General features: G+C 42.6%; 6 protein-coding genes across 9 annotated transcripts in view; 3 read left to right on the top strand and 3 right to left on the bottom strand.

The window, feature by feature from the left end:
• Positions 1-27,381: 27,381 nt before the first annotated feature.
• LOC139330732 (alpha-2-HS-glycoprotein) lies at positions 27,382-32,635 on the top strand. Its single transcript, XM_070961816.1, has 7 exons — positions 27,382-27,615; positions 28,684-28,794; positions 29,012-29,099; positions 30,027-30,193; positions 30,692-30,799; positions 31,306-31,392; positions 32,150-32,635. Exons 1-7 carry the CDS (start codon positions 27,382-27,384, stop codon positions 32,633-32,635), a joined length of 1,281 nt encoding a protein of 426 aa, XP_070817917.1.
• A 2,899-nt stretch (positions 32,636-35,534) lies between these two features.
• LOC139330337 (G-protein-signaling modulator 2-like) lies at positions 35,535-54,132 on the top strand. Of its 3 annotated transcripts, none has more exons than XM_070961186.1 (15): positions 35,535-35,672; positions 42,591-42,812; positions 43,140-43,275; positions 43,658-43,797; positions 44,831-44,954; positions 45,202-45,317; positions 46,107-46,262; positions 47,767-47,875; positions 48,143-48,308; positions 48,581-48,678; positions 49,153-49,332; positions 50,093-50,255; positions 51,267-51,452; positions 51,538-51,653; positions 52,955-54,132. In XM_070961186.1, the coding sequence occupies exons 2-15, from the start codon at positions 42,592-42,594 to the stop codon at positions 53,117-53,119; spliced, it is 2,076 nt and encodes a 691-aa protein (XP_070817287.1). In that variant the 5' UTR covers positions 35,535-35,672; position 42,591; the 3' UTR covers positions 53,120-54,132. The 3 variants fall into 3 exon arrangements, with proteins under 3 accessions (XP_070817287.1, XP_070817286.1, XP_070817288.1); XM_070961185.1 differs by lacking the exon at positions 35,535-35,672 and adding an exon at positions 40,508-40,757; XM_070961187.1 differs by lacking the exon at positions 35,535-35,672 and adding an exon at positions 40,508-40,757 and having other exon boundaries at positions 50,093-50,175; positions 52,955-53,050.
• mcoln3b (mucolipin TRP cation channel 3b) lies at positions 54,030-59,614 on the bottom strand. 2 transcript variants are annotated; one of them, XM_070961190.1, is made up of 14 exons: positions 59,417-59,614; positions 58,597-58,817; positions 58,341-58,508; positions 57,928-58,081; positions 57,765-57,840; positions 57,585-57,681; positions 57,192-57,291; positions 56,959-57,071; positions 55,871-56,020; positions 55,645-55,746; positions 55,242-55,364; positions 54,878-55,084; positions 54,612-54,745; positions 54,030-54,415 (listed from the first exon to the last, which is right to left on the bottom strand). In XM_070961190.1, the coding sequence occupies exons 2-14, from the start codon at positions 58,813-58,815 to the stop codon at positions 54,376-54,378; spliced, it is 1,683 nt and encodes a 560-aa protein (XP_070817291.1). In that variant the 5' UTR covers positions 58,816-58,817; positions 59,417-59,614; the 3' UTR covers positions 54,030-54,375. The 2 variants fall into 2 exon arrangements, with proteins under 2 accessions (XP_070817291.1, XP_070817290.1); XM_070961189.1 differs by lacking the exon at positions 59,417-59,614 and adding an exon at positions 59,243-59,307 and having other exon boundaries at positions 54,346-54,415.
• Positions 59,615-60,663: 1,049 nt separating this feature from the next.
• Positions 60,664-92,410, top strand: dnai3 (dynein axonemal intermediate chain 3). The gene is given in 23 exon segments (XM_070960844.1): positions 60,664-60,724; positions 63,895-64,079; positions 64,843-64,947; positions 65,156-65,284; positions 65,398-65,597; positions 65,932-66,048; positions 66,451-66,647; positions 67,242-67,357; positions 68,072-68,161; positions 68,419-68,508; positions 70,021-70,140; positions 71,517-71,590; positions 73,355-73,508; positions 73,741-73,828; positions 74,039-74,047; positions 75,762-75,880; positions 76,246-76,306; positions 76,671-76,801; positions 76,992-77,202; positions 77,584-77,675; positions 77,827-77,943; positions 79,350-79,527; positions 92,355-92,410. Coding segments are annotated over 23 exon segments (2,700 nt in total).
• On the bottom strand, positions 89,543-133,403 carry syde2 (synapse defective 1, Rho GTPase, homolog 2 (C. elegans)). Its single transcript, XM_070961101.1, has 8 exons — positions 131,166-133,403; positions 122,824-123,125; positions 121,936-122,335; positions 111,635-112,770; positions 106,387-106,513; positions 97,417-97,598; positions 96,693-96,924; positions 89,543-93,236 (listed from the first exon to the last, which is right to left on the bottom strand). The coding sequence occupies exons 1-8, from the start codon at positions 133,240-133,242 to the stop codon at positions 92,527-92,529; spliced, it is 5,166 nt and encodes a 1,721-aa protein (XP_070817202.1). The 5' UTR covers positions 133,243-133,403; the 3' UTR covers positions 89,543-92,526.
• Positions 133,404-142,620: 9,217 nt separating this feature from the next.
• Positions 142,621-144,179, bottom strand: part of c4h1orf52 (chromosome 4 C1orf52 homolog) — a 3,515-nt gene continuing 1,956 nt past the window's right edge. Inside the window, exon 3 of the mRNA XM_070961806.1 lies at positions 142,621-143,979. Coding sequence (XP_070817907.1) covers positions 143,825-143,979 — 155 coding nt within the window. The 3' untranslated portion in view covers positions 142,621-143,824. The remainder of the gene's footprint in view (positions 143,980-144,179) is intronic.

Genomic DNA, 144,179 nt, shown 5'->3' with positions numbered 1-144,179 from the left:
TGTCAATGGAGTCTGGAGTCTTTGAGAAGAGCCCTATAATGACTGTTTCTGTTCAAACAAAAAGGACCTTTCTCTTCAACAAAAAGGCCTCTCTCTGCACGGGTTCTTTCCATAATGTTGCCAGACACTTAGAATAACCATCAGTGGCAAAAACAAACACTTTTAGCGGTCGTACTTTGACAGGCAAATTCGTCTCCAAGGATTATATTGCAGCCATTGCAGCCTGTTTTGTGACTGCAGGTTGAGGTGATCTTCTAGACCTCTTCCAAAACCTTTTGCACCTATTCCTCATAAATTCCCAAATGTATAAAAATTAGTGCTGTCAGGCGATTAAAAAAATTAATCTAATTAATTACAGGATTTGTAATTAATTAATCTAATTAATCGCATTTTAATCTCATATCTGCTAAAGGTCCCCAAATAAAGAATTTTAATTCTAGGACATTACAATTCACCGACATTCACATTACAGCTGGTGAATTCTTTTCATCACTGTAGTTCTCGACGGTAGCTGGAAATTAGAGTCAGATGACGCTATCTGAAACGCCTCTTTTAGGCCCTCGTCTTCCACGATTGAAATCGGCCTGCAATCAGCAGCAACCCACTTTGTGATTGAGTTTGTCAGTTTTTCTGTCGTGGCTTTGCTCATTCGTTTTCCTAACTCAGCAAGTATGGGTTGGCGGAGTGAGCTCACGGTAGCACTAGCAGCACTAGCAGCAACTACATGTTTACATGTAGCGTTTAAATGATAATTCAGGCTGGAGCTACAACGGTGATAGGAAAATTCTTTTTTACAGAAGGTACAAATCACTGCGTTCTTGTTAATAGTCCCGTCTTTGTTCTTTTTATAAATAAACTTGCCGTTCAAAGGTCCAAGTAGGCTTGCCTCGCTCTCCGGTGTCGCATCCATGTCTGTTGTCACCCTGCGTTTGACTAGTGGCGCAGGTAGGATGCGACCTGCCACTGCAGCCTACGGGTCACTCAAAGGGCCAAATTTAAAATGCTTGCGCATTGACTTGCCACTCATGATTAATTGCGTTAATTTTTATAGCGCGTTAATTTGCAGCGTAATTAATTAATCTAATTAACGCATTAAACTGACAGCCCTAATAAAAATAAAGCCCACGGCTAAAGAATAAGGACCTCATAAGTATATAAAAAGTCTTATTTGATTGGTATGAAAACAAATGTTTCATCTACGTAGATGGAGAATCAACAGCTTTCTGACTGATTAATGCAAAAACGGGGGATGCTTTTCATGTGATTTCCAGAGCAGATGTTGTAAGAGAAAAAACATGTAAATGAATTTCTGTTGGACTTTAAAGTGTTAAAGCTACTGTAACACATGTTGCTGCAATAGCACACCCAGGTAGCCAAAAATGTCCAGCAGCAGCTTAAATCCTGTATGTCTGTTGCCAGACTCAAGACCTATTACATGCCAGAAACGTCCCAGGTTCATTGGTTCTCTTCCAGGTGTTGACACCAGACTGAGTGCTGCTAACTGGAGCTGTTTCTCAGCCCATCTCTACACCCAAACATCTTAGCCAAATCTGGCATCCGAATGTGGGCCAGAGCTAGCTAACATTTGGTCCTCAATGCCAGAACACAGATGAGTGCACCAACATTCAGCCGCAAATGTTCTGAATCTGGCTGGCCACCTGAGTTATTTACCGTAAATGACTGAGGAAAATGTTCAAGAAGATTGGCAGCCTCCGTCGAACTCTACATTTCACGTTTTGTGCCACAGAGTCTAATTTGACTAGAGATGTACTGGGTTGCTTTGTGACACAAACCAGGAAGAAACTAATGTTCCTCCAGCATAAACAAAACTCATGCTCAAGAGTTTCTCACAAAGGCAGATGGTGTTAGGAGTGAAAGACAGATGGAAAACCATTTTCAAGCTGTTTGTCCTCATCAGTAAAGTAGAGGAGAAAATGTTTGTCTGAAGAGGCAACAACCTCAGTTGAGAGGACATATTGCTTGCTGTTAAAAAGATTTAAAGTTTACTGTTTTGGGGGGAAATATGGTCTCAATTTAGAGAAACATTAGCAGTGACAGCATCACGGCTGCAAGGCTCAGATTACCCATCATTTCTACCATGGTGTGTTTGCAGATTATAAATACTTCCACAATGACTGATGTTTAAACAGCACCCAGATTTTCAAGTATATCTAGAAGAGTATCTACCTTTTCATGAAACAATTTCATATTTTTGAACACTGAATTAAGGCCCAATGGGGTGTGCATACTGTCACGAGGAGGGGCGGGGGGGTGAAACACAGCAATGCACTTAGAAAGCTGGATCACATTTAATATAGACAGTTATTCTCAACTCTGCTCTTTCACCACAGCATAATGAAGCCTCCAGGGATAATGTGACCTCATGGGTAGAAATATAGGTCAAAGGTCATACAAGACAAGTGGCTCATAATAATCATCTCAGTATTGCATTGCTGTGATTGACACATACCTCTCTTTTTGACCGTATCTTATCATTATTACTATTATTATCATTATGTGTCAAAGTTGGCCCTGGAGGCTGTGGAGCTTTCACTCCATCCTGAAATTCTTTTCTTGTGACGTTAAAACTGAAAAACTGTTTGATAGGACAAAAAGTATGTAAGTTAATGGGGTTAAACTGGATTGCTTTTTATGCTTATAGTGACAGAGCTAACTAGCTGCAGCGTTACATGTCTGTCACAAATCATCATCTGTTGTGGGTTTTTTTCCAGGAACATGTGTCTTAAACACTATTCTGAATTTATTGAGCTTACACATATTTTAAAAAGTCCTTTTACAGGATTCCTGTTTAAAAACAAGTCCACTGAAAACATTAGAAATGAAACAGCATTTTCAACTAATTCGTGTAGCTAAAATTAGCTTAATTAGCTTGTCAGAAAACGAGTCAGCTGCAAAACATTGAAAAGTTAGCTGGAGAATGTGTTTTCGGGCATTTCATAGAGGTAACTTTAGCTTAATCAGCTAGCTAGCTACAGCAGATCAAATCTGCTAGTAGCAATTGTCAGCAGGTAAATTGATGGTCGTCATCTGAAAATGTTGTCTCTCTCTGTCTGAATTCAATTTCAGTTTTTAAAAGTTTTATGAACATCAGTCATGATTCTGCCACCGTTATCACTGGTATCATTGGTGATTTGTTATTTTTTAACAGGGGGGTGGCCGTAACGCTAACCAAATTTAATGCTAATATCACCCTAACCCTACAAACTACATACCTTTCTTAGAGAGGTGGTTCAGTCTGAGGGGTATGTTCAGCAACATAGATGCTACTGACTGATCATAGAATTATCTTAGGAATATAGTAGGAATATGGCAGTAGGGCGTCTCTATGATCTGCTTACTCCTCCACAAAGGCACATTGCCACTTGTTACTTTGATAATGAAGGTAACACTACGCTGTGGAGTATATAAGCTACAACATATCATAGAATCAAGTATTCATAGTGTGTAGTTCACATTATAGATCCAAGAGGAAACAACAGACAGCAACACCATGAAAGACAGAAGGTCAGAGAGAAAGAGAGAGAAGATGCAATAACAAATCCGTCTGGAGCTTCAGCACTACGGACAGCACCATGGATATTTCAGAAAGGATCAATGAGTCTGGAAACATATTCAACTAACAACCCCTCTGCCCCTGCACCCTCTCTGACACTAGGGGATGGAGAGGGGGGATGGCAGGTTAAACAAGGGGGATGCATTTTGATCATTTTGCCAACACAGGGGAATGACATCCCTCCTCATTCCCCCTTTAAGTCGACCACTGGCCAGACCTGCATAATAATTCACATTATACCTTTTAAATATATTATTTCATCAGGTAAGATGGAATTTTGACGGAAGTTTTTTCAGGTCAGACACTCATTTTGATTTCAATGTGACCTCTTGTTCGTTATTATATTGAATCAACAACACACCCACAAAGCAATGATGGCTCCATTGATTTGATTATGTTACTGAGATTAATACACTATTGTTGTGAACACACACATTAACCACTGCAAAAATAATCAGCTGTCACCAGAAATATGGCAGAAATGTATGTGGATTTGTGGAGGATTTATGGCGGTCATTTAGGGAGAGGCTCACAGTTGCAGGAGCTGGGGAGGAAACGCATGGCTGATGAAAAATAGTCTGTCAATCTGTCTGCCCTGGGTAGAATCTCAAACCCGGGAATCTGACGGTAAGAATGAAATATTATGTGAAACGTGAAATATTCCAGTGGTGAAATATTCCGCTCTGTCTGTCCTCATTATCCATCTCTCTGTTTCTGCCTCTCTCCTTCTCTTTTGTCTCACTTTTCCACCTTTCTCTCCACTGACTGCTCTCTTCATCTCTCTGTCCTCCCACTGTCTCTTTGTCTATCTGTCTCAGTGCTGCGGGGAGTTATCCAGCATCAAATTAGTCAGTTTCCACAACAAGGGAGGGGAGAACAGACAGATAAGGTGAGAAATAAGGAGAGGGCGAAACAGCATTAGCCATCTATATGTTTCTTGTATCCTGATGATTAGGATTTATCCAGATAGAGAGCAAAGTGATATGATAACTTCTGTGCTACATTACATCACATCATCATCGCCCCAGGGAATAAAAGGTGACGTGGAGCACTATATAAAAACCTTAACAGCTCATTGATTAATGGATGTGTCTTAATAGAACAAGCTCGGCGCCCGCCCTCTCATAAACATTAAGAAGGCTGTGAATAGCAGGGAACCTCCTTCATTTGATTTGACTTTAACTGAAATAAAAGCAGAGCCATTGAGGTTAATTTCGTTTAATTGGTGTGTCAGAGAGCGACAATGATTCTTTGCACAAACTATGACGCTAGCAGGGCTGAGATACAAATGCTGACTCAAATAAAAGTGAACAGAATGGGCAGAGCATAGTGCATTCGGTAAAATTTGGGTGTATTTGCGCCAAATTTGATTTGCTGTTGCCAAAATCCGGTAACCAGGACAGATAGCTGAAAGTGATCATTTTTATACAGCGCGTCTACAGGTGTTGAAAAGCACTGAATTCCTCAATAAAAGGCCTTGAAAGGTAAAAAATACAGTAAAATAAAAAAGGAAAATATTTCCTCTTGCCAGCTTTAGGCAGTAATGATAGCAGGCTGCCGAGAGGCATTCTGCACCTATAAACTAAACGACAGGTGGAGAAGGATTGTTTCTACAGTGGATTGTTTCAGAGTTTCAGTCAGCACCATCAGGCCTGTAGCAAACACTGACACTACTGTTCGCCACAATAGCTGGGAAGCTCATCCACTCATAATGAGCAATGGTCAATTTCAGCAAAAACTTAAATGAACTTAATAATTTTTCACTGGTTAATGCATCAGTCCATTTTCTGCTGCTTATCTGGGGCCAGGTTAATTAAAATCATGTTGATTTAATTCATTATATCTTTAAAGTTGAGAAATACTGGAAATAAATAAATAAATGATGAATAATTCTAGGTCATAACGTCCCCACTGGTTTTCCAGAATACTTTCATGCTTTGGATGATGTGATTGTGAAACAGTTATTTATGTTATCCAACCCTGATAAACCAGGCGTTCAACAATCTGAAAATCAAAGCAAAAAAAAAGAAAAGAAAGAGTCCTATATTGTGTAAGAATCACAGATAAAATGTGACAATGCCAAACCTTCTCCATGTGATGCAGAGGTATTGTGAGTTTCATGAATGATTTGTTGATTTGTGCATGTGAGGAATGACTGACGTGTTGATGATGCACTGACAGACCTTATCGAAAGAAAGAAGTTGCTGTTCTGAATCATTCTAAACATCCATTAAAAATAAATTAAAATCAATAAGAGAATAACTGAAACACAAGTTCAAAATGAAGTTTTTTGTTCCTTGTCTGCAGAAACGGCCATAAAATAGGGCATTTTTAATCTAAAAATTTCAATTAAGCTGTACAACAGTTTAAGACATTTTAATATAAAAATGTTGCACATTTTCAAAAGTCCATTCCAGTGTTGGAAGAACTCGGCACATTGCAGCTGGACTCAGCGAGGGTTGACTCATTGTTGCAGTCTTTCCACTCGCGACATTTCTAGCCTTATAAATGACAATCCCCTGAGTTTCCTCCACCTGTCAGATTTACTTCATGTGAGCTTCAGGAGCGGCAGTTCTGCGCCAGCCTGGGTCCAGTTTGGACGTTCATTTGCCTGTGAAGACTTCAGATTCATTCATGAAACGTCTCTTCAATTAATCTACATGCACTTGTTGGTCAAAAAATGGGATGAATGTCAGCGATCAGAGCTGAAGTCATGGTGCAGTGAGCAGGGTGCTGTCCGTGGTGCTGACAGCCACACAGCAACGCTTGGCTGCCTTTATCCAGGTGCAGCGCTCACAAAACACTTTTTAGCACCGTCTGCAAGCTTTTTGCTGATGTAATTGATCGTGTCATCTCTTCTTCTCAGGGTGAATCCCATCCTGTTCTCCAGCACATGAGCCCAGCGCCTGCCAGCCTGAAACACAGTCACGCCACATACAGAGTTAATTCAAAAGCTCGCTCCTGAACGAGATGAAAGATTGTATTTGTGCCAGTGACTTGAACCGATTCCCTCGACACTGTGACACTTGATGCATCGTAGCTTCTTTGTTGGAGAAATTTTAGCAGGAAATGAGATTTTCCGTGCTTTTCAGCTAACCAGAAAGCACGAGAAAGTGTCTGGAACTTTTTGAGAGACAAACATTTTGGGAAGCACACACCCACACTCGAACGCACAGAAAATCATGCTTGCCTCCCTCCCTCCCTCCCTGCACCACACACACTCATCCACATGTGCATGCGCATGCACAGCCACACACACACACCACACAACACAGACAGAATAATAAAAATACCTCCGCACTCATGCTGAGATGAGAGCTTGAAAGTGGAAAATAATGACATCTATTGGGAGTCAAGCATCCCTCTGTGCAACACACACATATACACACAAGAATGCACATGTGCACACAGAAGTTGATAAATACACTAATTCCCCTGCGCACATTATGCATATTGGATTGAAACAGTCTTCTCAGTTCAAGTTGATTCAGCGTGTGTTTGGCTGGCATATAACTGTCGCCGCTGTGGAAATTAACATGACGTCTCTGTGTCACCTGTGGTACCTGATGTGCTGCCATGGCAGAGACATTTCTTGGCTCAGGAATCCAGTGCTGGCTGTGTTGTGCCAGATTTCCAAGTCATGGGATGTGACTACAAAAGAAATAAATCTGCCGACCGTTATTGCAGCTAACTTGCATGTACAGGAGAGTAATTCGATAAAATAGAGTTCCAGAAGGTGTCGGGGTCTATCTTTTAATTTGACGGGTTGAGCTTTCATTACATCACCAAGTCTTCTCTCGTACTGCCTCCAAAACACCAAGCAAAATAATCCCAACTGCAACGTAAAGATAAGGATTCACTGTATGCCAGGGGATAATCTCCTGATACTGTGTTGTGTAGCAGCGGGGTGTGCAGTACAGGTAGCATGTGTGATAGTCATTTAAAAGTCCCATTACCTGGCAAGGAGACAGTCTTGGTACTGTGGGATTTTCCAAATTACTGCACCAGAGAGAGAGAGCAACAGAGAGGGTACCAGCAACGGTGCAACAGGGGAAAGCTCTTCCCTGAGGGAGTCAGAGTGAGATCTGGAAGCAGAAACAGATCAGAGTCATGAGCTGCAAAGGTTATGTTCTGACAGGTTTCATTCCAGCTGGTCAACCACAAGTGAAATTATCTGCTGTGGTGTTGAGGGTGAAATGCATCTCATTGATACGGACACCACTGGCTTATACTTGTTTTCTGGCAAGTGGACTTTGCACAGATACTACAGACTACTACTATCAGAGGTCAATCATGAAATGTTTGAAACAAATGGAAATGACGTGAACGTCTACAAGTCATGATAAGCAGACAAATCTTAGTAAAAAGCTACTAAATGTACCTTGAGGTGGGATTGTTTTCTTAACTATTATCACAGTTTTGTCAGACCACAAGTTGAAATATTTTGAAAGAAGTTCCAGAGAGATGATTCATATTAATATGCTCATGAGACAAAAAGGGAAGTTTTACTTGCTTTTTGTTTCACTGATTTCTAAGGTCAAGATTAAAGCAGCGCAGACAGCTGTGTCCGGGGTTTTAGGCCTTAGTACGGGTCATCCTCCAGAAATCTTGGATCCAACCTTTCTCAAGATGCAACAGATTGCACGTTTTCATTAGACTTACCCAGTATGTGCCCACATCTTTCAAACCTCCAGCTTTTAACACTAACAGGGTGAGATATCAATATGACTGCACTACAAACACGTTAAAGAATCCTCCTCATTCGTTTGACTGTCATAACTATCCAAAGTCGTAAAATCATGTCTCTGAGCATGATACATTTCTATGCAGTGTCTTGGCATCTCATACTCCTTTAAAGCCATGGATCTGTGTCTGTTAACTGGGACTTCCTGAATTGTATTTCATCTTCTCACTTCATCATCGCTCACACAATACGCCAATGTAGCCCCTTCCATTTCATTGGTCTGATCACCCGCTTACTTTGCCAGACTTGACAAAACTCCTGCAGAGCCACAGAAGACATTATAGCCTACAACTGTTTCATCAGGCTGTTAACATACCCTATGATGAGTAAACTGACCTTTAAGTGTAAAAACAGACTTCCCTTTGGTTTGAATAGCTTCTGGTCACTGTGTGTTAAGTATGTTGACCTTACAGTGAAGCCAAAGCAAGAGATTTACTGTGTACAATTACAGTTACACCACCTACTTCAGACTTCATTACAGTGTTTATTTGAATATATTAATCTGATGAAACGACTAAGGAAATGGGAAGATATCTCAAAATGTGATACAGACTACACACTGGAACATGATGCAGAGCTGGAGGACAAAACAGGAAATGAGAAAAGTGTTCAATCATGTTTGAGGTGTCCTTTAACATCCTCCAGCACCATTTTACTCCTGTTGCCTTTCCAATCAAAGTAGTAGAGAACTGGGAAGCGTTGAATGGTTATAATCAGCTTCTCATCCATTTTGCACTCGCCATTGTTCATGAGACAAAGTATGAGTGATGCGGGTACAAAGAAATGCGAGAATGTGATTGGCTGCTGATGACCCGTTGATTCAGAGAAGTTAGGTTGTGGCCAACTGTTTGTTTGGCTTTTCACAACTTTATTTAGAATTGGCATCCTGGCAAAGTGTGGTTACCCGTCTCTAAAGGAAATGAATAGCTTTCCAGTGGACTGCTGATCATGTTGCTTGCAGTGTGAATGCAGCATTTTTCACAGCAGTATTAGGCAGCAAGTGTGTGTACACATGTATGAATACTTAAATCTGAGCCACAAGCCAGCAACACAATGAATGAAGCAAACAAAATGAACAAACCTCCATTACTTTCTCTACATCTATAGCTCTCTTTATCACTCCTAATCAGTCTATTAGTCAGCTTTTACCGTTCCATTAAGGGTTTTCAAACCTTGTTAATGTCCCACTGTGGTGCATGTTGGGTGTGTTTTAGAGTAGCAGAGTACAGACTGTGCTCTGAGTCAGCAGACAAGAGTGGAACTGAATGTTAAAATGACTAAATGCTAAATGCCAGCTCAGTAATGAGAAACTGTCTGAAGCTGTCAGAAGCAGCCCGGACCAAATGCTCCAGTTTGATTAAGACACCTATCGTGTGCGTCCGACAAGCAGAAAACAGACCGTGCTCTAAAAAGGTCAAGTTTTCAGAAAGTGAGAAACATTTGTTCATTTACCCGGCGACATCTCGGCTTTCCACAAAGCCTTTTAATGTGTTAAACAAGTTTAAGTTTGCAGAAGTTAGACTGCGTGTGAGGACTTTTCTGAACATTACGCTGCCTCATTATGCAGAGGACGATGAGAATGAGTTTCCCTGCATGTACTACAGTTGTCAGATAAACATTAAGGTGTCTCATCAGTCTTTATCAAACTCTTCAAGTCTTTTTAATGTCGCCAATCTGTGACCGCAGCAATTAGAGAGCTGTTTTTTTTTTTTAGTGTGGCATGCTGCCATTTTAAGTCTAATCTTTGAACACATTGACATTATACTCCTTCATACTTCAGTCCAGGTTAATTTTGAAATACCTGTGATAAAAGAAAGTGAGGTTTACAACAACAACCCCCCCTTCAGCAGCTGCTTTGTCAGAAATACAAAAACAGAGCAACTGGTGTATCTGTTTGCAGTGCAGCCAAACAAACTCATGGAGTTTTAATAAAGAAGTCAGTCAATAATTGGCCTTTCTGCATCATGCATGAGCAACCATGACCTGATTTCGTGCCGTGGAAGTGGTTTTCCACACGGCAGCGCAGAGGAGTTTGTTAGTGCGCTGAGGAGCTGGGAGTGTGCAGCCTGTCACCTGCAGCTTTTAACGTAACAGCTCGCTGCTCCTTCTCGATCCAGTACTTCCTGCAATATTTAAAACCGATCCGCTGTCAGAGAAAGCCAGAAATTAATGTTGTCTTGTTTTGTAGATGCACTTTTAATGAACCAGATTCTGGTGAATCAAAATAAAATGATATTTTACAGTCACCTGATCAAGATATTCAAAAGGAAAAGAAAGGAAACGTGCAGAGGAGAGATTTAACACCTGAGCGTCCCTCTCCTCATTCACTCTTTCTGATTTGTCCATTCACTAATCACTCTTTTCTAAACTAGTCTTCACAAGATTCAGCATCACTGATCACACTAAATTTCAGGTCATTTCAAGCCCCTGTCCTCTTTTCCATCTAGGTTAAAACAGCTAAATAAATGAGCTGATACAGCAGTCTCAAGATAACAATGTCAGGACAGATGAAACAGACTGTGTTCTGTGTCTGTATGGAACATAATGTGGAGTGTTTTTACCCTCTGCTGAGGAATTTAATTTGATTTACAGTATATTTATGTTGCTTTTGTCATATGCTTTACTTAAAAATAAAGCTCCAGCCTGATATTTTCTAGTGTGTTCCTGATGAGCCCCTAAAAAGGTTCCTGGGTTCGTGGAAAGGTTCCTTCAGCTAAAAAGGATCATCAAAGCCCAACTTTTTACAGTTTTTACAGTTTTTACAGGGAATGTTTTTGTAGACATTTTCCATTTCACACACTGGTTGTTTGAGGAAGGCTCGGCTTGTTATGTCTCCAGACTGTCCTCTGAGGAGAAAGGTGTTTTGGCAAACAACATATATTTACGTTCAAGTGAAAAAACCCTCTGGAGGCCATAGTAATTTAGGTGGGAGCACAGGAGGTATTATTATATTATTATTATTGATCGACCGAGCCCACAGAAGTATGAGGTCATGGTGGATGGACGGGTAAACAAAACATTGAATTTTAACATGGGGGACCACCATCTGTCTCTCATTTCCAAACGTCAATGCTGATGTTTCTTAAAGGCAAAAGCAAATTTATATATATAACACAATTCATACACCAGGCAATTCAAAGTGCTTTACAGAAGCATAAAAATACATTAAAATCATAAATAGAAAATACATTTCAAAGAAAGAAAGAAAGAAATTAGAAGAGAATAGAAAAATAAAAATAAAATACATTTAAAGGAAAATTAAAAACAGAAGCCAGTAAAAGACAATAATTTAGCATTTAGAATGATTAAAATCATTGAGTGAATATATTTACTTTACTTTAAGTAAAAGCTGTAGCAAATAATAATGTTTTCAACCCTGATTTAAATGAGCTGACACTTGGTGCAGACCTCAGGTGTGCAGGGAGAATGTTCCACAGGTGAGGAGCATAATAACTGAAAGCTGCTTCACTTTGTTTGGTTCTCGTTCTGGGAACACACAATAGACCTGTCCCTGATGACCTGAGAGGTCTGGATACTACTATTTTGGTCCTAGACCATTTAATGCTTTGTAGACCAACAGTAAGATTTTAAAGTCTATTCTTTGACTCAGAGGAAGCTAGTGTAGTGATCTGAGGACTGGTGTGATATGGTCCATTTTTCTGGTGTTTGTAAGGACTCGTGCAGCAGCATTTTGAATCAGCTGTAGTTGCCTGATTGTTTTTTGTTTAGGCCAGTAAAGACTCCATTACAATAGTCCAACCTACTGAAAATAAATGCATGAACAAGTTTTTCCATGTCTTCTTTGGACAGACATCCCCCAATTCTGCTTATATTTTTCAGGTGGTAGTAGGCTGATTTGGTAACGAGCTTTAAATGGTTATTAACCCTAAAGCATGAGCACAATCGTCCTGCTAACCTTAACCACATGTTTATTATTGGAACTGTGATGATGAAGGCTTCAGGGCTAGATAGGACTAGAGCTGTCCTGTCTAGTCTGATGCACATGAACTGATGAAGCCTGCTCAGATGAGAGGCGAAACGTCTTCCAAGACAAACTGACAAAGTCCAGTTGCGAACGACTGAATGCCCTGAAGCCTTCATCATCACAGTTCCAATAATAAACATGTGGTTAAGGTTAGCAGGACGATTGACCTGAAGCTTACAATGACCTGGATGAATGAGAATATTCACAGGCATGTGATGATGAAGGCCCCGAACCTCATCGTCAGTCACACATCATGATCCATCCAAGTCTAACCAGGTCGGTTTTGAGCCTTCCTCATAAAACATTTACAAAGCTGTTTTTTATACCCATGTTCCTTCTTTGCACTGTTCTGATTTATTTTTCTACAGTGATTTTGGAAGACGTAGACAAATGATGTCAACCTGCCAACAGGGACATCAGATCATACTTAGTCTTGTGCCCCCTGGTGTTTTTGCATATAGTATTGCATCATTTTGTCCTGTGATTGATTATTGATTAGTTACAACTCCTTTGTTTCTCTCTACACTGTGGGCTTTATAAATAAATTACACTGAACTTGAACTAGTTATGTTCTGTTCAGTTACACTATACAGTCATATTTTATTCGGTTTGATGGTATTGTACAGAATACTTCCAACCTTACTGTATTCTGTTTGATTTTGCTTTATTTATCATCTGGCTTCAGCAGGTCAGACCAGCTCTGTAATTTCCATGCTGACCACATAGAGCCTTTTCCTATATTTCATGGTATTTTCTGGTCTTTTTTGTTTAATTTCAGCCAGAGCAGAATATAGACACATCTTGGCTCATCACTGAACGATTCTCATCTGGGTAACCCAGCAGCAAACTCCCACCCTGGTCGACACTACACTCTTTTATCAAAGCCGGGGAAGCTACTTTGATTTAGCAGACAACACAGAGTCGGTAATGATGTTCTCAGTGGAGCACCCCCTCCAGAGTGATTGCAGGCCATGTTTGTTGGTGTTGTTGAGATGCATCAATCTCACCGCTGAATGGAGTGGATTCCTGCTGCCACTGTTCAGTATCCAAATTATCTTCCAGTCAATTAGTCAGAAAGTGTAGAAAAAAACGGATGCAAGCTCTTTTTCTGCATTTTCAGAATGACCTAAATCTGTTTTTCAAAGAAGCGACTTGCAGCCTGTGACCAAAAAGCAGCGAGTCACCAGAGCAGACAGAGATAACCCCCACCACCACTACCACCACTGTTTTGAAGAGAATTGGAGTTTACTTTTCATTTCAGATGGGGGTTATTTTAGGGAACTTTTTTTTTTTTCTTAAGAAACTATGAACACACACCCACACATGTGCACGCCCCCTCTCGCATGTATATACACATCCCCTCACTCACTGATGAGTGCAGAAAAAACCTCATTAAGATCAAAGACTTGTTTCTCTTAATTACACTGTCGCTGCAGTCCCATCCTGCCCTCACACACACACACGCACACACACACACAAACGCACACACCAAAAGCAAAGCAGAAAACTAATTAGACTGTGGTTATTTTTAAACCAGGATTGCTGTTTTTGTGTGTTTTCTCTGTGTGTGTTCGGGATCAGGGCTACCCTGCAACCCCATAGCACTATTATATAAGGTTATTTCCAAGTCATTGCTTGTCATATGAGCTAAAGCTGCATGGGAGGTAACTAATGTACTCAAGTTTTGCGCATAATTATAACATTACCTCAACTTTACTGTATGTAACTTTATCACAGCTCAGTAATCTGGTAGTAAGTAATCCAAGACCAACACTATGAGCTGTTTGCTCAACTCCAGAACCTGCAATAGACGACAGAAGATAAGATTAGATAGACTATATTTATCCCACAATGGGAGGAAATTCACAGAACAGAAACAGAAAAAAGCTACTTAGGCACAGGGACTTGTGGTAATGTACTTTTACGTAAGTATTTGAGCTGAGTGCTACATCCTCCACTGGTCATATGACAGTTAAAAGCCTTCAACATAATTTTATAGAGGCTCTTTTTCAAAGTCTGCTGTGTTATTTTGTTGACAATGTAAAATAAACTGGGGATTAAAACACGTCACATGCTGTTGCAAAAATCTACATATTAGCCTGTAAAATCTTTGTGGGTATCGCATTTATGCATCCCCAGAGAGGGAGAAAAAAATTCTGTTTAGCCTAGTAGTTTTGTCAAACTTTTCAGTTCATTGCAACCTCCAAACCAAGACGCGCATGTGATGTTTGTGAGCCTGTGTGGAATAGCGATGCCAGACAAGTGACAATGACTTTTCCGTAATTCTTTGACTTACTCTACTGTGACTTTGGCTCACCTGCACATAATTTCAAGGCACTTTTGCATGTGTGTGGGTGTTGGCGCATGTGTGTAAATCCCATCTTTTTTCATGTGAAATACAATTCCGCCGTGCCGCTGGGAGGGGAAATCGTGTTAGATCAGGTCTTTCACACATGAGTGGAAACTCAAGTCAAGTCAATGCTCATCCCTGATGACTTACGCCAGACAACCCTGTGGGTTTAAAGCCTGTTTTCTTTTGTTCATTAAAGCCTCTGTAACCTAAGATGTGTGAATCTGATTATGCTGTATCAAAAACAGTCCCTGAACACCAAAACGACAATGTGTATGTTCTTTGTACTTGCCAACAAAAGCCTATGTCTCTCTCTCATCTGCCAACATGGTGGCTGTGTAAATATGTGTGTGTGTGTGTGTGTGTGTGTGTGTGTGTGTGTGTGTGTGTGTGTGTGTGTGTGTGTGTGTGTGTGTGTGTGGCATGTAGATGGCACACCTGCCACTTCAAAGCTCCAGCCAGATGTGAAAGCACAGGGACTGGCTACACAGGGACCCACAGTGGGAGGTACCCTCATAGTTCAGCAGCATTATTCACACATGATAATTATACATGCAGAAACATAATGGCTGGAGCTCATTGCAATGCCAGAGCTCATGCACCAGCCCCGTGTCTTCACCTGTGGTCACACATTCATGGTCAGACCTGCAGCAGCCGTTTTGCATCTCTCCTCAAATAAGCATGTTTGTGACACAGAGGCATTTGAACTGGCAGGTAAATGAATGGTGCACAATGGGTTTCTTTGAGGCTGCTTCTTTAGGGAATGTGTGAAGAAGTTTAGGTCATATTTCACTATAGGAGATCAATACCTGACCTCTTGTACCTGTAGTCAGAGTAAATTATTCTTCATCCAGTTTGAGCCTGTTTTCTTTACAGATTTGTGAAGTTTTTCCCACAGACTCTTGTGACTCACTGCTTGGATGAGCAGGAAACTCTCACAGATGAATCATTCATTCAACAGATTAACAAATGCTTCAGAAAATACCTGGTTCTTTGATAAAAAGTCAAAGGCACAACAAGGCTGAGTACATAAAAATGTAAAGGGAGAAGTTTATCATGACTTCCAAGGTGGATTTTGTCAAGACACATCCAGTCACAGAGCTTTAAATTCTCATGTTTCATGTCTCAGTCACATGCACTGATAATGATGCATGGTTCCAACAACTTCATCTTCAGCAACATCTCCTAAGAACAGTTCTGGCAAGAGACGTCCAATTGTCAAGTTGAAAATTATGTGTGCATGCAACAAAATGTGCTGTGCAGCTGAAGCTGACGACGCTCTGATAATTCATTAGGCAATTTACATCAGTTGGAGATATTTGGGACAAATTTAAATGAATTCAGCAACTGCCTAATACCAATTAATTAAAACTAATGGCCATAACATAAACCAATATTATCACTTAATTATCCAGGAGATTCAGACTTTCACAGCTCAGACCTCCTCCAACTTTGAAACTTGTTTATTGATGTCAGCTTAAGCTACAGGTGCCGATATCTGGTTGGCCTGTATATAAACCACACTGGTATGTGGATTAAGTCTCTTGGATGTAGGGAAGTTGTCTTCAGAAGCAGATTTATTATTTGGGGAGTCTGAGGCACTTGATTTATTCTCTGAATTCAAAGTATATTGAAACAGTCCTCTGGTTTGCTTGTGTAAATTCTGTTTATTGCTTGTGTTTCCTCTTTCAGTGAAATGTCCAGCAGTCATCCCACTCCTTTCTCCATTTTCATCCAATGGAGGCTCGTCTGTGGTCCACAATCGTACATGGGAGGGTTAATTAGGATTACAGAGACCCTGTTTGCGCACTGGACCATCCTTTCCTCCATCTTCCTCCTGACCAACACCCCACCCCCCTCCACTTGCTCGCCACAGTCACGTATTCCTTTTTAATACCACAAACCACTTCCCATTTCAGGGTTGATAAAGCTCCAGAACCGTTCCTCTCAGAAGCCGCTGAAGTGTGTGTGAGAGAGAGTGTGTGAGTGTGGTGTGTGGAGTGTTTTTCTTATCCATTAATGCTTAATATCATTCACAGAGGGCAAAGCTCTCCATTTCCTCTCCTACAACATTTAAGTGTTGAAACATCTATGATTAAAGTATTGAAATGAGTACATCATCATGTTCCTTGCATGCCACTCATGTGCATCCTTACCTGGGACAGCCACTTCAGTGATATCATGGCAGGTGTGCACACACGTCTTTAAAATGGATTTCATGTTTGGCTCTCAACTGTTACACTTAAAGGTAAATGTGATATATATTTGGAGTGTGCGTGTCTGTGGTTGTACATTTTGATGGAAGTTGCAGCATATTTATAGAAGTCCCACTTTGTCTAAAACAACAAGGTTTTGATATTCCATAGTTCATGCCATGCATTATAACACTGTCAGGCCATTCAGGTGAAGAGAATCAGACAGGCAGAAAAACTGGTGAGAGAGGGGAATGACACATAACACACACACACACACACACACACACACACACACGCACACACGCACACACACACGCACATGCATACCTTCAACTTCTCACACACACACACACACAGACACACACACACACACACACACACACACACACACACACACACACACACACACAATCAGCCAAGCACACATGCACTGACACACTTTCCTTGTTTCAGTCATTCTTTGGCTGGCATTTCCTGGGGTTGCTCTCTCTGCATGAGCTTTTCACACCTCCCCTCTCCCTGGCTGTGAGCAACACTGATCTGATGGGCAGAGAGAGAGAGAGAGAGAGAGAGAGAGAGAGAGAGAGAGAGAGAGTGCAATCAGGCAGATAGTTGGTCAGAGGCAGCCAAGCGAAGAGTGGGAGCCAGAGAAGGAGACAGACTGTGTGGGAGTGGTCCTGAATTTTTATTTTACCCTAACCAGCCATCTTCATTCAAATATCAAACCAAAATCAATCCAGCTGAAGTGAGGGAAAGGTTAAGTTCAACTGAAGAGAGTCAGCGTTCTTGAATGCTAGTGACATGTTAGATGTTTGGTTTATTATCTAAACTGGACATGCTCTTCAACTCACCAGGTTCCTTTTTTTTTTTTTTTTTTTTTTTTACAATTTAAAGAGCAATTTATCACCAGAGCACCAGCCGACTTTCTGTTTTTGATGATTTCAGATGGTTGAACTTCTCACCTTGCTGCAGTGATGTACAAGTTTTGTTTAGCTCTAGTTTAGGAGACTTTGCTGTTCTCTGAGAGGCAATTTGTTACAACCTGTTACACAATAGGCTACAGGCAGGTAGACACGGAACCACGTCATGAAAACAAATATGTACAAAAAAAAATAATAACAACGAAACACTGCACCATCCCTCAGTCAAGGCAATTCAAATCATGAATAAAAAGATCCATAAAGTCCACCTCCTGCAACATGCTGAATATTGTGAATAAAAAAAAACATCTAAATTGCACCCTGCACATATGCTAAAATCATGAATACATGCATATATTGAACCTCAACAATAAGGCGACCAAACCTTATTTAACTGTATTGTTGAATAAATAAATAAAAGAGTCTTTTGCACTGTTGGTCCTTATTTTGTGGTTTCTGTACCAGACGGCGGTGGCTTAAAAGCTACTGCTCGTGGAATGATCCTGGCACACCTTGTAAGCCTTCACAGTCAGCCTGGTCAGGTACAGGTGATACAGGTCCGTCTGCTGAAACCCCATGATTTTTCCTCAGATCTAAGCAATTTTCCATAGCTTGCTCCTGTGAATTGCTTTTGAGGCTCCATACTGGCAAATAATGCAATAAGAAATCACTATTGGGTGTTGAGCCGAGGATGAGCAGATCTGATCCAGCATATGCAGTCAACCCAGAGACAGAACCTCTCTGGTATCTAGAAAACAATGCACCAAAAGCCTTCTTGGATTGCCCCTATGGTAGATAAATCAAGATAAACTGCTCTCTAGAGTGACCTAATGTGCAAGAAAATGTGATGAAGTGCCATCTCAGATGCCTTTCCAATGGACAAAATGTGATAAATGGCCATGGGGTGTCCTTCCAGTGGGCAAAATGTGATAAAGTGTCATCTCAGATGCCTTTCCAGTGAAGAAAATATGATGAAGTTCCTTCAAGGGTGCCATTGCAGTGGACAAAATGTGATAACTTGCCCCCTAGAATTCCTTTCCAGTGGAGAAAATGTGATAAAGTGCCCTCTCAGGTGTCTTTCCAATGGACAAAACAGAATAAAGTGCACTGTCAGGTGGCCTTTTTAGTGTTTTCACCCATGCCCTTTAGACTGCCAGAGTTCGCCACTGTTAACTATCACTGTTCACTGCCAAGTGTTAGGAGAGCCTGATTATTCCAGAGAAATGGAAATGTGCAATATATCACTTCTAGTTAGTACGAGTTGGTTTAATACTGTTTTAGCTGATTTCAAGAAAATCCCTCTCAGACAAGAAGTGCTTAGAAGAGAAGACGTACAGGCTCGAGTAATGAATAAGCAGAATCAGGGTTGTGTCATATCAATCAGAGATGCTGAACAGCAAAATTGTCACTTTTTAAATGAAGATGTCACAGATTATCACTACAAAGCATGCAACAGGCTTCTGCACACTACTAGGCAGCTGCAAGACACAGATCAAAAACAGAAAAAATGAGTAATATTTGATGGACATTAAAGATAGAAAAAAAATTGCTAAGTGATTTTGAAAGACTGGGCTGAGACTTAGGTGGATCGCAGTAAGATTAAAAGATTACTCTGGAGAAAGTGAAAGCAAAAGATAATTGAAATGGCCTGCAGCCAAAGACATCCATGTCTGTGGTATATGAGGCAGTCTGAGAAATACAATGTGTAGGCTCGCAGATCGGTGGCTTGTTGACAGAAAAGACACAGGTACAGTATATCCAGTCAACAATGTGAAACATTACAGCACAGGATTAGACTTAAACAGAACAGGAGCTATTATAAAAAATGAGATGGGAGAATTTAAATGTGTGAAAGCTTATTAAAACATCTCACCCCAAAACAAAGACTGTACCTCAGACGTTGGAGCAGATGGACATAAAAGGGATGAGAGGTGTAAAGTCTAGAAATATGAAAGTTAAAAAATGGTTAGTCATCATGAAGCTGAAATCGGGTGGCGAGCACACACATGCATGCATGCACGTACACATGCGTGCGTTCTCACACATACTCAGATCTACACACACACGTGCGCGTGCGTACACGTACTCACACAGGCTGAGACATCCAGAGCATCCTCTGTGTGCCAGGCTCTTCCTCCAGGGTGAGTTAGTGGTGCTTTTAAGTGCCGACATCAAAGAGGCCTGTATGGGTGTATAAATAGGCTTTAGGGCTGGAAAAGTTTTAGTTGTCATGAGTTTGATACCCAGTCGGTTAGACAAGGTCATGCATTGACTCAGTGACTTCTCCCTAACCCCTCTCACACATAAAAACACATGAGCACACACACACAGAAGAGTACATGGACACACAAGAGTCAGACAACCAGCTGCACACAGGCTTTCAGCTGCCATACACACATATCTAAACCCTTTTGAGTATGCACATATAAGCAAGTGCACGCCAGACAGACAAATAGCAAGAAGAGGTTAAGACATTTTCCCAAAAAGCCACAATATTACTGGCAAGTAATTATTTTTTGGTGTGGCAGGTGACTGGTCGTGATACATCTTTCAGTTTGGAGGTGAAATGAGGAGTGGGCACTGCATCACGAGGGCCGGAGTTTAGAGTACCACACATGGCACTTCAATCACAGTCAGTGATTGAGCCAGTCTCTCATACAGCGCGTCATCATCCCAGCTCTGGGCTTCTATATTACAACCTGGCATGACTATGTTCCTCTGCATGCGCTCTCTGTGACTTGAACTGATGCGCTGTGTTTACACTATCATTCACTGTTAATGGCCACTCAGCTTATCTGTGTCTCTCACTCACATTAATTTGCATGACAGACAATTCTGTGAATGACAAGCCAAAAGTCGTGTAAAAATACCATAGCTTCATCAGTTCATGTTTTTCTATTTGAACAATGTGTGTGTGTGTGTGTGTGTGTGTGTGTGTGTGTGTGTGTGTGTGTGTGTGTGTGTGTGTGTGTGTGTGTGTGAAAAATGTTGTGTGGTTGAGTCTCTTTGCTCTCAATAACAGTTTCCTTGTTCACAGCAAACAAGCTCTGATAAGAAAATCTCACATCTAGCTGCTAAATACAGTCCAGTATCAGTAGGAATTACTTCCATATTGGGTGATTCTACACTTTATAGTTTGCATCCTGTGCCAGCGCTGGGTGGCAATACAGGAAGAAGTGAGCCCTATATGTAGCCAGACGTGTGGATGTGCAGGTTGCAGTTGTGGAAGATGGAGAAACAAGCCTGACTTTCAGGCAGGAGGCCGAGGATCGTCTCCTGTTTCATACCTGCAATTAAAATAACCATGATTTTTATGTGTGAGTGTTTTAATTGTCCAACTATAACTTAACTGTTGGTTATTTACTTTAACAACAATCTTTCCCTAACATATCGTAGTTGTCAGAAAAGTGAGAATTTAAAAAAAAACATTTGCATGGATGTTAACAAATGCTGCTATTGAACTGATTTTTTTCCATTGGTGGAGACCCAAACAGTGATAAAACATGGATTAAAAAATATCCAGCTTGTCATTCATTAGGTGGCACGTAACATGACTTCAACAGGATTTAGAATAAAAAATCACATTGCTCTGTTTCTGCTACATGTTGAAGCAACTCTTTGTCAACACATTAATCATTACAGCTTTATGATGTGGTATGTATGTCCTCCTCGTGACCGGTAGTCCAAGTCCCAAGTAGAGTCTCGAACTGTAACGGGAAGGTTTGGGACCCACTTGCAGTACCACCAATACACGGAAATCGCTTTCACTGACTTCAATCACAAACGTGTGACAGACAGATAAACTGTAATACAGATCAATGTCCCAATGAACTATTGAGAGTCTCTTGAAATGTTTGGCAAGCCAACTGGAGAACAGAAGATCAGGCGAAGTCAAAGGCAGACACGTCCAGTAACAAGAGATCAGTCCAATAAAGAACAATCTGGCCCTGTTGTGAGTGTGGGAGAGAAGCTTAAATACTGGACTGATTGGGAATGAATCTCAGGTGTGTGGGCAGGTGGGCGTGGCTGGCAGAGGAGTGAGAGTGGAAAAGCACTGACTGAGCAGGTGAACAGATGAAAGGAAATGGCAGCTGGAAAGAGACTCGATGTGCTGTGACAGGAATAATGGCTGGTAAAAAAGCAAGGGTAGATGAACTCCCAGTGGTTGTTATATGATGGTCATGCCAACTAAGCCTAATGTATACTTTGATCACTTTAATTTAATAAATTAAACAGTTTAGTCAAAAAAGAGAAATAATTGAGCTAATACACTAAACGCATTAAAATACAGAGATATCGCAACTAATTACAAAGAAAATATCAGCTTATGGTAAACTGTACATCAAAGTGCCAGAGGTTTACATCGCCACGATGGGCATGAAAACATGAAACTTCTCATATTAAAACTAATGTTTCTGTGCAGGTGTCCTATACTCATTTACTTCCTGCGGCTGCAGCAAGAGAAGCTGAATACACGATGAGGAAATCAAGAGTCCTAAGATGACTGCATTATACAAGTAAAATGACAGGGTTTTGTGACAACTGCTGCAGAGGACGCCAGTCAGCAGAGAAAGCTCTTTTAACACTCACACATTGACCAATTACAGTTCAATTTCATTTGTTCAGCATCATTTTTGTGACCAGAGCAGTGTGGGAAGCAGGTCTTTGAGGGGAGAAAGAGTTTGAAACCAATTAAATGAGGACATTATCCTTCCTCCTGCTCTCTCTCCATCCTAATGTCTTCCCTTCTCTGTGCAGACTGTGACCAATAAGATAAGAAAGAAATCCCAGCAGCATCTTGTGAAAGAAAGAAAACAGTGAACACAGAAGGAGAGAGAAGACGAAAGCAAAGATTGTGTTCATGTGAGTGTAAGCATGTGAGATATAGATAAGGGGGATGATGTGCAAAAGATAAAGGCTAGCTGCCATCATGTAATTTTGTTCTATCCATTCACATGTATCAGTGAGATATGGGCAAAGCAGTGATGAAAGACAAAATGTAAATACTTTGACTGTGACACACAAATCCCAGGTAGAATGTGGTTATAAAGGGAAAGAGGAGAAACGGCATTGGCCTTATTTTTTCTTAAATGTGCCGTGCAGTGAAGAAACCAATTCTTTTCCTCCTCTACTGGCAGGCGATGTGACACAGGAGGAGATTTCTGCCAGTATTTCCCCCAGAAATGTGTTCTTGGCAAGGTGGAACAGTCTGTGAAACAGCATTTAGACCATGCTATACTGAAATTTTCTGTTGAAAACAATACTAATGAACTTCCCCGAAACAGCATTTAGACCGTGGCAGAGCAAAACTTTCCACTGCAAGTAACTCCAATGAAACCTTTCAAAACAGTATTTAGACCACATCAAACTGAGATTCTCTTCTCTTCCCTTCTCCTCTTACCCCCAGCCCATCACTGTACAAAGTGAACAGCAGGAGCCCCAGTGGCAGCAGCCCCATCGTATCAGGGCCTGGGCATCACTACAGCGTGGCATCTCTCCGCAGCGAGCACAAGGGGAGATTACTCTGTGCTCACATCAAAGGAGGTTTGTCTAACTTGGGTCTGGTGTTGTGCTGGTAGAGCGAGTCCTTGGAGCAGCCTTGCCGTTCTTATCTCTCCCCCACAGACTCTTTCTGCTTTCTGCTGCAACACAACTAGCTGCCGGTAACACTGACGCATGCAATCATGGCTCTGCACGGTCAAATGTGCACACAGGCAAACACTAGAGCACATTCTCTTGTATGAAAACGCGCGCACAAATGCACATGCGTTCACAAAGACAGACACAACATTGAGGCAGCTTTTTTTTTCCCCCCTCTGATATTGGCAGAATTTGTTCTGCTGAGTGAGTCGCTCTCCCTCGCTCTCCCTCCTCCAGCCTCTGTTGAGAGATGAACCTGGTTCAGTGAATATTTGAAATAGGTTAAATGATTATCCCCAGACAGATGCTTGCAAAAAGGAACCCAATACACTTGATTAATGTTAAATATTTTAAGCACTCAAAGTGTACCGACCAGCAAAGTGAACAAAGCACTTAGATGAAACATATAAACAAACTGTGTTTTCACTGATAATCCTGACTTTTATGCAAATTGATTGCTCAAATGATTTAAACCTGAAAATGACTTTGGAACAGTTAAAATAAGAAGAGTCTACAACCATGCTAGCAGCTCTGTGAAGCTGGAATTAGGCACAGAGGTGCTATGAGCTAACCACTAACATCAGCATGCTAACATTTTCCAAATGACAATGCCAGTGTCACATGCTTACATTCACATGAACACAATGTTTGCATGAATTTCATCACAGCAACTCATAGTGTGACTCAGCAGTGTGTATGGCCCCCGCGTGCCCGTATGCACTCGCGACATCGTCTGGGCATGCTCCTGATGAGTCGACGGATGGTATCCTGGGGGATCTCCACCCAGACCTGGATCAGGGCATCGGTGAGCTCCTGGACAGTCTGTGGTAGTACCTGGTGGCGTCAGATGCTGGATGATGTTACAGGCAGCATAACGTTCACCACAGCGTCTCCAGACTCTTTGAAGCCTGTCACATGTGCTCAGTGTGAAACTGTTCTCATCTATGAAGAGAACAGGGCACCAGTGGCAGTCCTGACAATTCTGGGTTGGTGAATGCCAATGCACGGTGCATGAGCACAGGTCCCACTAGAGGAGACTCATGGAGCCTGTTTCTGACAGTTTGGTCAGAAACATGCACACCAGTGGCCTGCTGGAGATGATTTTGTAGGACTCTGGCAGTGCTCCTCCTGTTCCTCCTCACACAAATGAGCAGATACCGGTCCTGCTGCTTGGTTCGTGCCATTCTACAGCCCTGGCCAGCTCTCCTTGTGTCACTGCCGGTCTCCTGGTATCTCCTCCATGCTCTTGAGACTGTACTGGGAGACACTGCAAACCTTCTTGCAAACCTCACGTATGGATGTGCCATCCTGGAGGAGCTGGACTAACTGTGCAACCTGACTGGGCTGCAGGTACTGCCTCATGCCACCAGTAGTGACCAGGACACTAACAGAACTCAAAACTAGAGAAGAATCAGTCAGAAAGGATAAGGAGAGAGCAATTGTCTGTGGCCACCACATGCAAAACCATTCTTTTGGGGGGTTTGCAACAAAGCAGGTGTAACTGAGGCTACGTTTACACGGAAATGATCTGAACAGAAAACGCAAAAGTGGCGTTGTGTTCTCACTTTTTATTCCGTGTTTAGACGGGAGTTTTTTGGGGGGGAAATCTGCATGCATACAGTGACGCAAAAGTGGAATCAGAGAACGTCAGGGACGGGCTCTAGCAGATCGAAACACACTTTTGCGTTTTTACTTTTTAGACGGGAACGCGACGGTGGAGCGTTTTTAAGATCTCCACTCTAGAGGGGGGTTTCACTTTTTTGCATTTTTAAGCCCCAAAAATGCTGTCGCCATCTAAACGAAAGGCCCATCCGATAAAATATTTTATTGTTTTCACCCACAAGCGTTGTCGTGTAAACGGGGCCTGAGTCACAATCACTTGTGGTTCCTTAATGGACAGATGGATATCCCTGAAAAATAACTGACTGGTTTTATGATGATTAAGTGTTCCCTTAATCGTAAACGTGTATATACATGTACCTCAAATATGTCCTTAGGTATTCCACCACTGGTGGTGGTGTTAGAGGAAAAGTCAGAGGAAAGTCATTGGGACACATCGTCTGGCAGCCATGAATGTTTGTACAAAATGTGGTGCTATCCGTCTGTAACAGGGGTGTTTAGGACCCAAATGCAGTACCACCAGTGCACAAGATAGCTTTTACTAACTTTAATCTCAGACTTGGCAAAGACAGATAAACAGCCACACAGTTCAAAGTTCAGCTTGGTAATAAAGTCTCTCAGAATATCATCAGTTGCAAAGCACCAAGTGAGCAGAGGATACTCACTCAGTTCAGTACTTTTGGGAGATTACAAAGTCCCTTGAAATGTTTGGAGAGGCAACCCCAAACAAGCACAGGCAGACAGAAAAACCAGGAGGTGCAGGGCAAAACTCTTAATCAGAGACACAAGATTGATATATTTAGCAGTGAATAGGAGAACAGACATGGTCAAAGGCAGGCAGGCTCAGTTACAAGAGGTCAGTCTGATTGTGAATGCTGATGCTCATTGGGAATGAGGATCAGGTGAGGATCAGGTGAGCGCAGCTGGCAAAGGGAGTGAGAGTGGAAAAGTACTGGCTGAGCAGGTGAACAGATGAAAGGAAATGGCAGCATGTCAGAAAGTGAAGGCATCCATCCATTAGATCCTGAAATGTTTCATTGAAAACTTGCTGGTGGCACAAGACAAAAATAAAATCACAACCAGGGTCATTAAAATGCACCATGTAGGTAAGTGATGGACCGACTGAGTGACCAGCCAACACTGTGATCCCTGGAGCCACACCGCTAACACGGCTAATAAAAATTACATTTTCTTATTTCTTTCAAGTGTCCACAGACAAGATAGCTGAATTATCCATGCATTTTGTTTCGCACTTGAAAATCTGTGTAAAATAGATCAAATGTGCGTTAGGCAGACAGAGGCATAGTGTGTGTCCTTGTGTGTGTGCGCACACACACGGACACATGTGTGTGTCTTGCTCTTTACTTGACTGCAGACATTAATCGATCTTGTTGTGAACAATGGAAACTAATCTGACTGCTCCAAAAGTGTGAACCCCACCTATATCACACAGCGTAGCTTGATTACACTTTTTACTGCTTAGAAAAAAAAAAAAAAAATATATATATATATATATATATATATATATATATATATATATATATATATATATATATATATATATATATATATATATATATATATATATATATATATATATATATATATATATATAAGTATAGAAATTAATTTTTGTACATAGCCCAATGATCTGGAACCACTGACATAATTACCATTGCTTATTCACCATAATGAAGTAAATTCACTCAAATTACAGGACAGTTCAGTAAAATAAAGACAGGAAACATAAATATCAAAGTTACGAGGTTCTAATAGAACAGCATGTCTAATTAACTGGGTATCAGTGAATCATTAACCCAGTTCTGCCTGCTGGACCGCTGGACAGTTTAACCAGTTTCCCTGCAGTAGAGCATACCAGACTCACAGTGACCCCCCATGGTGAGATACTTGCATTACAACTGCAAAATGTGACACAATGAATTGGCCTTGGTACAACTTATAATGTAAATGTTTATTGCGCTAAATTAGTTCTCTTAACTACACTGCATACATCATTCAACCAGGATTAAAACAGCCCATGCATTGAGAATAAAATAGCATAAAATCATATTCATGCATGCCTATTCATGTATTATTATGTACATTATGGATAAAATGTTTGACATTTGCTCTTTTTGTCTTATAGGAAAGAGTTTTCTGCAGGTTAAACAAAGCATTTATTCACAAATATCAGCCCTCTCACAATCAAACAAACTTTGTCCTTGGCATCATGCCAACATCTGCCTCCTGTTTTGATTCCAAAAGTCACTCCAGAGACTGAACGCAAACACAAGAGAACAAACTTCACTTCAAACCTGCTCTGTCTTTAGCTCCTGCCTGAACCTCTGCCACCATGGACAAATCCATCTGCACGTTATTACCGCTATTATCCTTGCTTTCCATTCACACAGTGTGTGTGTACGGTGAGGGTTTTGCTCTGGCGCCCATTGAACTTGCTCCCATCCCCTGTAATGACAAAGCAGTGGAGAAGCTGTCTCGTCTGGCTGTCACTTACATCAATGAGGATCGCACTGATGGCTATAAGTTTGCACTCAACCGCATTGCAAATGTTCACCTGCATGCTCAGGTCAGTACAGAGACAAATGCAAAGTGGGGAAGGATGATTGGGGTTGTTATAATACTCTGTCAGTGGGTGATTTGTTCATGTTTAACAAGGGCAGAGGGGTGGAAATGTTATTTTCCCTTCTGCTGTCGCCGAAATATCAAAACATCCCTGTGATAAAATGAAGTCGCTCATTGATAGATTTAACCAGCCGTGGCCAATCTTCATGTCAGTGGGATCCCATTTGAGAAGATTTGTGTGTTGTTGTCAGGAATGGCTGTGCACAGTCAAACTTCTAATCAGAAATCATCCTCTGACTTTGTCACAATGTGCTGACACTCCTCTGGGGAAATTATAATGAAATTAAACTCTGACTTCTCAGGGAATTGCTGTGGTCCCCAGACCCTAGTTTGGGAACCAATGTGCTATATCAAAGACGTGAAAAATATCCACTATTAAATGTGTAACCACTCGCTCGCACTTTGTTGTGAATGACCGCCATCAGTGCATGTTGCTTGTAATAAATGAAACATTAAAATAGAAGTACAGTCTTTTATGTCATGAAATGAGATGCCATCCCCTTTCACGGCTCATGAAAAAAGGCCTTTAGGACTGAAGTGACTGTTAATAAAGTCCAGGTCATTTCAGTCCAGGACCACTGGGACAGACCTTACTCAACAGGCCTTATGAACTTCATGCTGTCAGCTGCTCAAGGCTATTGTGGCAAGGTAATGGGATTGATCAGGTCTTAAGAGGCTCAGTTCAACTTCATGACCTGAAAAGGCTGCCGTTACACCTGCTCAATGTGTTGACATTTGTTTTCAGTGCTCTCGCTCAAATCAATATTGTCCAAAGTGGGGAAGGTGAAAGTGGAAGGGAAGTACAAAGAGCACCTCCTAAATGGTTCCTTAAAGATGTAACTGAACAAATGAAGGGCCTTAACAGAAGGCTTCTCGTACATTCCTTGAACAATTTGTGTTGATGCTTTATTTTTTCCACAACAAAAATACTGGTGCTGTTGGAAAGTCTGAGCTCTCACAATTGTTTGCGTCTCTTCTTTCCTATTACGTGTGTTTGCACTGTGCGTGTCAGGGCCCTGCGGGCAATGTGTATTACCTGGACCTGGATGTCCTGGAGACCAAGTGTCACATAGGCAGCCCAAAACCATGGAAACGCTGTGACATCAGACCATTCATGGAAACAGTAAGACACACAAACACGTGCACGTGCGCACACACGCAGTGGTGTTTCTATCATGTTTGGGGACATTACATAGACTTACATTAATTCCCTGGAGACTTACCCAAACTATAACCATAACCACTCTTTGCCTAACCCAACTTAAACTTAATCTCAAGTCTACTCATAATGTATTCCCTAAGAAAGTCTCAATAGTTTCTTTCTCTTTTATTCTTTTCAGCAAATCTCCGGTAACTGTAGCACCACCATTCTGCACACACCAGAGGGATACTCCTACCTGTACAGCTACGAATGCACTCTCGTCCCAGGTACCACTAACATATCAGTAGATTAGCAGTTTAGCATTTAGTCTTACATGACTGTGTGTTGCACAGAATGGCACAAAGTGTACACATTGGTGTGCTCAAGAAGCTCTTTGTGTCCATTTCCCTGTCATAATTGTGTACTGATTTATTACTGTACATGAAGAGAACTGACTGTAAATCTCCCCTAAACCTTGGACCTTAAACATATCAAGAAAAATTCTACATCACGATATCACAGAGACGATGTGATGCAAAAAAAAAGAAGGATTTTACTATATTGTGTTGTATGACATACTGTGTGGTTTTGTATCTTCAAAGATTAACTAAGCAGCTCATGTTTCTCATAAAGTCAATAACGTCGCTCAGTATACAAGGCTCATCAGGAGGAAAAGGAGAGAAAAGAAAGGAAGGTCCCTCTCAGAAAAGACTTTCTCTATGTAGATGTTTTAATATGTCACAACCAGGTGTAACTAATTACTGGAACGCCATAATGGAACTGAGCCATAATTAATGTAATTAGTTACACCTGTGCATTATCCACGATGACAAATCAAAATGTCGGCCATGAAAAATTGGTTTCACTCTAATTCAAACTGAGATTTGTTTGTTTATTTGTTTCTTTGATCACTTAAGGACCTTTAAGGGCCAAACTCTGCTCAAAATATAATTTATTCATCTTTAAGGAATCTTGAAGCTCTTGAAGTGAAACACCTGTGTCGGGGTACTGCAGGGGATTTATCAAATTATTTACCAGAGATGTTCCAAAACATTATTTTATTAATGATTCTGCTGTTACTTAAAACTGCTAATTATTGCTTTCACTTATTGTGAATGTGTTTCTGCCCTCCATATTCTGCATACAATATTTTGTTAGCTGTAATTTCAACACATGTTTACTTAATCAATATTATCCCTGTCTGGTCCTTGCAGATCCCCCAGAGAAGCTCCAGTTGACCTGTCCAACCTGCCCCCTCCTGCTGCATGTAGACAGCCAACAGGCCGTGAATGCTGCTCAGGCCACTCTGATGTCCTATAAGAGACAGTCCACACTGGGTGCAGGGCTCGGAGTGAAGAAGATCACCAGAGCTTCAGCGCAGGTACAACTGGATACACAGTTATTAACTTTGATAGGTGAAACAAAGCTGCAAGGCTGGTTTCATTGCACAGCAATGTGTTAAATGTTACATTTATTGGGAAATTACACTTAAGAAGAATCTCTGGGTGTGCATGAACAGACGGTGCAGTGCACCTTTGAGCTTCTGCGTGCCAGATGAGTACCGTTACTGCTTCACAATAACCATAATGACACAATAGCCTGGCAAGGTTGCAAAGGATTACTGAAGGCACTTTAGCCCTTACTGTCTGGCCAGGCGTTTGTTTGGAGAGCAAATGAGAGACTGAGTGGGACGCTTGGGGATGAAAGTTCAGTGTACTGCTCCTCTTTGCAAATGATAATTCACCTAAGGTAATATTTTTTGCGCTGTAAAACCAAGATGATAGTCATTACATTGCAGCAACCATGTATCTGTATCTGCCTGTAAATCTGTGTTTTTTTGTGCAATTTGCCCTTTTTTCACATAATTTCCATATTTGAGACTGTGCCAGTGAAAGCCACCTTTGTGGAGTACACGGTCCAAGAGTGTCCAGAGGGAGTGACGGAAAGAGGCACCTGCCAGCGGCTGACACTCGACTCTGACACAGAGGTACTCAGCACAGACAGTCCAGAGACTCAAGAGTCAAAATTAGGCATTGAAATGCTAAATCAGTGGAATACAGTCCTTTAATATTTGAAGAAGATCAGCTGCATGTATACCCTTGTTGATCTACTCACAAAAGAGGGATGTCATCGAACAACATTGTTTGAAGGAGCTCCATTAATTTATAGAAATGGATTCCTACATTGACAATCTGCCACTGTTATGGCACAAATTAATGTTGTTGTAAAAACTTAAATAAACATCAATCAGCCAGCATCTTGTTTACTATCACTGAAGCAGTTAGTTGAAGTGTTACTTGATGACATGACAGATTCATTTCTGGCACCACTGAAAGGCTGCTGCAATTGATTCTTTTATGACCGAAGCCCGACAGGTCCTGTCCTCCTTTTTCATTTATTATTTTATTATTCATTTATATGTTGTTGTTGTTTTCTTGCAGTGACCTCGTATCCTAAAAGAAATTAACAAAACCTTTCATCTCCTCTTCTCAGACTGCGGGTTTCTGTACAGGATCTGTGTATGGAGACTTGAATGGCCATTCTGATGCTCGGGTGTCCTGTGAGATGTTCAAAGTGCAGGTACAGAAAGCAGTTAAGAAATTGCATCAGAATCAGATACAGGTTTATATCCAAGACGGCTTCCATTTACAAGGATTTTGCTTTGGTGTTGTGGTGCAGAACAATCATAGCAGTCAAAAATATGTTATGCACCAATACACACTCCGTTTCCCGAACATATTATTACAGTTGTCAGAGTTCTCTTTCATGTTTTTTCTTGACAAACACAAGAGATAAATGAGATTTGACTCAAAGCCTATTTTGAGCCTCTTCTGTGATAATCTGTGAATCATGACAATATGTGAAATACTGCCGCAAAAACTTGTACACATCCAAAAAAAGAGCAGCACATTGGATTAAAATGTCAGTCAGAAAGAAAGTTCAACTTGAACCAAATGTGACATGAAGTGTCAATCGACAGTGTGGGACAGCAGTGGGAATGTAATGACCCACTGCCTGGTCGAGATGTCATCTATGTTTTATGCTCTGCTTTGTTTCCGAATTTGATAAAGCAACCTTTAAAATGCTAATGCAACTGTCTGAATGAATGCCACTGGCCATATAATTTTACTGTCATATCATTTGTGTTGTGTCTTCAAATGCATGTTTTCCTTGTGTGTGTTTAAACGTATGTGTGAGATTTGAAAGTGTATGGTTCTGTGCTATAATTATATTGTCTTGTCACTCCTTCTCAGAGCTGTGGTGTATCACGCTATCTTGCATGACTGAGGTTCTTTATGCAGGCAGCGAGTGAGTTTGATCGTGTCTCTGTCTGCAGAACGTGGACATCCTCAGACCAGTGCAGCCTCAGGTTCACAACCTCCCTCAGGACCCTGACATCCCAACCTTCCCGTCCCAGGTCGATGACCCGGGAAACGATCTTCAGCCTGTTCCCTCTGACCCCACACTGCCCCCTGCTGTTCAGCCACCACCATTTGACCCCACGCCCATTCACCCTGTGCCCTTTGACCCCTCTGTTGTGCTTAACCCCCCTCAGCCCTTCAGTTCATCTTCCAGTGAGTCTGCTGAAGGTCTAGTTAGAGGACCAGGTGCTGGTCCTTTTGATTCATCCTCTGAAGAGATCGGAGGCCCCATCGCACTGCGACCACCCTTAAACTTCCGCTACCAGAGGCGTGACCGCAAGAAACGACAGGCCTTGTTGGAGACCTCGCCCGCTCACAACCCTGTCTTCCTTTCTGATTTCCCCAGTGGGGTCTCTCCTTTCCGGTCCTGTCCTGGTCCCTCTCGATTCACCACAGTTTGACTGGTGTTGCACCGGAGTCCATTTGTTCATGTGTGATTCATCCAGTGAGGTGGTGGACCAACAAACTGCTCTGCTCCCCATCACTGGAGGCTTGTAATAATTTCTGTTAATGAGAGAAATGATATCTCCTCTCTCTGGCCTTGAAATGACATCTCTGTTGCTACTGTAACACCGCTGCCAAAAGCAGGCAAAGCTTAAAACAAATGTATTTGAAAATGGCTCCAAATAGTTGAACAATTTGAATAAATCTCAGTTTGAATTTCCTGTCAACTATTTGAAGAACTTGTATGCTTATCAGTCTGACAATACTTAACGTGACAGTTTTGGTCTAATAAAGCAATTCAAATTTGATTTTAGAGCTTGATTTATGGATTAGTTGATGGGAAATTTAAAGAACAAGACAAATCTGGAAATTCAAATGTGATTTTCATGTCATTTCATATCCTTCTAAGTTGAATATTTGGATTTTGGTCAGACAAAACAGAACATGAATGAAAGCTCTTGGGAAATGTGACAGTCATTTTTAATTAATTTGTGACATTTTGTAGTATAACTCCGTCACTTAATGAAAAAATGTTAGTTGCAGCCATAGAATATTTAGCTGCAGTGTTTTCTTACAACCCACACACTGAATTCCCATGTAGCACATTGAGCTAAAACATGATAATGGATCAATTAAATTAAACTTTCTTCGAAGTTGCCATGAAAGGTTTTACGGAAACTGACTGAACACTAAATATTACAAAAGATCACTTTGCAAGTTTTAGAGAAAAATACTGTGAGATAAGCAAAAAGTACTGCAATAGCATGCAATAGAATTGTGAGGGAGTACAAACACAGTTAAGTGGTCATTGAGCGTGGCCACTTAACTGGCGACAGCTTTACAGAGACGCGCAGTGAAGCAGAGGAAACGTCAAGCTTTATTATTAGGACACTTCACCACGGGGCCGAATAGCACTGAGGCGAAAGACAAGTGCAAGCATCTCAGGAAAGCTTTAAAAGCATGCAACTAGCTAAAGTGGGTCTTTGTCAACACAGAAAATAGAGCTTTTAGAAGGAGTGGACCGTCCATAGTGGAGATGTGACATGAAGTCATCTCATAGATGACTGGAGTGTCACTCAGTCTGACCTTCAATAAACACAGCATCCCCATGTTTTTCAAAGCCACCAAGTCAGGAACTTACCCTCTATAACAACAACTCACCAAACATAAGTGATGTGAAGTACAGCAATGACAACCACAGAGACCTATACATCAGGAGATGAAACAACTAAGACAGGGCACAGCCCACGGGTCAGGACGCAGCAGTCTGTCTTCATTTAAAGGACAGTGGAAACTCCTCTGAGGACAGCAAAGTACACGTTTTTGATAGAGAGGACAGGTGGTTTGAAATATGAGTGAAAAAAGGTGAAAACAGCCTTCCTAAGACAAAGTGGGAGAGGCTGTGACACTGCTGTTGTGTGGCTTAGTGAGATCAAGGAGACCAACATAGGTGTAAATGCCTATGAAATTCTGGCTTGGAAGAAAGACATTTTGCCTATGTATATTTCTGAATAGCATACTTTTATTCCAGACCCCTGTTGGGTTCATGTTGAGTATTCATAAAACCCCAGTGACACATAACAAGACTGAAAGGTCATTATTTTTTGTGATGTTTTGTTTTTGGTGTAGACATCCCCGGACATGTCATATAAAGAATGAAATTATAAAATCAAAACAAATATATTGCATATAAGAAGTCCAGTCCATCAGAAAAAAGAAGAGTGTGCTGCATTTAGTCTCTGGTTCCAGAGTTTTTTTTATCAGTTTTTGTGTAGTTCCAGAAAGATACCCAAGTGCTCATCCCGTCCTCCATGTTGCCTTTCAGTCTATAGAGCATAGACTCATAGGGAGCCGTCTCCACCAATGCTTCCATCCAGTCCCTCAGATTAGGACACACAACAGTTTTCCAATGTCTTAGAATAACTCTGGAAGCTGTAACCAAACCCACCATGATAACAGAAAATGTTCTTTTAGATACATTTGGTATTTGAGACCTGTCCCCTAGTAGACACATGGGATCGTTGACCCAGATCATTCACTCAGGAAGTCCACAACTTTCATCCAGAATGGAGCCACTAGTGTACACTTCCATATACAATGAAAGAAAGTTCCTAATCCTGTTTTACATCTCCAACATTTATTGTCATTCAGCAGCTTCATTCTATGTAACCTCACAGGAGTATGGTAATATCTGTGTATAATCTTATACAGCGTGAACTTCCCTCGTGCCTCCCTTACATACTTCCCACATGTTCAGCCAACCATGTCTCCTGTTGAAAGGTCATTATTGAACGTGAAAATGTTAGTTGACTCACTTTGTTAGATGCTTTTGGAGATTAGACCATTAGCAAAAGGCAATTTACACATAAAGTGTTTTATTTTGAAATCTTAGAATATTAGATAAACCTCTTGCTGCTTCCAGTTTAAGTTTCGCGGAATTTCTCCCTCTTGAAGTTCAAAACTTCTAAACATATTTGTAAATATAAATTACCTACCTTACTTTCAGTTGCTTGGTTTTGGAGCTGTTGTTTTAGAAGTCGAGCAGCACATAGCCACTTTACGCGACAGGGGGCGGGAGAGATCTTCAAATTACAGGCATCGTGAGCGTTTGCACCATGTTGCTGTAACAAAAAAAACAAAACATCACTTCAACTTTCCTCCGCCCCTAAAACATCACACTGAAAGTGTTTTACATATCCAGTCTACAGATTTGATTGGTTGATCAATTGCGCTTTCCTATCGATGTCAAAATTTCCGATGGGACGCGAAGGCACCAACCGTGGAATCCTAATTGGAGGCAGATTTTCAGCGCGAGGAGTGGCTTCTTCAACTTCTGCTTCCCGAGACAGCGGAGTCATCTTCCTCCCAGATGGAAGTGTCGGTACTTTAGTAAACAACTGGGTGGGAAGATTAGTTTAGAGGATTTTAAGTTGGTGTTAATATTTCCTGAAGCTGAAGCCATGTTCGTGGTGTGTTCGGCCACTTCAGTTTGAGGTAGGTGAAATAACTGCCTGAAAAGTTTTGGTGTTAGTCCTGTTTTCGTGCTCCACTTCTACAGTAATGCTAGCCAACTCAGTGAAAGCGACCCTGCGTTACCTTTGGTGGTAACGTTATTTTCCTCTCTCGTGTAGCCTTTTTAAGCTTAAACCTGGTTTTGACTCCGTCTTTACATTGACAGACTGAAATGTCTCGCCACTTAATGATGTGTTGTTCCGTCAGACAGCGAGCATGTGATGGCATGTTCATGATAAACTGACTCACTCTCTGCTCTGCACTAACGTAGATTTCCCAAACAGTCATCACCACCAAGTCCTCATGAGACCTCACTGGTAATAATTGAAAGGATAACTTGCAGCTTCCCTGGTTTTCCTTAAAAACAGACCTACAGGAACAACAAAAAAAACCCCCCATCATTAATTAAAAGTATGAAATCTGTCCTCGTTAGCTTTACTACACATTTACATTTTACGTGTATTCTTATTGGTAGTGCTCCTTGACTAGTTCAGAGAGGCCATGATTACAGAGTGGCCTGCAGTGATGGTGTTGCAGCCCAGTTTTCCATTTAAATTTGACCTCTTTTCCCATGCAAGGCTGGGGTTGAGTCTTTAATGATGGTTTCTCATCTTTCTTCAAAAGAAAAAGGTTGTCACTTTACAGAGAATCATTTAATTGGAGAGGGATCTGCTGGGCGTATTCATATTGAAATAGTTATGGTTTAGGATTCCACATTTGGGTCTTTTACCATGAGCATGTGTGACTAACAACTGTTCGTCAGAGCAAAGAGAGGTTTATACTTATGATACTTTTTATTTGTGGTTTTCCACACACATAATCATCCTTCTATTAAAGAAAGTACTGAAGAAAGTCAAATAAGAGCATTTATAGTGTTGCAGGTGCTGGTAAGGAAACTTTTGTTGAGCGATTTTCTTACACCTGGCTCGTTCGTGCTGTGCCAGCTTCAGTACTTCCTGCATGATTTCAAACTTTCATGACAAGCATACACACGCTCCTGTTTGCTGGTCATAGGTCTGTCATTGCTATGTTGATGCAGGGCTGTTATTTAGATCCATAGGAATTATGAATCACAGCTAATTGCTCTCACTTTACTTTCAAAGGGACCAAACATGCATTCCTCTTCACAGTTCAGAGGTCTAAACTGGTGATAGTTAAAACATTATATTTCCATAACATTTTGAGTTATAGATGAAATCAAAAGTGAAACGCAAAGCATTTGGTAGTTTTTGTTTTGTTTTTACATGGCCATCCATCTCAGTTCCTGCTCAGCATGTCCTTCAGTGTTCATTTATTGATAATATTATGTATATTATTAATAAGCGTGTACATGGTCAGAGGGAGTGAAAACGAGCTGTAAAAATGTAACTGCAAAGTTAAATGTTTGTCCCAATTTTGTTGCTTTCCCTTTGTCCGTGTTTTTTTTTTTCCAGTGGGCTGCAATCTGCAGCGTTTTATTGTCATTTTTGCACCATATTTCGTAACGTGCCAGCACGTACTGCTTTTCTTTTTCTTTACTTAGATAGCTACATGTTACAAACACCACTAGAAAAGTGATGTAAAACACGTAGACAGGTCAAGAAGTGAAGTTACCATTTGACAAATATTACAGAGAGCTGAAGTGACTTTGATGATGGTGTGATTGCTGCCAGACATTGTGGTCCCTGCATCAGAAACCGCTGCACCCTTGGGATTTTTGCACACTGCACTGTCTAGAGTTTAGAAAGGTGATGCAATCAACAAAAAATCATGCAGTCAGCTGGAGCTCTTTGGGTGAAAACACTTCAACCAGTGAATGAGGTCAAAGCATAAGCCAGCAGGGAGGCAAACGTCCAGCACAGCTCATTGCAGCGATATGTACAAAACATATGAAAACAAAAAGCTCACAGCACGTGCATGATCACCGAAATGTGAAGAGAGGATAAAATGTTGCACGGTGTGGTTAATGTCAGGTTTCTGTTTTGACATGGTTGGTGAGGCGGGTGTGGGTTTTCTTGGCACACAGTCTACTCCGTATAGCAGGTGAACATCGTCTTAATGCCGCAGTGGTCGGAATGAGTCACAGTCTACCCTTTTTCAAACAGATACTTCCAGCAAACCAGCCACATTTTAAGTCACTAAATTGCCAGTATTTTCTTGAACAAAATTGGGAAGTGACTAGTCTGAGTCGCCATGTTCAGTGACCACTTACTTAAGATTAGTCTGCCAGTTATGTTCTTGATTAACCTTTTGTTTCTATGAAATGTCACATGTTTTATTAAAAAAAAAAACAGTGAAATGTTGGTCTTTGAAATAGGGTGTTTGAAGGTCCAGTGTGTAGGATTTAGGCCCTCACCCATCCCTTTCCAAACATGTAGGAGAACCTACGGTGGCTCTCTCTAGAACCAGAATGTGGTCTGTCTAGAACACAGGTCTCAAACTCATTCCACAAAGGGCCGAGTGGCTGAAGGTTTTCTTTCCAACCAAGCAGCAGCACACCAGACTTGACTCATTTCATTAGCTGATCTCAGTCTTCAGACAGCTGATTGGTCAGACTGCATGCTCTTGATTGGTTGGAGGAAAAACCTGCAGCCACACGGCCCTTTGTGGAATGAGTTTGAGATGCCTGGTCTAGAAACATGGCAGTGCAACATGGCGGACTCCGTGGAAGAGGCCTCACCCACTCTGTAGATATAAAGAGCTCATGCTAAGGTAACGAAAACACGATTGTTATTTAGGGGTGATGATAATGAAAACATAATTCTGAATATCATATTCCATTTCTGTTAGTAGAGCTCCATAAATCTCACATACTGGTCCTGTAAAAGTCTTTTTTTTTGGACCAACAATCCAAAATCCAAAAAGATGAATATCATAAGAAAACTTGTAAATGAAATAAAATGTTGCTGGTGTGGGACAGAGATGGTATGACAATGAAATCTTGCGTTGTCCAATGGAAACCAATCATGGCAGTATTCAGTCTTTGCCAAGGATTTTCACATAGTATGGAGGTTCCGTGTCAGTTTTCCTTATTTTCCCTTTAGCTTGGCAGCTGACAGGGATCTGTCGTGTGGTTCAGTCTCTGGCTGTGCTCTCCCAGGAGGACTGCGAGGCTGACTGTCATGTATGGCAGCATTTCTCTGCACTGTGTGCAGGCCAGGGAACATTTACTTCATGTCCGTCAAAGCAAGGCTGGATGTCGGAGCACAGACAGTCAACTAATTGACTAGTCCATCGACAAAAAATTTAATGGAAGCAATTTTGATAATTATTTAATAGTCAAATCAGCTTTTTAAGCAAAAGTGTCAAAATTCTGTGGTTACAACAACTTAAATGTGTGAATGTCTGCTGGTTTCCTGAGTCTTCTGTGATGGTTTGTTGTGATTGTGTTAATTCTGTTGTGTTAATCAGACAATACCATTGAAATGTTCAAATATCATCCTGCATTTTATTATTCAAATTTAGTTTTAGTAAAACCTGCCTGTACTTTAATTTAATGGTATATTTATATTATTATTACATTTTTGCATCCATGTTAATGTGAAGATAAGCACCAACAGTTCAAAGTTTTTATGTGTCTGTAACATGACACCGTATTGGCTAATGGATGCAGAGAAGATGACAGGAGGTCCTTAATAACCGCAATGTAAATGTTTCATTGCATGATTGAAACAGTTGTGAGAATATGCACCTGATTGCAGGCTGTGTTGTCATTGTAGTGTAGAGTTGGCATGCATTGCATCACTTCATTGTAGTGTTAGGTATTAGATACAAGCCTCGTCAAGTCCCCTCGGCACATGTTGCTCTGAATGAATTCCTCTCTCTGCATTCAGGCAACAGACTGGCCTGCAGGTTAGTGACACAATCTGATAACCAGATACTTGCTGGTTTCTTGCTTAAGCAGTAACGGCAATACCTTTTACAGACAGGAGATAGTGGAAAGATGTCAGGTGTGTTTTAAAATGTTGGTGCCCACCCACAAGCAAAGAAAATAAACTGCATGAGAGCAGCTGCACTAAAGTTGACTCTGTGCTCCTAGTTGCTGTTAGAGACAAGGCATTTAGAAAGCAGCATTATCCGATTTTTTTCCAGTCCGAAACAGTTCTTCATGCACCAAGGTCGGGTTATTCCCAAAATTTACCCTGATGATTGAGCTGGCTTTTTGTCAACTGAGATGGCAGGTTTAATGTCACATGGCTTGTGAGGCAGCACATTGTTTCTTCCCCTAGAGGGCACATCGGACCAGACTTCCTAGTTAATTTAGACAAGCGGATTTCTCCAGATTGACCACAGCTGAGTTGTTAGAAGCTTTGCAGAAAGGAGGGATCATGATGTGGTGTAAATTTATGTCTGGCTTTTTTCCCCCTAATACATTATTCTGTTGTCTCTGTGGGATTTGCTCCAATAAATCATTGAGAATTATGGAAATCCAATGATGAATAAACCATCTTATTAAAATGTATCATTCAGGTAAATTATTTTTGAGGGGTCAATATAAGAAGTCCTACCACCCAGACAGCCTGCTGCTGAATGATTATTTCATGGAGTGTTGAGCAAATAGCCTTAGGGTTCACTGGAGCCACTTAAAGTGGCTATAATTACCACTGAGGTCTGGCCTAATTGGAAGTGACAGACACCATCAGGTGGCTTAGAAATGCAGGTTACCATTGGCAAAGTGCTAGAGAAATACGACATGACAACCGAGGTGACCACTCTCTCTGCGTTCATTTCCGCTTGTTAACAACCTGGTGTTAATCTGTACTTGCTTAAACAAAAGGTTTCTCACCCCAGCACCTGACTGTTCAGGTCAGTGTGAACTCTGAGCGGATTAAGTCCTTTGTTGTGCTGTTAGCTCAAGTTAGCAAAGCGCTGAGACAAACGGCAGCAGATCAAGGGAGACGTGTTTTCTTTATTTCCATGTAATTCGGACACTGTGGCTGTGTGCGTTATGTGTATGCACATGAAGGAAGAGAATGTAAAGGGTGTTGTGCTGGAAGAGCTGCGTTTGCTCCAGAAAGTGATTGAGAAGCTTGAAATGTCCGTCGTGTCAAACTGCCTCGAGTGCATCAGAAGGGGGAGAGGCAACAGGTATGTGAGCCCAGTCACTTCACATTGACTCGAGGTAATGATTCTGTTAGATGTCAGGAAGCCTGATTCTTCATTTTTTTATCTTTAAATATTACTCATGGGAAATTCACAACATGCCTGAGTATACCATCATATAAAGCCAATCCAAGGAGCGACCATGTCGGTACTTTGTAGTTGTGTAAAGCTATAAAAAAGTAGCAGCAGTGAATGGAGATGAGGAAGCTTCTTAGTTTAAAAAGCGCTAAGTTAAGGCAGCACAGTGTGCAGGGAGCGGTAGGCCTTAACCCCAACCTTCACCATCAGTAACCTGAAGCATTTTTAGAGTTTGCTCGGGGGTAAGGAGACAGACTGGTAGGAGGTGCTGTCTGTCTCGGAGCCCTAATACTGGGTCTCTCAGGGGGTGCTCAAAAGTCAGGTTAGAACCAAGTGCTCACTCAGCCTTTGAGAGCTACATGCCTAACCACTGCTTGCTTTGATGGGTGACAGTGACAGAGATCAGAAGACAAGTCTTGAATCATAAGCCTGTCATCATTAAAATAGAAATTCATGCTGGCAAACTATAAATCATGACAATTCAAATGATATCTTAGGAGCCAGGTTAGCATTTTTAATTTCTGCATTTTTTGAAGAAAAGCACTTGAATTCAGTCTATGAACAAAACCTCTTTCTAGGTCTGAATGCTGTTCAAATTGTTCAAATTTAGGATCAGTCAACTGGAAGAAAGAATATTCAGCTTTTGAAATGACATCTGAAGACATTAAACTGCATGCTACAAATGAAGTGAATGGTGGCTGTCCTTACTCACAGTCATGTAGACTGTGCACCCATGCATGACTGGATTTGTTTTACAATGTTATGATGTAATCCCATGCATGCATTCAAGTTTCTTGTCTTTTTTTTTTTTTTTTCTCATTACTGGCGGTTTGACGTTGCCGCAAAGGGATGGTCTTATTTTGTAGGAAGGGTGTGGAGGTTTATAAAATTGTAGTCCTCACCACAGACACATCTGAGTTTACTTTGTGTTCATGGTTAAATCTAAGGCTCATATTTTCATTCCAGGGTAATTTTGGAGTTCTCGGGCTCACGATAGACAGGAAATGCTCTGTCCTATTTTGGATTTTCAGCTCTTGTCCCCGACTTCACGTGGTCTGGACTTCTCTCTGCTTGACATTTGCTGTCACTGCATCTGAATGTGAATGCTAGCAGAGTGAGAAAGACATTCAGGCTGAAGAGGAGCTTGTGCAACCACTCATTCAAGTGATCTAAGCATCAGGCTGATAGGCTTAATGCTACACACAGAAGGCAGCCTTACGTTACAGATGGACTGATTTTGGACATGAAAAAAATCAGATTTTGGACATGAAAGTTTCTGGGATAAGTATATGATTGTTCAAAATTGTAGCCATTACAAGTACATTCATTGAACAGTTCATCAGCAGAACATCAATTGACAAATCTGCAGATTAGTCAGAACCAGAACCAGAATCAGAATCAGAATCAGAATCAGAATTGGCTTTATTGGCCAAGTATGTGTGCGCATACAAGGAATTTGCACTCAATGGAAAAAAGACATACAGCTCAACAAGAACAATGATATTGATGAATATAAAGTGGTACAAAAATATAAAATAATATTGACAAAGAATTATGTTTTTTTTTTAATGTATCAATCGCATTTCAATGTTTGATTGTACTTTGCGTGGGTGTTTAAAGCCTTTGTTAAACAAATCTGGAGTGAGGAAACTTTGGAATCCTCCTGCTGTGGTGAAGTATTTGGACAATATCATGACTTTTGGTCAAAGAGTTGGACTTACCGTCGTCACCTCCTTGCAGGATGGAGTCATCTTGTCTGGACCTGGCTCTGGAAGGTGAGCGGCTCTGTAAGGCTGGAGACTACCGTACTGGTGTGTCCTTCTTTGAGTCTGCCATCCAGGTTGGAACAGAGGACCTCCAAATCCTTAGCGCCATCTACAGCCAGCTGGGCAATGCCTACTTTCATCTTCAAGAGTATAACAAAGCCTTGGAGTACCATCGGCATGACCTCACACTTACCAGGTACAGGACAGTTTCACAGCCTTAATATTAATTTGTTCTAAAACCGTATCCACCTGTGTTTCCTGATGGTGAGAGTTTTGGTGACTGTGCACTCTAGTTTTATGCAGGTCCAAAGCAAATAATCTAAGACTAAACAATATATCCTGAACAAATGCTAATACTTTTTTATCACAATGATGAAATTGCTACTCGACTCGACTGCTGCTGCTTGCAGCTGTAAATTACTTTCTTGCCTCTTGTGTTTTCGTGCTAATACACTTCAGTAATCCAATAATATTCCAGTCTAATTATTTCTTAATGTTTTTTTTTTCTCCTTTGAAATCCCAGAACAATTGGTGATGAGCCTGGCGAGGCAAAAGCCAGTGGCAACCTTGGGAATACATTAAAGCTTTTGGGACGGTATGATGAAGCAGTGATTTGTTGCCAAAGACATTTGGATATCACCAGAGCCATTTATGATAAGGTGGGTCGTAATTTAGAACCACAACAAGAGAGTTATTTAGGTCTAGGTGAAACATTCCTTCAGCCCTTTTATTTAAGCCACATGAAAATGGATGACTTTGCACTGTTATGTAAATACAAAGTTCGGTCAATGACTAAAAGGCCCTTTTGATTAAAATAAATGGATCCAAATTAGTTTTCAATCAGGCCACATGACATGCTCTGCAACCACAGAATGATTGTAGTTTCCACGATGACTGCGGAGCATCGGTGTACCAGCATCTAGAATAGTTTGCCAGCCCGCATGCAAACAGGCAGCTCTGGTGTCAGTGTATTTTAAGTTTGTAATTACAGCACTGGTCACTCTGGTTTCCGTCTGTGAAAATCTGCTGTGCGTGCTGTAGGTTGGGCAGGCTCGAGCGCTGTATAATTTCGGGAATGTTTACCACGCCAAGGCTAAGGGCATCTGCTGGACTGGAGCCGAGCCAGGAGAGTTCTCGGAGGAGGCCAGGATAGCCCTGCGGAAGGCTGCGCAGTACTATGAGTAAGTTGATATCTCAGTTTACTACAAAACATTGACATTGTTTTGCCCCGAGGAAGTGACTTGATTGTTAAATTGCCAGTACAGTAGAGTGACAGGTTTGAACCCCACAATAACCCTGTTAGTGTAATGAGTTGTTTTTGTTTTCCTGTGCAAACCAACATGTGATTACAAGTCTCTTTACAAAACATGCATATACTGGCAATACATGTACACAAACAAAAGTGAAAGAAAAAGAAATCTGTTTATGCAAGAGAAATCCAAATGAACTGTACACTGAAAATAAATGCTACAAGCATACAGTTTACCCTGTCAAAGAGCTTTTCTTAATCTTCTCCCTAATTTAAACGTGTGAAAAGCCAACTCATTCTTTGTGCATCATCCATATTTTATTGATAAAATCAGTATAAATCAATCATTTAGACAATCTGCTTGTCTTCGTTCAGACTGACATGTCATTCAGTTTCAGCAGTAGAATACTGGATCTCAGCTGGCCAAATAAACCTTTTTACATGAATTCTATTCAGTGTCATTCTCAGTACCATATTCATATTCTATCATCCTAAATCTATGCAGTTCATCAGCTTACCTGCTGTATTACTCCTTGAGTAAGATGCTGGTAAGCTGTTACGTGGTTACTTTTCTTAAATTTGCCATCCAGATGCCTCAGATATCAAATGTAACATACTGTATGTTGGTTGAACACTGCGAAACATTTGCAACAAAATAGTTTTCTTCAAAGTCCTCAAAGCACATCATGGATGCATCAACTTGAACCTAAATATGAAACTTTGTCAGTCACTAACAGGCATTGCTACTTTAATCACTGACTCCTGAAATCAAAGTCAAAGTATATGTAATATTCAGCCCAGTTTGTTCATCACAGGGAAAGGATTGATTCTGTCTACTATCCTGGGCTCTTACATTGTCTGAAAATCCTGAAAACACAAAAAAGTGAAAAAGTGTCCATGTGTACATGCACCATAACATATGTGAATGTGTTGTCCTTTTTTCTTTCTTTTTTTCCTTTTTAAAGAGCTAATCTGTGCGTGGTGAAGGAGTTAGGCGATAAGGCAGCCCAGGGTCGTACCTATGGCAACCTTGGCAACACTTATTATCTGTTGGGAGACTTTGAAACTGCAATAGCGGCACATGAAAAGGTAAGAGCCAAACTTGCACTGAAGGTCAAAAATACCCAATCAGTGTCTGCTACACATGACCTGCTTCAAACTGATGCACAAGATGCATTCTTACATTTTGCTGAACATTTTTATCCACATAAACTTTCATTTTGTCTGATCCTGTGATCATGAAGGCTGTCTTTGACTTGATTACCTCAAAAAGTTTCCTGTTAATCCTGACCTTAATGGTAGTGATATGTACACTACTGTTTGTCCTGTTTGTCAGCGGCTGCTCATCGCTAAAGAGTTTGGGGATAAATCTGCTGAGAGGAGGGCTCACTGTAACCTTGGCAACGCTCACATATTCCTCAGCCAGTTTGAAGTGGCGGCTGGTCATTACAAGTGAGTAAACAAGTGAGGCTTGATGCCTTTCTCACGTCCTGATGGTCACTGGCAGATATCTGTTTGTCATCATTGTAACTAACATCAAAACTAGCATGCTGCTGTTATTTTTCATTTTAGCACAGTTTTAACACTGATCCTGAAATGCTTTTTTCCTATTTTCGTCTTTTAAAAGTTTAAGAGACAGAATCGAGAAGATGTAATTTCACTTATGAATACACAACCATGAGTCCGTAAGATAATGAAAAATCTCATCATACTGAAATGATCCCCTCTGGGTAAATGGTCCATCAAACCAGCAATCACCAATCAGTTTTTGTTGGCACTTCACTTTATGACCCCCATTTAGCATTTATAAGCTGCATATAACCATTTAGTAATTGGTTTGTGGCACAATTGCTGTTTTGCAACTACTGTACATTAATAAAAACTTAAAATATGCTTAAATCTGTGCACAACTATATTATATATGTTAGTGTATTATAAACTGTTTATTAGATGTATGACTAGTGCACAAAGGGGAATTGAAGTAAAGTGTTGGATATGTAAAGAAGACAAAGTTCTGAATACAATACAGCCATTTATCACAACGACAGATGAGTAGTTGCTCAGGAGCAGAAGTTGATTAAATTCAAAAGTTTAAATCCTTTTCCCTTCCCAGCATTTTTAGATACTGAAGTCCTTGGAAAATGGCAACAAAGAAAGAAAAGAAAGGAGCAGATAGCTTCCATTCTCCTGCTCCCACCCTCGACATTCTTTGACCTTCCTCCTCTTCTGTTTCGCCCTCAGGAGGACTCTGCAGCTGGCCAGGCTTCTGAAAGACAAAGCAGTGGAGGCTCAGGCCTGTTACAGCCTGGGCAACACCTACACACTACTTCAGGACTATGAGAGAGCCATTGATTACCACCTCAAACATCTGGTCATTGCTCAGGACCTCAATGACAGGTATCAGCCATAAAAGCCATTTGTTGTCAGCTTTTCACCAAACTGTCTTTGAAGTATGAGCAGTTTGAATGTGGGTGGCCCCTGAACTGATCACCTGCTGACATCCATGAAGCTACAGTTAACTGCAAAAACACTGAAAAGCAGACAAAATCTCAAGGAAACAGCATTTGGGCTTTTGTTTGTGGGATTTAATGTCATTAACACACAGTACCAGCTATGAGATGCTATTGCTTTACCAACTGGCTCCACTGGTAGCGCTCTCCTACTAAATCATATGGTTCATTGATGTGATTGGTTGAAGTTAGCCCTTGTTGCTGCAATCCATTGTACTGTGGAATTGCAAAAGTCCTCCAATGCAGAACAGAGCAACGGACATTCATGCAGGAAACTCGGGCAAGATCCATCTAGCCCCTTTGCCGACATAAACGCACCTGACATCACAGCAGTATGATGGCACACACAGTGAGCAGTAAGCAGAATTATCTTTTCATCAGTTTTTACTTTATGTAGTGTTTGTGCTGTGAAATACGCTGTAAAAACTATGCAGCTGCCGTTCCCATTCAGCTGATATGTGCTCGATAGAAGTCCTTGCAAGAATGTGGTACTAGCCCACTCCTCCTGTCTCCTTTAAAGTGTGATAATATGTTTGTGAAGGTTAGAGACTTTCCGTACAAACATCAGTTTGTATGAGAGTCCAGGTTTTCCTGAGCAGATGCACTGGGACGCATTTAGATTTGAAGTCAGAGATACTGACTCAACTATTGACTTTTAACTTGCAATAGATCGCAGCGATAGACGGTGATGAAAAGATAAACAGATGATTCATCCAATCACCTGCCAAGTTATTGTTTGAAAGTGTTTTACCTTATCCAAACATTTTCCAAGCCTGCCCACATAATTCTGTGGAACAAACCATCTGGCATGTCTGGTCAACCAACTATAAAAGTAGGCTGATCAGTTGATTTGTTAGCCTGAAAACTTTAAACATTAAACCTTTTTTCACTTTACAGATAAAGTCCGTGTATGTAGGCATCTCCTCCTCATCTCTGCCAACAAGGCAATCCTGTAATTCCTAGTGGTCCTACCTCTCCACTTTTATAGTCTCGGGAAAAGGAACCGAGATTTCTGGTGGAATAAACTTGCACAGCCACATTGTCATTTAAGTTATTTAAAAGGTGTGAATGGGCTGTGAAAGGAGGGACAGAGAGAGTGTGATTATTGGTTTTGAAAATGTCTCTTTACGCACTACAACTGTTCTTATAGGACCCTGTGATGTTCTTCTGTACACTTGAACACTGTCTACACAGATGTGAGATTGGTTTTAGGGCTGTAATAAGTATGGAATGGCTGAATACCAGCTGTTGTTGTGAAATGAGTATAAGCTCTTGTGAGGTCATCAGGTCTTTGTGATTGTTCTGTGTGATAGTCAGATGAATGCCCCTCCCATTCTTGCATTATCTCATTTGAACTTGCTCAGCCTGTTTCCCTCTGTGTCTGGCTGCAGAGTTGGTGAAGGAAGAGCATACTGGAGTCTAGGAAATGCCCACACCGCCCTGGGGAATCATCAGCAAGCCATGTACTTCGCTGAGAAACATCTGGAAATTGCCAAAGAGGTGACTGTTTATGGTTCACCTCCTCCCTCAGAATCCATTCAGTAGCCGCCATCAGGCCACACCCCCCTCTACTGGTTGTGTGAGGAACAGCAGGAAATAATAGCTTCCTGGTATCTATCCATATATGCATTGAGTATTTTTATGGATATACACACTACAATGAGTAAAAAGGAATCCCACTTGGCAGTCCTGTGTTTTGTCTGTTTTGGAGTCATAATCTCACACTAAGCGTTTTTTACATTAACATTGATGTCGGTGATGTTGCAGACAGGAGACAAAAGCGGTGAGGTGACAGCCAGGATGAACTTGTCGGACCTACGGCTGGTCGTAGGTCTGAAATCCAACTCCAACCTCCACCCCAGCATCTTCCGCAACACCAGCACCAACAGCTCTGCTCTGACATCAAGCTTCCACGGTTACCCCAGCCTCTCAGGTAGATCTGCCTTTTTAAAATTGCCTTTGCTCTTTATGCACACATTTAGAGATGTAAAATTCTGTCCTATGAAGGAAGGAAATACATTCGGCATGTTTGTCAGACCTAAGGATGCAAACATTGAGTTACACTGAATGTAAACATAACTTTTAGTTATGTATAAGGAAACTCCATAGGGTACTTTTTAAATCACTTTTGTCCTGTAGTTGTGAAAGTGCTTTATAAATATTAGAACATGTGACCACACTGTTGAATTCATATTTTTGTTTCAGGGGCCAAATCTCCACTAAGGAGAGGAGGCAGCGCAGAGAACCAGGAACTGAACACAAGTCCTGACAAAAATCAAACTGGAGATTCATCAACACATCCAGTATGTATAAGAATAGTTCACAAGGCACAATCCAGTGGAAGTTGCTGACACTGATTTATAAATTTAAGCGCTACTCTGGTTATGTAAGCATGAGAAAATAACATAATTCTTAATAAGTAATTCATGTGGCAAATGATATGGTTAATTTCTTTTCATAAACTGCATTGAAAGTGCAAGTTCCAACTAATAAATACTCATTCAAAGTGATGCATAATAACTTGTAGCTAAATTTGAGGCATAGCAAATGTTTACATTTTGATAATGTAAAGTTAATTAAATCAGCCATGGGTTACAGCTTCAGGAACATGTAGGCCACAGTAAGCAGAAACCTTCAGACATTTAGAACTTGAAGTGTACTGGAACTATGATACCTTTCGTTTTACCCCAGGATACTGTTCACCCAGCCTCAAGTGTTAACATTAGTCAGTAATGTTCAGTGAAAATGATCTGTCTGAATGCATCTTGAATGCACAGGACTGGGACGAGGAAGTATTCCCTGGGTCTTCAAAAAATAACACGATGAAGGCCTCAACTAAGCTCTTCCTCTTCCACCGGCTGAAAAGCAAGAAGCAGAAGAACAACAAATCATCTCCTAAAGACCAGCATGAAATCCAGCACCCTGCTCCTGAGCATGACGCACCAGTGTCTCCTAAGGTATTTCCAAATGCAGTACTGCCCACTCATAACATCACTGGAACCCACAAGAGAGTCATGTGCGGTGATGATTCACCCTCAAAGAAAATTTTAAAGTGAAACATGTATCCTAGAATGCAGCCTCGCTCCTAAAGATTTGTTTCACATGCAGTATAACGCCTGTAGGAGGAAATGTGTTTGTGTGCATGTGAGACGAGCGTTTTGACTCATGTGTTCCAAAACAATCTCACACTCAGCTAAGGCAATACAAAAAAGTTCATTTTTCTGAAATCTAAACGCTTTTGTAAACCATTTTGCTTTACAAACTGTACAGCGGCGTCAAAGACGTTTTGCCCTCAGGGTATCTTAAAGGTGTATGCACAAGAACAAAGCAGCAGCAGCACTTCACAAACTCTGCAGCCAAGTTCAGCTTTCACTCTTTGGAAGTGATTTTGATTCCAGTTAAAAAAAATAAATAAATAACTACAACTAACAGTTATTTTAATGACTGATTAATCTGTTGAGTATTCTTTGGACCCATCTATTGACTGTTCGTAGAAAATGCTCATCACAGTGTCCCTGTGTGAGGTAACAGCTCCTGATTCTCCAGAATAGTTGTTGTTTAGGTTTTTCAACTGACAGCATATCGTTTTAGTTTGCTTTCCCTTTCCTGTATTTTGAACGTCTTCATTGAAAGCCTGTCAGCTATCCTGATTACCTTAATTATCTGAAGCCCTTTCCTAACGTTCTATTAAGTGTATTTGTTTTTTCAACGCTGTAGCCAGGATCACGGGACACGATTGGAGAGGATGGCTTTTTCGACCTCCTCTCTCGTTTCCAGGGCAACAGAATGGACGACCAAAGGTGCTCCCTCCTGGATGGCCAGAGCCATATCCCTACTCATTCCTCTCCCTCCTCCACCCCACCTGTAGCTGAAAGGAAATGTGAGTCAGCCCCTTGTGTTCTAATCTGTGTTCTCACCATGTGTACCAATAGTACCATCTTCTGAGGAGGAAATCATATAAAAGAAAGTTGTACTTGATGAAGGTCTTGTTAAGGTCCATGGTGTGAATGCAGCATGTCCACAAATGTGTCCTCTACATATAAAACATTGTGTAGTTAATCCTTTGTGTCGTGATGCACCATCCAGTATTAAACACACTGCTTCTAGCCTGGAAAGGTTAAAGCTGGACTGTTATATTAATGAACATCTGTTACATTCGAGCCCTCGTCAGAAGAGTTCACACTACGTTGATTAAACCTATCCCCACTGGGTAAATCTCTGTATTTCACAGTATGCAGGTTTTTAAAATCTGGTGTCTGTGGTGACTTTGCTGCTCTGCTGCACTGGGAATGATGCATTTTACATCAGCCAACAATGATTGGTTTGCCAGAGCTGAATGGGGCAGAAGCCACAGCCGGCGAGCAGGCTACAGCACCAAGGAGTGTGGCAGAGCCTGTGATGGGTCATAAGTTCGTCGACAGTGTTTGTGTAATTAATTTCACTGCCAGAAGGGGGAGACAGAAGTTCCACAGTGCAGCTTTAATGTAAAATGTTTTGGTTTCACCCTTCATTCGCTGAGCAAAGCAGCTTCTATGGACCCTTTTTTGCCCATCCTGAAAACTTGTTGCTGTAGCTCTCCTCTGTAGTGGTCATGAATCTAAGCTTACAGCTTTCGTCCCCCATGAAGGATGACACTGCATTTTATTTTATGTTTTTTATAGCAACCTTTCAAGTCTATGGGGAGTGTTTGATGTTCAGAAGAGTTTGAGTGGTGTGTTGCTTTAAATTTCATAGAATAACTGACCTGGGAACATCCCTCTCAAACTCTTGTGCTCTCTTTCCTGCATGTCCTGTACCTTGTATATAGAACAAAAACTGGGTAGAGGAGTAAATGCACCACTATCATCCTCCATTTGTTACAAGTCACCCACGGATAACTGTCTGTTTATAGCTATTTTGGAGTGCGAAACACCGTTCCAGGATCCTGGTCATTTCCTGGAGCTGCTGGCCAGCTCCCAGGCCCGTCGTCTGGACGACCAACGAGCCAGCCTCAGCCATTTTCCTGGCTTACGTCTCAGCACCTCCAACCCGCCTCATACACCCTCCACCTCCAGCACAGATCAAATCCAAGCACAAGGTAATGAAATACAAACTGCTGCACATTTGTCATCTCCCCCTGTATCACTGCTCACATTGTGACAAATACCAACTTCTCCTTCCAGCCCCCACCTCCAGTACAGATACCCCTCACACACCCTCCCTGTACAGTCGTCTCGAGGCAAGCGCTGAGCAGCCTGAGGGAGATGAGGTCTTCTTCGACATGCTAGTGAAGTGCCAGGTGAGAAAAGGAAATCCAGTATACTGCCATATCTCAGATTCTAGTAACATATTATTTCACCAGCATGTCATTTCTGAATAATTACCTATAGTATACCTATACCTATATTTCAAGGTTTCTGGAAAGAACTACATCACTTCTTACTAATTATGAGGAGAACAACTTTCTTTCAAAGAGCTGATCCATTAAAAGCCAATAAATATTTGTCCAGTATTCATGTAGTATGATTAGAAACTTAATTCTTTGAAGTGTATGCTTTTGCATGTTGACGTGATCTGCTGTGCCCCGACTAAAAGACACTAGCAATTATTTGGATTTGTTTCAGTGGAAGTGCACCAATGGAACAACTCTCTAGCTTTCATATGAGTACAATATTACATGGTTCTTTCTAGGAAACCTGTTGGAGGATATTTTGAAAATACAGACTTGTTAAAGCTTGACCTACATCCTTTTCAGCCACTTTGACTGTCATAGATAGTGTTTTGTTGAGTGTTCAATCCACTTACTGTAATTATTATTGTTTACACAGTGGGGAGGTGTAGAGATGTAATTGCAGGGTTCAATTCATGGCAATTTGTAAATTCCACAGGCTGGAAATAACTCTCATGGCGCATTATTTTATTTCTGACCTGAGCCAGACTTTTCTTTTGTGTGTGTTTTGACTCAGTCCTGAGTGGTTGCAAGGAGATCACTGAAAATAACAGCTTAAAAACACACAGTGTGTCATTGTTATATTACTACAAAGCAGTTGGGCGGTTTGAGATAAGCAAGGCCTGTGCCTTAGTGTGTGAAGCCTGGCTCAGTGTAATACATGACTTGCTGAAGTGTCTCTTCGACGCAGCAGTGATAATCTCATGAGATCAAGCGGCTGCAGTTTACAGAGCCAGGCGCTGCAGCTGCTCCTCCCATACTACAGAGGCTCAGTGCATGATGGGAAACAATTGGCTTTACCCTGAGCCAAGTGCTCATTTGCTCTGAGGTTTGATCTATAAGGCTCTCTTTCACAGTGATTCATGGATTGTAGCATTAATTAAATGCATTTTGATTTAATCATTTTTCTGGCAGTAATTTAAACTGAGTGTTTATTCTCCAAACAGAAACACTGACTTAATCACACCCAAATAAGTACAATTATCTCCTTCTACAGATCTCAAGTGCTCGTACAAAATGTAAAATACTTAACAGACTTCATTTAATTTCCTTCTGTGGCAGTGTTGCGTACTGTATACAGCTACTTGTGCCAAATTGCTCTTGATAAGCATCAACTAATATTACTGTACCTTCTCTTCTCAATGTTTCAGGGCTCCCGGCTGAACGATCAGAGATGTGCTGCTCCACCATCTGCAAGTAAGGGACCAACTGTTCCAGATGAAGATTTTTTCAGTCTCATCCTGCGTTCCCAGTCCAATAGAATGGAGGAGCAGCGAGTCCTGCCGCCTGGTGTCACACAATCCAAACCAGACTGACTCCACAAGTGACTTTTTCTTATTGTCTCAGGATAACAGATGAAGTAACTGAGCTTCTTTTTTTTGTCATGAAGATTGTTTTTTTGTAACCCACAGTACTGTTGATTCCTACCTTTTTGGATTGTCTTGACAACATTCCTGTGAGACTATAAGGAATCGAGGTATCAAATGATACAAAACTGATCATTGTGACTGCAAAATCACGGGAAATGTAGCTTTTTAGGATTCATGGACCTGTTTTTAGATATCTGGCCGTGTCTCTGAGTTGTCACCTTTTTTTTTTTTTGCGGTGCCATTGCTGCTCGTTTTCATCAGAGACCTCTGTGCCAGCACTGACATCTGCCAACTCCGGAGGCTTGCATCAAGCTACTCAAACTGTGGGTTGAGGTATTATGTGTTCGGACGAAAAGTACTGTAAACCAAACCGAAGGGATTTCTACTTTATGGTGGACAAAAGAGACATTATATTAACCATCTCAGAGCCTATTAAGACAACTGGAACACTGCACAGCCTGTTCTGCCCATCTACAATTACACTAAGTCTTTCAAAGTGGTACATCTTGATTTAAATTGATCTCAGACCACTTCAACAATAACTCAGAGAGTCAACGGACAAATCCTCTCTGGGGAAATAAAGGTCCACAATCACCTTTAGTACTGCACTGGTGATGAGTGGAGCCATTTATAGAATCTGCTTCTTGATATTGCTTTTGAAGACTTAAAGACTGCCCGTCTCACATTGTAAAAGGTATGTGTGGAGTTATTATTGCCATGAAATAGACTTTTTGTTTTTGTTGTAACAAGATTTAACAGGGAATTAACTAGTGTGAGGGGAAAAAAAGACATGTTTTAGCTTTTATATTCATACCTATCCAGACAATGGAGAAATAAAATCTCATGAATTTACATTCAAACTTATTTATTTAACCCTGATTTCATTATCCTCAATGTACAACATAGGGTTCTCCTTCCAAGTGACCTGCTTTGGGAAAAACAATACAATTTTTAAATTTCAGTGTCAAACTCTTTTATCTGCATATCAATATAAATACGTGTATTTACAGTGTTCTCTGCATCAGTGCATCTTTTTAGCACTGAAAAGCTCCTTCACTTTAAAATCAGTCAGCTGAACAAATCTGGGGCCAATTATTAAGGGAAAAAAGGATCTTGTGACTATAATAGTACAACATACACATTAATTGTTAGGTTATAGTTTACACAGTATAGCCTGTCAGCGTCTCCTCAGTAAAGGCCTGCTATGCCTCTGAAGTCAGCCTCTCCTCATGCCTCCTCAACCTGAAAGAAAAAATGGCTCAGCTTAGATTCTATTAGATGTTCTGTCTAACTACATAGGGTATTAAAAAGTGCTTGATACACTGTTCTTGCATCCCCAGTTTCATTAGTGCTAATAAGGGCCGCCCGAGTGGGTTATGATATTCGACTCCCAGCAGGATGAAATGACCAGTTAGCACTGGAGCTGCAGTTGACCTACCTGGTGATGCAGCTGTTGAAGCAGCAGCTGTTGTTGTTCTCGTTGAGTCTGTACACCCCAGAGTTTGGCAGATCTTTACACACAGACAAGAAGTTTTGCAGCTCTGATGTCGGGATTCCGCTCTGCTGCTGCTGCTAAAGGATGCAAGTCAGAAAAGTGACCGTTTGCACAGAGTCAACGACAACATCCACTAGTCAAACATTACTCTGCTCAGTGGTGGAAAGTAACTATGTACATTTAGCCCAGTACTGTACTTTAAACATCACCTTGATGGTGTCGTAGGTGTCTGTGATGATTGTGATGAAGAGGCTGAGGATCATGTAGATGAATAGTGAGACAAAGGTATAGAGGTAGACTCTGCTGAAAATCCATATCAGGCTGCTTTTCTGCTTCATGTTCTTGAAGGTAGGAAACATGTCATCTCCGTTGATCAGGGAGAACAGACACTCCGACACTGTGTTCAAGGTCCGAAACTGAAAAAAGTCAAAGACACAAAAGCTTATTCTCATCTGTCCTTTGTGATTAACCACTGAAAGTAACAGATCCTGAGTAGAACTGATTTCTTTTTTCTGTTCAGGCTCTTGTAAAAATCCAGCAGACTCTTCTTTGTATCATGTAAACACTCCTTACCTTCTCATGATACGGGCCAAGGACGATCCAGCCACAAAAACAGTAACTCAGGTAGATTATTCCAGCACAGCAGATGAAACGGATAACATTTGGGAAAGCTGCCCTGAGTGTCAGGATGAGAATCTGAAAACAGCCACAGAACATTTTGGAAAAGACCTGAGAAAAGTGCAGTGAAGACAACATCTGGAAACCCACGCACAAAGAGGAGCTTATCCTTTCAACACATCCCACGTCATACACTCATCCCTAATCACAGCTGCAGACTTCAGAAATATGAACACAAAAAACAATGAGTGCTACTCTTGGATTTGTATTGTACAGGATTTTTAAATTGCACAGCATGTGACACTCATATTAGAAACTAATGAGCATGCACTGTATTTAATGGATGATTTAGTCTTACATTATACTTCCTAAAGTAGCCCATGTAGCGGATGACCCCAATCCAGACAAACATGGTGCCTGTCCCAAGAAAGATGCTGCACACGTCATAACTCGTGAGGACCTAAAAGAAACAGATCTTAAAATTGGGACTTAATGGACTGAAGGAATACCTCTGAGTATGAATTCCGTGGATCAATGAACCCTGCTCGACCTCAATTCTTGCTGAAACAGAAAACCCCCGTTACCTTAGTCTGGATCTGAATCTTGAGAATGGAGCCAGTGATGGTCAGTGTGTCACTAACAATGATCAGGATATACCAGCCATTCACAAACTGCAGCTTGTCTGACCATGGGACTTCTTTACCACAGTGGTTCCTGCAGTACAGTGTGTACTCCTGTTTACAATGGAGGGAAATGCAGGGGAGTTTTACATTAAACTCTGTAAGGAAATAGTTTATTTTTTAGTTAGTTAAACATATCCAGTGGGGATACATAGCGATGCACTGACTACAGAGGCCCATGTAAGCACTCCACGCAGCAAGCAAAGGAAAAGTAAAGTAACAAGAAAGGGTACAGGCCCCGGAATAAGCCCAGTCCCAATAATGGAGATCACAAAGTATTACATAACACTTCCACAAAATTCTGTATTGACTTTAAAGGGGGTGTAAAAGGTTTTTGACATTAATAATAATAATAATGCATTTTATTTATAGGCGCCTTTCTTGACACTCAAGGTCACCTTACACCATCAATCATAAAAACAGACACAATATTAAAAGAAACAATAAAGATAAAATGCAAAATACAATTTAAACTAGGCAATGCAGCTGTGATCAGAGGGAGTAAGCTAGTTTAAACAGATGAGTTTTGAGTTTGGATTTGAAATGTGGTAGTGAGTCTGTGTTACGGAGGTCAGGTGGGAGTGAGTTCCAGAGCTGGTAACAAGACAGGCAGGGGGGACAGTGAGATGGATGGAGGAAGAGGATCTGAGAGTGCGGGCAGGTGTAGCAATGTGGAGGAGGTCAGAAAGATATGGAGGGGCGAGATCGTGGACAGCTTTGAAGGTAAGAAGCAGTATTTTGTAGTTGATGCGATATGTGATGGGGAGCCAATGGAGCTGTTGTAAAATAGTGTGATGTGATGGATTGAAGGGGTGCGTGTGATGATACGGGCGGCTGAGTTTTGGACCAGTTGTAATTTATGGAGGGTTTTATGTGGAAGGCCAAATTTACCTCCACTTTATGAATAGAGAACCATAATAAACAGATATTACACAATCAAACATTTTCTTACACCTAAGGTAACAAAAGTGTTTTCTTATCAGTTTACTTACAAACTGCAGCCGAATCCCATTGATCACTGAGCGTGTGCAGAGGGTGAAAGAGGTGATGCACGTGATAATGATGAGGCAGTCGAACAGCAGAGTCAAGTATATGTTTCGAGCAGCTGAGGGAACAGATAAATTAAACTTACTCTCATCTGATAAAGGCCGAACATCTTCAAATAGATTTTATGGACGTGGGCTGATTCCTTTGTACATACTGAAACGCAACTAAGAAAACTTACACGCTCCAGTTACTCTCCAGTCTCTGCATTCATTGATGTCCACGTCAGTTTCCAGGTCAACCTTTATCCTGCCACTGTGAGCTTGATTGTTGAAAGTGATCTGTTAACCAGACAATTGTGTTTGAGAGAGGAAAATCCAATAGCTAATAAATATTCACTAGCCAGGCAATAAAGGCACTGTGTGCAAACAGCCTGACAGGCTGCTCAGATCTGTGTCCTCACTGTGGCTTCATTAATAAACCCTGACGGCTGACTTCATTTTTCAGTTTGCCTGAGCTGTGTGAACCGGTGCGGTGTCACACAGAATCTCTGCCACCGTTACAGCAGCGATCAGATGTGTCACATCACCGCTTTTAGAAGACAAAGTCTGATGGGATGAGACGAGTGACATACAATGACAGTGAAGTCGTAGCAGTCTGGCAGCTCTCGATGTCTCACTGTCTGTAAATTTATGGCCTTGAGAACAAAAGCGATCCTGACAGAGAGCATCCTGGAAGACAGAGCAGGTACTTTAAAAGAGGGGTTTTCACAGCATTTACAAAACCAAGAGAGGAAAATGATTAACGTGCAAACCTTTTAAAATGCAATTCAAAATGTGGAAGTACTTCCCGCAGTGATGTCTGATGAACCGGATAAACTTGAAGGCACTCTGTTGGATAGAAGCCACAAGATGTAAAACAGGTTATGTCAAATGTTAAGAATTCTGTGTTTAACTCAAACACCCATTCATACGCACCAGTGTCCACTTGGGCATCAATTTCAAAAGTCTCATTTCCAGGGAAGATGCAACCACTTCTGTAGAAGTCCTGACACATTGACAGGGGGGTGTACCAAGTGCCATTTTTCTCATATTCGTGGTTGCCCACTGTGATGTTGTGCAGACGTTCATACTAGAAATGAAAAATCAGGTATAAAACAGTCTGGTTTGGGGTGGAGAAGGAACAGTAGCAGTACAAGACAACTGTCCTCTTTCAGCAGATTTCTGCAGTCAGTGTACACAAAACAGACAGATTCAAATGACATGAACAAAGTCCAATCCCATGACATGCTGCATCTCACCATGGGAGCTGTTAAGCTTTTTTGCTGTGTAAGCATGTACAGTTATAAAATTCCAACAATCATTTGCAGTCAACAACAGCATTCAACTACCTGTCCGATGATGTAATCGATGTGATCGTAAACATCATCCTGTCTGTAAACAGCATATGTATCCATGCCTCCATCGACGTAATCTTTCAAGAAGAGGTGCTTGAATGTCATCAGATTTTCCTCCTTGAATGCAACAACCATCTGGTTACTCAGCCCAAAAGACACTAACTGGGATGATGGGAAAAGGAGGCATTTGTTAGCAGAGAGGCCAAACAACACGATTAACAGCTGTTCAGGTCTTGTCTGAGATCGCTACCTGGATGGTAATAATGGCAATTTTGATGATCTGCAGCATGAGTTTCCATGGTTTTCGCCCACGAGCGTGATACTTCTCACAGGGGTTCATGAAGAAATATTTGATCTTCCTTCTGAGATACTCCCCATTGTCCAAATCCTCACAGTGATGCTGGTGGTCTGCCCAGAGAGGGGGGCTATTTGTCTCATACGCATCATACAAGTCACTGGACTCCTCCATATCTACAATTAATTAAACATGTGTGACTGACAGGCAATAAAGAAATGCAATACATTATTGATCACTTTTTCTTAAAAATAAGTGCATATACATACTGTGACAAAATGTTTGAGACCATAATGTGCTATTTACATACACGAAGGGAACAAAAATGAGGTAGAACAGAAACACTTCTCACTTTCATGAAAACCAACAAGTCAACACTTAACTGCATTAACAAAAACTGAATATTAAAAGCTTCAAAGTTATTTATTGCACGACTGTTTAACTGAATTGCTTTCGACCGTAAATGTGTGCCTGACAAAGTACTACCGAGATATGTTCTAGGTTCCTCGTTTTATGAAGGATCACAACATGACATTTGGCACACAAAGCAAATACTTGAGTAACCAGTTAGTCTGTGAGGAGGAAATGAAGTCAGGTGTACCTGAGCATTGTTGAATAATGCACAGCAGCTCACAGTCGGAGACCTGATCAGCTTCCATTGCAGCAAACTATTAAATATTCATTGTTCGTCGCATAAGACTTAAAATCATATACTGTCGAATCGATCCAGTGAACAGTGATGAAATGAAACAGAATTAGACAGTGGTCTGCTTACCAATGGGGGTTAATCAACTTCTAATTGCGTCCACCTGTCGTCTGCGGCACGCGCGTCGTGCTCTTGTTCTAATTAAATTTCATAACTTAATTAAATTGTAGTTTCACTGTCAGAGTCATGGCTAAAATAAACTAATTACACTCGACTGAACTTCCGGAGTTTGTTGTCTTGTGTCTCGCGGCCTCCTCAAACTGTATACCAGGATACTTTAACGATCATCAACGTCATCTCATTGCTGGGACATGATTGGCTCTTGGTTCTGTCAGACAATGTTTTTTTCTATTCACTCCTGTAACCCCTAGCAACCAAACAGTCCCTCTGATGAGCGAGGGGTAGAAGTGTTGAGAGGATTTCGAGCTGACTGCTGTGGTTTAACTACCGGTAAACTTTATTTATCCATCAGTAAATTGCAGCCGTAACGTTTAGTAGCCGAAGCTCGAGCGTGACTTATGTTACCGTTAACTCAGAATCAAGACACCTTCGATTAAACTGGCTTTTGACACATTTGCAGCGCTTTAACCACAGTGTCTTTTCATTGTTATCCCTGCTAGCTAGCTAGCAAGTTTGCTAATTTCTGCGACATTGACAGTAGCTAACGTTAAGGTTTCTCTCGTTCAAAGCCGATAAAAGACTAATGTAATGCATCTGTGACTTATCTAAGCTTGATAATAGCAAACAAACAGCTGAATGAGTTTACCTAACAGTATATAAAGCATATCAAATTAGCTGTATGTCGAGCAAGTACAACATAAATTTGCTGCACACGTTAATGCGTCAGCAATAATAAGTAGTGTAACGTCATATTGTGAGTGGAGCCTTTCTGCATGACTGTGACTTTTTTTAGGCTTTAAAGACAATAAAAGAAAATAGAAAATAAATTGAAATGGTAGAAAGAGAAGTAAAAAAAAGTCTGCTGTGAATATGTGTGTACTTGATGCATTCATTGCTGGGCTTTATTGTGATATCGCTGCTTTACAGATAAGTAGAAAGGCTCTATTACTCTGGAGTCCTGACAGGACAATTCTCTTATCATCCACAAGATGTCGCCACTTGCATTGATAATGATTTCTCGTGCACTATTGCAAGACACGGCTCTGCCGCTGTGTGTAGCATAAAAGGGAGTGTATAAATAATACTAAAAGAAATAGATTGTGTGATTTTTGCAAAGAGGAATGTGAGGCTGTTTGTTGTTGAATTTGTGCGTAATCTCTCTCCCTCTCATTAGTGAAGCTGTCTTAAAAGCAAGAATGCCACCTAAGAGACTGAAAAGTGCGAGAAGCAGTGCAGACAGTAAGGGGAAAGATAAAAGTGAGTGTCTGAATACTAGTAAATTGTTGATGTAGGTAAATTCATGCACCTCTGTCTCAGGATGATCAAATAGAGTAAATAAAATGGTTATCTGAATGTTTACTGATTTCCCCTTTAGGCAAAAGGATTCAGTCGCCTGTACATGTGGAAAAGCCTGGTAAGAGAAGATTATTCCCTTCTTTACTTATGTGTTTACCCACCCTATGCTGTAGAAGAGACAATGAAAATAAACTTCTCCTTACTTTAGTATTTACTCTGAGCTTAGCAAATTCCCATTCATGCCATCTTGTAGAAACAGGTGAACAATTTCAGTAAAACTGGTGGATAAACTGAGCGTAGACTTGTTCTCAGGTGGTTTGTATTAGGTAATCTGCAGGTCAGCAAACTGAAATAATCTCAAATTATAAGAACAGGAGGTTTCCTAAATCTTACATGGCCTTAGAATGCAGGTTAAGCCTTAAATTTAGTTTCATAAATTTCTCATTTCTAACTTGATGACAGAGTTCATTTGTATTTGATTACCTCCTTTTAATGAAATGGAAGTTCTTCAGATTCATCTTGGATGTTGGACCCCTAAATCACACAAACTGTCTTACTTTGAAGTAGGGATGTAGCAAGTGTGACTGAAACTAATAATCAGAGGTGTCTGTGAGGGGCTGGAGAAACATTATGCATTCTTCTGATGTGATCTTGAGTGTACTGTTGCATAGCCTTTGGACATGCTCTCCAGTCAGCTGTGGGTCTCCATTGTCATGGTCAGGTTTACTGTCAACATACCAGCCCTGAATGCACGCTTTTGGTCAAATGCAGGTCACCGACACTGTATCATTTTACCATAGATTAGGCAATTTGCTCTTGTAGGAATTAAAAGTAAAAGGTGTTAAGAGTCCTCATATTCACACTGGCTCTATTTTGTACATTTATTCATTAGTTTCACCAATTTCCAGCTTTTACACGCAGGACATAAGTGCTAGATTTACCAAACTTTAACCTAGCCCTGATATTAAATTTAACCTGAAATCAAGTTTTACGTGTAATGGTTAACCTTGTGGGGACAAGCTTTTAGTTAGTCCTCACGGTTTGGCAATGACTATACTGTATAATGGCCCACTGACAGAAATGCAGCGTAAATGCCACTATTGAACAGAAGGTCTCTCAAGGACATTGGTGATATAAGTGATAGCTAATCTTATCAAATGAAAGACACCTATTGTTCAGGCTTAAATTCTTAACCAGTATCAAGAGAGATGAAAACAAACAGCCATAATTGTACAATGTACTGTGGTACAGTATAAATACTGTATCTTACAGTATCAAACACGAGCCTTGAGTGGATTATGCAAGAGGAAGGAGGCCTGACAAATTAAAAATATCTCCTCAGTGCAGCCTACAAATGCCGTTTTATTGCATTCTTTAGGGTTATGGAACATTGCACATCACACTCTCTTTGTCTCTCAAGCAAATATTTCCCATGAATACAAATGCCATAGTTGACACATAACTATGTGAAATGAGGGGTGTGAGTTTCCACTACAATGATTTGGCATGAGGCCTAAGTGGTGTGAGTGGGAAAGGTTGACACACCCAGCTGGGAAGTGGTTACTTAAGCTGTACTTGAGCATTCCCTGCGTCCCCTCAGCAACCTTGTGGAAAGACTTTGAAGAGAGAGACCGCAAGCAGGATGAAAACTGTCATTATGCAGAGCCCTGTTTACTGTAGTGTGCCCTGGACTGAGCCTGGCCTTAGATATGGAGGAGTCTGCATAGATTGTTTATTAAGAAAAACTTTGTAGTGGTGGTGGTGCAGCACCGGGGTTTTATATAGCAACAGTCCTTGTTACATGTCTGTAACTGAGCAATTGATGTCTTGAATTCATGCATTATTGATCTGCTTCTCACATACCAGTGTAGTAGAAAATACAGCAACATTCCCCCTACAAACATTTGAACATTGCATCCAGGCTATTCACAAGGATTGTGTTTCATCCTGTGATATTGAAGAGTGGTCCACCCTGCAGGGAGGGGAAGGTGAAAGATCAGAGGCGTTGTTGTGCGTTTGATCCAAAGCGAAGGAGCACGAATCTATGTCAAAATCTGTGACTTTAAAGCCTATATTGTTTGAATATCTTCTAGACAAGTGAGGTTTAGGCTCTTCTCTACTCATCATGCCCATCTCTCTGTTTTCAGCACTGTTTCATCTGTTTCTACAACCATTCTGTTTTCTCTGTTGCACTCCTGTCAGTCTCGTCTCACTCTCTGATCCCTGTAATACATATAACTCATTTTAGTCTGTATAATGTTCAGCGCCTGACCTGCAAACCAACTAGTAGCACTGTGTGTTGTTGAAGCCTGTTTTAAACCTCTTGGTTTTTCTCCATTCCCATAAAACTGTTGAAGACAGGTAAAACACAGAATGTATATGCAGGACATAATTAGAAATAAAGTATTTAGATTTTTGTTTTAACAGCTCCGTCTTGCCACCTCCAGCCTCAACAACGGCAACAACAGCAAACAATTATTTCAGTGACTTAAATACATGATAGTTGCACAGTTCATTTCAGATGGATGGGTTTTTTTTGGGTGTACAGGTGATGACAGCAATTTGTTTTGTACAGTCTGTGGGATAGACAGAACACATAGATGTGACAATTAAACACTTTGTTCATTATTATTGTTATCAGCACCATATCAATCTTCTGTTATCTGACAAAAACACCTTGACTTATGGTTTCTCATTGATTCTTAGGACTGACTCTTTATGAGGCCTTATACCTGCATTGTATTTAGTTGACAAGAGAAGAGTAAGGGAATGTGAATACACAGTGTTTCTGTGTAAATTCATTATTTATTCTTTTAGATGAATGTGTAATTATTGATGTGGGAGACTTCATTTGTTGATTTTGTGGTTGGTTTCAAAAGAAGTACAAAAAAAAATCAAAACAGTAGCCCTGTAGCCCTCATGATAAAAAACAAGTGATGCTATTATTGAGTTATTTGCTGAAGCACTAATAAGATCCAAAAACAGGTGGTTAGATCTAACATCCATTGGTCTTACTGTGTAAGTACTGTGTACTCACAAAGATGGGAGGTGTATATCTAGCTGATTTTCAGTGTATAATTTCTTCTGTCTACCATCTTGCTTGTCTTTATTGATTGTCATCTCTCACCAAGGTCACCCTGATGATATCTTTCCCATGGTCCTGACATCAGCCACCCAGGAGCTCTTTGGTTGCCTTGCTGATGAGGACGTCACAGCGGAGAGCCCTTACAAGCTGCTGAAAAAAGACGACATCATACAGGACATTAAAACAAGAGCCGCAGTGTCCGATTTCAGCCCTGTGAAGCAGTTTGTGCTGGTGAGGCTGATCCATTGTCACACAGATCCCTCAGACAATACCCCCAAGACACTGTGATGATACACAGACCCTAAGTTAAGGGCTGTGGGAACAGACCAGTAACCAATTTAACCTCATTTCTTTTTCTTTTTGTTATTATTATTATTTTATTATCATTACACAAGGTCAAAGGGGACATTCACACACACTGACACGCAAAGGTACAGAATAAACGTACCACCAGTTGAAAGCAACAGCATATTTAAAGAGTGAGAGAGAAAATAGGACAAAAGGTTTAATATTCACATAGATACAAACACATCAATCCATCCATACACACACGCACACACACACACACAGACAGACACACACACATACATACGCACATACATTTACATACACATACATATATAGTATATACATACACATACACATACACATACACATACACATATACATATACATATACACATAAACACCACTCTTACTTGATGCATTCATGCTCCTTCTACCACAACACATTACTCTGATGAGACCAGAGAGTGCCCTAAGGGACCCTTACACACTCATCTGTCCTATGTCCTAAGTAATGTCAGCTTTCTTATTTGTGCCGTCCACTATGTGGAGTAATGATAATAGTGAATAATAGTAAGTGATATTGATGAATGATACCAAATTACTGCTGTATCAAGTTTCCTGCCAGAATCTGTTCAAATACAGCAGATTAATTGTCTAAACAAGCTTTGTCTGAATGTTGTGAATTCCTAATTTCTTTATCTGACAGGATTACCCAGAGGATGAGATGTTGCTGGTCTTTGACAGGGACTTCACTTACGATCAGAGCTTCTACCTGGTTCTCACACCAGAAGCTAAGGACAGAATCCTCACTGTAAGCAGACGGTAGTTTTGGTTATGGTAACAAGGTTCATTTTGTCCTTAATAGACTGTCTGCTAGATTTTAGCATGAATCAGCACCATCTTGCTCTAGTTCAAACATTTTATCACTGTGACTGTGTGGGGAAATTTCAGGTTTAACTGTAAAAAAGAAACTATAAACTATATTTATACATTCTTGTAATTCTCTGTGTGTTCTGCAGCCCCCAGAGCCTGAGACACCAGAAGTGTTTGAGAAAGAAGTCAGTGAAACCCCAGAACCAAAGCAATGGATACCTCTTGGCAGTGAGCAGGAAATAGATAAAGAATCCATCAAAGAGACCAGAAAAAAGGTACTGCAGTATATGAAAATATATCAAATATTCAAATATTAAATTCAATGTTTTTCTCATTCTCTCTCGTCCATCCATTGCACCTCTTTGTTCTGTCTCCTTTTCATCGTCAGCTGTGGTACAAGTTCTCCAGAGTGCGGAGGAAGTTTGGGTTGCCAGTCTGTTTTTCCGACCGCAACACTGCAGATGCTAAGGATGGTTACCTAGTGTGTTCTTCCTATCAAGACAGCAGATTCAGCATCAAGCAGATGCAGAGGGACTGCGGGATGCAGGCTGTTCCCAGGCTGCAGAGCAGCAGTGCTCAGACACAATGGTATGCCAGGAAATCAGTACACAGAAAATGAATTTGCTCTACTCGGGGGAAACACTGGAAAGCACATGTGCCAGTCTGGTGGAATGCTTTCACCTGTTTTAATCTATTAAGAAAATAAGACTTTAACAATGAATGTGATATTCATTCCCTTTGTGAGTGTTTTTCTGCAATTAATGCCTATATGTCTTAGGCTTAGCTGGTGCAGATTACATAGTCATATATTGTAGACACATTCTTGAAAGAACAATCATCATGTTGTTTCTCTCTTTGTTGTTTTGATAGTAACTCCATCTCCACAAACGTTTCGGATGATTATTTTCTGCCCACTTAATAGGAAGATCCAGAGGAATAGCTTTACCCAGTACGTGCCAAGAGAGTTAAGTGATGAAGAAAAGGAGAACATCCTCCAGTCTGAGAGTCTGAAGAATTTTTGCAACTCAGTGACGCCCAGGTAAAATGATATATGCCAGTAATTCATGGTGTCTTCAGTCTGCTTCTTAAGGGAAGATATATTGTAGAGGAAGAGTGACAGTCAACTCACTCATACACTACTGCATCAGCCTTAGGGTACTCAAACCCATCCATTATTACCATTAGAATATTCAAGAGGAATAGTTTAAGTTACTGGCAGACACCGTCACCATCCACTGTATTTGCCTTCAGAGCAATGATACATTTTAGTCTTACACTTTCCCACACCCCCAACCTTCCTTTGGGTTGAGGTAAGAGATAAGAGAACATCTGGAGCATTAGAAGACTTTGCACTGTAGCGATGGAAAGATGATGGAGGATAATGAAAAATTCTGCATACATTTATAACAGTTTTACCTAAAAAAATGTCTGTTTTTTGCAGGGTTTTGCAAGCTCTTCAGCAGGAAGAGATCATGAACGTGTTCTCAGATGATTATAAAGCTCTGGGCACAGTCGCCGATGACGGTGACTGGTCTGGGAAGGTTTCCGAAGGTTTGATGCTTTATCAGGCCTTCACAGACCAGAACTACACTAAGGACAAGAAAATCAGCAGCATTAACTGGCATCCTACCATCTATGGTAAAGAGCAAAATCACTGTCAAGGAAGAGATTTGTCCACCAGATTTGAACAGAAGACATTTGCTCACTCAAAAATATTGACTGTCAGTTCTTGCATTATTTGCATCAGATTACTTTAATTAGTGTATCAGAGCAAATTAGGTCAATTTTGATGCCTTGTGTGTGTGGGAGGATCTAGCGTTCAGGAGATTATGGTTTTAACTGTCTATAATACCATCAAGTTGTAAAACGTGGCCAAGGGTAGTGTTGATGGACCGTGCTGCCAATACATAGAACTATCTCACTGTCACTGACAAGTATAATATAATTTGAAATCCTCATCCATTGTAAAAGCATTATAGTTCTTTACTACTGCTTTGTAATATTGCCCAACTGTCATCACCCATAAAGTAGGCTTTCAGCAAGATCCAGAAAAATAATATCAGTGTCGAAACATGTGATTAGTGCGAATTTGTGTTATTGAAAGATGGGATCAGACTTGAGTCACCAATTTCTCAATCAGTAAAGTTAAAAAGACTCTGTAAATATATTTAACGTCAATTTTCCTGCTGCAGTGTGGCTGATGCATTGTATGGTGTGTTTTTGATGTGGCAGGTGTGGTAGCTGTGGCTTTGACAGAGAAAAAGGAGGAGCGAGTGAACAAGTCCACGTTTGCCGTCAGATCCTCTCTCATTCTCTTCTATAGCTTCTCCAGCCCCTCTAACCCCCAGGTATGGAAAGTATATGAGAGGGATCATGAACGAATGTGGAAAGTGTACCAGTAGGTTAAAAAAGGGTCTCTCTCTCGCTGACAGGTCACAAGCAAATTCTCTCCTTTATCACCTCATATCTGTTTGAGACACATTTTGATAAGACGTGGCTGAAAGGATATTTGCTTTTTTTCTGTCATTCAAGACCATTATTTACTTTGGCAAAATTTGAGAGGCTCTATTGATTTGACCCAGGCTCTCAATCAATAAAACTGAGCTGCTAAATCACTCACAATGTAATATGAGTTCTGAATGACGTATGTCTTCTCTGGTGCATGTGTCATGCTTTGGTTTCACTGTCTGCTGGAGCCGAAGGCTGCCAAAGGGTACTGTGTACATATATATAATGGAAAAATATATTTATTCAGAGTGTGGAGTAAAGTGCTGTAGTTCAGTGTTTCTGCTAATTCTAACATTCAGCACATTTAAACATGGTGCCCAACAATGACTTCTCTGTACTGTAGTACCACCCTGCCCCTCCTGGATCTTTTTTCCCCTTATGCCGAGTGAAATGGAAGCTACTATATGCATTGGTTTAGTGGATTAGAGGGTGGACTTTTTATGGAAAGACTAGAATGAATAAATATGGGATGACAAGCACCCATACATGGAAATGTCTACTTTGCAATGTAATATTTCTGCCCTGTGTATGTGGGTTTTCTGTGCTGTTTGCAGTTGCTGCTGGAGTGCCCAGATGACATTTTTGCCTTTGAGTTCTGCCCCTCTGATCCAAATATTATTGTTGGCGGCTGCATAAATGGCCAGGTGCTGACTCTGACTCTGCTCTCTCTGCATCTGCCCCCTTTTCTGCCCTCTAGTAGTTTTTCTAACTTACCACTTTTGGAACAAGCTAAAACGATTAGAAATGAAAGTGATTTATCAAACAGATGTTGTCATGTTAGTCTGACGTGTACATGTTGTCTCTATATTATTTCTGTTCCCATTCTGTTTTTCTTTGTCATTTGATCATATTTATTCATATTTGATCTTCACTGACTGCTGTTGTTCTGTTTTTGTCTCAGGTTGTATTGTGGGACATTTCTACTCATGTCACACGCTTACAGGGAACACAGCCTAGTGGCAAAAAGGTCTCTGTCAACACTGACACATTTGTAAGTACCCATATCCTGTCCCTAATGTGCACAATGTCGGTACAATAATACATGGAGTTCTGTGTCCAAGTTGGTGTGCAACATGTGGTATCAGTTACCGTAATTCTTTTCCTCGTGATGATGTCAGCTCGGTTTATCAAAGCATGCAGCATATTTGCTGTAAAAGACAGGCTGTACTGTTCAGTGGTGCTGTATGACAGAGTGAGATGATGATACGTTGACTCCTGAGTTGCCTCCTCATCCTCACCCTCTCATTAGATGGGAATGCAGTGGCCTAATGGTCCTTTTCAAGCCAGCCACAGCTGTCACAACTAGTTCCACAATCGCACTAATGCCAAGCAAGTTTATATCATACCATGACCCTGCGGGTGCACGAAAGCAACCCATTCATAGGCTCGTACAGACGCCCCAGTCAGAACAAAGTGATCGAACTGAATAAACTCTTGACTGAAGAGTGAAACTTCAAAGAGTGTGTCTTTTGGCTTGACATCATAGTAAACTAATATTTTCATGACATATCTGCCATAACTAGAGCTCAAATTTAAACGTACAATACAGCAAGTGCATTGAATCCACCATAGCCTGTTGAGACGTCAAGACACCGAATATTAAACCCATTCTGTCCCATAAAGCCTGACCTCCACTCACATCTTCCACTCGGCTGCTGTATTTAAATAGACACATATGCCCCCATCATCTAGCCCCCATTTGCTTTGTGCATTTTTATTGCCTCTTCAGTGGAACAGCTGTGTCCATCCCTGTCTCAGTACTTCCTTTTTTGCTATGCCCTCTCTCATCCTCCATACCTCCCTCTGTTGTCTTTGTCCTTGTTTGCTCTTCATTCCCCAGAGTCAACAGCATCAGCTAACATGCTCCAGCTGTTACACAGGCCTTCCATCCTCGACCATAGGTTGTCCCCATAACAGATAACACGCAAGCTAATCAGATCACTTCCCTCCCTCGTGTTTGCAGTGTAAACAATGGCATTTGTATCTGCTAAAAGTCTTTATTTCAATGTTGAGTGCTGTGAAAGCTGCGCTACACCAGCACCTGTCGCTAGCTTGTCAGATAAACGAAGAATTAAAATCTTTCTGTGTACATTTGTGTTCGGTTCAGATCCATCTGCAGGTGCTCTGCTCAAACTAGCAGCAGTTTGGTAAATGTTGAGCTGCTATTATACCTTGTTGCAGTAACTGTGCCACAATCCATATTACTATTAACACCAGTGCTATTTGAATTTCCATACCACATGATACAGTTACTGACAAACCATCAATTGTTATATATTCTGTTCATGTTTCTGCATTGAAGCCATGATCTTTCAAAATTTGTGTTGCAATATACGTAATTAGTTTGTGCTCTGCATCAACAAACACAGAGTATGCTAAATCTAAATGTCCAGTAGGACCATTTTAGGACGGCTGCTCACCACCATAGAACGTCTTTGTATTTAGATTGAATTGTCAGAGCTCACTGTACGTGCTGAGCCTTTTGTGTCTGACCTCCCACCAGGACCTTGATGAGAACAAAGAGAATGAGACTCCTGTCGTGCGCTACTGTGCAGTCTCTGCTATAGAGAGCAGCCACAAAGCACCAATTACTGATGTCCAGTGGCTGCCACCAACGTTTGAGGTAAGGGGGTGGGAAGGGATAATAACTGCAGATCTGACATGAAATAGGCAGACTGTAGATAGTCACTTCTTGACATTTTCCATCAGGAGAGCATTGGGGGCTGCACGGTGGCGCAGCAGGTAGTGCGCGTGCCTCACAGCAAGAAGGTTGCCGGTTCGATCCCCGGGTCAGGCGGGGCCTTTCTGTGTGAAGTTTGCATGCGTGGGTTCTCTCCGGGTACTCCGGCTTCCTCCCACAGACCAAAAACATGCTCATTAGGTTAATTGATGACTCTAAAATTGTCCGTAGGTGTGAGTGTGAGCATGAATGTTTGTTTGCATGTGGCAATCGGCTGGCGACCGGTTCAGGGTGTACCCCGCCTCTCGCCCATTGTAGCTGGGATAGGCTCCAGCCCCCCGCAACCCCGAAAGGGATAGGCGGTATAGATAATGGATGGATGGAGAGCATTGGGAAGGTGCTGGCACATTCCACAAGGTTAATCAGTATTTCATTTGGCCTATCTTGATTAATAAAAGGTGTTTTGTTTGACCACACAGCAGTGCTTTTCTTGATCTCGATCTTCTTTTAGCATATCTAATGTAAACACTGCAGCATAGTTTCTAACATACCAGAGGCAGCTAGAGTAAACTTTAATCTTCCCCACCAAGTCTCACATTGTTAATAAAACATTTAACACCACAGGGTCAGGTCTTATTGCTTTAATAACTTTTATATCTAGTTTCTGAATATTGACAGACTTTTAATCTGAAAGGTTAAAAGCTACTTGAATGTAAACAAGACTAACGGGAAATAAGGAAATAATGGACAAAGAGTAGTCAGGCAGGTTAGAATGTAATACTAAGGCTATAATGATAGGACTTAGTCAAGTCAGGAAGGCAGAGGAGGGCACAACACAACGAACAAGAACAAACCATGAAAAAACACAGTTGGTCATGGTGATATTATGACGTGATATTTGCTGACTTGAAGTATGTAACTCAGTGCAAGCAAGTGCAATAATAACTGTGAAAGCAAATGCTAGCAGCCAAAAGCATTCATTCAGTTGTCATGAGGGTTGGCCTCACGCAGATTCATTGAACTATTTCAGTCTCCAGAACCTGAGCTTGTATTTTTAGTGTTTCTAAAACTAACAATGAATACATTATACTTCTGGTTTTCTATTGGTGCCTATCCCTAGTGTCTATAGCTAATTGTAATAAATCATGACAACCGCTGGCACTCATCTGGATAAGTAAAGTAAGGCAATCATCAAAGTGCCCCCCGGGACACATTAAGCTGCCATATATCTTCACAAGCGTTGTTCACTTACATCAGCTCTTTACCTTCCTGAGCCTGACAGACGTGTGTTGATTTTGTGACTCTCTCTCTCTGATTAGGTGACCAGGTCAGGCTTACCGGTGGAGAACAAGTATAAGATTTCTGTTCAGATTATCACCTGCTCCCCTGACTGGTAGGTCAAGTGTTCCATTTAAATGTTACATGTATGAAATGCTGTCAGCTTGTAGCTGATATAACTAAAGGATATATGACAGAGTTTGACTTAACAAGTATGCCTGTTTGTTTATACAGTACATCTGCCGGATTCAAAAGATTATGGTTGGCAGCTACAGCCAGGTGCAGAGCATCTGTGTCTGTCTCCCTTTTCTTATTATTCTCCCTCACTTTTCACTTTTTGCCTGTCTGCAGAGTTCAGTATGATCATTGACTGACTTGTAGTTAAAGGTCAGTTGTGCTTGTGTGGGGTGTTGCCATTGTGGATACCAGTGGAAGCTGTTTTGCCAGCATTGTTGGAGTTTGTGTTTGTATCATAATGACTGGCGGCTTATGTCCTGCAAAAATCAGACTATTTTTCAACTGATACCTTTTATGATCTACCATGCACAAACCCATTTGCAGCTGCCAGCATTAATTTCATAGACATAAATGATGTTTGTAAATTGTGGTAATTTATAAAAATAACACTATGTTCAATGTGAGGATAGTGGCAGCAGAAGAAGAAGAAGGTAGAAGTACTCAGACCTTTTACTCAAGCACAAATAGCAATATCTCAGTCATATATTTAAAATTTTATGAAGTAGAATAAAAGTGCAAAAGTATTTGCATCAAAATATAGTACCAAAAGTAAAAGTACTAACTGCACAACGGTCCATTTCAGAATTCGATTTTTATGCATTAATGTGTACATCACTTTAATTTTGCAGCAGGTAAAGGTGGAGCTAGATTTAACTACTTATCAATTGATTATATGTTGTAAAATTAATCTGAATATACAAGGTACAATATTTGTCTCTGAATTGTTGTGGAATAAAATACAGATTAGCATAAAATTTAGATAAAAGTTTGTCAAAATAGTACTTAAGAACAGTACTTGAGTAAATTTAGTTACTTCCCTCCACTGTGTGAGGGCCACTATGACACTCAACAACCAGCATCAGTCCATAGGAGTTCTCCATGGACTTACAGGAACATAGACAAAAGCAACACCAGACTGGCTTGTCATCCCCCTGTGAACATACTGTACCAGTTAAATATGTAAGAGCTGTGCAGGTGGGGATTGTCTTTTGTAGCCAGATTGCAGGTCCTATTAGACTCAGTGTTTCTCAGTGATAGACTAGCAATCATCATTTTTTGTATCATACACACATTAGTGAATTCTTGTCACATATTCTGAAGCTCTGATATGTGTAATGTGCACATGACAGAGCTGTTGAAATACTGATTTTTATCAGGATCCGTGAGAATGTAAAACATTTCCAGTGTATATTTTTTTTATGTCTGAGCGGTGAAATGGTAATTATTATTATTATTATAGTTGTGTAACCTCAGTAATACAGCAGATGTTGTCACTGTTAATGAGAGCAGTTTGTTTTGGGAGGGGACTGTGTTTGGGACTACAGTCTGCAGAAGCTGTCACTCAGTTTGGTTATGATGAAGTATCAGCCTCTAGTAGATGTGTGTAGCTTTGATATAAATATAGACTGCTTGTTATATATTTGGAGGTCTGGGTAATGTCCACTGATTGGTGGTGAAGGAGTTCAACAGAATTCCAAAGTACTGCTCGCTGTCTGCCGTTATTGGCTGTCACCACATTTGGAAGAAGTTTCTGCTTTTTGTAACTTGAAAGAGAGAATATTTGTGGTTTAAATATGAACAAAAGGATTAAAGGTTAATTTTTCATTCCACTGTTCATTTGTGTCTCCCTCTCCCTCTAAAGCACTTTAATGTTCTGGGATGTGCGAGTGCAAAAACTGTCGAGCCAGTCAGCGTCAGACAGGAAGCAGAATGTGGATCAGAAGATGCACCTGACAGCCTACAGTGTCCCCGACACTTTCAAACACCTGGAGCGGACTTGGAAACCTCTGTTCAGGGTACTGCAGGGTTTGAGAGTGCAATACAAAACTCATCATTTGGCTCTGCATATTATGACATTATAGCACTATTTCCAACTTACATTTAAAGGCTCTGTGCATTTCTATGTATTCAAACGTGGCTTCATTTAATGCTTTTTAGCATGCAGTTGCTGGAGCACAGCCTGATTTTGTTTAGTCTCTGTGAGTTCTTCAAATGTCAAAAGTAGTCTTCCTCTCTGCCATGTGTCAGGTTTCCCTGCCAAAGATCAATACCAGTGGAGAATACGCTCCTTTGAAGTTCAGCCTGGAACACTACACCTGTAATAGTAATAATACAGGTCAGACCACAGGTGAGGGATTTTACCCTTTGGCTGCTTCGGTTTGTTTGCCTCTGTCTGTTGCACCATCTCTCTCCTTTCCTACAACCAGTCACACAAACGAGCATTACTCAATTACAGTGATTTGTGCAATAAATTCTATGGTTTTATTGTTGGATGTGAAGCGCCTGGTGAAAGTGGGTTATTACTCACTCAGTCACTTTGAGAAAGCGGCAGACTGTCCGAAAGAGATGGCTGTTTGGTCACAGTTACACACACAGCAACCTTGATAAAGTATGTAATAAAGCAAAATTCAGTTTGCAAGCTCAAAATATAAAACACAAAGTGTGTGTGCATGACAGCTAGTATGTTTTAGGGAGATCTTGCATTCTTGACTTGTGCTTTGGATGGCTGAGCACAGTGATCAGTGGAGCAGGGTTCACTCAGCCCTCAGGTACTCTCATTCTCAGTCTGCCTCCTTCTTCTCTCCTCCGGTTTCATAGCACTTTATTAAGTGATACTTCCAAAACAAGGCCCTCATAGTTGCCAAGCATTAGCCTTGCTGACTGTCAGCTCTTTGCAATATGCTGCTCAGGCTCCTCGAGGGCCAGAGGATGATCATGTGTGTCCTGACTGGTCAAGAAGAGGCCTGTCTTTGTCTGGCTGAAGGTCTGCCACCATAAATACAGCTTTGCTAGCTGGCAGTTATAGAATTAATATGTTCACTAACTGAGGCAATAAATCTGATGCTTTTTTTCAGCAGCCCTCAGGCTGCCTGTTATTAACGTTTTAATGAATCCCCGTGTGATTAATACTTTGGTGCTACTATGTTTGGCTGCTATTGATTGAGTCTGTGCTGTTCTGTGTCTGAGCTCTACCTTCAGCATTTTGTTTTTTGCCATCACTGATGCTGGACTCACTTGCACTTACAGTAGTTGCCAGTGTCGGAAAGCTTCACTCTGCTTTGCAGCAACACCACGTGATGTTCCAAACCAAGTTTCTGTGAGCAACCCCTCGTGGGGATTAAGCGACAGTTGAGCAGCAGCACAGCGTGGTAAAGGTGAAACTATATCTACATCTGAAGCCGTGCTGTATCATCTGTCTCATATCTTCACACACATCTTAACTCGGGGAAAGTGGATTTAGAAGATGTGCGATGGGGTAATCTGATCTGACCTTCAAGAGCTAATCTGGCAGAGTGAGGCTGAGACTTGATTGGGAGCAGCGTGCTGATTAAAGGGGTGTGAACAGATAGTCCTGCACTGTCCCTGATAGACAGTCGGGCTTTTGTGATGGAAAAAGCTTCTTCCCTCACAACCCGTCCTGCCTATCTCAACCGTCCCACCCTTCTCGCTTACTGTCCCCCCTTCTTGCCACAATCCTCACTCCCACCTCCACCTTCTCTCTTTCCCACTCCCTTCATACCCCCCCCTTAGCAACCTATTCACCTCAGCTGTACCCCTCCCCACCTCCCTCTCTTTTGTCCTTCTGCCGTCTTGTTCATGGTCAGATTACAGAGCAGGCTGTACCAACGCCACTGTTCAATCTCTCTTATTTCCTTACTTTAAATAAATAGTCAATGTTTATAAATGTTTCTTGTCTGTCTGTCCTGAAAAGTCATGAGTGTTTTCAAATGCTTGCCTGTTGTTTTTCCCATATTGGGGTGTTGTCTTTGGTTTGGAAATCTTTGCAATCAAGGTAGCTGCATGAAAGCCAGTCATGAGCCAGTTGACCAAAGCAAAAACAAGTGCTCTGTTTGTCTAAATGTTGCATTATCCCTGTAGTTTTCTGCAGTGTATTGTCAGCATTCTGAGTACCATGCTACTTCTCTTGACTGATGGAAAAAGGCCTGTGAACATTACAAAGAAAAAAGTCTGGGTTGAAGTTTTAACCTTACCTTATTTCTACCCCATTCCATACACTCCCCCATGGCCGTCTCCCCCAACAGAACAAGCCAATGAAGATACTGATAGCTCAGAAGTCATCCCAGCCTACAGCCAGCTCAGAGTGCCCTCTGCTAAAACACTCACAACTCTGGAAGATGTCAATACCAAGCTTTACATTGGAACAGAGGTAAATATTCCTCCTCGTAAAATCCACAACATCAAGCAGTATTTTACTTCAGTACCACTGCTGAATGATCTTAATAAGATGACCAAACTGGCCTGAGGGAATCATTCTTCACTGTGAGCCATCAAGAGTTTTTGAGCTCATAGATATTAGTAATGCAACAAAGACAGATCTTTTCAAATAATGAAAGAACCCACAAAAGTATCATTAAATTACTATAAATTTTTATTTTGTCTTTTTTCTCTTGCAAAATTGAGACTTTAATCAACTACAAATACTGAAAGAAAGAAAAGAAGAAAAAATATAAAACGTGCAGTTTCATTCCATATTTCCTTCTAACATTAATAATGTGTGTGTTTTACTAACAGGACGGGGAGATTGTTTACACTGACTGGAAACTGGGGAAGGACGACTTTGGGCGGCTGCACAGTAAGTAATCAGGCTTGACTGTTAGAGTTGAAAAGAATATAAACCTATGAACTGCAAACTGTGTATTCTTGAGTGTACCAGAGACCAGAGTGTTTGTTCAATGCTAATGTTCAACACTAGTATCCTCAAAGTCTTGTAACATAAGATGGTATTGACAGTAATCAGTTTAATCATAAAAACAATCATGTCCAGATTTAAAAAAAAAAAAAAAAAAATTAATAACCACAAGCACTGTAGTCAAACTCTGGCTCGGCGCCCATGCTGAATGTGATCACAGGGACCCAGAGGGTTAATAGCTCCTTGTATTGCATTGCCCTGTTGCCTCTATGGTGCATCTTCTCTTCCTGTCTCTCCTCTGTCTTAGGTACCAAGCCCCTCCACTGTTTCAGCATCCATCACTGGTTGGTGAATTCAGTACAGAGGTCACCCTTCTTCAGAGACATTATTTTGACAACGGGAGGCTGGAACTTCGCCATCTGGAAGGAGGGAGTCATGGTAACAAGACCCATCACTTCAACTGCAGTGGCAAAAAGCTAACTGCATACCCACGTGCTTAACTGACTGAACTCACGCATAATTACACGATTAAGATATTCTAGACTCAGTCCTTAAGTCTTCATTAAACAAGTCATACATTTTGCATTTTAAATCTACTATTTGACATTTTGTAAACTACAACATCTAGGACGGCCCCATCATCCTGTCACCAAGCTCTGAGCAGGTGTGCACTGCAGGGTGCTGGTCCCTGTCCCGACCAGCTGTCTTCTTCATTGGGAAAGAGGATGGCAGCATTGAGGTGTGGAACCTGCTGGAAAAAACAAGTGAACCTGCACACATCAACGCACACCATGTCGCCAATGTCAAGATTACCTGCATCAAACCCTGGATCGCCTCCTGTGAGTGCTTGGCCTCTTACTACAATAATGTTTATTTAAATGACGATGAAAATGGAGAAATTTCGGAAGAAGCGACAAGCACACAAGCTGTATCAATCAATCAATCACTGCTGAAAATGGAATAGAAAAACAATGAAGACGATAAAAAAACAATAAAATATATGAAAGGTAATAACAAATAAAATAAGGAGTAAGAGAAGGTAAGATATTTAAAACATGAATCCAATCAATTAAATGATCAAATAACATAAATAGTATACACTCTTATACACTCTCTTAGATTTTTGCAGACTTGGTCATAAGTTCCTTGTCAGATTTAACCACCTAACACCTAACCCTTGATTTTACTTCCTTGTTTGTTTGTTTTTGTTTTTGTAACAGCCAAGCAACACTTCCTGGCTGTGGCTGACGACCTTGGAATGGTCCGTGTTTTAGAAATCCCAAAGACACTCTATGCTCCCTCCAAAAGCGAGGTGAGACAGTCCAACCACCTCCTATGTATTCACTTTAAGGAAGAGCTGCCTGTTTACTTGATTCTGCTGGTCTACATTTTAATGACAGGCCTGGCCAGAGTTATGGGTTATTGTGTTATTAGTAATAACCTTCTCTTTTGTCTTTCTACAGAGTTTGAGTGTGAGGAAATACTTTGAGCTGGAGGAAGACAGGCTGAAGGATTTTTTGAGGAGGGAGGAACTATGGGCGACAGAGAAGAGGGAAGCTGAAGAACTCAAGAAGACGACGGTGAGCCGTGCAGGGCTTCGTGCAGACATCACAGGAGACGTAGAGCACAGCAAGGAGTTTGTTTATAGAGGGCAAAGGTGGTGACGGTAAAAATAGTCTGTTACAAGTAAAAGTCCTGCATTGAAAATGTTACATAAGTAAAAGAATCTAAGCATAAACAGGAAAATGTCCTTTGCAAAAATCTTAGTTTGTTATGTAACTAGTGATTAAAGCTGTCAAGTAATTGTCCTGGCATTAAAAGCACAGTACCTCACCCTGAATTGTAATGGAGTACAGGCAGGAAGTTTCATGAAAAGAAAGGGCTCAACTAAAGTACAAGTACCTCAGTTTTGCTGTTACGTACAGTGCTTAAGTAAATGTACTTGGTTACATTCCTCCACTGATGCAGGGCTGTGGGTTTGGATCCTCATGCAGACTGAGGTGATCTAGACCGACTAAGTGCACTATGATTGCTCTCCCAACCATCAATATTTACCATTAGAGTGGCCTTGAATGAGAACTCGTGTCCTCAGCTGAACTCAAAACTCACTCATTTTGACGAACAGTCCTTTGAGCGTTCAGTAAGGCCTACAAAGGCTTTTTATTGGCCCAGTTAAAGTGTGTACATCAGTTCAAAGTTGACGCTGGTAAAGCTGGAGTACGCTATCCTTTTTTCTCTGCCTCCTCTGTCTCAGTCTCTTATTCTCTCTCTCACCCCTCATGTTTAATTCAGTCAGATCATCATTTGATCCCGGGCTCTGGGGAGAGTATAGTTATTGATCGTCAGTGCCTGGCAGTCTGTCTGCTAACAATAGAAGCTAAATCCTTCAGTGGCTAACTGTTTTAATCTTATACTGGATGACAGTTCTGAATGCACATGAAGCCTTTATTTTTTGTTGTTGCAGTAATCTCACATCTCACATCAGCCATAAACTTCCCACATATACTGTTATGCTTACTTCCAGCCTCTGCTGTCACATGACCGGGACGAGCCGCCTCAGGAATTTCATGCAAACAAAACAGTTTAATAATTACTGTTTTTCTGCATTGTTAGTGTGAGCATAGTGTGAGGTAGTGTGTGCATAGCAGGTGTGTGGATGGGCGTGTGCAGGATCACCTATGTACATGTCTCATCTGAGCTGGAGCTCCAATTGACAAAATTATAACCAATGTTGTATTCCATTTAAGTGCTTTGCTTAATATCAGAGTTCACGATTCGTGTTAGTTCATGAAAAATCAAGGCACTGAAATTCAGAAGCAAGAAAATGTAGCTGTTAATTTAGATTTATAAGATGTAAGCTACATATGACCTCAACTTGTCTACTTCAAAGAAGAGAAAATGTCAGCTCTTTTGGTAAAAACCTGTTTAAAGTGGCCCAGCGTTTGCTGCATGTTGCTTATAATTCTTGTCTGGTTTTGGTCCCCAGGAGCCTGACAAGCCAGCAAAATCTGTGGAGGACATTAAAGAGCTGAACATGAAGGAGTACAGTGATCACCTGACGCTGGAGGAAAGCATCCTGAAGGGCATCGGAATGTGGCCAGCTACTGCCGACACATAAGATACCCAGATCACAGACATTCACACACTCATCCTACATGAAAACAGTTCTTTTTTTTGTTTTTATGAAAACACAAAGGTTTGTATCTTTTTTGCTGTTTTCACATTATTTGTCATTATTTGCATTTTCATTGAAATATGATCTACACATTATTTAAATGTGAACTATGAGAACAGTGAACATTTTTGTAAATTGATTCTGCCATCAACATTCAGACCGTTTGTGGGTCGGAGCTTCAGGGTCACTGATGGATTTTTTTCATCCACCCATCTGAGATCTAGTTACTGGGTAATGCCATCCATTAGCGCCCTCTGCACCACCACTCCCAACGGAAACATTTTGGAATACTTCAAGGATCTGACCTTGGCAGCAAGTCACTTTATGGCTCTTTAATTTCATGAAATCAATCTGTTGTTGTTCAAAGATGCTCTAGTACAGAAGTCAGTTTTGGATGGCTCGTCTTGTGTGCTGTTAATGAAGAAATTCTTTCTTTAGAAGGAATTTAAAAGTCACAGCACAGACAGGAAACCCTTAATGCAAAAGCTATTTGTCTCCCATCATAACCTTGATGGGAGACATGGATTTATTCAACTGTTTTGTTTTGGTTCAGTCTCATCCCTCTCATCCACCGTGCTTTGAGCCGCAGCAGGCAAAAAGCTCTGAAAATCCACTGTGCACTACCTGTCCAGCTCTAAAGGGCTGACAAACAAAGTTAGAAACTAGCTGGTGAACATTATCGAGTATTTGGCAGCTAAAGAGTCAGATATTTCCCCCAGGAGTTGGTGGAGACCAGAACAGATGTAGGAGTTGCCGGGTGGTCTGAATCACATCGCTAAATGTATGACCATGGTACTTTGTATCTGCTGAATGTGTAAAAAAACAATTCTGTGTACAACAGAACAATTTCATATCAACTCGAGGTTTGAAGCAGCCTGTTACATTGACTTTGTTTACATGCACAGTTTGTCTGTTTTTTGCCTGTATACTGAAGGAGACTGTTTACATGGCTAATGATAAAGAATTTTCCACTAATATTCCCATTTACATGCATGCATTCTATGATTATGTCTCTAACACAGTCTTTCATAATGTTTGAAAGTAGGTGTGTTTCTCCTTCTGACCACAAATTTGAGCTTTTCTTTTGCACGTGCGTCCCCACCCCAGCCCTCGCAAACTGGTGGCTTGTCAACGCACAGAGCTGACTGTAAATAGATAAAGTAAACTGTGGTAAATACCTTATTTGAAACGTATATTCCACATGTGCTATATAGATGTCAAAGAATGCTACTAAAAGCCAAATAATTTGGCTTTTCTTAACCTGAGAATGCTACTTTCAGAATAAGGCCTATTTTGGAAATAGTATTGTCATAGTAATGGAAAATTGGTGTGCATGTAAACATTGATCATTTTCTAATGCGACTCCAGTCATTCCAATAAGAGGATTCCTATCTTGTCATATTTTTCAGTTTGTTTTTGAGTCAGTCGCCCTCCTGCTGAGGGGCCTATAGTTGTAGTTCAGCTGTTCTGACATTGCAGGGGACTGCACCTGAATGAGTGGCCTTGAAGCTTTGTCAGCAACTACGACAAAGGAGTAGTGGAGTACACTTCACACCAATAAGTAGCTCTGCAGATAAAAAGTGTTCGTCATTAATTTTTACTTTTGCCACAAGCGAAACTTTTACTTCTGACACATTGTTCACTACATTTATGCAAAGAGTGTTTCCCTCTCCAGCTCTCTGGACTGCATTAGTTTCGCTTCTTCATGGGGATAAAATAAGGACGCTTCAGAGTGCTGGGTCCACCTCAGGTCAAGAGCAGCCCAGCAAACCTATAGTCACAACTGACAGCCGGTATCCTGCCAGAAAAGAGGCTGCAGGGACAGAGGGAGGGGGGTTGCTGCATAATATAGGGGCAGCTGTCTATTGCCAGGTTTTCACAGTGTGCCTGAGATGCCTCAAAAGGGAAGAGAGAGCGGAGAGAGGATTTAGAGAACAGATGAACAGCAATACAAATGGCTGAATGTTGGGTGACGGGGGGACGGAGGGAGTGAGAGAGAAGAAAAAGAAGATGGCATGAAATGGAAAACAGTCGATTCCCCTTAACAGACGTGAGCTGGTGTCACTCTGGCCATGACTCATTCACGTGGACGGTCCAGTCACGCAGCAGGGGGGTGGGGGGGGGGGGGTGGAGGAGGAGGGTGAAGAATGGGCTGATGTGAGGGTGCACAGAGGCAGGCGTCCATATGGCCCCTGAGGCACCAACGAGGCCCGGGTGACAAAGGGGGCCTCTGCTCTCCAGTCGTCCCCTCCTCAAACCACTCTGGGAATTCTGTTTTGCCGTCCCTCTCTCCTCTGCAGAGCCTCCCACTTTCTCCCAGGCAAGCTCAGGAATGTGCCTTCTGCAGCGCAACACACACACACACACACACACACACACACACACACACACACACACACACACACACACACACACACCCTCCTCACCCTCGCTGGTTAGTTATTATTGTAATTCTTGTGCAATTGTGTATGCTTGCATGCAATGTAAACACTTATTTGCAGGTTAAGCTCTGCTGCTTAGCGCTCACACTTCTTTCATGTGTTGGACAATGGACAAGGACACAGCCATAAACCCAGTGACCCCCCCCCACCCCAGGCATGAGGGGTATTCATGATGTCAGATTTTGCTCACTTGATTTCTTCATCTAAGTCCAAAAGATTTCCCAAACATAAAAAGAAATCTTTCACAATATGGGATGGATTTCCTGTAGTCCCGTTTTCATCACCAATTCTTGAAAGTTTTCAAGCCAAATCCTGAGAGACAATATGAGCAGGTGCTGGGCAAGGAGGGGCTGTAAATCTGGCCCGGCGAATTAAGCCATTCCCTCGGCATTGTTCTGGCTGGCCTCTTAGCTGCTCCTGCTGAGGGGCGGGGGGTGTGTTAGATGGGGCGAGGTGGAGCAAGGGTCTGCTGTCTGAATCTCCCAACATGGGGGCACCCTGAGCATTTCACACATGGCCATCCAAGTTGGACCCCAGTTGCAGATGGAGAGGTACAAGTCACGCAAACACAAAGTCACTCACTGCAGGAGGAGGAACCTTCCCCACAACAAAAGCGAGAATTCAAATCGGGAAACAGACTCAGGTCATTGCTTCAGAGAAAATGAAAAGCAAAGAGAATAAAAACAGCAATTTGCCTGAAAAAGTTCTCAAGAAAATTCAACCGGCAGCTTCTTTTAACCTCTCAGTTGCTAAAATTATCTCCAGTAAAGTCGTCAGGCTGCATTTCATTGCAGTAAACCTTAAAGCTGTTTTTCTTTAAAACCTCTGACAGGCTGGTGGTAGGTTTCATTAGCTGACCCTTGACCTCATAAGAGATCAGGTGACCAGGGCACTGCTGTGGAATGTTCCCTCTTGACTCCTTTTCATTTTCTAAATTCAAAGCACTCAAATGTTTGGATCCTTGTCATTTTACCAGCCCCCTCCCAACGTGGCCCATCATCCGTGTGTGTGAGAGACTGTGCGGACGTGTGTGTCCTATTTGTCGTCAAAATGAGACAACAGGTGCAAACAGGGTGTTTGCTTTGCTATAACTCCCATCATACATTAGTGTGAGGGTAAAACTTTTTACATTGAACTTCAGGCCTGCTGTAACCTGTCTGTCACCCTCTGTGAGGTGAAACTAGCATCTCAACGTGGTACCATCATGCTAATAACGCGGGTTGTACGGCAGTGCCTTACAACAAATGTTAAGATCAGCATGCTAATGAGCTCACAATGACAATGCTAACATGTTGATATGCAGGTATAATGTTTGCCATGTTCACCATCTTACCTTGTTAGCATACATTTGCTAATTAGCGCTAAACACTAACACTGGGAACGGCCTTTATTTTGCAAGTCTTTGGTGAGACATATTAGTCTAATGGAAACTGGAAATCTTGGCAATCCATCTAAGCTTCTGAGACACTGACAGACTGACCAACATTGCCACGAGCATGGCTTAAAAAATGCACAGTGGCAAAATGAACTTGACTCAAGGTGTAATACTGGCGTTTTTCTAGCATTATCAACAGTATAGTGTTCTTCAGCAGAGTGTGTTTGCTTTCTGAGCAGCTCCATCCACGAATGAAAACCATGAGATGAGGTCAGAAAAAAGACAAACAAGTAGACCTTGACCCAACATTCTTTTGTGAAACTGTACTGGACATGCCGTGTTTTTTATTAGCGGCTTATTGTTTTACACATATTGTGCGATCTTCTTTTGCTCCCTCCTGATGAAGAATGTGATATGTTGAGAGTGCTGGAAGAGGCTGAATACTGAGTCAAGATTATTTTGTCAAGCTGCTGTTTCCAAGGCAAAAAAATAAACTTTCATCCTCCGCTACAACTACTTCCCTTTAGATTTTTATTTGGTAGAGTATTATTTCATATCATTCGTTTAAATGTTCCCACTTTTAATCATTAGTTGATATATGATGATATATGGGACTCTTCCATCAGGACTGGAAAATAAGCACATGGGAGAAGTTAGACTTTCTAACAAGAGGTTAGCATTGTTTTGACCCAAACCATGATCCTTTTCTAAAATTAAGCAGTTTGAAAACTGAAAATAAAAAAAGAAACTGAAATAATTAGTGACCTAAGTTTAAGAGTCAACAATATAATAATACGTTGTGCATGGGACACAAACCTCAGCCTCCCAGGTCAAAGTCCTGTGCCTGGAACTGCATACTTTTGTCATTGTTCCTCAGTTGCAATGATGTGCGGCTGTGGCTCAGGGGGGAGAGCAGTCGTCCACCGATCAGGAGGTCGGTGGTTCGATCCCTGGCCTCGACAGTCCACATGCAGAAGCAAGATACTTGGGCAAGATACTGAACCCCCCCTCCAAAAAAAAAAAGCCAATACTGCCCCTGATGCTGTGCCATCGGTGTGTGAATTCATATGTACATCACTTTGGATAAAAGCGTCTGTAATTATAATCAGCATTAATTATGATGTTATAGGAACAATACCAACACAAGTCGGAAAGCCATGACATCTCAGCAGCACAAACGCTCAGTTGCAATGATGGTCCTGGAGCAACTCTAATTATGATGTTGTGGGAACAACAGCAACACAGTGATATCAGACAAACCCCTCGTTTACATGTCCTTTTGTAAAGTACGTCTTAAATGCGAGTTTGGTAAGGCTGTAGTCACCTACAAAACAATACAAAAATATAGTTTGTTATTATTCTGAGTGACGATCCTCAGGCCGGAGATTCTCACTGAACCTTTGCCAGCGTGAACAACTGACATTCAATCACCAGAGCTACATCAGAAGACGACACTTCAGAGAGGAAATATTCACAGCATTTCCATCAGAGGAATTCAGGTTCAAGTGCTGTAATTTCAGTCCATCAGCAGCCATGGCTGGAGGATGATTCACATTAAACATTGAGATTTTGTTTTCATATAATATCTTGGCATAAACCCAGACCAGGTATCTTCAGAGTGGGATCTGTCATCTAAACTATCAGTCTCTCCAGGTGAACATACGGAAAACCCTTAGAGCTTTTCCCGTGACCGTGGAAACTCCAAACTGTGTTTTTTGACATCCTGTCATCAGTGATGACAGCAGCACCACCGACATCGTTCTGATGGTTGCCAGTTGAATGTGAAGCTTCCACCAGCAGCCAACATAACCCCCTGTGTTGTTTTTACACTTCAAATTGTGCTTTCAAATGTTTGAATAACATGTTGATAAGTCAGCTTTAAAAGTGCTAGCAGGCAAATCATGTTGGCTTTGGACAGAGCCAAGCTAGCTGTTTCCACCTCTTTCTAGTCTTTGTGTAAAGCTATGCTAACCAGCTGCTGGCTGTGTATTTATCCTACAGACATGAGAGTGGAAACAATCATCTCAAATGACTCTCAGCAAGGAAGCAAATAAGCATATTTCTCAAAATATGGAACAGTCCCTTATAAGAAAAGAGGTTATCGTGGCTAGTTGTCGGCATCGAGGGGACTTCTGAAGCAGCAGATGAACTAAGTTTTACTGCTGACAGCTGGGGAGTGCTCTGCTGACAGGAGGGAGGCGATATCTTACGCCAAAATACCAACTGTGTCACTCCACTTCCTCTGTGGAGAACAAAGTTAACAACATGCCACGTATCAGCATGATGTTACAGGCTGGTTGGAGGATGGATCACTACAAAAGGTGCGCCACCTGCAAGTTTATCAAACCACGGAGGCCCAAATCTTCTCATTGAGCCCGACCACAGCTGCTGTCAAGGCCTCTTTTCAGTCTCACCTTTCACATTTTTCTCTCCTATCAAGCGGAGCAAACCCTCACCCTCATCCTGTCCTCACGCTGAAAGGAGATTGCTCTCGTCTGGAGGAGCGGGAGGGGCAGAGGTGATGAGCAGCTTACCTCTAGGAGGGATTAGCATTATTAAAATGAAATAGTCTAGTCCTGAGTGACAGAGCAATGGAGGTGGAGGAGGGAAGAGGCCGGGAGGACAGAGGAGAGGGCCTACGTTGTGTGAGGCCCGGCCTCTGAGGATCTGAAGCACCGCTCCTCTGTGTTCTCCTTCCCTCCATTCTTCACTTTCACCTCTCGCTCTCCCCTCATCTTCTCCCCCCTTACCTCTGGTCTGCTCTCTCATCATCACCGCGGTCCAGAACAGGTGGATCTGTCAGCAGTGTGTCAAGAGATCTGCCCTGAGGCCCTCAGATGGGCTGCCAAGTACAGGGGCTGGATCGTAATGGAACAAAAGACCTCCAAAAAACACATCAGAGACACTGGGACCTCGGTAAAATGTGTTTAATAGCCCTCCTACTGAAGGGCACTGCATGTATGGAATGTGTGCCCAGGGTCACTGCGTAAAGGTTCCCAGCAATTACCTGGGCTTAGCTCGCCCATGTTTATAAGGAGCAAACGGGTAGTATGTATTGGAGAACATTAACCAAGCTGATCCTCTCCGAACACGTCCAGTGAAAGATGTACAAAATGAGCTGAGTGTGACTTTGTACCTAATGACGTGCACAGCGCTAATCCTCGTTATGAGAATAAAGCTGTGATTGAATCACCCGGCCAGAGTGCGGACCACGTTTTTGTCATGTGTTGGGTCTGATTGACTCACGGTCATGTTGGCCAGAGCACAGGGTACATTTCAGGTTAAATGTTGTCTTAACTAACTAACTAACTAACTAACTAACTAACTAACTAACTAACTAACTAACTAACTAACTAACTAACTTCAATTTTGTAATAAATCGCTTCTTTGTCAAGAGCCTCTCTTTACATGGCCATTTGTCTTTCATGCTTACATATTTCTGATGATGAACAACTGACAGATGATGGATGAAAAATGATCCATGACAGTAACAGATAATAACAAATAGTACGCTATCCTCCAAAATATTCATTATACAACCCTCAATGGATAAAACAATATAAAGCTGTTAATTAAGTCATTGATCAGCAGAACTCTTAGTTGCTAACTTCTGTTTTTTACTCTTTTTCTTCTACTCTACTAGATCTATGTTTAAGTAATTTTTTAGTTTTAGTAATCTGACAGCAGGTAGGCCACAATCTGATTCTGCAGTGTTGGTGTCGTTTCTACAACATCAAAATGAATGTTGCTTCAGGACCATTATTACAACTACTACAACAGGACCAATCCTGTTTATGATGTTGGAAATGTGTTCAGCTCGCTGCACACAGGTAGCTGTGCAGCTGCAGCCAGAGCAGAAGAGGAGGTTAGAGGATAGGCACAGTTTATTATATTGAGTTTATTAGTGGGCAGAAAAACTTAAACAGGCTACCAACAAACAGCCAATCAGGAGGAGGGTCTTCAGAAGCAGGTGTTTTCAATGCACTCCTTAACTAACTGTGGTCAAAAAGGCTGCTATTGGGTGTTTTAAATAAGATAAAACACACTCAGTGAAACTGGAGCTAAGAGAGCAAACATTTCCACATCCCTTATTGAAAATTTCATGGGAAACAGTAAGGTTTACACAGAGGACAATGAGAAAATAACCGTGGATTTTTCCCTTGTTTCCTTAGGATGTGATTACAGCAGTGGACTTCACCTTGCTTGCCTGAAATACTTTCAACAAAAAAATGGATTTATTTTTTTTACTTTCGCGCCACCAACAGCTTTATTTTATTGTTACATGGGTGATATTAAATGTCTGTTATGACATCTCATCGCTTAGCTAACCAAAGGTGCTGTTGCCCCTAGGCGTTTAGTCCCTCGTGTCACGGCTAACACCACAAAGAAAACGTCTGGAACAAAGACTGTGTGATTGTGTGGTCGGCTGGTTGACTTGCAGCCATGATACTGACTCAAAGGTCAGCAGAGATTAATGGAACGGAGGGGAGAAGAAGGGGAGAAAAGGTCTGGTTTCACATGCAGGTGGCTGTCAAGGATGTTTACCTAAAGAGACCTGTATCTCCTCTCTCTCCCAAATTAGAAATGAACAAAAGTTTAGTTCAGTTCACTCCGACAGACGGCTTGATATCAAGTGGCGACCCCGTCTATCCAAACAGACTCCGTTATTATGTCTACCTCTGTCTTCATATGGGATTTCACTCGTGCTTTTATTGGGGCTGAGGGATCTGCTTTGCAAGTCAAAGGTGGATGAGGTTCTTTTAAAATAGGCGCTTGGCACATTTGGAATCAGCACCTGAGTCTTAATAAACCTTTTTTTCCCAGATGTTTAAAGGTGGAATTTAAAGTGTTAGAAATAAATATGACACGTTCATCCTTTTCCATTGTGAAAGAACCCAAAATGACTGGAGAGTGAGACTGAAAGGTACAAATTATATACATTTTTACGGTGTCAGTCACATATTTGGCTCCATCACCACAAAATTCCAGTGTGAATGTTGATGGGAGTTTCGTGCAGGGAGGTGTTTTTTTCTGACTTTAGTAGGGATATAAAACATTGGCTGCATGGCGCAGGCAGGTAGCATGTGCGCATGCTGTACCCTAAAGCTTTCTCATACCTAGGCAGCCATAAAAACGGGACATGAACCTAAAGGACTGACATCAAACAAGGCTTAAAACCATTTCATGCTGAAAGGCCCGCGGCTGCTCCGACTTCTCGTGCTAACTGCCAGAGATGTGTATCACCTCATCTGAAGCTGCTCGGACGCAATTTTCACGGCCCTGATTTTAGATCTCACTCTGGAAAAAATCCTTTAAACGACATTTAACTGGTTCAGTAAACTGCTGTGGGGTCTACCTGTGGCACACGCTGTTCCAAGAGAGGGCTGTATATCTCACGAGTGTGGCTGGTAATGTCGGTTTTTGGAGCCACAGTGAAAGTGCAGCCTTCGTGCAGTGGATTTTACTGGACGGCTAAATGCAGCTGCATCCTGGGAATGTCCCTGAAGCTGAAAGTCATTCTGGGAGATTCCCACAAGCCAACAAGGGCAATTCCCTGACTTATTTATCTGTTTTCTTCTGGGGCTGAGTTACAATGCTCCCACAGCAAAGAGATTGATGTACAAAAAAAACCCACTAGAGTCCGGCTTCCTGAAGGTAAGGTCATCTTTTCCCAGGCCTTTTCAATAAAACAAAGACAGTATTTACAACGGTCTGGAAATGTGCGGTTGCAGTGTCAAGTCATTTCAACAAGAGCGATATGATTACTTGGCCACATGCAGCATACCACATGTTTTTATGTTTTGTTTTTATGAATGAATTCCAGGCTTGTCCACGTGCACAGGAGTGGGAGGATGTTAACTGTGCGCTAAAAATGGCCTTTCTGACTGTGCAAACCCAGATAGTTTTGGCGTTTCTTAGCGCAGAAATGTTTTTCTTTGTTTAAACAGCTGCACAATCAGATCAGGATTTCACCCTGCTCCAGCGTTAGTGAGGCTTTGAGTTTTAATGAGTGTTTAATTCTGGGTAGTTCTGGTCATTGAGTTCACAAGAAAAAAAATACAGTCAATTTTAGGTGGAAATGATACTGCAACTAATACACTGATTGCGTTATGGAAGATTTACTATTAATGTAGTAAATACAGCTGAATCTAAGAGCCGATCTCAGGCAAAAAAGACACACAAGAATGTAAAATAATATACTTTATTATGACCATACATTTCTCAGGATCAATACAAAGCACTTTTCTGTTTTGTTTAGTGACACTTTTTCTCCAAAGGACAAACAGGACAAGACAGGAGGACATGAGATGTAGTAACGATGCAGGTGGTTTGCTGATATGTTCTGTGGCAGAGAGGTGAGACAGACAGGAGTGCCTGAAGAGCACTGAATGAGTAAAACCCACTTGAAGAGTGTTTTTTTGAAGCATCATTCCAAGAAAAAAACCTCTCGGTCAAACTGAATCTTTTTGAAGTGTTTGAAGACAGTAATCCACATCAGCGTCTGAAGAGCTTCAAATTTAAATTTAATGATGCTCCATGTTTCTACGCTGTAAATGAGGCCCTGGTTCTTTCTGTGCTGGCCGGGCGGGCAGACAGACGGTCTGAAAGGAACCCTGCGGAAACTCACTTTCAGCGGACCTGCTCAGACTGACAACAGCAGCGTCCATGAGCTTCAGCGTGAAGCAGCAGGACCGAGGACAGACACCATGCAGAGGGTGGAATGTGGAACGACAGCCAAGTGAAAAACACCGCAGCCAATCACTGTCCGCCTTTAAGTCCTCTGGAGAAAAGCTTGAACAATGCAGTCATCTGTCTATGGGAGGAACAGGGCGATGAACGAACTGACACACATCGCAAAATAAGTCTTTTTACACATAAATATCAAACACGAAGGCAGATGAGAAAGAGCCTTGTTTATGTCAGTAAAGCTTTTGACCATGCAACGTTCAGTACCTTAAAAAAAAAACACCAAAAATCTTGAACACAGCTTAGTCCACCAGAGACACAACACAATGTCAAATATATACACAATACAATAAAAATAACAATATCACTTTTTCTGCAAGAGCACAATTTTATCTTATATTTTACAGCTAAAGTTGTACCATTAGTCCAGCACATTAAGATGTGTACAGGTAGCTCAAAGGGAGGAAAAGCGACTACTGCTACAAGTCAACACTACGAGGTCATCAGAAGTATTTAAATACGCCATTGAAATAGAAGCTGTAAAAATAATATACTCCGAATACATTTATATAATTATATACATATACATATAGGTTAAATACTGATCATTCTGAATCCCTGGATTGCTGAAAACGTCCTTTGTCGATTTAGGCAGCTAGCTAAGTCGTACTAACCGAGGCCCTCGGCAGACAGTCTCCACTGCTGCTCTGAACATTGTGCTTCACATTTGGGCTTTGTAGGTTTCAAGGATTTGCCTAAAAGCTGGGAGAAGCAGAAAGGTGACTGGTGGGTGGTTTTTAAATGAATAGATGGACATTTTGAGAAAATTGCTTTTTTTTTGCCAAGAGGTAGAAGAGAAGATTGATAGCTTTCCACTCTCAGTATAGCATTAAGACCTAATGATAATAATTAAGAATTATTGAGCTTTTGAGGTCTTTTACCTGCAGGCAGAGCCAGGCTAGCTGTTTCCCCCTGCTTCCAGTCTCTATGCTATGCTCAATCTTCTTGCACTAGCTTTGTATTCATCATGCAGACATGAGCTTGGTATCAATCTTCTCATCTACCTCTCGAGTAGACGAGCATACTTCCTGCAATGTTGCACAATTCTTTTAAGCCTTAACTGAACATGATGCCACATGGAACATTATAGTTGCCTGCTTCAGATCAAATGCATCTCTACTGTCCAGCTCTCTGCTGAGTGTTATTACCCTTATCTTGCATCCAGTCTTGACAGGTGTATGCATACCTAGAGCTGAGCAAAGAAACGGTGCAGACAGTCAATACATTTCAAGCCATATTCTTCCATATTCATCTTTGAGAGGAGGTTTCAGCGGCGGCTGTTTCTGCCTCAATTCAGTCCAGTCAATATATTTTTTTACTGCATGAACTAGAAAGACAATCTACTACACTACTGCCTGCCTCATAAGTGCATTATTGTTGTACAACATTTAGTGTTTCATACCTCAAAAGAAAAGCTCTCTGCTGCCTTAAAAAAAGGAAATCCACCCCCAAACAGAACGTACACATGCTCCTCGCATGATCTTGGTTTGTGTTGCTGAACGCTGGAAAACAGACACCTCTGGAAGGCTTCCCATTCAGCATCAGGGACTAATGTTCTGGTCAGTAACAGCAGGCTTCAATAAAATATCAGAACATATCTCTTCCACTGCCAACAGTGATCGAGGGCCTGCCTTGTCGAACCGACAGGATGCTTTTGTTTTCTTTGTACATTTTTCATTCATTTAATTACCTGATTACATATTTTTGTTGGAAACCCAATTCTTCAGTTAGCAGCCTTTTGCATCCCAGATGTTTTGCTACTACTGCATAGATGTGGAAGTGTCCAACTGCTGCTTCAGAGGCCTGCCAAGAAAACTCTGGGATGTTTTGGTATGAAAGTGGTAAAAAGTGAATAAATATTGTCTCCAGAAATGTTGGCATCAGTATCACCGATGAAAAGCTTGCATGAGTGCAGCCCCAGGGTCTTCATAAGGTCTTCATATCAGAGGTTATCCTGTTGGTTGTCAATGTTGTATCAAGATCATGCGAGGGGAGACACTATATTTCAGGGTGGATTGCCCTCTTGACGTACCACCTTCACACAATTAAGGCACCTTTTAAACCCCTGAGGGGTCAATGCGTTCTTCTAATAAGAAGAGAAGCAACAATAACAACATGGAACACAGAACCGGACTGAAACAAACCGACAACATAAAGTGAGACAGTTGACAAAAGGGAAATAAAAACATTACGGAATGTCTATGGGTAAGGTAAGAAGTGCCCCGGTACATTTCTTCTCATCTCATCCTTTAGGTTTCGACAGCAGCACCATACCGTGCTTCCACGGTGACATCACGGGATCTCCATGAAAACACTGTGGCTGTATCCTTAAGCACCTTGATCGGTAAAGAAGGTCTTCCCCAAACCTCATCAGGCGTTGTGAGTGTGTGAGTGGATGTTCGCGTGTGTGTCGCTGCGGTAGGAGTCAGTATCCGACGTTGAGCTTGTTCTTGTTGAGCTCTCTCTCCAGGTTTCCGATCAGAGTGTCGATGCTCTCCTGCAGGTCTCTCAGATTGACCCTGTTGCTCAGCACGGGGCTGATGTCCTGGATCTTCATGTACGCCTGGTAGGTGTGCTCTTTGGGCAGACGGGGGGGCAGGATATGGTCGCACACCCTCTCCTCCTCCTTGTCCTCTAATGGCTGCCCATTGCCTGAACTATCGCTCTCCACATGCTTCTCCTCCTCCTCCTCCTCATCCTCCTCCTTTTCCTCCTCCTTGACCACCTCTTCTGTCTGAGGTTGCTCCGGCTCAGCAGGATCAGATGCAGGGCACGCAACCTTCTGCCCTTCATCTTCCTTTGCGTCCTCAGGCTTCTCCTGCACCTCCTCTGCTGCCTCTGTATCCTCGGAGGGCACGTCATCATAGTCCGCCTCCTCTTTGCTGGGAGGCAGCAGGATTTCAGAGGGGAAGTAGCTCTCGCCGCAGCCGCTCCAGTCGCCGGCGTAGCGGTTGCTGGGGCTGTCAAGGCGCCCCGGTCTGGGCCGCAGAACGCCAGCCATCTCCGCTTCAGAGAGGTTCAGGACCTGGGGGCGCTCCTTTCTCCGCCTTAATGGAGGAGCTGACAGCTGGTCAGATGAGGCCAGAGCCAGAGAGGCTGCAGGCTGAGAGGAGGACTGGCCATACGGGTCCACAACTGGAGGAGCAGACAGGAAGAGAAAGAGACAGGCAGAGATAATCAGATGTAATATAGGTTGTTTGAACTAATTACTTTAAAGCGATGCTTTGACATTTTGGAAAACACCCTTATTTGCTGTCTAGCCAAGGGTTTGATGAGAAGATCGACATCTCTTCCACATCTGCTCAGTAAATCTGTGACTACAGCCAGCTGCTTCTCTTAGCTCAGCACAAAGACTGGGAACATGGGGAAACAGCTTGAGGGGCTATGAGTTTTTTTTTTTACTTTGGAGAAAATATTTCCCAAAATGACAAAATCTTTCTTTGAAGGGTTAGTTCACATACATTACAATATCTCTAGTGGAGCTAGCCATGCAGATAGTTTGGATTTTATCAGCCAAAGATTTTTTTGAGATATCAGTCCCTGACATGTCTGCCTGACTATTTATTTGGTAGAAAGTAGTTCCAGAGAAAAGTGTTCACAGTGAGATCTGCAGATGATCCTGAGTACTGTTTATGGAAAGTCACGTTGGTAGAAAAACCGAAACTATCTGCAGAGCTAGACATCACTAGCAGTATGTGACAAAACAGTATTTCTCATAATGTGTGTGACCCTTTCAGACCCTCTTTGGTCAAACTGACATTTAAAAACATGCCTTGAAAACAAGCCAGATTCCTACCATTTAAAAAAAGACTACAAGTTTATCTGACTGGACCTCTATCATGGCGACAAAGACACTAAGTTCATTAAGATGTGGGAGCCCTGATGTACGACACACAGCCAGCCAAAACAACGCAAACATGAACATGCCATGCTGTGCTCAAAGTCACACAAACACATGCTGAATCACACCACCACACTCTGTGACTCTGATGCCACCCCTCTGTACTATTTGTTATCAACAGTGGACTAAACCAAACTTAAAAATTAACTAAACTGAAGCCCTTTTTGGACATTATGACAGAATCATCTGGCTGTGGCTCATGAAAGGGAACACGCCAACACAACCAGCACAGTCCGGTTACCTGTCTGTCTTTAGCTCTGTGTACCTACACCTGCTGACACCGCTAAGTCTCCCTTACTGGATTGGAAAGGAACAAAAAACAAAAAGAGTTAAAGGTTTGTGCTGTAAGGCATGTACAGTACAATATAAAACAACACTGAGCTTTATTTAGTCTACGCCGGTACGAAAGAGGACCTCCAACGCTTTGCGAGTGTTATCCTTACATGTCCTAGCAAAGAGATGGTGAGTTACGTTGACTCCATCTCATTCAACAGGAGCAGCAGTTGCTGATACAGTATTTATGTGCAGCGGTTGCACACCTTGCAACTCTCCTGAGGCTAAAGACTGCAAAAGCGATAATCACCTAAAACAAACAGAAATTATCCTCCTTTAAGAGGCAACGTGTTATTTAATTTCAGACATGATTCACTGACATGATTGAAGTTATTAGCTGTCAGCAGAGAAAATGAAGGTAGGAAGCAGACAAAGATGCGGCACCTCGTGTTAGAAAAATGTGCTTTATCCCTCCACGCGAGCACAGTACACACCACAAACACGCACATTGTCCTCTTCTCCTCGTCATTCTGTTTGTCTACTAACATCCTCTCACACATCCATTTGGCAAACTACATAGTTCACCCTGAACGCCCCCTCAGCCTCTTCAACGCACTCATGTTCTCTCACGCTCCCTCAGAATAGTGCCATGTGTGATGTCCTTGCACTTGCCCCAAGACGTGCACGCTTGAGGCCTGCACAACAGTCCTTTGGAGGGTTGGGTATGTGTGTGAGAGGTGTGAGGAGGAGGCGGAAAATATCCTGTAATGATTGTGCAATGTGAGGGCGAAGCTTCAGGGGCTGAGGACTAAGGTTAAGCCTGGAATGTCTTTAATTATAGTGTCGGCGTCCTCCGAACTCTGAGCTGGGGAAGTGGTCAGGATGGAGATGTCACCGAGGGAGGCTTGAACCTGGACTGAAAGCTTCATCGAGGTTATTACAGGTCATTACAGGCACTAGGCGGCTGACATCAGCTGCAGACAGGAGGGCAGAACAAGTGCAGGCTTCTACTGAACATTAAAAACTATTTTCTGCAGACCACTTGACCCCGTCGCCCTCCGTCACTGTCTGCATGTATCCTCTAAAATATCTTTGCACTTTTTTTGTTTATCTTTTGAAATTCCACTTGTACTTCACTAGGGTACCTGCAAATTATGGGATTCACAAATGCTGACTTATTCAGTTGCTGCACTCTCTGCATGGTTCATCCCCAGTTGATGTAAATGAGGGCGGAGGGTGCTCGACTTCAGCGGTTTACACACAACTGGCTCAATGTGGGAGTCTGACGATGCAGTTAAATTTAGAGGCCAGACCAGACGCAGTCAGTCAGATCTTCATCAGACATCACTCAGCAGATCTGCTTACAGCAGCACATTACAGAGGAGAGCTGCAAGGATTTATATCTTTCAGGGATAAAGTCTGTCTGAGGTGACAAGACTTTCTGAAACAGAGCATGCCTGGAGCACACTGAAACAATAAGAAGAAACAAACTCCAAAGAAGAGCAGTGCAGCTTTCTTGCAGTAGAGACACAGTTAACAAGCTTAGATTTGGACTGATGGCCGTGCATATCTGATATTGTATAGTGGATTTTCAATCGGGCTGATAACTGTAATGTTTAGAAAAGTGTTACAACCCACAGAGAAGAGGTAAACTGCCAGCTACTACAGTAACAAGGTTCTGTCTTAGTAGCAGTCAGGGATGTCTTAACTTTTCAACTAAGCAATTTCCATAATTCTTGCTCACAAACTGATTAAGAGACAAGGTGAACCAAAATTTTAAGAATTAAACACCTAAAAAATATCAAATTAGCTGCTGTAACCAACACATATTTTGCAGCTCTTCTTCATTACTCTTGCCTGCCTCCTGAATCATCTTTGGGTGCCTTCACACTGAGCAGACAGCTGCAGCTGGCAGCGCACAGCTGTGCAGACAGGCCTGTTCTGAGGGAAGCTGGTCCTGGGTATCTGTCTGGTTTCTGTCCTTGGTTGGTGATTTATCTTAAGACAGGGGGCCACGCCTCAAAAGTTTGGTTTACATTGGGGCTTACTGGCTCGGCTGTGATTGGCTCAGTCTGCCACGATAAAGCACTCAGTGGAGGGTTTCAGCCAACAGATGGTGGCCAATGGCTATCAGAGCTGTACTTACACCAGTGGTGGATAACCTCAGGGATCAAAGCAGCACAGCCCTTTAACAGGCCTTTGTAGAGCTGAACTGTATAGCTGGCACTGCTTTGTACCCTCAAGCAGGCAGGGTTAGAGGCTGGTATACACACTTACTGACACATAGTACCTGACTGTACGAAGGAATGTGCGTCAAACCAAAACACATGGTAGAGATGCATTTACCATGGCAAAATAATGTCTCCAATAGGATTTACTCGCTAATTTAAAAAGAAAAACACGAAGCAATCACTCACCTGGCCAGAGCTGGAGCAGGTAGTGCAGGACTTCGATGTGTTTTTTGAAGTGCAGTGCGCTGGCCAGCTCCTCGGAGTCGATGAAGACTCGGTTGGTGTGGCAGGACGCCTCCTGACGCTGGCTGAGCAGCACCGGGCCGAAGCACACCGCCAAGTTCTGACACGTCATCTTGTTCACCTCCTGGTAGGACGCCACCAACTTCAGGTGGTCGAGAAGCCTCCGCAGTGTCATCTGTCGTACGCACACACACACATGCAAACACAGACATGTTATTATTCGGATTAGTAGCTGTAGTATTACCATTGGCAGCAGAGCTACACTGCAAAATCTGCTTCGTCGGGCTATTTATAGCAGTAAAAAGGCTTGTTTTTGGAAGAAATGAAGAAAAATGACACTCTTAGCAAACAAGGCAATAATTTAAGTTAATGCTCCACTGCTGTCCATTGTTATTTTTGTGTCATCTATCCTTATTGTGAAAGTATTTCAGTAAGTGAAAAGGTGGAGAGAAAATGATACTTGCACAGACTCGTGGACTGAACACCACCACTAATATCAGCTGATGTAAAAGCCGACGTAACAGAAGGTAACCAGCAGAGATCTGTCGCACCACCAGCACGACCATCATTATCTATGCCACAATTATCCCTTTCACGCTACTTGTGTGACGATACTCTGGCACCATGATGAGTGTGAGAGGCAGCAGGGGATGTTTGGTTTCCTCACCCTCTCCACCTCTGGCAGGTTGTCCAGCAGGCTGACGGTGTGCTCCGTGTCGGCCTGGTCATTCTCACAGCCCGCCGCTCCTATCCGCAGAGGCCTCGTGGCCATGGACTCCAACACTGCCTCATACAGGTGCTTGGTGATCAGAGGGTAGGGCAGCTCCCGCAGGTAGTCCTTCAGCACCCCTGAGTGTGAGAAAAGAGTGAGTGGATGTTAAATTTGTCAGTGAACAACTCCAGAAGTCAGTTTTCCCACAGTGGAACTGGGAAATACTTCTTTTCCTCAACGCAAGCAGCTTTAATAGCTGACAAATCCCCAACAATATATCTTTATGAAGGGTGTCATTGAGAAATAATGTGCTTTAGTTTCCCCTCTCTTTTAAAACGACTGAACCCGGCGGACTCTCTTGGCTGCAAAATGAGGTCCCATTGTTTCCTTGGGTGATCCCGTGGCGTCTGCAGAGATGCCTGATTTGAGTCGGGCGTGACTCCGCAGCCAAAAGTGTTGGACGGGAGGGGGTGGGGGGGGGTGGGGTGTGTCTGTGACAGCGCATTCACACCTGTGACTTCTGCCTCAGACAAAAGCTACGGGAAAACATGAAACCAATGCTGTCTGTCTCCTCTAAGCCCCCAAAATATCGCTGGCATGTCTTTTCATCAAAGGGGGGGGGTAAATACGGGAATAAGAAAGGCTCTTGGCACTGTGACAGCTCTTTGTGGTGAGTGTCTGCTCTCGATCAGTTTTCAGAGACAGCTGGAGGCTGTGTAATCAGCAACACTGGTGACGCTCCAAACTCATACACACTGAACGTCTGGAGAACAAGAATACGATTGTATACGATTTAAGGCTTGATGCCAAAATGATCAAATGATAAGACTAAAAAAGCACACTGTTGGTCAAATCACACACAAACAGTTCAAAGGAAAGGAAAAAAAATTCATGGCGCAGAATCAAAGATATCATCTTTTTTATTCTATGAATTCTGCTTCCTCGTCGCAATCTTCTACATTACCCACAGCCGATTGCTGACAGTTCAGTCTTGTGTGTGATGCTAGTAGCAGCTAATGTGGCCTCAAGCAGAGACTAGTCAGGACACTCAGGTCCAGGTTTTATTCATTTATTTAAAACTCTAGAATAAATGTGAGCAGGCTTGACGCAGAGCGTGAACTCGCAGACCCCCCTGGCAGAGCCTGAGATACACATTTAATGAACATGAAGACGTCAAACGTTCAAACTTCACGTCACATGTCTGAAAGCAGTGTGGAGGCACGGATGCAGAGCTCAGCGTCGTTGCATGCAGACTGAATGAGCCCCATAGACAAAGCTCCCCTGCCAACAGTCCAATCATGTCACTTCAAGAAGGGCTTTATTGAGGAGCAGCCATACTTCTACGGTGCCACAGCTTTGTGTTTCATTCACTTATCAGCTGTCTGCAGCTTTCAACCATGGCAACTCTTCCCAAAAGCTTTATTCTCCACTGAGATACCACAGGGTCACTGCACCTCTGCACTAAGTGCTTGTGCTAACATGTCTACCATAATGTCTAGGCTCCGTTCAGGTTTTGTGTATTTGACACCACCAGTGTGCTACGATGCTGCAGAGGCTACTTCATCCTTTGATTTAAGTGCAGCATTTCTTTCTTAATTAAATGGATTATGTTGCAGTTTTCTTAGCACAGACATGATGATGGTCATTCTTTTATTTTAACAACATAATAATTATCTGCTGCATTGCTGTCATATCTTCACATCAATCAGGAGAGTAGCGGGGTGTAGACTTATTATATAATGTTTGTCGGTGACAAGTGTCAGAAGGCTAATGATAGGGAACTGACTTTGCACCACTAACCCTAACCCTGTTCGGAGAAATTCCCAAAGTAGCAACACAATCCCCTGAGCCTGTGTGGCTGATTCTGATTAGGACACTTAAAATAGGAGCTCCCACTTTATCACTTCTGCATCTCCAGATTATCTCCTATACACTCAAGGTGTTTTTCTTGCCTTCTATTTACAGCAAACTATGATATGATTCACCGTAAATCCACTGACTTCCCTTTAGGCCCAGTCGGGAGAACGGAGGCACAACTTAACACGCTCACTTTTTAATCCCAGTAAGTCCCCACTCTGCTCTTTAAGGGAGCCTGAGGCTTAACGCTTTTCAGTCTGTAACTATCTGGCATTGTGCGTCCATCACCCATTAATCTCTGGACAATAAAGTGGACGGACACATGTTTAAAATGAGCTTTAGATTTCAGTGGTTGTAGGTGATGACACTTAAAGTTCCTGTTTTCCTCTCCAACAGCTACATGGGCATTAGAGCTTTTGAATATAGGATTAGAGGGTGAAACAAGGACCTAAACTCAGTTCAGTGTTACACTACAAAGTCTCAGATTAGCATTAGGTTCAGTATCTGCGCAGGAATTACAACTGGATGGATTTTTCATCAGTGCAATAATGTGGTCAGAATTGAAATTCATCCAATATGTTTAAGATAATGACCAAACTGAATGACATTCCAACCAACCTCAGATGTGCGTTGTGTTTAGTGCTAATTATCAATTATTATTATACCTGCTGCACATCAAATTAGCATGGTAGCATTTAGCTCGAAGTCCTGTGTGAGCGCAGCCTCACAGAGCTGCTAGCATGGCCGTAGACTGCTGTGACTCTTTTTACGGTCTTTTAATCTATATTACAGTATGTAATAAATGTGTTTTCTATAGTTGCTTGGAAAGTTTTCTATAGTTGCTTGGAAAGTAAATGCTATGATATGTGGATTACTCTGTGCTGTGAATCTCTCCCTACAAAAGTCAATACTGGAAAAGAAAGATGAATAATAAATAATATACTGTACTGTTGGGGCCTGCTACCATCATAACAGAGAAAAACAGCAACTTTGTTATCTTGTTTTTGAGGCCCCTTCGCAACTCTTTCACGCAACTCGAGATTCAACACGTCCTGACACACACACACACACACACACACACCCACACACATACACGCAGAGGGAGAGAGATTGTGCATTCCTGAGGCAGTGAGCGGTGGCTCTGAGGAAAAACAACTCATACCCAAACAAGCACACTGGCGCGCTATGGCAGCCCTCCATGTCAGGTAGAGCAGCGCAGTGACGGCTCTAGGTCAGGGTCAGGCTTTAACACGGCTTCAGGCGCAAACGCACCTAAACTTGATAAAGTGTCCCTGCAATTAGACATGTCCCCTGCACCTGAGAGCCAGCGTAGCTGATCTGCGGCGGCATGTTTGCGTTTGGTTTTCAGGTCTGATTCACATTCTTCTGTGATCATTTACCTTCAACAGGTCTGAGATCTGGTATGAGCAGAATGCCATAAGGATACATAAACACAAGATACATTCGCTCCTCATAACGCTCAACTAGGCACACTGATTTCCACAACAGATTAGAGAGAAATGCTTTGTGAACATCCTCCAGCTTCCCGTTGTCAATCGCTCCTGAGACTTACTCAGATAATAATAATCTGCTTGTTTCATCACAGGAAAACAGGCTGCCTGGAAGCAAGAATGAGCCATGTGTTTTTATCCTTATCTCCACAAAGCAAGCCTTTTTTTTTTTTTTGTTAAGCCAGTGTGCAAATAAAATGCAGAGAGGTAACATTTGACCTGTTTTTTTTTTCCCTCAAAATGGAAACTCAAGCATGGCAGACCTTCCGACCTTCCCTGCGCTGTGAGGCAGATCATCCAGACACAACAACAGCGCAACTGTTTTCCACCAGCACGGCTTCAAGAAACAAAACATCCTCTTTATGCCTCATGTGCCATATACGATTACTTAACACACACGTTTGGGCTCTTTCCATTTCAGTAATTTCAAAAATACAGCCGTCAGTCAAACCTTTGTGTATGTGCGTGTGCTTGTGTTTGACTGAAGTGAGGAGAATACAGCCATTCAGGTAAATCATTTACCGCCAACGAGTCAGTGCTTGTGTTTACTTTTGTGTCTTAGCCCCTGTTGGTGCCCGATCCTCACACATAAACATATGCGTGCTCGGTGAAATGTGAACACACACATATACACACAAGGTCATAGGCTCAGGGGTGAACAGGTGTGCTTCCCCTGCAGGTGCTTCACTTTCTTTCGCAGCCAAGCTGACAACGAGCACACGCTGAGCGTCTGCTCTCTCACATTTAAAATGTTGGCTGTCTGGCTTTATACCAGCAGGGTATGAACGACACAAACATTTAAACATGTGTGGAGTCCAAAAAAACAACTCCCTGAAACGCTGCTTCAAAACGTGCCATTAAAGCGACAGACGATGGCAGCTAAGAGCATTTTGAGGGAAATGTTTTTTTATTCTAATTAATTCAGACTTCCAACGCTCCGAATATGCCACCAAACACTACAAGGCACACAATGCACTGGGGCACGGCTCTACCTTTGACCTGTTGTTCAAACAAAGCGGAAGGTCACTCCTCTTGTCAGTGCTGCAGTCAACGCCTCGCCTGGAGAACAAATAGGGGTTTGTTCTCCCTCCGGCCCCCTCCCTGCTGTCCTGCACGCCCCCACAGCACTAGGGGGGGCCAGAGGAGACGTGTGTTTCGCTGCCTTGTCCGGTGGCACGGTAAAGCTTTATGCTGTGGTTTCTTTAGTTTTTCCAAAGCCCCCAACAGCCCAAAAGAGCAAACTCCTGCTCCTAACTCTGGAAACAGCAGTGCCCTCATGCTCCACGAGGATTCATCAGAAATAAGTCCCCAACCTGTTTTTGGATTCCCGACCTGCAATTTAAGAAATGTTCTGACACCCACACAGGCCTGCAGCTCTTTGTAAAGTGGTTGCCTGCTTCCCCGGGCCGGCCCAGGGTTCAGCTAATCCCCCATGCGTGAGCCAAATACCATCTGTGTTTGTTCGGCAACAAAGCGGGCACTTGTTAATGACTTTCCATGTCTTCACTGGAGTACTGCCGAGGGTGGGAGGCAAAGTAGGGAAGTAGGCTATGGAAAAGACGAGTCAGGCAAAAGAGGACAGAATGGGATCAATAACTGCACTGAGCTTTCAACCACAGGGCTCGGGACACACTGGTTTCATTTTCTGAGGACAGAGGACGAACATCTCAACCCGTTTCCCATCGTTGGAACACTCTAGAAGTTTGGTTTCCACACAAAGGCCAAAACGTGTTGAGTTGAGGGTTTAATCATTAGTAAAGGTCGCCAAGGTGTCCTCTAAAAGCAAACTTTTTCATAAGTGATTCATTGCGCATTTGTTTTATCCAACGGGAGGATCAGTGAATAAAGTGTGATTCAAACACTTTAAACTGCTGCAGGCTGCTGCTGTCACAAACAGAGCTGCCAAACAGCCTATAGGATTAACCTGCTCACCTCCATACTGAGAAACATCTTCCTTAGCAGGTAGTAAAACATCATCTGATATCATTGAGTTTGCTTCTGTCTATTAGAACTATATGACAAAGGAGAAGCATTGGTAAACACCACGACTGGGACTGAACTGAGCCAAGTGGACATTTTGAAGTCCTAAGATTAGTATTCGATCTACACTGAATTAACCACTTAGCTTATTTTAGCATAAAGACTGAAAACAAAGTAAACTGAAAAATGAATTGACCAGGATAGAAACGATGGAGGTTATGAGTCTCTCTGCTCTCACTCCTCATCACCCAACACACTGCAGCTGCTCTACAGCGACAGGCTCTTCCTATGACTTAAGTGTCATACGTGTTCACAGAGAGTGGAATGAACAGATTAGCTGGAGATCAGAAAGAATGAGCACTGTGTGGTGGTTTGGAAAGCTCTGGTGTTTTCTTGTTCGCTGTGCAGAGGTGTGGAGCTTTGTTTCCTGTGTGTCCTTTTTTGGCAGCGGCTGGGCGTGTCCTCCAGGTGACTTGGGAGCTCCAACACAGCTGGGACTCATCACAATCGAGCACAGCATAAAGACTGTGGACTGCAGAGGACTCGTCAGATTGTTTCTGCTGTTAAGTGGTAGAGTTGGCTGTTTATCGGTGCTACCTGCGAGTTTAATTTAGTTTCGCTTCTCTTGCGTGAATCACCAGTGCTCGAGCTCCTGTGTCTTTTTCCTTTGTGCTCAGTGCACTGATCTCCAGCTCCAGCCTCTTGCCACCACCTGCCTCGAGCCTCCAGTCCACAACCGTCACCACTTAGTTTCACCTGTGCCTCCACCACCTTCAATGCTGTACTCACATCACCTGAGCTCTGTGTACTCCAGCCTATCCCTGAGCTGCTTTCCACCTCAGTACCTCATTTCTCCCCAGCTATTCCCAGGATTCCCCAGCTATTAGTTTCCTGCATACCTGGAGCCTCCTTTCATTATCCATTCAATAAATTCCTATTATACCCTTGCTCCCTGTCTGCATGTCTGCTATTGAGTCCAAATCCTGCAGAAACGTAACACACTGAACACAAACTGCTGAAGACTCACAGCACCTTGCTCATGTTGATGACACCCTTCTGGTCCTTTTTACTGAATTGTGATTTGAAACAAAGGAGGGCCGGGCACTGAGCATGTTTTGCAAGCTTTGGATTGAACTCTGATCCCCGGATAATCCCTTTCACTACCTCCTCTTTTAAATTAGCCGTGTGACACGCCAGCCCTCTTAGCTCATCCGTTTGCTGTTCGCTTATTAGCCTCTAGTCTGACTCCACACTGCAGAGACTCCATTTTAATCCAATAATTAGCCTCTGCATTTTAAAGAAGTACAAAATATAACATGAGGGGACATTTCACTGCAACTAAATCAAACTAGAGGGGATGTCTTGAAACATGAGGGGATTAGATTGAAAATGCTGGCAAGAAAAAGTAAAAGAAAGTCAATCAAGTGGCAGATTTTCACCAAATGTTTCAATGACAGTATGTTTCAAGACTGCATCCATGATTATATCCGGAAACAAAACAAAACAGACTTGTGTGTATATATTTATATTGTTAGATTTTTTAGTTCTTTAATAGCTTATTTTTAGTAGATGTGTCATGCACCAACTTCACCAAAACAAATTCCTCCTATGTTACACATAGGAGGAATTTGTACTTGGCAATAAAGATTTCAGATGGACCTTTCTGCAGTATAAACCCCTCATCTGCAGCCCTTCCCCCTCTCTCTGCCCTCTTCCACTCACTCAGGCCCATCTGCAACAGCAACTCGCTTGGTGGAGCAAATTTAGGCAGCGAGCAAAAACCAACAAACCACGCTGGTGCTGGCCCTTTTTTTCTAACCCGCTCAACTGTTAACTGTGTTCTTTGCCCTGCCATGCAAATGCATGTGGATCAAAGCAGGCATGATAGGACGACGCCTATACGGGGCCTCCTCCCAAAACCAACAGCAGCTCCTACAATACCCAGGGGTTTCCATGGTCTTCCTCTTTTTGTGGGAGAAACAAAAATCATGACTAAGTCATTTTCTACAACTTTGCCTCCCCCGTCATCTGTCGCACCGCTGGACTCATTACTCAATCCAATGGCACGGCTGTTTTTGTAAGCCGAAGACTTGATGAGATGTGCTGTAACCCACTGTTTCCATTTTTTAATTCCACAGCGACAGAGCGGAAAGAAGCTGTGACTCACAGGAATCTGAGAGGCATTTCAATTACTGGCTTTGAATAATAAGACATTAAACTTGCAGCGCCGCTTCCACACTCACTTATTACCCGAATTCTTTACATTGGAGAAAACAACTTGAATAAAGTGTGACTTAGTAAGGACAGCACAGAGCATGTCCCAACCACAAACCTGAAGGAGAAAGAATGACCTGAATGTACAGCGTGGTCTAATTTGTGTGTGTGTGTGTGTGTGTGTGTGTGTGTGTGTGTGTGTGTGTGTGTGTGTGTGTGTGTGTGTGTGTGTGGGCCCTTCCCTCAGGCACTGGCCTATACTGTTAGCTGACTGCTGGAATGCTTTTACTCCAAACAGCAGACTCAAACACACTCTGAGACGTACACATGTGCTGACCTATCTGCCACGGACACACCAGCTCAGACACATTCACTGGGTCAGGAACTGGATCAATTCTAAATCCAGACTCCGTCGGAATAACGCCCCGTTTCTTTTATCAATAATGTATGTGTGACATTTGCTAAATCCTGCTTTGTAAAGTCTCTCTAGTTGATGTTCTTAAGATTTTTAATTTGTCATAAAGTCATTTGTAACTTTTGCCTAAAAAGTGCCATATAAAGTTTCATTACTAAATAAATCATATACATAATAAATCACAAATGTCTCACATAAAGTACCCAATGCTCCTGTGACAGATGTATGATTTGGAGATTTAAACATATAATTCAATATAATAAATGTGTCTGACACATTACTCATAAACTTTTGTCTCCATTTCATAGAATGTCTCAAAAACACTTGCAGCAAATGTCTCAATCTTTACAAATTGTTTGACCTTTTTTCTCTTCTTCTTCTTCATCATCAGTGTCCTGACAGAACTGACTCTGACAAATCAGTCACAACTAGAGCTAAAAGCATTCATCATGAAACTCATTTGTCAAGCAGAAATGCCAGAAATCCACTGGTTCCAGCATCTCAAATGGGACGATTAGCTGCTTTTCTTTGTCTTCTTGGGTGAGAAAGTGGATATTTTTTTGGTTGAATTGGTTTTTCAGGATAAAAGAAGCAATTTGAAGACATTTACTTGGGTTCTGGGACATTCTGAACATTTATGGACCAAACAATTCATCAAGAAAATAATCATTATTTGCAGCCCTGATCAAGACTTGTTCTGTCTGCTTCATGGGAAACCTGAGTGTACCTTATGTTTTGCCCACTCAGTGGATTTTGTAATATCCTAATGAAGTCCAGGTAAAAGCGCACCTTGCAAGCAAAGAGAGGATCTGGGACCAGAGAGGGACATTGGCGCTCTTTGGAAAAGCCATCTAGTTAAATAACCAATTGATAATTACACTGAGTGCGTGTCGGTAACCCCGTGCTTTGTTGACGCCTTATGTTCTCTGTTCCCGGCAATCGGTTTACCTGTGATGACGTTAACATCGGGATACGTGTTTTCACACAGCTCCACGGCATAGCTGTCTCTCTCGAACGCCTCCCGCAGCTCCTTCTTCACTGCTGCAGACCCACACAGACGATAGAGACCCACCACCTGGAAACACACAAGTAGGTCAAGCAAACAGAGCATCTGACAGAGAGGCAGACATTTTTACAACCCTATCGATCACATTCTACGTCTGCACACAAACAATGTGCTGGACAGAAGCCAAAACTGCTTTCACAGACAAGCCACGTGTCTGCTTTATGTCTGCAAAATGGCAGTTTACATGAACAACTTTACCTTTTATTATCTGTATATTTAACTTTAGTAGGATTTCAGGCTCTAATTTAAAACATTTCACATAAACTTCCCAGGTTAGTTTTCTCACATGAACTTTCAAATTCAGATGCATGGACTGATTTATTACATTTACTATTTCATTGTTTTGCTGTACATACCTTATATTCTACTACTCTACTGCTAACATTAGCTAATATTAGCCAAAATAAGCTAATGGTAATAGTAGACCATCAGTAGCGGCAACAGCATGAGTGTACTGATTTCATTTGTAAAAAGAACACTGTGTTATTTCTAATTTTTTTATATAGGCTAATATAAGGCAAAGCTAGTATGTGCAGTGAATAACAGGACATTGATAAGTGCTAAAAGCAATGCTAACAGTGATTACAAGAGCCATTTTTAAGAAACTGACTCAGTAAGTTTATCTTAACGCTAGCTAATGTTAGCTAACATTAGCCACCATAAGCTACTAGTCAAGTAAGGCTGTTGCAGTAAACTTCCTGAGTAAGAGGAAGATTTGGTTATTTCTCGTTTCAAAAGATGTATAGTCTGCTGTGCATTAAAAACATTTTCCGAAAAACTAGCATCACTTTCAGTCATCTGTGAGCCTTGTTTCTTGGCTTTATTTGAACGTGAACAAAGGAAAATGTGCCCTGAGTGTTGCCAAACTACACAGAGCTGTGATAAAAATGTCACGTCCTCATGACTGAGTGGATAAACGCGGAGCTCCTCTAAAACCCAGCTGACAGCTCAGCATTAAAAATGAAAGCGCTGCGCAATAAACCTTTAATGTTCCTTTGCCGAAGCCTCCAGAGCGTGACCTAAACGAACTCTGAACAATTTCCTCCAGACTCTGACATCTGATAGCTGAAACTTGGCACCAATGCTCTCCTTGTTCTGTCGGGATTAGGCCTTGCTACAGACATACCATAATTTCTCCTACATGTGTCTGTCTGGTATGTGGCATAGCAGACCAACTGGTGTGGTTGCCCCGGTAACGTGTTAAGTCAGTGGGCTGTGAATGGTGGCTCGGGTCCGGTTCCACACAAACACAAATACACACATTCGGACACACACGCTGCTGGCCTTTCCGGGCTCCGGCGTAGGAGCGCTGTGATGTCTTCCCACCAGAGCGGCTATTTGTGAGCGCTCCTCGTCGAGCTGAGCAGTGTTTTCTAAACCTCACGCGAGAGGGAGCGAGGAGGACAGATTAGGCAGGGATTTGGCTTTGTGTGAGAGTAAACAGAAGTCACTGAGCACAATGAACAACAAGTCCATTCAGAAAAAAAGAGTCTCTCTTTGGGGGGAGAGCTGAGCGCAGGCGGGGAACAGCTGTTAGCAAAAAGAGGGCTTGCACTTATGCCCTGTGGCTGCCGGGCAACACAACAGGCAGCACCAGCCAAGACCTATATGCAGAAGAAGGCAGACACAATGAGCACTACACCAAACGAGTTCCCTCCACTGGAATGTGGGCGCTCAGTGACTGCAGAACCAGGGATGGGATCCCTTTTTTTCAGGCAGGGATTAGCTTAAAGACTTTATAGAAACATCAAAGGAGAAGAAAGGAAAGAAAGAAAAGTGCATTTGACCACACTAATGCTCGAGTGTTCCACCAAAGTCGGTCCGCCGAGTTATTTACTTCCCCTAAACATGACTCACCTTCCTAATAGATGCTGACAGGGAAATAATGATGTGTTCTCACCGTCCTGACAAAATGACAGAGAGCCTTCCCGGTGTGATTCAAGGATAAATATATCACAGGAGAGCAGACATGCATGTATGCAAGCCTACGTGCATGGCAACACAAACACAATGAGTGCAGCCAAGAACAAGAGTAGGGTTGTGCCTAATGATTATTTTCAATTACTTTCTGTGTTAATTCAATTTTTGGCCAATAAAATATCCAAAGCCCCAAAGATACTCAGAAAAACTACAAATCCTTACAAATGAAAGTAGTTCCAGCTCTAAATGTAAGCAAAGCAGAAACCACAGGAAGCCCCTTTCAGTACACCATAACTTTTGTGGCTGGAGGGAGATTTTCTGTCATGTTGGATCAATATGTAGAGATGTTTGTTTTTCACTGTTTTCCCACCCTCACATAGCTGAACACAGAGGGGAATAAAAGCTAAACAAAAACTAATCTTGCTAACAGCTGATGATATGATGGAGGAGTCAAAGAGGAGTCACTCTACCAACACGATGTTAAGTATGTTCAATCTAAAATGGTGCAGCCAGTCATTACATGCATCTGCGGGCATCATGTATGGTAACATGTAGGTTTCTGGGACAGATCCTTTTAAAAAAACGTCTCTTTTTAATGAGTGCAGAGTGCTCACATACATAACTCCAGTCTCTGATGCAGACATTGTTTGCAGCCTTTTCAAAACAGCCACAATCATCCAGCCTCTTGAAAGCTCGGAGGAGCCCTCAGGACACTCATTTCTAAGAGACTTTGAAAAAGAGTCTCCATCAAACATGCAGAAAATCATTTGTAAAGGCACACCGCTACACGTCTGGCCCTGCATGCTTTAGTGACATAACCTGCAAATTCCTCTGGGATCTGGTGTCGGCCCCGTCCTAACCCCTGTCTGCCTGTAACCTGGGGGAGCCCTTACACTTGATCTCAGACTGATACCCTGTGCAAAGTCTACTCTGCATCTCTGTAATGAAAGACGGCAGCGGAACGGGGGGGAGAGCGATTAGAGGAAGGGGCAGGAGACAAGGAAGGAGAAACATGGGCAACCAAGGAGAGACAGAAAGAGATAGCAATCACAATATGGCCACACAAAGCACAGGGAAATACATCAACAGATCAAAACTACTGGTGAAGTGAGAGTTACATGTGGCCTGTGCAGAGGGCAGTCAGTGAGTTTGGTCACTGCTTCTTCCACAGTGACAGTCAGAGATATGCCTCACATCTGGAAAGTGCATGCACAACACTGTCCAGCAAAAATAAGCTTTAACATAACCAAGAGTCTTTGCGTTTGCCTCAAAACCTGTGTACATCCACAACCTTTGTCTTCCACGACATTCCTGAGATATAGATTTGAGAAAACTTCAAACAAACAAAATCCTAAAGAGGAAATGTGGCTAAACGATCATCCGACAGCTCCAGACACTCACGCTAGATTCTGCAAGAGGCCTGAAAGTTGTCTTTACTCACTGTGGGGCTCAAAGAGACAACACTGCACTTCACAATCTCATACTGTGTTTAAAGGATTAGTCAATTCATTGATCTACTGCTCAACAGAAAATCAATCAACGGTCATTTTGATAAATAGTTGATAATTTCATCAATATCATCAACCAAAAATTCAGTCTCTGATTCCAGCTTCTTAATTGTGTGAAGTTAATACCTTTAGGTTAGCTAAACAGGCAATTTGCAGAGGTCATACTGGACTCTGGGCACAGGTTATGGGCCCCAAAAAGATTAATCAAATAACAGATTAACAAAGGAGAAAAATAATCAATAGTTGGTGACCTAATCTTATGCACAACCAACTACAGGCTCATTACCTACTACCAAGTAAAACTTTTAATTTCACAGCAGCAAATAAAATCATTTCCTCCCTTTGAGATCTAACAACAAACTCCTGCTGCAGAGCCAGCATGCTTCACAAGTGGCCAAGGGCGGGGTCTGATTTGACGGACAGGCTCCTTGGAGAGGCCTAATGTTTGCCTGTTGGCCCCAGGCACCCGCTGCCCCTGGCATGCCCCCCTAGAGTGATCAGTCAGGAACAGTGGCCAGACACTTTTACTGCCGCCGCTGTCTCAACTCTAATTAAGAGAAACTCCGCCACCTCTCTCTCTTCTCTCTGGGCTTCAAAGAGCTCATGAAATGAGGAGGGGGGACAAAACAAGAGATGATCACATGATCAGGGGGAACCTCTCCTCTCCACCGTTGCTGCCACCACGTCAGTCCACTAACTCTGAGTCTTTCTCCTCTCTGAATAAAAGAGTCAGTCGCCCCAGGAAGGCTCAGAGACATCAGGAGGAGCGGTACATCTCTTCTATCCATTCTGCTCACGCCACTCATCCAGTATTATAACTGGCTGCAGGGCGAGCGCTCGTCTCACGGCATACTGAGACAAAGGGATGATATGAAGGTGGATTATTTTCCCTCCCTATTCTCTCAGACAAAAATGCATTGCATAATTTTATGCAGTAGCTTTTTTTGTGTGTGTCCTAGCAGCCTTTTTTTTTCGAATGAATCCCCATCTGTTTTCGTTTGACAGGACAGGATTTGACGGCCTTTCATCCACATGTATTGTGTGTTGCATGTGTCCTGACCCTGAATTGATTTTTAAATTAATGGGCAGCTATTCTTATTATCAATTAATGGCTTCAATTGTCTTTCAAGTAGGAACACTTTAAAATATAGCTTTATAAATGTGAGGATTTGCTTCTTTTCTGTGTCTAATTTCATTGTAAATTCAGTAGATTTGAAAATATCCCTTTGAGCTTTGGGAAATTATTTAAATCAGTTCATTTCAAGGCACCTTGGTTGCTCATTTGGTCGAGCGTGTGCCCAAATGTACTGATGCTGAGTCCTAAACAATGGATTTGATTCCAGCCTATGGCTCATTGCTGAGTGTCTCACCCCCCCCCCCCCCCCCCCCCCCCCCCTTCCTGTCCATCTCTTAAAGCTGTTCTATCAAAATAAAGGCTGAATAAGAGACTTTGTTGCTTTTCTGTTTAATATCATTGCAAACTGAATATAGTTTGGTTTCCGACTGAAAAAACATTGGGCACTGAAACATGTGATGGACATTTGCCAGTATTTTCTGACATGTTATAGTCTAACCAATCAATTGATTAATCAGAAATAGAAGAGAGAGACAATCCATAAGGTCTAATAAAAGCTGCAGCACATAGCTTGTTTGCTGCAGGAAAACCTGTATGCTCCCAAATGCAGAGCATACACAGACTCACCTGGCAGCCTCTCTTTTCGATCTCATTGATGCACTTGGTTATAAGCAGCGGCACCATCATTCCCGTATTCTCTCTCTCCACCACCCGCCATGCCTCCACGCCAAACACCTGGGGCTCCCTGTCTCCATCTGGCCCACCATCCAGCGAGTTCTGCCACTGCTCCATCAGGCTCAGCTTGACGTAGATCAGCCCTCGTGGCTCCAGCTTCACCGCCAGCTGGTGGCAACGTGTCACCCGGAAGAGCGCGGGCAGAACCACCGTGCCGTGGCAGCAGACGCGGTTGCGTCTCGGCGTGGGCTCCCAGCTGAACACCACCAGCTTTAGGTGTTGGGCATTCTCCAGCTCGATGTTGAAGGTATGGTCCATATCTAGGAAGGTAGTTCGACAGGTGAGGAGAGCGGTCCGCGCTTTATTAACTGAGTCCACTTGGATGGCGCAATAGACATCTCGAGAGTCAATACGTGGAGGTTTGAGGTCCTCGGCGCCATAAAAGTGCAGACTCATCAGTCCAGAGATGTACTGGCTGCACTTCGGCTGCTCTGTGAAGCTGTAATGGCGGAAAGCGTCAATGTCCAGATCCGTGCCGTTGAGCTTGGAGCTTCCGCCTCCTCCTTCCGGCTCCTTGCCTTTCCCTCCCTTCCCCTCTGCAGAGCCGTGCTTCCCAGACTTGGCCACCAGCTCAGGTGAGTCACCGTCGCTGAGGTAGCCGCCTTTACTGGCGGACTTTGAGCTGCCGTTACTTTTCTTCTTGCTAAAGCTGTGCTGTGTGGAAACACTGCTGTCCAGGTGGTAGCGTGAGATGACGTTTCGGCTGGCCTGCCCGCCACCAGACGCGGCTAATCTGGGAGGGCCTGAGGAATGGGGGACGGCCTCTGTACCACTCCCATTGTTTCGGGGAGAATGGGCTCTGGGCTCTGACTGACTGCCTGCATTGTTATTGTTACTGCTACTCGGTGTTCCCTTGACGCTGAGTTTCCGGCTAAGCTCCGGAAGCTTCTTCATCTTCATGGAGATCTTCCTCACGGTGCGCGGGGACTTAATCTTGTCTGGGAAGGACCAGTTGATGGAGCTGCTCTTCTTGGCCGGGTTTGGGCTGGAGGGAGGGGAGCTGACAGCATTGGGCAAGTCGGGACCATCTACAGAGGAAATAACAGAGCAAGAGGAAAAAAAAAAGGATTAAAAGCGGGGAATGACGCATTTCGAATTTTGATTTTTCTTTGGTTGACACTTTGTGGAAAAGTTTAAACATTTTTACTGCCAAATTCTTCAGCAAGAAAAATATTTAGAAAGCAGTCCTCTCAGGAACAAATGGGTACCACCAGTCACACCAGTTCTTAAAGTCTCTGTAATCGCTGGTTTCTCGAGACAATCCGCCTCACTCCCATGATTACTCTTCAGATGTCCAGTAAAGACAGACAGGAAATAGAGGACTAAAAACAAAGGCAAAATGTGCATGAGCCATAATTTACAGTCTCTCACAAAAGCACTACACCTTCATGGCACATCATCAAGAGATTAGGTTTACATGTAACCCAGTAATCCACTGACAGAGATACATTCAGCAGGCAATGCTTCATAAACACTCGCACACTATATGATACACTGCCAGTCTATGTATGTAAACCTAGACAGTGATTTAGATAATTAACACTTTCAAAGAAACACGTTGCTGAAAATCAAAAATTTGATTGTTCACAAAGAGTTTCCATGAGGCCCCTTTGTTCAAAGCGGGCTTCACTCAATCAAACGCCAGGGAAACTGAAGTGGAAAGCCTTCAGCTGCAGATCCAGGAAAAACAGTGGTCTATAAGCAGAGAAGTGTGTGTGTCTACAGACTCGACCTGCTTCAGGGCCGAGCTAGAGTTACTCGGTCATTATTCCGGTTGAAAAATATCCATTTGGACTGGACCTTGTAGGCAGTTCTCACCTAACTAGATGTCTACAAAACAAAATTTCAGTGTCTAGAGTTCCATGCAGGAGTGACAGCCATTGTTTAGTCTACAGGACTGAGCTGTGGCTTTAGGTTTGGTCACTTTTTTCAACAGGTCGCTTACCTAACAAGTGCTTTTCTGCGGCTGGGCTATTAAGCTTTCTCTGCCCTCTCGGTCGTTTTCAGCCACAACGGGCAGCTATTTTTAGCAAAGACAAAACCCACTGCAGCTACCTACCCAGCATTAACTGGCAGACATACAGTGAGCAAATCTGGGAACATAGTGGAACATTTAGCTAAAGAGTAAGAAATTTCTCTCAGCAGTTGGAGGAGCCCAAAACAGAGCTCAAAGGACAGTAAATGTTGGATTTATTATAACATAACACATCTCCAAAACATTACTCATTATGAAGTGGATGTGTAAACAGACGACTGCATGCAACAACTTCACTATATCAACTTAATAGGTTGTCAGTGTGTTTCCACTGGTCCCAATGCAGGTAAAAGAGCCAATCAACAATTGCTGTCACATGTCTGTCTCAACAGTAACATCACTGTTATAGGCCATTATTCAACATTTTCTCTGTACATGCTGGCAGTAATGGCTAAAATGACAACAAATAACAATGTACCCCTGCACCTTGTACTGCCCTTATTGTAAGAGCTCCATCACGGTCGTAGACACTGACCTTTCAGTCATTTTGCATGTCCAAATAATCTGTCTGGCAAGAAAAGACAAAAGAGAAAGAGAAAGAGTTGGCACACAGCCAGCCCCAATTTGTGTGATTTAAGTGGAATTTGTCAAATTCTGGGCATCCAGCTATTTGCCCAACGGGAAGCTTGAGCTTGTCTCAAACAGAAAAACAGCTATTTTCTACATTCAGTGCTGGTTTAATAAGATTTCCTCCGTGGCTAACCTGCCTTTTTACACTTTAGAGGAATACCTCACTGCATGGATCCATGGGGGATTAAGGCTGGATCACGTGACTCGGCAGGGCAAATTTACCTTCTGTAGGCTTTTAGGGCTGGCCTAGATAGAAAATAAGCCACTATGTCAAGAGTTATCAGAGTCAATGAGTTATTTAGTGGACATTTAATACATTCATCATGTGAATTTTATCGATTTTGGATTTCTCATTTCAAATCTAAAAGCTTTTGTTGTTTTTCATCAGCTAATTACTTTCCCTGAATAAAGCTCTTAAACAAAAGAGTGATTCTGTAAGAGAGAGAGAGAGAGAGAGAGAGAGAGAGAGAGAGAGAGAGAGAGAGCTTGACCCTGCCAACATCACCAGCTCTATTTTCAGAGGGGACCTGCTGTGCTATTCTGGGGCGAGGGCCCACGAGTGAAAAGAGGGAGGCAGAGGAGGTGCAACAGGATGGAGAGAAGGGTAAGATGGGGGGCAGGAGCAGGGCAGGGTGTAGCCAGCAGATGGGGGACAAAGGCGCCCCTTGTCCAGGCACTCAGAGGTCTGGATGTTTGATGGGAAGGCTGGCGAGCGGGTTGGTGAATGTACAAATGAACACGGCTGTTCTCTCAAATTCCTCACCAAACCATGTTTAGCCTCCTTTTCCTGCTGGCTGAGTAGCCTCCCCTGTCACGGCGCCCTGCCAATAATAAACACAGAGGAGCTCTGAGAAGGGAGAACATGGGTGGAGGGCGCTGGAGGCGCAACCTCACCAAACATCTGGGGAGGGGTCGGGTACACAGAGGGCCCTGGTTCAGGTCTGAAACACTGTTTTCAGGAGTGAAATTGCTCTTACAGGAAACACAGTTTAACTCATTTTTGAGTTCTTTAATCCTGATATTTCTACATCTTGTACTGAGTCTTAAATTACAGTAATGAGAAGGTAATGCAGACACGTCAAATGTAATAAGATACAAAACTGTCACATTTCTAGAAGCTGTCACTAACCACAGAGGACAGTTCTGTCTCCAGTTTAAACTGGTAATTATGCATTAATGTGGAAGCACCACACATCAGGGCCAGGAAATATTATCATAATTAACTTTCAGTAGAACTGAATCATGTTGATATGATGCTACAGCCAATATTCAATTGAATGAATCAAATTATAATCAAAAACTGACAAAAGGAGTTTGGGAAGTTTTGAGTTCAGAAATATTGAGAGTTTGAGCAAGAATTTTGCCAAAAAGAGGAACACAGTTAATTGCATTGAACATCATTATCTTTCATGATTAAGGCTGGATATAATTTGAAATTATTGCCAAAAATATAAGTTTGAATTCCAAAACAATGTTTTTTAACATCTTACTTTGGAGAAATATTAACATGTACATACTGTGCAAAACTCAATACTCAATGCATCAGACTGAAATAAAAACTTCAATGAACAGTCGAAACTATCAAAAGCTAAAAGGTATTCAGGTATTTAGGTTCAATACTTCTAATCATGGTATATATCAAGATATTAGAATAATATAGTTAATGTTATTATTATTTGATAACTAACATGAACTGCAGTAATGCCCACCAGGCCTGGAAGGCAGATCTGCCTCTGACAAAGCTTATGGCTGTTGCTTCTCACACACACACACACACACACACACACACACACACACACACACACACACACACACACACACACACACACACACACACACACACACACACACACTGCTGGCTGTGTCCTCTGCAGGCTTTGGCCTTGTGGCAGCAGCCAGGAGAGTAACGTGACACCTCACAAGCTGAGGTTCAGGGGCGACGGTTTGACACCCAACCCTCCAGGGCCATGTCCCGGGGTCAAAGGGCAAAAGGTCTGCAGTTCTCCAGGTGACACCTGAGCTGAGTGACTGTGTCCACCCCCAACACTTGAGCATGCACACGCACTCACCATATTACTGCGACACAAAGAGAGAGTGCATGTAAAAATGCATGCATAAACACACAGACACACACGCCCTCCATGACCCGGCAGCCCTCCTCAGGCACCCGGCCACTGACACCTCCTAACAAAGCCCAGGAATTTACGATGAGGGCTTTTCACAGCACTGGCACCAGACAGGTGCAGAAGGGTGTGTGCGAGGGAAGACCTGATCATAATCAAATATGCCTGATATATGTTTCTACAATCCTCCGGTCTGAGCCAAATTGTCACTCGAGGCAGGAGTCGAATATTGTGAAAATGTCCTACAAATGAAACAATATTAGATGCCTGGCTTACAACAATGTGAGGATGTGTGTGTGTGTTTATGAGTGAGAAAGAGTCAGATGCTGAGCGTACTCTGATAAGCCTTGGAGCAAGACAGTAATCTGCTGTCCTTGATTACCGCTGTAAAACCACTTGAATTCACTTGAGTGTGTGTGTCCCTGGAAGCATGTCTGCCAAATGTGTGTGTTAAATGTAAAAACAGAAAGGAGCAGAGTGTGCTGACAAACAGGAGAGTGTAAATAAAGCGGTGAATGGCATAGCTGTCCTGCAGTTCCTTCGCTCGGTGACCGAGGCCAGGCTCTGCGCTGCTTCCTCTCCTTTTGGCTCTAAATCATTCAGTGTTGGAAGGCCTTTCAGGGGCCGCGGGAGCCCGGCCGTTTCATTACAATGGTTACAAAACCCCTGCTAATATATCCAAGCATGCAGGCCTTCTCACTAGCACAACATGGCCCCCTGCCAAAAGCAGCCCTCATGTAGCCTAGCTCGCCTACCACTGCAGGCATTCCTGCTCTGCTGTAACTCAACCGACAGAGTGGCTGCTAATTCTAGACGGCCTGCAGCCACGCCGGCCTCGCTGCACCGCCACCATCCAAACAACAAGGCACTAACAGCTACGTGAGGCGTGCTGACAAATGACTTCTTTTCGTCTGGAAACAAGCCAAAAACATTGTCAGTGCTAAACATTTTATGAATATACAATCTTAATCTGATGATTTTAGAATGGAACAACATTAAACTACTTCCTTATTGCAAAGAATTAACATCGTTATATCAGTAAAAATGAATTGCTCGCTTCATCGGAACGAAAGAGGAATTTATTGTTGTTGGCACAAATAGCAGTGAGACATAGAGGCTGTGTATTTAATTACTGAGGCGACTGTTTAAACTGTCACCTAGTTACCAAATTAATGACCAGAGGAGCTGCATCAAAACCTGTTCAACTCAAGCAACGGACACATCATGCATTCTCGAGGTCAGAAAAAAGAAAAACCTTTAGAGTTTTTACAGGAAAAGTTGAAACTAAGTCAAAATAAGGAACTGATGTTGCACACATTTTACTCATTGACCGCACTCCTGTAACATTGTCGGACCGACGATGGACAGCTGTTTTACAACAAAAAGGATCGAATCGATGCAGCAGAACCAGAGATACTGTCTTTTTCATTGCACACATTCTTCTTCCCGTCAAAACCTGGAGCCCACATTACCCACAATGCAACTCAACGGACAGTTGAGGTGAAGATTCTGGTGTGCTATCCCAGTAGCAGCTAAGGTGGCTTTGAGCCTTGGGCCATCAGCAGAGATGGAGCAGGCTTCAGAGGTCTGATGCTTTTAGAAATGCAGGTTGAATATTTTTTGGCTTTGGACTGTCTGACATCATCAAACACAAGATCAGGATCAGATTTTCTAAACAAGACTACAGGCAGTATTGTGACCCCTGGTGCATGCATGGCCAATTCAGGAAGGATTGTGCATTTGTGCACACACATAAAATCCTCTACTCATCAAACCAGAGACCAGAGCAGTTTTCTACAGCTGCTCTGGTGATAAAATGAAGAACAGACCAGACAGAAAGAGCCATGAGAAAACTATGTGAGCCGAACTTCACATCTAGCGCCAAGCTAAAGAATCTGCTCTGGTTTCAAAGTGCTGCTCCCACAATGCTGCTCCTCTGAGTTGTTGACTTCCTCCAGACCCGGCCGCGCAATCGTCAGCCGAGATTAGATTCCAGGTTTCAACTCAGAGGCTTGAACTCTCATGTAACTTTAGCAGCCGGGGCCAATTCTCAAACGCAGCAGCCAGCGTGACCAAAACAACCCCAGAAATAGCCCTGATCCCATTCTGAGCGCTGGCCAAGTCAGATTCCCCAAACAGACGCTAAAGGGAACAAGAGATCGGGAACACACCATGCTCACCACCCCCCATCCAAGTCCATCAATCATTATTCTCCATACAAATAGAGCATTCAGATGGACAAAAAGTCAGTCAATAGGCAGCACACGAGGAGTCTGGAGTGCATCCGGTGTGGGAAAAAGAACCAGCCAGCCGAACAGAGGAAAGCTATAGTCGCAGAGAGTCATCTACATCTGGGCCGCTTCATTAAATCAGCAGACGCTCTTATTCGTGCTCAATCAATGTCACATTTTCAGCCCTGCAGATAAAGCAGAGTCTGTATGGACTCATATTTATCAAGAATCCGAAACGTAAGCCATAAAGTATGGGATGAAAATAGGGGAGTTCGACACTGAGGCTGCACTCAGCAAAAGACTCATCTTACATCAGAGGCCATTATTCCTGAAGATGCATGGGCACATTTACAAAAATGTGGTGAGGCAGCCCATGATGTGGTATCCTAAACACACATACAGGAGATGCAGTAAAGATACGGCTCTCTGTGGTGGTAACAGCTATGTCACAACCAACAAACAGGTGTGTTTAGTGAGGTTTAGTTTGGCACAGTGTGTCAGTCTCTGCTACTTTGCTAGACGCTCTCATGAAGCATTAAAACACTGTATCAATGTCATTTGGCATACATATTTTCTTGCTGTTACACACAACTGTGGTATTTCTGTACTGTGTGAGGAACAAAAGACCACAAAGAATTGTGTAATCCATCCCAATGATCATCAAGTGATGTGGAAAAGCAATCCAGACCAATCTGAAGTGTCTGCACTGCAGTACAATAACATCAACATCGCTTGAAAAATATATGCAGACTTGATGTTTACTGTGATGAATCACAGAAATCAGTTCCAAGAACTTGCTTATTGGTTTTCATACCTTACTAAAATGAATGGGGTGCCTGAAAAGTGGAAAAATAGATTCAAAAACCTAAAACTGAACTGTATGCTTTTCAAAATGGCCATAAAGGTCCAGTTAATCTGACAAATCAGTGGAAAATGCGCTAAAAAGTTTCATAGAAAAACAATTGGTAATTGTCCACGTCCTCAGACAGCCTCAGCGTGATGGTAGTGCAGAGATGTGACACTGAGTGCAGGGTGGAGTGAGAACCCTCAGCAGGCTCCTGCCACCGTCCTCCCACCCTCCCAACCAATGTGAGAGGAGGAGGAGGGCAGCGCCGTTGTGCAGCCAAAACAAACTGAGTTAACAGCAACTACAACACACCTACACAGCAACGCAGAGGTACAGGAGGTGTCTAACTAAAGGTGAAGACAGACGGTGAATATTTCACCTTCCTACCATTCCTTTTGGTTTTCAACCAAGGTGCCCACAACACACATCCCCAACACAAACAAGCAGTTATGAGTGCTTCCTCTTTGAAGGCACGTAACCGGCGTGTTGCTCTTTTTTGGTTGCAGTGAAGTGTGGGATGGCGTCGCCTAACCCACAGGAATCAATTGCAAAGTCAACAGGCTGCCGGGGGGGGGGGGGCAGTTCCGGAGGGAAAAGAAAAAAAAACAACACTTCTGCTCCCTCATCTCGTGTTCACAGCAACCAGCAAACCCACACATCACAGACCTGCCACTAAGTACTCCCATTAAACAGAACCTTGTTACAGGATGCAAATGAGGCGCAGGTCTTTGAATGGTAACAATTTAATGGGAAACGAATCACTTCTCAAGATGGCAGACAGCTCTGGGAAAATTAAAAAAGCCTTTCTGTTCACAGAAGCTCAGAAGACAATTTGTTCTCTGTTAAAACTGCTGAACAAGCAGCTCCAGCCTCCAAATATGTCCACTCATCTGCTTACCAAGCACGAAAGGCCCTAATGACACCAGCAAATTTCATCTGGACTGCAAAACAGATCTGAGACCTATGAAAAGGTGCAGGCAGGAATAGCCTAAATTTAATTAGCCCTGTGTGCTATGATTAGTGCCCTTCCTGGGCCAGTACACTGAGACTCATTCGGGACTGGTTTAATCCTAATCCTACAGGGAAAGTCTCTCAGGACGGAGAGTTTTGCTGAGCCACACGTGATGTCAGAGAGAGCCAGGCGTTTGACGCCAGTGAGTGAGGATGGAGGAGTTTATCAGCCGCCAATCAAACCTGTGTCCTTGTCACAGGCAGATTTGTTGTGGGAGATAACGCACCTCAAGAAGTTCAGCCTTTCCACTCTGCCAAACAAACAGCTTCTTTATATGTGCTGATTGCTGCTTTGAAACACAGAAAAACTGCAGCCTACAGTTATTCTTTCATTTATAGGAATGGGTCTAAATGACTTGTGGTTTCAACTCTTAAAGCTGTAGAATTTCAGGGTGAGAAAAGTTCCTTCGAGCCTTCATTCCTGCAGTAAAACTGTGGCTGTGAGCGCTGAAGCTTAAGTATTAGATTTCGCTCAGTGTAGCCGAAGTGCTCGGCCTCGCTTTGTGCTCCTCCAACTAGAAATGGCTGTTGCGTGCCACAGAAAAGTGTTGTCAAAAGTTGTAATTATAGGCTCAGCTCAAGATGTGCCAATTGGTTGAAACTACTATGTTGCCACATCAGAGAGAACAAAAAGTCGGAAGTTAGAAAAAGCAGGCCGAGCTTATTAAGAGACAGGGAGCCGTGTGCTGGCTGTCATCATCATGCCGCCGCTGTAGACCAGAGTTTCAAACATTTGCAAGCACGCAAGTGAAAAGTGCAGAGAGAGCACACCAATTCATTTACAGTAATTCTGCTTAAAATCTGTCTTTTGTGTCTGCACACACAATAAGTGCAGCTTTAATGAAGGAGCTTTGGAGGCAAGAAGACATTTATTCTTACTTCAAGAACTGCCAAAGCTTTACAGACCTCTCTCGGCGCGAGCAAATGGATATTCTTTCCTCTGAGGAATGCCAGTTCTGAATTCCTCCTGGTTAATGTCTGTCTGAGTTTAACTAATGAGGGACACTGATATGGACTGATATGATTAGACAGCCACAGCTCCTGTCTGCTCCTATCAAACAGAACAGAACAAGAAAAAAACTGAGCTCGGCTGCATTTGTTATAGCTTTCAAAAGGAATTTGGGATTTTTACACCCAGCAAAGCTCTATTTCTGCTCCTGCACCATCTTCATCTTCACACCTAAAATGCGTGATACTTCAGTACAGCTGAAGCAAGACAGACTCGCAGCTAAATAAGACTGTTGATCCTTTGATTGGTAACATTTTCAACAATAGCTGTAATTAGTGCTCAAGGTGTGCATGACCGCAAAAATCTGCCGGTTGTGCAGGAAAGTAAGAACGAGAGGAGGTGTGTGTGTGTGTCTTTTCTGCCTTACCTGTGGCTCTGCTGGTGGAAGGCCCCCCCTCCTCCTGAGGTTTGCACGCGAGCATCTGTCTGTGCAGATGTAGTGCCTCTGTGGAATGTACAGCATTCCCCTGACTCCCATCTCCTGAACCACCACCGCTGCCGAGGCTTTCCCCGAGCGCCTCCGGTCCTCCACTGCTGCCCGCCAGGTTCCTGCCACCGTGAGCTGCATCCCCTCCCCTGCTGGGCCTCCTCTGGGGCTCTGCTTGAGGGGGAACCAGCAGCCGCACAGAGGGGCGGTGAGCCACGTCCGGTTCCTCGTCCTCAGGGATGGGGTTGTACCAGATCTCTCCTTCATCGTCAGCGTCATTCTCCTCGGCTGGGTCCACGCTCCGAGGGTGAGGAGACACCTTGGCCTGACCAACATTAACCTGAATCAAGAGAGGAGCCAGAGATTTCAGTTAAACACTGAGGAAAAGAGGAAAGAAAGCCACCTGAACTGAAACATACAGCAAGCACTGTGCTGGATCCTAAGTTTGACATTCATGGAAATAGCTTAGCTTACCTTAACTTAGCATGAAAACTGGAAATGAAGGAAATGGCTAGTTTGGCTCTGTTAAAAAATCCACCTACCAGCACCTCTACAGCTCATGAATGAACACGTTGCATTTTGTTCACTTTAAATTAAACAAACGTGTGATTAGTGAGCTTTAATCATGCAGCTAAGCAGCTTTTCAAGCTTTGGACAGAGCCAGGCTAGCTGTTTCCCCCTGCTTTCAGTCTTTATGCTAAGCTAAGCTAACAGCCGGTGGTTGTGGCTTCATATTTAACGCACAGACATGAGAGTGGTTTCCATCTTTTCTTGTTGAATAAAGTGAATAAAATGCATCCTTGTGAACAGAGAGACCTCGAGGCTAACCTGAGGCAGGTGCAGGCGGACCGGCCGAGACGGGGCTCCCCCTGAGGGCCTCAGGTGGTCTGGAGAAGGGCTGGGAGGAGGGGGTGGCTGATGGGAGCCCTGGCTGCCCTCCTCCTCAGCTCCCAGCATTCCCTGCAGCTCATCCTTGGCGCACTGATTCTTCCCAAGGGAGCTCTGCTGCAGCCAGTTGCGCTTCTTGGAGACAGTGATGGTGGTGAGCGGTGGCCGCCATGACGGGGCCTCGCTGGCCCGGCCCACCTCCCGGCCATTAGCACAGGGGGTTTGAGCATTCTCAATGAAAGCTGATGGAGCGATGGGAAGAGAAAGAGTGTGAGAGTTGCAACTTCATACTAGGAGACAGTTAAAAACTCATCTGATTGGCATAAAAAAGCAACTCATCATCATCATTTCAGCAATTATTGAACTGAATCTGATGTTTAATCTCAAAGACGATTCATGTCCTGTCAAGTTGAAGAAAACATCTGTATAAAGAAACCACAGGGGAGGAGACTGAATAATGCCATTAGGTTTTACAGTCGCTCTCATTCTTGTCTCTGTCTTTTAAAGTCGTCAAAAAGGAGCCACGTTTTTGCTTTGTCTCATCTGACTGTGACATGCTTTATAACTTTTGGACGAACTATTGTGATTTTGTTTTTATGACCGAAGTCAAATTTTCAGTCACACCACCACAGTCCCCCCAGAGCACCCCCCCCCCTTCTCCTCAGTGACGCTTCGGGAATACGTGGGCTTTGAATTCAAAAGAGATCACAGGGAGATGGAGGGATTTAGCACACGTATCTTCCATCGCTGCGACTTGGAAAAAAGAGCGAGAAACCGCTGGTATTACAGCTGTGAAAATAGAGCGGAGAGGGGAGGGTGTGTGTGTGTAAGGGGGTGATGATAAGTACAGCCAGTGGCGACGTGAGCACTGAAAAAAGGATGAATAATAGACAGTGACGTGGTCCCTTAATGTCCCAAAGAAAGCATTAAAAGAGCGCCTGCATAGCTTTGAGTGAATGTTTTTATGAACTGTCTCCTTACAGAAATCCAAAAGCACCTTTGCATCTGACGTGCTTTTATTTTCAAGGGTTGATGAGCAGATGCAGCCAGGGAAAAACAACCTCTGAGCATGTGTGTGTGTGTGTGTTTGTATGTGTGTGTGACAGGGAGGGCAGGGTCTTGCTCTAACATGTACAGCGGGCTCGTGTAAAAGACTGTTTTGATCCTCGGCAGCTCCCAGACGAGCCCCTCCACATGCTATAATGACAACTTCTCCTTTTCCTCGAGGAAATGCATTTTCATGCACGCCAGGCTGAGATCCGCCAAATTACAGAGTTAGGGATATTTTCACTTTACGAAAATCGAAATCCAACGCGGGGCATGCAGTGTGTGCATGTGTGACAGTGCCACTAAGAAGTGTGACTGAGTCTGCATACAGGGTGTTCTTTTCTGTGTGTATTTTCAATCTAGAGCAGTCCATGAGATGAGAAGTACATTAAGAAAATCACATGGTTTCAAATTACATAACTTCTACTCAGTTGATTGAGAGTAAGGTTTTTTTTTTTGTTTTTTTTTGCTTGGTTGCTTTTATTGACAAAGCCCTGAGCGGGCGGCACAGAGAGGGCAGAGGGCTTCACTGGGATTTGCTTTTCCCTGGAAGTCAACCAGCCTCTCAGAACAGCCTCTCTCCGCTTTCCTGTGATCTACAAGGCAACTTCATAAACCAATCTGTGGCTCTCAATAAACGCTGCCATCCCCAGCGCCTCAGAATCCCCAACTCTGGAGTTCCTCTCGCCACAACAAAACAATGGAGCTTCATTTACGTAAACTTTGTTTCATTTTCTCCACTCAAGAAATATGACGAGTATGACACAAAGCTGATTTTATAAGGCGCTGCTGAGTACATAAAGAACTGAGGACACTTTTAAGGCATTCCAAATCTCCAAAGAAACGAAACAAACAACCCATCACAGCGCCTCTGTCATCTGTTTCACTTTAATTCAAACATACCACCACACTGCCAGAACATAAAGCACATCTTTAGGTATTTCTTCCTTTGTGCTCTGTTGAAGTTCTGGATGGTTTCCTGTCAGAAACGTGTTTGTGTGACCTGAGCCAGCACTGGGTTTGCTTTAGCCTGGATTCAGGCCAGTGCCATGTTTGAGGGTCTGGAGCTGAGGGACGGGGAAACATGCAGCATGTTTCTGATGATATACCAAGTCCCTCGAGTTAATGTGTAGGCCCGAGCCGGCAGGCTGTAATAATCTGCTGTGTTTTGTTTTCAGCTGTTCTGGCCTGGAGTTCCTTGTAACCCTTTAAACTCTGACAATGAGCAACATTTTTACTTAAATCAAGCCTACAGAAAAGTACATTGCAACAGGAACTGGATATTTTTTGTAAACAGCCTAGTAGACTAGATTACAAAAGAATCTTGAAAGGGCTTTTATGAGCAAGACACATCCAAAACTACAGATTCTCTGGCCTATAATTAATATTTAGCAAGGGGAACTCTGTTTTCACCAGACGAACTACATCAAATGAGGGTAAACTGAAATTAAAAAGACGCTGGATTTAAAGTCGCTTAGAGGCACAGATGCACAGACTACAAATATGGCTTTACAGCCATATTAAAAATGAACTATCACACACTTGTGGATGGGGAAGAACGGAATACAGTGCAGGAAAAGGATTATTCAAAAGCAGGATATGCGCTGGGACCAAGATAAAGACCGAGACGGATCCAAAAACTGCAGCCTCTGCCGCCGACGCTGCGTCTCGTAACGCGAGACTGAAGAGAGGTGAGACGGCTGTGTGCAGAGTTGTTGTCAGCATGCCATCTACTTTAAGGGGTCTTTCATAACTGGAAGAGGAAGCGTGTTCCGACATGAGCGGCATTCCAGACCACAGCTCCAGATTTACAGCCTCGCTCCTTCCACTGTCACAGGGAGCAACACAAAGCAACAGCAGGGCGCTGCTTTGACTTCACCAGTGAGATTTTAGCCATTTTAACTGGTGTCAAATATCAAACCAGGACAGTCTATACCTCTCTGCATCTCGCATCAGTGTCTGTTTTTACAAGATAAGCTGTGTCTTAAGTGTTCACTAAAATACTCAATGAAAAAGACCTGTCTTAGACACTTAGAGGCAAAGACACAAAGAAAAAGAAAGCTTGAGGGTAAAAACGAACGTTCATCATTTTTATGAAAAACGCCTTTTTAACCTTCTCAGATAACATCCCCGCTCATATTGGGCAAATACTTGGCGATCCAATCATGTTTTCTTCCGGTAAAACAAAACACGGCGTGTGCTTATGTAAGCTCGAACTAACCAGCTTCACCCAATAATGTCACGACATCCACCCATCAATCAGTCTTCCGCTTCAGAGATATGATTCATGAGTTAGCTAGCTGGCAACAGCGTGGTACGTCAGCGTGTCTTCAGGTGTTCGCCCCCTCAAACCTCGTTCTGATCCCTCAGAATCCTGTGGTTACTGTGAGGAAAGTGGTCTCTGTGGCAGCTCCAGATTATAAGACGTTTTACAGTGGACTGCTTCCCTGTCAGTGTCTGCTGCAGCTAACCCTCCACCTCCTGCAGTTTGAGGGGTATGTATGCCTGCTCTGGTGATGGGGTGATGAAGATCAGCTGAAAATGATCATTAGTTTCAGCCCCGAGACTATTTATTAAAAGTTGATTTCTTCATTAGTTTAAACTTCTGCCTGCTGTCATGTTACCACATACAACAGGAGAGCAAGTAAAACAGCAGCTCCTTCCTCCTCTGGTTGTTATTTGGAGTGAGAAACACAATGCAAAGCAAAACAGCCTGTTGGTTCAAACTTGGGAGCAAACGGAGCTAACGCAGCCTGGCCGCCTGTGCCACGATGGCATGAAGATGATGAGTTCAGGGAAAGGGAAGACTCACACCCCTGACCTGAAGGTAACAGATGGCCAGAGCATAACACAAGGGAGCACGTCTGAGGGAGAGGTGATGGGGAGGAGCGATCTGGGTTTGTCTGAGGTGCTGAAAGGAATGCAAACTTATAGAGAACAAAAGCTTACTTCCTGGATGTGCTGGTGTGAACCGGTGCCACGTGAGCCTGACAGTAAGCCCTATTATATTCATGTCTAAATCTTCTGAATGACTGAATCTCTCTCTCCTCTAAGACAAAACACTTGATCCACTTTCCCATAGGCTTTTCTTTTATTTCCTCAATTCCTTTTGCTTCGTAGGGGCTCCTCTTTTGATAAGTGCAAAACACACACCAGCTAGTTTTTTCTCCTCCGTACAGACAACACTTTGTTGTGTGTACAGAGTTTCAGCCCCCCCCCCCCCCCCCGACACACACACACCCTTCAGAGGGAATCTTTTGCTGTGTGCCATACATTCCTGTTGACACTCATTCATATGGTAATGAGGATTCTCAGTGTAGATCTTTCTCTTTGCACCAGTGCAGAGCTGCGATCGTCCAGTGTTGCATCACATGTCAACACTTGCATCCCACTGAGGCATCCTGGCAGCGCAGCCTGCTAATGCTAATGCCACTTCCTTCTCAGTACGCTGGCTTGAAATCCAAATTCTTTTCAGTGTTGCAGCTCTTTCAGTGCATCCTCTGTCCTGTCTCATCGTGTCTGTTTAAAAAAAGATAAATATGCTTCAAGGGAGGGAATGTGTCATCTACAAAAGGCACCAGGCCTCACTGTGACACAGTTAGGTCCACAAGACGGGTACAAAGTAAGACAAGTCATTGAAAGGCCCTTCAACAGCACTCTGTACAGTAGCTCCTGATAAAATTCTGCCACCTCAAAAATATGACCCAGTCTGTTTTACTGCCTTTGCACACACCATCATATGACTCACACATCTCATAAACCATCCTGGTATGAACCCTGATGGCTCGAGTTTCTCCTCCATCACCTGATCTGTCTTTAGCGCGAGCATCCTCCATAAATCTGTCCAAGTACAGACACACCAGACAAGACAAATGATTGTACCTCCACCATCAGCCGCGCGTGTTTATGTGCAAGAGAGAAAAAAACTCTGCAGCTCAGTAACAAGTTTTCTGGCACAATGCAGAAACCAGATGCCACATCGTTCTGACATGACTTGACAGCAGTCAAGGAGGATTACATTACACCTGCACTCCCGTGTCTCTGTAGCTACTTTGACTCTACTGAGCAAGCAGGAATAAATGGAATTGAAACGTTAAGTGATACTGCACAGTGTGTCGATCTTTGCTTCATATTTGATGAGTTATTTCTAAAGGAATAGTTCAACATTTTGGGAAACATGCCTGTTCAGTTGCCTCAGTTTAGGTGATGAGATCAATACTTCTCTCATGTCTGTACAGTGTATATGGAGCGAAAACCAGCAGCCAGTTAGCTCAGCTTAGCATAAAGACTGACAAGGGGAAAGAGCTAACACGGGTCTGTCTGAAGGTAACAAAATCTGCCTACCAGCACCTCTACAGCTCCCTGATTTCCATGTTATGTGTCATTTGTTTCATTTGTACAAAAGTTGCTGCTCCATGCAGTACATAACTTCTCGTAAAACCACAGCTTGTCAATTTTACATGTTATATAAGATGTTAATTAACAATCTTTCGACATATTTTTGAATTCAGGCCAGAGCTTTCCCCTCATTTCCAACCTTTACTGCAGCTTCATGAGACAGACATGCGAGTGCTATCAGTCTTTTAATCTAACTCCACATTATTTTTAGAAATCATCTTATTTCCTCCCTGCTAAACTATTCTTTCAAAAGCTGTTTTTCAGGAGATCCAAAAAGCTATTCCACTACTTTTGCCCAATGCTGTCCTGTTGCAGAGCAGTCACAATTGCTAGACATGCAAACAGGGTATGATTTTCCTCTTAGTTTGAACCACAAGACTTCAAAAAAAAGAAGAAGAAATAAAAGAAAAGAATATCTGCCTCCCTGTTGTGGATCCCGTACTCCTCTGTTTGTGGCATCTATGGCTCGGTCCCAACGTCAGCTTTCACTGACACACCACTCCTGAGTTTAGATCTGGCCAAAACATGATGCCTGGATACTGCCTGCCTGCCGGCAAACCAATCCTCTGCTGCAACACAACAAAACTTTAAATCCTCCGACTGTGTACACTAGCATGCGTGCACACACCGGAGATGTGCATATGCATGCTCATGTGCACAATCTCCCTCACCCACACATACACATATAAGGAGCGACACGCTCGCTCGCTGTGGGTGATATCTGACATGATATTTCTTATGTAACACAGTAATTAAAGGACAAGTCAGGACAGAAATAAATTAACTGCAGTTTAATTAAGCCAATATTTTGGCCTACGACTCAACTGCGAGGTTTAATTTCCAAGTAACACCCAAGGGGAGGAACAGGGCTATTCTTAGAAAGTCAGAAATGTATAAATATTTGCATAAATCAAGAGTAGAGCCATAAACTCAATGAAGAGTTTCAAGCCAAGACAAGCAATTCACTGGAGCTTTTGAGAGCTTTGGCATTTCTTTTTTTAAATGGCTCTTTGTGAGGCGCTGAGAGGCCCACGGGGGCAAGATAAGCCCAGTGCTGACCTTAATAAATACTTAATCGCCCTTCATTTTGTTCATTCATGGTGAGGAATTAAGTGACACAACGCAAACAAGTTAAACAACAGGAATGGCATCCTAAATATTCAATGCAAAGTCTCCTTAAAATGCAAGTTACCATGGAGCTGTCCAGAGCAAACGACAGGGGAGGAAGGCAACATGACAGCCCGACCCCCCCCCTTATAGTCTCAAACAAACACACACACACACACACACACACACACACACACACACACACCACTACCACAGAGAGTAACTGCAGTGGCTTCTCTCCTGCTTTGGATTCCTCTGGCCACAGCTGTGGAAAAGTTCAGTGGGGGACAGAGAGGGGAAAGCTGAGCAAAACGGGGAAAAACTGAGAATCAAGAGGGCTACGAAAAAAAACTTGGAAACTGCTATCAAGAAGAGTCCTGTCTTTATTCCAGCTAAAAGTGGAAAGAGCTTGAGATGTTAAAGTTGGAGCTATGTTGGGCCCACAGCGGCTGGAAGTCACACACAGATCACACTCTATTTCTAGCAGCACAGCACACTGACAGTCAACAACAGCCTGCGCACATGGCAGACCATCTATTTACTCTGGAAAACACTGTCAGAACAACGCACGCGCTCAACACACACATGCACCCAAACACATACAAAATGACGGCCTGTAGAGTAAAGAGATGGTGAGATGTTTCTGATCCATACAAAGCAGGCCCATTTCCACACGCCGCCCAACAAATGTCAATACAAAGTTTTCCACACACACAGTTTCCGAATCCTGTAATAGAACTGGCTAAGTGCCTTGTTTGCAGTCAAATCAGGTCAACGTGGACGACAATTCAGTGCGACCACGCACAGTGACGCACAGTGAAGAGGTAACTAAACCTATATGCAATGGAATGGCTTGCTGTCACTGCATTAATATAAATGCAATTAAAAACCTGTCTAATCGGTGGGTAAATAGAGCTCGTGGTGAGATTATTATGTCGACTACATCTTCCAAGGTCAGGAATGAAGCTTCAGTCTAAACTTTTAAACTAACACGGACGAGAAGTAATGAAAGTGTTGATGAAAATAGAAGTTTGAATGTGCAATTCCAGGACAAACTGGGCAAACTCCACCTGCTGAGGAAGAGAGGGTGACGTGGTTGAAAGCTCCAGAACAGCTACGACATGGACCTGAGCCCAGGTTTGCCAGCTGGGTAAAGTTCAGACCTCACATGTAAGCTGCATTTTGAACGCTTAAACAAACTGATTGTGTCTAACATGACAGCATGTGTCACTTGTTCCTGCCAGTGGTTTCATGATACAGATGTTTTCCTGCTTTTGCTCCACATCACAGACAGAGCATCAGAGCACGATCAGAAAATCATCCGGTGCATAATCAAAAGACATTCACACACACAAACCCCACTACCAACACCACGAAAACACCACCGCAGCTAGCAGAGGAGAGTGAGTTAGTTGTTACTGAACTACACTGTGAGTGATCCCACCTACCACCTGATGTGCTATTAATTTAGTGTTAAAATGCACCTAAATTAGTGTGAAGGACAGAACCCGCCACCGGTTAGAGAGTCTTAAAAGGAAAGCAAAGAGGTCTGAGGTGTCTCGTCCCTTTGCTTTGCATCCAGAAGAGGAGGAGTGCAGGGTGGACCGCCACCAGACGCAGTTTACTATGAGTGGAGGAGGATGACAACAATCAGACGAAGGAAGGAGGGTGAGAAGTCTCTGATTTAGAGGATCCACGGGAGTTGAGGCCACTCCGTGTAGCCTTCCTACCTGGCTGCTGCTGCCGTGGTGACTTGACTGTAGGTGACTTGGTCTTAACACATTTAGCCACTCTGTTGGACGTCTGGACCCCTGGTTTAGCCTGAGGACAGGAGTGGCCCTGGCTTTGGCCTCGGGGCAGTGATGAGCCCTCGATGCGCTGCTTCATCTCAGAGGACAACAAACGGCCCTTGTGCATCCACTCTTGCATCTTGTTGACGGTGACGCCGTGGCCCTTGTTGACAGAGTTGGCCCCCTGTGCTCGGACTTCAGTCGGCTCCTGCTTGCTGTCGTGTCCCCTGCGCGTCGATGCATCGGCGTTGCTGTCTGAGGAACCCGTGAGGCTGTTGGCCGAGCCGCTGCTCTCATCGAGCTGCCCGCCACGGTCTTCATCGCCAGCAGCATCTTGCAGCAGCTCATCACTGCTGATGGCATCGCAAAGCACCCGTGGTTCTAACAGCTCGCCAGCTCCTCTCACTTTACCCTTTTTGGTCTCTCTGGCCCCTTTTCCCCCACTGATTTCTGACCCCTGCCCTCCAGGGGCCTGAACACGGAGTGAGGGTCCACCTGGGTACCTGATAGCTCCATCACTAGCAGAGCGCAGTAATCTGGATCTCATCTTGGTCAAGGACAGGTTCACCATACTCTTACTATCCAGCCTGCTGCCTTTGAGGCCTGACTCAAGGTTCCCACTGAGGCAGAGCAGGAGTGAGTCGGTGTCAGACACCTGCTGTGGGCTGTGGTCGCCTCCTGAGGACCACGAGTCGCTGTCCAGGTTTTTGGCAGACACCCTGGAGCACAGGCTATCCCTGGAGTGGCTACTACAGGAGGAGGCGGCCTGCTGCTCAGTTAAAGCCCCACTAATCTGCTGGACATCCAGGTTGATATCATTCATAGCATTGATCAGAAGGTAATACGCTTCTTTCAGCTGGTTCCTAAGCCTGTCTGTTTCCTGGGCGCTGTAACTGTCATCCAGCTGACCCTTATCCTGACCAGGCTGCGGCAGCTCTGCGCCCTCTGCTCTAACATCACATTTTGCCCTAATAGTATCATAAAAAGGCAGAATTTCATTATCATAGTAATCCTCATCTTCACTCTCTAACGCGTATCTGAGTGACTCCTCTGTGGCGCACAGGGATGCCATGTTGATGTCGCATATTTCTAACTCAGTGGGGAAAAACGTCGGACTCTGCAGAGAGCCTGCAGTCCCTCTCATGTCCCCTGCATACTCAGGCCCGTAACTCTCAACATCTCTGATTAAAAGGTTTTCTTCCGTGTTTCTCTCTGGGCATACATGCGCCGCGCACACTGGCGAGTCTGTCTCCAAAGTTTGGTTGTTGTCAAAAGTCCAGTTGTCGTTGTGCTCATGAGCCGCTACGGTCCCTGCCATGTGCCGGGACTGTCCTCTGTCTCTGGGCTCTGTCCCATCACCATCAGCAGTGGAAACCCGGCCCTCCGGTGCTTTACCGACGCCGGTGTGCGGTTCCACTCGTGCTCGGAACAAAACGTGATTTGAATTGTCCCCAAACCCGATTGAATCCCCGACGCTGCACTGCCGCGGGACCGAGACGAAGTGTTTTCTCTGGACATGCGGTCCTGCAAGCGTCATCCCCGCCGATAACATGATTTTGCCACCGGTTCTAGGCCCCTGCTGGCTCCTATCTCCCTCCGTTACCACATGCCCCCCAACCGGCACGGCTCTTTGAAGTGAGACCCCCAGGAGCTCCTCATTAACCCGAACCCTGCCCCCGCTGCTCCGCTCCTGGGGACGTGCGCCGGCCAAGTCTGCTGCGCTACTCTCCCGGACTATGACAACCCCCCCTGTGTGCACCATCGCCCCGTCAACACAATTCTCGTACGTACTCATTCTCTCTGTCGTGCAATCCAGCCCTGTGAGCAACCCTACCGGGCGAGCCTCGTCGGAGTCTCGCTGCGTTTGCAAAACTTTTTCTTTACCTTCTCGGCCCCCATTCGCCGCCGCCGCAGCAGCAGCAGCAGAGGAGCCGTATCCACTGCCGACCGTCGCTCCTTTCTTGGATTTCTTCCCTCGGAGTTTCGCTAGTAAAGTCCTCCGCAGAGGATCAGCCATTCCTTTCCTTTGCCCCCTGTTAATTCCTCCTGGTTTCTTTCAGCACGCTGGCTCCAGAGGGGAAGGACCGAGTGGATTCTCCTCGCTCGCCGCGGTCAAAGCTCGCCGGGCGGACGCGCTCCTCTCCATTCTCCGCTGTCACCTCCGCTCTGTCGCCTCACTCACTCCTGGCTCCCTCTGCTTAACTGCACCACCACTCTCTCCCTCCCTCCCTCCCTCCCTCCCTCTCTGCTGCGCACACACACACACACACACACACACACACACACACCACACACACACACACACACACACACACACACACACACACACACACACACACACACACACACACACACACACACACACTTTGCCCTCCTCCCTCCCTCCCTCCCTCCCTCGCTCGCTCCTTTTCTCTCTTCCCCTCTCTCTAGCGCCTCACCTCACCTTCTCCTCATGCTTGCAGTTCAGATACTTGGCATATTTTCCTGGCTCAAAGTTCAGGGACCTTGCACGTAAACTGTTGGGAGAAAAATGCGTGAAAGCACGTTTAAAGCACCGAATGTGCAACTAAATTCAGCTTAGATTATAAGTCAGAGGACGTTGTTTGCGATTTACAACTGTCGAAAAACAATTTGTAGAATGAAAGAAATGAACAATTGAACATTTTATGAGTAATTCATTAATAACTGCGGTCTGTAGCCTTCAAGGTGCCACTTAAGTTTTTATTTGGCCTAATGCCTCCATTAATGCTTGATAAACCAGTTACTAACATGTTGTAGGGCTGAAATGATTATTCAGTTGCTCAGTATTCCTATTATTTTCATAATTAATCAAAAGTCAAACGTTATACATTCATCATCACAGGAGAAAAGCAGGAATCCCCAATAAAGGCTTATAATGTAATAAAGATAGTTGCAGATTCATTTGAAGACCATCCACTAATTAATCAACCAATTTCATTTTCACTTTATAGACCAGTTATGACTATGAAGAACTTTTGGGTTGCCAGGTTGTTGAAAATCTGCTTTGACTGTTGTTTCAACAGTCAAAGCAATACAATGAATTATAACATTTTAATAAGTCAGTAATTCTGCAGTTACAAATGATCAAATCAGTAATAAAGGTTCATGAGTGTCACGCTTCCACATCGACAGTTATATCAATAAAAGGTAATGCAGTAACTTTTTAGTAAAGCGTCAGTTGTACCGTTTCAGAGCACTGATAGTGTAATTACTGAAGGGTTTACAATCAACTCTGCAGTTGCAAAAGTCGTTGGTTAATTCATTAGTGTATGTATGCTCTGCAGCTGAAGGTCAGAGGTCAAACTGGCTATCTCTGGTGTATTTAGAGCAGAGTTTATTGCAGTCCTTCTTAAATAAACCAATAAATAAAAAATACTGGAACTCTTCCTGATGAATTATCAAATTACAAAGGACATTTAAGTGTCCTGCTGGAGGATAAACAACCATGACCTGGCAGCTGAAAAGCTGTAAATTATTCATTAACCACAAATGAAGCCAGATCCACCTTATGGCCCAGTAGAAATGGTGACTTATTGAAAGTTGTGCCCAGTTATGTTGCAGTGATAAACAACAAACATCAAGTAAATGAAATGATATTAAAAGAAACATTCAGGATACCGCAGACACAACAGAAAGGATGTTAGTGATCAGTCCATACATTTTTGAATCAGAACAGTGAGTGCAGCCTTATGATTGGGTGGCAGTAGTAATCGTTTAATCTAGAGCTGAAGTAATTGGTCAATTGATTAATGAGTCAATCAACAGAAATTCATTCATTTTTTATGCAGAAAACGACCAAACTCTCTGGTTCCAGCTTCTCTGAAGTGAGGATTTGCTGCTTTGCTTTATTTTATATGATTAGAACTTGAATATTTTTAGAAAAACACAACGTTTGAAAAATGTCACCATGGATTCTGGGAAATCATAATGGGAATTTTTCCCTTTTTTTTTTTTTTTTTTTTGACAATATAGTGACAAAACCACAACTTTCAATGAATCAACTGAGGAACTAATTGGCAGATTAATCAATAATGAAAGTTGCAGCCCTACTTTCATCAATAGTGCCAGATCTATTAAAATCTTTTACTTGAGAATAATGAAAAATTGCAGTATAAAGTACTGCAGGATAAGAATATTACATTATAAGTCCCACAACAAGCACAGTAATCAGGACAAAGAATTTTACAACACTTTAAATTGCAAATACATACATCCCATATGTATTTAAAATAAAAAATAAATCCCATAAATCCCATATATCATCAGCATGTTTTCTTTTTAGTAAGACAGGTGTTTAGATGTAACCTTAAAAGTTCATACCCAGGATACGACTTTGCTTTGGGTGACGGTGTGTGAACTGCAGCTCCAGCCTCTCCATTGAAATTCAACACATATTTGTCTCCAAAATGTGAATTCAATTCAGTTGGAGCACAGCGAGCCAGGACTCCAAATTATCACCTTCACTGTTAGCCGTGAAGGCATTTCGGCAAAGAGCAGGGAAAACAGCTCTCATCATCTCATGGGGGGGGGGGGGGGGGGGTTTCTTGACCCACTGCAGAGAAAGAGAGAGAAACATGTTGGGCTCTCAGCAAGAAACAAGAAGGAGGCTTGTGATAAGCTAGCGGCTCTGAATCATCTCTCAGCCTTTGCAAATGGGCAGGATTGACTGTGTCACGAGGAATTTGTCTTTTCATGCTTTCATCTTCATTATTACGCACATGAAGGCTATTTTTTTACCCTCCGATGGCAACACGAGCCTAAAAGCACGGCCTGCCACATGATGGATCGCTGCTGATTATCGCACTGACACTTTTATCTGAAGTGTATCTTGAGTAATCCTCTCCTGTTTGACCTTGCATCTAACCCCTGTCCCTGCTCGCAGCGCTGCCCGAGACTTTAAGAGCAGCGGAGACAGCGGGGAAAGGAATGAAACATACTTCACTTGAACCTTAAGCCATTTGTTTGCTGTTGCCTCTACTTGGAATGTGCAAGAGGATGAGTTGCTGAAAAGCTGCAGTGGGTGGAAGAGTGCACATGCACTCTCTGCCTCTCTTCACGGCACACACGCAGACCTACACACACTCTTTCTCTGACTGAATGTGACTAACCCTGCTGGCATAGTGGTGCCTCTCTTTTCTAAAGTACAATGTCTACCCATGTTTGAGGGCATTTATTGTCAGGGCCATTCATTGACAGGGCCCCAACGTCCCACATTCACCCTCCTCCTCCCCCTGCCGCCACCACTAGCCTCAGTAAAACATGATAAGCATCTGTTATTGCTCTGCAGGAGCTGTGTAGGCCTGACGCCTCAGCCTGCCTCTCCATCTGACTGACTAGACCCTGTCTGGGCAGTTATTTACAGGTCAAAACCTGCAGGCTGCATAGTGTCTCTGTGTGCGTGAAAGAGAGAGAAGGAGGAAAGGAGGGTGTTGTGAGGGAGAAGAGGCTCGATGCATCAGGAGGGATACAAACCTTTGGACTGAAGACGGAAGTGTTGCAATTGTACAACTCAGTCACTGCAGGGTGCGAGCAACATCTTTTTGACAAGTCATTTTTATTAGTGCAGTTTTCGTGCTGGAAATGTTTTGCATTCCTGAAAATGTGATCTTGTTTAGTGATACCTTGTAGTGCCTGAGGTTGTACTGCAATACATGCAGTGATGGCTTGTTGTACGTATGGAAAAAGAAAACTTGGTTGGAAGAAATGGTGGTATATAACCAAGCACGTGTAATCAAGTGCAGTTCTTGAGTGAAGTGTTGAGGTACATGTGCTATAGTATCAGAAAAATGCAAAAGCTTAATCTTAGCGCCACCTGGAAAAGCTGCAACATCAGAATGATCCATAATACCAACCTGAAACCTACTGTGAACTGATCCTATTTACAAGTATTGTCTTATATATCCTCTTCCTCTGCGCCATACAACTCCATTGTTGTCCACAAACTATGAAAAACACATCAGTTAGCCACGCTGTTGCACTGGGTGACACGATGCTTCATTACCATGAACATAGCAATTTTAAGTCTGTGCCACTTGCACCATCTTACTGCTGTAAATATGCAGTAACTCACCAAATGTGTATTAATCTGCAGCTGAAAGTATTCCACAACAAATGCACTATTTTCTCCCACTGCACAGCTACTTTAGGAAGTTACTTAGCCTTTTTAAACATGAAACGAAGAATTTGTGAGCCACTTTTAAAGATTTAAGTCTTCAGTATGAACTAATGGGCTTGGCACTGCCTGCCATGGACAGGACAAGGAAGTGGATGGTCAAAGGAGTTATTGGCTTTGTCTTTTCATAGGATTTGATGACAATAGGAAAAATACAGATTAAACCAAAGCAAACTGTGATGACAGTAAATCTGCACATTGATTGCAGGACTTGTCATGAAGTATTTTTAAATTGCGGTATTACAACTTTTACCTGGGAGCGTAAACACTTTGCTCACAGCTGCTTACCATCATTAGGCTTAATCTTTTATCTCACTGTGATAAGACTCTCCTCACCTCTTGGATACACATCTTGTGTCAGTGTCAGCTCACTGCTGAGTAAAATTGATAAGAAGACACATTAAAACACACATGTAATGAGTTTACAAAGTGTTAAATGAGGACAAAATAAGCCAAGAGTTGCTCTACGTGCTGACTCAGCAGTGCAGGAGAAAATGAGGAAGTTTGTCTCCCCCAGTCACTTGTGCCCTTTGTGAAGCCAGTGGTAGAACATCTGCTTAGCTGGCCCCCTTTCAGATGGCCCGGCCGGAGAGTGCGTGAGGAGGAAAACTCTGTGTGTGTCAGGGAGAAAGAAAAGAATGTATACGTGTGTGTGTGAGTGCACATTTGCACGTGCACGTGAGTGTGTGTTGGGATCCGGGGCCTTGCAGCTGTTGGGGCTCTCCTCCTGATGGCTGCCCATTGTTCCCTCTCTCTGTGTCTCTGGCTCTCCCTCTCTGTCCCGGCTGGTTTATGGGCCTTCCTCTTTTCTCAGCGCACACCGCAACTAAATTTATGTCCTTGGACACAAGCCTTTCTCAGGGTATAAATTAGGCTGGATGGTCCCCGTCATAGCGTTGCCAAGTGCCTGCAACTTATACGTTCCAGAGAGTCACATTATTGTCATAGCTATGCACTCATATTTTACTACTGAAGAAAAACAAATCTAAAAGGAATTCTCATTGTTCGTCCCTGCATTTATATCCACACCGCTGTCTTGTTGTCTCGTTGAAGTCGTGCATTTGTAAGTTCAGTTTTGAACTATTTATCTCTCTAGCTTTGGGTTAAAGGCTGCATTTTGTGCAGCGACTGAAAATCTTAGTCCAGGTTAACTTAATCCTTCTATGAACAAAAGTAATTAAATGTTTAATCTAAAAAAACAAACACAATTCATACACCGGGGGCAAACATCGTAATCCACAACCTCCATCCAAACTATGACAAAAGGCCAAATCAGTGAAGTGATTGGTGTCAACATAAGCATTCAGCGCTGGAGGTGGTGTGAGCAAACATCATATCCTCTAGTCCAGAGCTCAGATAAACTCCTATCTCATTGGCTATAAACCTGACTGAGATAGCTGGGGTATTAACCTAAATATTGTGTTTGCGTTTGTTCGTCTGTGAGAGGTTGTATTAAGATGCACAGCAGAAAGAAATACCAAAAAAAGGCCTTCTTAGCTGTGTTCCTCTGAAGCACACACGGTGACTCATGGAGGCTAAACTGAGCGGTCTGTCAGGAAGATGATATTTCTTCCATCCTTGGATTTTGTGCGATCATTTCACCACTTCTACTCACTCCTCACCTTAAACTGCCCTCAACAGAAGCTGCTAATAGTGAAAATGAAAGCAAAACACTCAGTAATCAAACATTTTAGGGCCAGTGATCTCACCAAATCAACTGTTTTTATTACTGATTCATCTCTCATGTGTTTCTTTTTTCCCTCATTTTCTATGTTTGTAGGTAACAGAACAGACCAGTTTACCTGAGGCGCCACATAAGTTTCATGCATTTGTGCTTGAAGAAGAACTTCAGATGATTAATCTGTTATTAAAACAGATGTCAATTAATGAACGACTACTCGATCAGTTGTCCGGAAAATGATGATTTGCTTTTAATTGGTTAGGATTACATTCAAACATAACTAGTTACAGCGTCACATCCATAAAGATCTGCACTAAAAAGAGAAAATTACCGAGGGTCTCACATGTTCTGTGTGTGCAAACTTGATGAGGGTCAGCACAGCAGTACGCACACAGGTGGTATCTCCTCCATTACTGACCAGCAGCCAAGTCAGCTGACTGATTTCTCTTTTTTAGAGAAGACAGACATTAACATACAGATGTGTTTCCATCAGTTTTGAGGACATTACATAGACTTACATTCATTTCCAGGAAGTCTAACCTTATCTAAACCGCTGGGGACACTGCTTTTGTCCCCAGTTAACAGGTCTTGAGTCTGAAATGTGTCCCTGAAAGTATCCTAAGTTACACACACACACAGTCTTTGTGTCTGCCCTATATCTTTATCACCAGCCAGCCTCTGACATGTTTATCATGACGAGAGGTCAGACTGCTTGTCTCTTGCTACTGTTCTCTATCATCTCTGAGCGTTCCTCCCTCTGAGCATTCATCGTGTGATCAGGCTTAAAATGTTCCACCGCACAAGTTTATCTTCACGTTCGTACTGTCTGTGTGCTAAATCACGATGCTGCTTCGATCTCACATGCAAGTGATAACTTTGTTTCAAGTTACAGCTCAGCTCATTTCCAAAAACATCATTCCTATGAAAATGTACTGAAACGAATGAAGCACTTACGTTACCATCTGATTTTTTTCATCTCGTGTGCATACCTTGTAAGACTTTCATATTCAAAATACAACGTGATATTTTCTCTTGCTGGCATTTTTGTGGCTGCGGCTCTTCAGTGTATTCAGATTATATAACAGCCACTCAACGTTTCCATTTGTGCAGGCAGGCCCACAGATATGACAAATAATCTATCATTTGCCAAGACGTAACACGCAGGAAATTGTGTTTGCACAAAAGTATTTCCTACTCTAAGTTTAGACTTTTTGGGTCATCATTTAACAGAAATAAACAGACGTGTGAGGAACACTTTGCAGTACATGAGCAAGAAGTTTCAAAAACAAATTGAGTGTGTAAAAGGGTGATTTTCTTCTAGTATCCGATCTGACATTTATCACTATTATTTTGTCATTTTTTTCATCCACAGTTCTGATCTGTGGTCTGAAGATCTGATGAAACCTTCCAGATGTTCTTGGGTGGTACATAGAGGAATGGAACTGCTTCTTCAAACAAGGGGGATCCTTTGGAAATATTCAGCCGCAATCAGTGGCCGGTACCACAATGTTACTGTAAATTACTATATAATGTTACTGTCTCACCAGGGTTTGGAAAATTTGACTTCTCGTTCAGTATGAGACCAAGAGAGAAGAACATGATGTCCTCTAAGCTGGACAGTAATCTGTTTTGTCTTTTCTAAAAGGACGTGATTTCAGCATAGTATGTGGTTAAGCTCTTAATATTCTTCTTATCTGAAGCGAAAGCTCAAATGACAGGTGAGAGTTGTGTGTTTGTCTCCAGCTCCAGAGGTTGTCTTTTCAGCTGAACATCTGTTTCATACGATCAACACTGCTACTGCTGGTGTGAAAAGCCACCGTTTGCCTCTAGAAAACATCCAAGGATGAGTGAGGAGAAGTCAACAAGTCAGTGGGTGTGTCGATGTGGAACCAGCATCTCAACCTGATTCCAGTTCATAAATCCAGGTTTCAGCCATGCTGGCACCATGGCTTCATGGACTCCAATCCTGGTCTGTCCGTCGGTGAAACATCTTGACAACTCCAGGCTGGGCTCTTGTGAAATTTGCTGCAAATATTCAAGATCCCTCGAGAATAAACTCTGCTGAATTTGGTGCCATGTGGGTCAACTGTGGGTTATGACAAAATACTTGCAAAACTTTACTGTTTAGCACTCAATGATAGCATGCTAACAGGCTAATCTAACAGCTGGTAGTATCAGCATGGTAGAACTGTAACTGTGAGCATGTTAGCATGCTGATGTTAGCCTTTAGCTCAAAGTGCCGCTGCGTCTTTGAGTGCAGCCTCACAGTAGACTCATCGTCTTCTTCTGTTAAAGAAAAGCAGGAGAGAAAAGGATTCTTCATGTGTTGGCTGTGGGTCCCCCGCTGCTCCAGACAACAGCCACAACTACATTTACATACAAGCTGCGACATTGTGCCGACTGTGTGAAAATGCCATAAGTTGGATAGAAGCAGCTGTAGGCAGCCAGCTCAATAAAGGTCACTGAATGCTGAATGGCCATCATGAGGTCTTGACCTTCCAGTAAATGTGTCACCGTGATAAACGGTTAGTGTGACTGACACTTTTCACAGGCCTGACTGGACCAGAAAAACAGCCCTGACTTATTGGAAACCTCTTTAATTTATTAAATGTATTTAATAAGGGACAATAGTTGAGATTGTCTTGGTGATCACACCATATAAACCCAGATTTTTTTTAAATTTAATTTTGTTTTGTTTTGTTTTTAGGACTTCAGTGACCGGCGCTCTGATTACACCAAGCGTAACATAAGACCAAGATGTTCTCTTTTATTAAATGAAGATAAGGTCAGCCATGTGTGACATCCAGCGGGATGAAAAAATGCCCTGCCTCTAGTAACATGATCTCGACAACACAAAGAGGCTACAGTCTGGGAATGCTGCGGATATCAAGTCAAAAACAGTAACAATTCAACACTGCAGAAAAACACAAAGCCTGAGCTGGAATTTATAATATGTTTCTGCAGCATTCTACGAGCGGAGAACTGCAAAACATCCATTTTCTGGGAAGCTTCCATCAGCAACGTTGACAACAAGATGAGTTATTCAGAAACCGTGATGGACGTGGCCTCGCTGGTCATTGCTCAAGCAGTCAGTTTTTACTTATTTGTTCGGAAATATAGCTGATAAAATCAGGCTGCTGCTGCTGTTGTGCAGGACCAGGTACGCATTTCAGACAAGGCCAGGCACATACCTGCAGGCTGGAATTTTATCAGAGGCATATTTACCACAAATTTCACGTCAACCCACAATGACAGACAGGCCAGGAATTCCTCTGATCACCAAGCTGTTTCAAAGTGGAAAGTTTTCTTTTTTTCAGTGCTTGGAAAACTATTAAATTTGCTCTAATGGTCACAGAAATCTAAAGAAGGAATCTGGGAATGTATAGCCTATTACCTGGATTCTAATAGTAATAATCCAGGACATTTTTCAGGTTCTGCTTTTCAGCGAATGTGTCGACGGTGAATTTTCCATCGCTCATTCTGAACTTGTGGCTTAATTCAAATGACAGACAGAACAGCTTCCACCAGTAAAACACCTTTTTATTGCCTAAGTGGTTTATGATGAATAATATCACAATGAAAACAAACTATAAAATTATCCTTATACAACTGTTTGCACTGAATCAACACATCTGCTGGCAGAAAGAAAAGGTTCATAAAACAGTACAACGCTGCAAACATCATCTGATATCATACTAAACATGCAGGAAGGTTCGTTTCACACAGATGTGTGACACAAGGTACACAAGATGAAATAAAAAGCCTGTACGCATCAAGTATCTCATGAGAACTGAGACGAGACGAACTTCCAAATCGAAGAACAGAACTCCCTCCCTGACAAACGGTACACACGCTGACCCTGGTTGTAATGCGGGTGCTCAGAGTTTACCCAAAGTGCAGCAGACTTCACTACAAACATGAGGGGAGTGTTTTCTAGTGCAGCTGAAGGGCGACATCTAGTGCCCATGAGCAGGAAGAACAAGCATCTTTTTACAATGTAACTTCAACAGATTTACAGCCGTTTTTTTCTCACATTCTTAAAGAAAGGTCACTGAATTAACACGACACAGTCATATTTCAGAGGTGATTAGATATGTCCTATAATACAAGACAAACACAGACCAAGTAAACCACCACGGCCACACGTCACTGTTATTTTAGCTCCTTAAATGAAAACAAAGAGGAGGCAAAACCAACATTAACCACACTTAATGTTTGATGTGATCGGGCTGATCTCTCATTTAAAGTGACAGATTTTTTTGTAGCTTTGGCCTTCACCCCTGGTGGTTCTGGTAAAACGCTGAATCACTTTTTTGGTAATGCCCAGCACATGTTGTAAAGCTGTGTCTATAGATAACCGCTCATCCCTGTGAGCTTGGAAGAGAGCGTGTGAGGATGATGGCCAAAACTATGAAAATACAACTGCAAAACACCTGAATTTTCCTTTATCTTTGGAAAATATTCCGCAGGGATTTACACAATCAAAGTTCTTCAGTTGAAAATTTTGCAGCGGGACAATCTGTACACTGCACCCTTTTTTCTGACGGGGTGCTGACAGTCCTTTGAAAACAAAACAAATATTCTAATATTGCAAATTATGACAACATACGGGTGAAATACTTGTCTATGCTCGCATGGGCCATTGTGCTAATATCTGTGAATGTTCTCGGCTGACTGAACATGTTTGAGTGAGGGACAGACTCCCTGTTGCAGGCAGTTTAGGCCTCACTCAACCTTTTGCCTGAGGATCCTTTTCTCCTCCTCTACGAAATTCTTGTCAGAGGTAGCTTGTCCCATGTCCCTCTTCCTCTTCTCCTTCTGCTGGAAGGTCTCCACGCGACGTTTCTTTTGAGACATATCACTCTTCTCTGATTCCTCATCTGATCACCACCAGGTGGGTGAGGGGTGCAGGAGAGAGGAAAATGATTGTTTTAATTACTCAACAGCACACTTTTAAAACATGACAACAGGCTCTCTTTTCATACAGGGGAAGATAGAGCCAAAGCAGGTCTCTTTTTATGCTTCCCAACACCCATTTTCCACCAAGATGAGTTCAGTGATGCAGCTGAGCTTTGCATCT

Source organism: Chaetodon trifascialis, chromosome 4, assembly GCF_039877785.1.
Source record: "Chaetodon trifascialis isolate fChaTrf1 chromosome 4, fChaTrf1.hap1, whole genome shotgun sequence".
Lineage (NCBI taxonomy): Eukaryota > Metazoa > Chordata > Actinopteri > Chaetodontiformes > Chaetodontidae > Chaetodon > Chaetodon trifascialis.
The sequence above is the reverse complement of the archived record's forward strand: the minus strand, read 5'-3'. Positions and strand labels throughout refer to the sequence as shown.

Bases quoted from the DNA above. Each gene is read 5' to 3' on its own strand.
- syde2 (XM_070961101.1), bottom strand. From the start codon at position 133,242: ATGGCTGATCCTCTGCGGAGGACTTTACTAGCGAAACTCCGAGGGAAG. The intron at 122,336-122,823 runs GTTAGCCTCGAG...CTCTTGATTCAG, and splicing joins TCCGCCTGCACCTGCCTCAG to GTTAATGTTGGTCAGGCCAA. The intron at 96,925-97,416 runs GTGAGGAAACCA...TGCGTACGACAG, and splicing joins ACCTGCCAGAGGTGGAGAGG to ATGACACTGCGGAGGCTTCT.
- mcoln3b (XM_070961189.1), bottom strand. From the start codon at position 59,300: ATGGAAGCTGATCAGGTCTCCGACTGTGAGCTGCTGTGCATTATTCAA. The intron at 58,818-59,242 runs GTACACCTGACT...AATTAATTGTAG, and splicing joins CATTATTCAACAATGCTCAG to ATATGGAGGAGTCCAGTGAC. The intron at 55,747-55,870 runs GTAACGGGGGTT...TGTTTCTTTTAG, and splicing joins AGATTCAGATCCAGACTAAG to GTCCTCACGAGTTATGACGT.
- LOC139330337 (XM_070961185.1), top strand. From the start codon at position 40,618: ATGTGTATGCACATGAAGGAAGAGAATGTAAAGGGTGTTGTGCTGGAA. The intron at 47,876-48,142 runs GTGACTGTTTAT...GTGATGTTGCAG, and splicing joins ATCTGGAAATTGCCAAAGAG to ACAGGAGACAAAAGCGGTGA. The intron at 51,654-52,954 runs GTGAGAAAAGGA...TCAATGTTTCAG, and splicing joins ACATGCTAGTGAAGTGCCAG to GGCTCCCGGCTGAACGATCA.
- LOC139330732 (XM_070961816.1), top strand. From the start codon at position 27,382: ATGGACAAATCCATCTGCACGTTATTACCGCTATTATCCTTGCTTTCC. The intron at 27,616-28,683 runs GTCAGTACAGAG...TGTGCGTGTCAG, and splicing joins ATGTTCACCTGCATGCTCAG to GGCCCTGCGGGCAATGTGTA. The intron at 29,100-30,026 runs GTACCACTAACA...TGGTCCTTGCAG, and splicing joins CGAATGCACTCTCGTCCCAG to ATCCCCCAGAGAAGCTCCAG.